Source organism: Scyliorhinus canicula, chromosome 28, assembly GCF_902713615.1.
Source record: "Scyliorhinus canicula chromosome 28, sScyCan1.1, whole genome shotgun sequence".
Classification (NCBI taxonomy): Eukaryota; Metazoa; Chordata; class Chondrichthyes; order Carcharhiniformes; family Scyliorhinidae; genus Scyliorhinus; species Scyliorhinus canicula.
Genome location: NC_052173.1, coordinates 12,384,068 through 12,504,171, shown reverse-complemented (window position 1 = coordinate 12,504,171; position 120,104 = coordinate 12,384,068). Strand labels below are relative to the sequence as shown.

General features: G+C 43.2%; 3 protein-coding genes across 12 annotated transcripts; 2 read left to right on the top strand and 1 right to left on the bottom strand.

Annotated features, from left to right (window-relative positions):
• Positions 1 to 18,080: 18,080 nt before the first annotated feature.
• LOC119958144 (zinc finger CCCH domain-containing protein 10-like) lies at positions 18,081 to 75,150 on the bottom strand. 4 transcript variants are annotated; one of them, XM_038786449.1, is made up of 3 exons: positions 75,030 to 75,150; positions 69,589 to 70,849; positions 18,081 to 18,502 (listed from the first exon to the last, which is right to left on the bottom strand). In XM_038786449.1, exon 2 carries the CDS (start codon positions 70,800 to 70,802, stop codon positions 69,600 to 69,602), a length of 1,203 nt encoding a protein of 400 aa, XP_038642377.1. In that variant the 5' UTR covers positions 70,803 to 70,849; positions 75,030 to 75,150; the 3' UTR covers positions 18,081 to 18,502; positions 69,589 to 69,599. The 4 variants fall into 4 exon arrangements, with proteins under 4 accessions (XP_038642377.1, XP_038642372.1, XP_038642373.1 ...); XM_038786444.1 differs by lacking the exon at positions 18,081 to 18,502 and having other exon boundaries at positions 69,201 to 70,849; XM_038786445.1 differs by lacking the exons at positions 18,081 to 18,502; positions 75,030 to 75,150 and adding an exon at positions 72,789 to 73,070 and having other exon boundaries at positions 69,201 to 70,849.
• On the top strand, positions 39,864 to 52,851 carry LOC119958147 (lens fiber major intrinsic protein-like). Its single transcript, XM_038786460.1, has 4 exons — positions 39,864 to 40,223; positions 47,634 to 47,798; positions 49,579 to 49,659; positions 51,241 to 52,851. The coding sequence occupies exons 1-4, from the start codon at positions 39,864 to 39,866 to the stop codon at positions 51,424 to 51,426; spliced, it is 792 nt and encodes a 263-aa protein (XP_038642388.1). The 3' UTR covers positions 51,427 to 52,851.
• Positions 75,151 to 75,180: 30 nt separating the features above from the next.
• On the top strand, positions 75,181 to 93,078 carry LOC119958142 (zinc finger CCCH domain-containing protein 10-like). 7 transcript variants are annotated; one of them, XM_038786439.1, is made up of 4 exons: positions 79,915 to 80,282; positions 80,413 to 80,542; positions 83,314 to 83,385; positions 86,873 to 93,078. In XM_038786439.1, the coding sequence occupies exon 4, from the start codon at positions 86,921 to 86,923 to the stop codon at positions 88,565 to 88,567; it is 1,647 nt and encodes a 548-aa protein (XP_038642367.1). In that variant the 5' UTR covers positions 79,915 to 80,282; positions 80,413 to 80,542; positions 83,314 to 83,385; positions 86,873 to 86,920; the 3' UTR covers positions 88,568 to 93,078. The 7 variants fall into 7 exon arrangements, with proteins under 7 accessions (XP_038642369.1, XP_038642371.1, XP_038642367.1 ...); XM_038786438.1 differs by having other exon boundaries at positions 79,915 to 80,286; XM_038786441.1 differs by lacking the exons at positions 79,915 to 80,282; positions 80,413 to 80,542 and adding an exon at positions 75,181 to 75,361.
• The last annotated feature ends 27,026 nt before the right edge of the window (positions 93,079 to 120,104 follow it).

The following is a 120,104-nucleotide window of genomic DNA, read 5'->3' as shown; positions in this document are numbered from 1 at the left end:
TGCTTTCTGCAACCGAAGCCTTGATCTGGAGATCTACCTTGTGCGGTTATCGTACAATTTCAGAGCTTCCAGGAAAAAGAACAGGGGCGGGATTGTCCGATCCCCCGCCAGGTTGGAGAATCGCCCGGGGCTGGCATCAATCCCGCCCCCGCCGTGTCCCGAATCCTCCGCCACCCGAGATTCGGCGGGGGGCGGGAATCGCACCGCGCCGGTCAGCGGGCCCCCCACGGCGATTCTCCGGCCCGTGATGGGCCGAAGTCCCACCGCTGACAAGCCTCTCCCGCCGACCTCTCTCCACCTACCTTACCGGCGGGATTGGCGGGCGCCGGGGTCCTGGGGGGGCAAAGGCCGCTCACGCCCGCAGGCGGTGCGGGGACCACTCTGGCGTGGGCTTAGCCCCTCAATGTGAGGGCTTGGCCCCTAAAGGTGTGGAGACTTCCGCACCTATGGGGCGGCCCGACGCCGGAGTGGTTCACGCCACTCCATCACGGCGGGACCCCCCGCCCCGCCGGGTACAGGAAAATCCCGGCCATGGTCTTTCGCTGGGCTAAAGAGCATCGAGATATCAAATGGGAGGGCCACTGCATCAGGCTGTACCAAGATGCGAGTGCGAACCTGAGAAAATGAAGAGTTGCCTTCAATGGAGTGATAGCCATCTTATATAAAAATGGATTCAGCTTCGGAATGGTTTATCCGCTTTTTTGATATGTGGAAGATGCAGACTCCTTTGTTCAAAATCTCAAATTGGGCACTATTTAATCTATTTTGGATGGGGGGAGGGTGAGATGGGAGAGGGAGCTGGGCCCTGTGCTTACTGATGAGGCCTGGAGGGAGGCCCTCTACAGGGTCAACTTCACGTCCACTTGTACCAGGTTGAGTTAAATCCGGTTCAAAGTATTACACAGGACGCACTGACCAAGGCAAGGATGAGTGGGTTTTTTTAAAACGGGGAGGACACGAGTGATCGTTGCTCGCTTGCCCCGGTTAATCACAGACATGTTTAGGTCCTGCCCCAAACTTGCCAGCTTCTGGGTTTCCTTTTTCAACACAAAGTCGGAGATTCTTTGGGCGTTTCTAGAGCCATGTCCATTGGTAGCCATAGTTGGCATCTCAGACTTACCCACGTTTCACTCTCGGGTAGGGGCGGATGTTGTCACCTTTGCCTCACTGGTAGCCCGGAGGCGAACATTGCTTAGCTGGAGGTCTCCCATTCCGTCCAGTGCTTCTGCCTGCCTGGGCAGTTTAATGACATCCCTACACTTAGAAAAAGTAAATATACCATCAGGGAGTCAGTGGGGAGATTCGACCTGAGTTGGCAACATTTTATTTCCTTCTTTCAGGATCTAGACACCGTCACCTGTTCGGGGTTGAGTTTACGTTTTAGTCTGTGTTATTTAATTGGGGATTTGTTTGACTTTGTACTTGTGTGTCTTTGTTGGTTGATTGTTTGCTGTATTGTTATTGTTAATATATAAAACTTCAATAAATATACTTTTAAAAAATGAATTGTCCCCTTTATTTTATGTTGCCTCTCCTCATTCTTTCCATCAAAATGCATCACTTTGTCCTTTTCAGCATTAAATTACATCTGCCATTGTCCACCCGTTCTACCAGCCTGTCTGTGTCCTTTTGAAATTTATCACAACAGGCGGCACGGTGGCACAGTGGTTAGCACTGCTGCCTCACAGCGCCAGGGACCCGGGTTTAATTCCGGCCTCGGGTGACTGTGTGGAGTCCGCACGTTCTCCCCGTGTCTGCGTGGGGTTCCTCCGGGTGCTCCAGTTTCCGTCCACAGACGTGCAGGTTAGGTGGATTGGCGTGCTAAATTGCCCTTAGTGTCCATAAAGGTTAAGTGGGGTTCTGGGGATAGGGCCTGAGTGGGGTGCTCTTTGTAAGGGCCGGTGCAGACTCGATGTACCAAATGGCCTCCTTCTGCACTGTAAATTCTATGATGATCTATGATCAATCTTTATTGGCTTGTGCACCAGGAGAACAACACAGTGGGATTCACTGCAATGTTCTGTCTGAATCCAGTGAAGCAGTAATACATATAAAATTTTTAACCAATAAGTTTACAGTCGCAGTCTGATCCCTTATTTGCATGCCAATGCACCAATAATATCAGAGTTAAACTTTCATTTTAAACCAATGAAAGGACAGCATTTCTAGCCAATAGAAAACAATGTAAGTGGACCAATAGAAAACGAGTATTTCCCTGCCCCCCCCCCCCCCCCTCCATTTTCAATATTTTTATATCTGGTAAAAATGTTGAAAGAAAATGGCAAAAACAAGCAATCTTCTTTAATGCCCCGATGATGTTTCTCCAGGGTTGCACACAGCACTGTCCTGGAGATTGATCTTAATTCCTGAACTGTCCAGGCCAATCCTGGAGGGTTTACAACCAGAGAGTGGAATGAGCCCTTGATCCCTACCGGACATCCTCTCTCTCCCGAATGGAAATATTCTTCAATCAGAACTGCTACCCCACCTCCTTCCTTTCTTCATCGTTTTTCCTGGACACTTTGTATCCAAAAAAAAGTTGAATCACCAGATACAGATGCAGGCAAACAAAAGTAATACATGCTGTGTTTGCGTAACCTACCTCTTCCCTCACCTGATGAAGGAGCTGCGCTCCGAAAGCTCGTGATTCCAAATAAACCTGTTGGACTTTAACCTGGTGCTGTAAAAATAGTACAGATCAGTTTTGAGTGCTCAGCTGTTACAAAAGAATTATTTGATTTGAAATATTATCGTTTTCTTTCCTTTTGAATCATTTTGGAGGTCGAAGTGAGTCAATTCCAAAACCTGACACCGTGTAAGGGTTGTCATGAAGTTTAGTTGATAACAAACTAGAGAAGAGCAACCTGTCAAAAACATGTATTGCGTATTGTTGGTCATTACAGCTGGACTATATGCAGATTTCAATCATATAGTAACCTCAAGTCAGAGGGAGCCTCAGTGAACTTCTTTCCACTATAGATACAAAGTTAGATCAATATTAATACAGGCTGCATTATCTGAAGGCTCTGAGGCTCGAGTTACTATCTCGGAAACAAGAAATTATTTTTGTCAAATCAATGTGAAGAATAAGTCTCTTAAAGGAATGGAATAATTGCAGAATTTGTCACTCAGTCTTAAGCACTCCTACATTGAGTATTGTTCCAGGGTGATCTTGTCTGCCTCTACCACGTGCCTTAATCCCAGACGTACGAGAGCACTGCCTTTTTTAAAAAACAATTTAACTGAGGTATTTTAGGCATATAGAAAAAGTGACATTGTACAGTACAAAAACAAAAGACACAAAGTACAAATTAAACATAGTGCAAACCACGGCTCTGTTCACGCACGGACCTGCCTCAATATCCCCCTTCTCTACTCTACCCTAGCCCCCCACCCCCCCTGCCGACGCTTACTCCTCTGTGAAGAAGTCAATAAATGGCTGCCACCTTCGGGCGAACCCTAATAGTGAACCTCCCAAGGCGAACTTGACTTTCTCTAGGCCAAGAAAGCTCGCCATGTCCGATAGCCATACCTCAGCCCTCGGGGGCTTTGAGTCCCTCCATGCTAACAATATTCGTCGCCGGGCTACCAGGGAAGCAAAGGCCAGAACGTCGGCCTCCCTCTCTTCCTGGACTCCCGGGTCCTCCGAAACCCCAAAGATTGCCACCTCAGGACTCATTACCACCCCAGTTTTCAATACCCGGCGCATGACATCTGCGAATCCCTGCCAATACCCCCTGAGTTTAGGGCATGACCAGAACATGTGTACATGGTTAGCCGGCCCTCCGGCGCATCTAGCACACTTGTCCTCCAGCCCGAAGAATCTGCTCATCCGGGCCACCGTCATGTGAGCCTGGCGCACGACCTTAAACTGGATCAGACTGAGCCTGGCGCATGTTGCGGTCGTGTTTACTCTGCTCAGGGCTTCTGCCCAAATACCGTCCTCCAGCTCCCCCCGAGCTCCTCCTCCCACTTAAGCTTCAGGTCCTCGGTCTGCGTATCCTCAGCTCCCATTAGATCCTTGTAGACATCTGAAACTCCACCCTCTCCCACCTCTCCCCTAGAAACTACCCTGTCCTGCCTCCCCTTCGGCGGGAGACGTGGGAAGGACGGCACCAGTCTGCATACAAAATCCCTCACCGGCAAGTATCTAAAGTCGTTCCCTCTCGCCAGCCCAAACTTGTCCTCCAGCGCCCTCATGCTCGGAAAGCTCCCTTCCAGGAACAGATCCTCCATCCTCACAATCCCCGCCCTCCTCCACAGTCGATGCCCCCCGTCCATGTTCCCCGGGGCAAATTGGTGGTTGCCGCAGATTGGGGTCCACACAGATGCTCTTACCTCCCCTACATGCCTCCTCCACTGGCCCCAGATCCAAAGAGCCGCCGCCACTATCGGGCTGGTGGAGTACCGTGCCGGCAGAAGCGCCGTGACCAGGGATGCCAAGCTAGTGCCCCTGCACGAAGCAGCCTCCATCCACTCCCAAACCGACCCTGCACCCACCATCCATTTCCTCATCATCGCTATGTTGGCCGCCCAGTAATAGTTGCTGAAGTTCGGCAACGCCAGCCCCACTTCTCTGCTCCTTTCAAGCATCACCCTCTTCACCCGCAGGGACTTCCCTGCCCATACAAATCCCAGAATAATTTCATTCAGCCTCTTAAAGACGGACTGCGGGATAAAGATGGGGAGACACTGAAAAACAAACAAGAACCGCGGGAGAATCATCATCTTAACAGTCTGCACCCTCCCCGCCAATGATAGCGGGAGCGCATCCCACCTCCGGACTTCCTCCCTCACTCGTTCCACCAGTCGGGACAGGTTGAGCTTATGCAACTTGCCCCAGTCCCATTCCACCTGAATCCCCAAATATCGGAAACTCTCCCCCACTAGCCTGAACGGCAACCCCTTCATCCTACTCTCCTGCCCCCTCGCCTGAATTACAAACAACTCGCTCTCAGCCATGTTCAATTTATATACTGAGAACTGGCCAAATTCCCTCAGGGTTGCCATAATACCGTCCATCCCCTCCATTGGGTCCGAAACATATAACAGCAGATCATCCGCGTATAACGAGACTCTATGTTCCACTCCCCCCGGACCAGCCCTTTCCAGCCCCTAGAAGCTCTCAGTGCAATTGCCAGCGGCTCTATGGCCAGCGCAAACAGCAGAGGGGAGAGAGGGCAGCCCTGTCTTGTCCCACGGTGCAGTCTAAAGTAGTCCGATGAGGGCACTGCCTTAATATTTCTGATAACCATGTGTCATTCTGAATGGATTTCCACATCTTCTGCAAAATTGTTGGCAGACTTTCTGCTATGGTCTCATCTCCACAGAGAATCAGACGGAGAAAACCCCATTTCACAGGTGCCAAGGTGGTCATCCTTACCTTATCGATCTGGGCTAGATCTGACCTCAACTTCCAGGGCTGCGGAGTCAATGAAACCTGACTTGCTGTTGGGAAAGGAAACTTCAACTTCTTAGCCCCACTGTTTAATAGATGCTGAAACTTATTTTTAAAATAATTTGATAGAGTTGCAATGATCCAATGATATCTGATATCTAAGTTTTCATATTCTCATGGACTTGGTCATAATAAGCATTCTGAGACTTTTTTCAACTGTTTTATGTCCTGCTGAAGGAATTAAGCCAAATCCACAGTTAATAACATATTAGAGGTCTATTAGAAAGGATTTGTTGAAATAGGAAAATTGACAGGACAACCTGTTTAGCCCTGTGAGTACTGTTGAATAAAGGACAAATTTGAAATTCTATGAAAATTGGAATAGTTATTACTCCATCAACCATCACTCACTATCATTGGGAGCTGTAAAAACTGTTCACCGCTGCCCCATTATACAAATTGTGGTGAGGGTGTGGGATATTGAGCTGCATTGTATCGGGGGTGTGGAAATATCAAATACTGTTGTAGTTAGGTCCGATATATCAGTCAGAGGGGGGAGGTTATGCAGAGGTATGTTTTTTCAGGGATGGATCTTTAATCAATTTGTGCTGGATCAGAGTGATGGTGTATCAACAGACATAATAGGAAGGGGATGTTATTTCAGAAAGTGTATACGAAGGTGTGCAATGTATCCAAATATTAGATGTTGCCTCTTTACTTGCATTTTGTAAATTGCTAATGCTCGAACACATTCAATACTACTGGTGCTACTTAATTGCAGACACCTCTCCTTCTTTAATCAGTTTATACATTGAATCATGGAATTTACAGTGCAGAAGGAGGCCATTCGGCCCATCAAGTATGCACCAGCTCTTTGAAAGAGTACCCTATCCAAGCCCACACCTCCACCCTATCCCCATAACCCAGTAACCCCACCCAACACTAAGGGCAATTTTGGTCACTAAGGGCAATTTAGCATGGCCAATCCACCTAACCTGCACATCTTTGGACTGTGGGAGGAAACTGGAGCACCCGGAGGAAACCCACGCAGACACGGGGAGGACGTGCAGACTCCTCACAGACAGTGACCCAAGCCGGGAATCGAACCTGGGACCCTGGAGCTGTGAAGCAATTGTGCTAACCACCATGCTACCGTGCTGCCCATTGATTTTGAATCAGTAAAGCTGATCAACACTATTCTTCAGTCTTAATCTAATTTATCACAGTAATAACTCTTTCATTGTTGTTTCAATTTCCTTCATTTGTACAGACAATAAAAAAATTAGACTGGCACGGTGACTGATTTTGTAATTACCTTTCAGAGCATTTTTTCAAGTGTCATAAGCTGCCTATTTAACCTCAAACTTTTGTTAAGACATACATATTTCCAACACCATCATTAACCTACACTCTAACCTCACACTGCTGTTAATATGGATTCCTTGCAGTGCCATTAGCAGACAACACAGCAACTTTCCACTACCACTGACACGGATGATTAACTTTACACTGTCAGAGCACAGGCTTTTTAAATGCTGGGACTGTGGTAGACGAGTGGTTATGACATTGTGAGTTCAATTGTAATTTGTGAACTGGCACCAAAGAATGACCCTTGAATCTTCCAGTTTGTCAGAAAGATCCAATTAGTCCACTGTGTCCTTCGAGGAAGGGAAGCTGCATTCACACCTGATCCAACTCCATGCCCACACTACACGATTGATTCTTAATGGCCAGCACAACACTTAGTTGTAGAAGAAACAAACAATAAAACTATCCCCACCTCAGGGCAACTATGAAAGGACAATAAATACCACCTTCCTAACTAAGGTTGCCCACATCCTGAACATGAATAAAACAAATCTACTGTCGAAAACACAAACAAAACTTACTTAATGGATATTTAATGAAGAGCACTTAAACCCATGAAAGGAAAGTTTAATTACTTGTGTAATGCATTAACTTAGCCTGACTGAAATACTTTCTTTATTCAATTTTTTATTTAATTAGCATTAGTACTGAAAATAATGTGTTTTATTTTAATGAACGACAACTTATTTTAACATAATAAATATCGATCAGAAAATTAAACTTTCACTGTTTAGGTTGCCACGTGACGACTTGATCAGGGTTTCTGAGAGCTGATGACTGTGGCATAGACGAGTATTCTGGCTTAAGTCAGCGACTTTGAGAGGAAATAAAACAACACATGCACACTATGGGTGGAATTTTCCAGAGCCGTTGTGGAAGGAGCAGAGCTGGAGAATGCTGCGAGCCATTCAAAAGTCCATTGACTTTGGTGTGATTTCCCAATCCCACTGGCAGGAGAGGCAGTAAAGCTCCGGCCAATGTTCCAACTCGCTTCTTGTGTGTCAGTGCTAGATCCCTCACCTCAAAGTTACAGATTGAGGGTTTATGCCCCACTCCAGAGACTTGAGCACAACAATCTTGACTGACATTTCAGTACAGTACGGAGGAGGTCATACACAGAATCACAGACTGCTTACTACGCAGAAGGAGGCCATTTGGCCAATCGTGTTTGCACCAGTTCTCTGAATGAGCAGCCATTCTCCCCGTAACCCTGCACATTCTTCCTTTTCGGATAACAGTCTAATTCCCTTGGAATGCCTCAGTTGGGGGAGGCACGGTGGCACAGTGGTTAGCATTGCTGCCGAGGGCGCTGAGGACCCGGGTTCGATCCCAGCCCCGGGTCACTGTCCGTGTGGAGTTTGCACATTCTCCCCGTGTCTGCGTGGGTTTCACCCTCACAACCCAAAGATGTTTAGGGTAGGTGGATTGGCCACGCTAAATTGCCCCTTAATTGGAAAAAAATAATTAGATACTCTAAAGTTATTTTTTAAAAAAGGAATGCCTCAGTTGAATCTGCCTCCTCCACACTCTTCGGCAGAGCATTCCAGACCCTAATCACTTGCCTGCGTGAAAAAGCTTATTCTCATGTCTCTTTCACTTCTTTTACCAATTACTTAAATCTGCCCTCTTGTTCTTGATTCTTTCATGACAATTACAAGATAATCAATCATGGCATTGCTGGATGAACGCAGAGCACTAAAAAGCTGTAACCCAAGAAACATTTTCCTCCATTAAAGGGACTGTATAATTGCAAGGTTCTCTATCCCGACCCTGTCAGAGATGCTATCTTTCAAATGAGCCAAGAGGCTGTCTGCCCTCTCAGATGCGTACAACAGGTCCCACAGCACTGTTTGAAAATGTGTGAAGGTATCGCACTAAAGAGCTGTAACTCAAGAAACATTTTCCTACGTCAAAGGGGTTATATAAATGCAAGTTATTGTTGCTCTCATTTAATCGTCTCATAGAACATACAGTGCAGAAGGAGGCTATTCGGCCCAATGAGTCTGAACCGACCCACTTAAGCCCTCACTTCCACCCTATCCCCGTAACCCAATAACCCCACCTAATCTTTTTGGTCACTAAGGGCAATTTATCATGGCCAATCCACCTATTCTGCACATTTTTGGATTGTGGGAGGAAACCGGAGCACCCGGAGGAAACCCACGCAGACACGGGGAGAACGTGCAGACTTCGCACAGACAATGACCCAGCCGGGAATCGAACCTGGGACCCTGGCAGTGCTATCCACTTGTGCAACCGTGCTGTCTCAGTTTAATTACTAACCTGAATACAATAGCAGCTAGACACCACTACTTAACGCATTGTCAGTTCTGATATTTCTCAAAAAAAGTCTTTAAAATGACTGTTTTGATGTCATGGCTGGCTTCATTTAAGTTCTGCTTATGTGCCATTTTGCCTCTACAAGATTTTTTAACAAAGTAAATTCTGCAAATATACAACACTTTCTGTACAGATTCATCTCATACACTGATGGCTGGCAGGAACTTAATTAAGGAATTTACACAACATCATAAACCAGGAAAGCAAACTTTGAGTCATTGTCAGTTGAACCCCTGGATTGGTTTATTGACTGTACTTCTCAAGGGAAACCTAGCATTGTGCACATTCTCCTTCTCAATTGTAGCTTTACAATTACCCCTCCTCTCCTGAAGTTATTGGGATCCAGTTCTGTGAATGCCTAGGTGCTGTGTGTGAGCCATGACAGAGAGCATTAGCAGGCTATTTAACCACGGCTAGCAACACAGCCTCCGAGCCTGTTCTTACTTGATGCGTACACATGTTCGTTTTCCAACAGAAGAGATTAGGCAGTCATCAGGTGCAGGGACAATGAAAATAACAAGGTTCGGGCAATGCATTAATGTGTGGGGTTGAGAGGGTTGGGGGGAGTCTGCAGAAAGGTCAGGAATGTGATGTTATTTGGACAGAATTTATCTAGTCCTCCAGCCAATAGTGGCCTGCTCTAACCCAGCCAATAGCGGGCTGGATTCAGACCCAGGCAATAACTGTGTCGCCATCAGCAGAATTGTACTGGAATAAACTCTCAGTACAATAGACCTGCCTAATCAGGTCCACACTGCTCTCACTCAATTGTGCTCTAACTGGCAACATTCAATAGCAAAAGATCAATCCACTGCAGAGCCCCACAAGCCATATATATACTTTAGATATTTTGTATACTGCTGCAAAATCCATTCTTGCAGCTGTAGTAAAAACGATAAGCTCGTGAAAGTGGTTGCTACTCACATGATTTTCCACCAGAGTCCAAATAAAAAGATAACACCTTGCATTTATTTTTTTTTTTTAAATATTTTTTTATTCTCCTCCTTTTTCACATTTTCTCCCAAATTTACACCCACCAACAATAAACAATAATCAGCAACAAATATGTCAATCCCCATATCAATAACAATGATCCCATCCTCCCATCAACCCCCGAACATTAGCCCGCATGTTCACACAAACAAGTAACAAAAAGGAATGATGGATCACCCATTGCCACCATTAACAGCCACCCTCTCCCCAACCCTCCCACCCACACGCCCCAACTAATGTTCGATGTTATCCAGTTCTTGAAAGTGCCCAATGAATAATGCCCATGAATTGTAGAACCCCTCCATCCTTCCCCTTAGTTCAAACTTAACCTTCTCAAGAGTCAAGAATTCCAGCAGGTCCCCCCGCCACGCCAGGGCACAGGGTGGAGAGGCCGCTCTCCAACCTATCAGGATCCGCCTTCGGGCGATCAACGCGGCGAAGGCTTCAATATCTGCATCCGGCCCCGTTTCCAATCCTGGCTGGTCTGACACCCCGAATATGGCCTCCCGGGGACCCGGGTCCAGTTTCACGTGCACCACTTTAGAAATTACCCCCAAAACATATGAACGTGATTAGCACCCCCCCCTCCCCGCAACATTCACACACATCTTCTACTCCTTCAAAGAATCGGCTCATCCTCGCCCTCGTGAGGTGCGCTCTATACACCACCTTCAGCTGTATCAGCCCCAACCTCGCGCACGAGGTAGAGGCATTCACTCTCCAGAGCACCTCACACCAGAACCCCTCCTCCATATCCTCTCCCAACTCTTCCTCCCACTTTGCTTTGATCCCTTCCAGTGGTGCCTTCTCCTCTTCCAAAGTAGCTCCGTAAACCGCTGACACTACCCCCTTCTCCAGTCCCCTTGTCATCAGCACCTCCTCCAGCAATGTGGAGGCCGGTTCCTCTGGGAAGCTCTGTATCTCCTTTCTGGCAAAATCTCGAACCTGCATATATCTAAACATTTCCCCCTGCTCCAGCCCATACTTCGCTTCCAGCTCCTTCAATCCTGCAAACCGACCCCTAAGAAACACATTTTTTAGTGTCTTTATCCCCTTCTCCTCCCATTTCCGAAAATTTCCATCCCACCTCCCTGGCTCAAATCTGTGGTTCCCCCGAATCGGCATTTCCCTTGACCCTGCCCCAACCCGAAGTATTGGCAAAACTGCCTCCAGATTTTCAATGAAGCTATTATTACCGGACTCCCCGAGTATTTCCCCGAAGCTATCGGGAGCGGTGCTGTTGCTAGTGCTTTCAATCCCAACCCCCTGCACACTCTCCTCCATTCTGACCCACTGGGAATCAACCCCTCTGACCCAGCTCCGCAACACCTTGCATTTATACCACACCATTAATGCTGTAAACATGTCAAAGTGTTTTACAGGGGAGTATAATTCGACATAAACTGACACTCATCCCAAGGAGATATCAGGGCAAGTGGTCTGCCCTAATTTTGGTTACAGAAGTAAATTTTAAGAGGGCAGCACGGTAGCGCAGAGGTTAGCATTGCAGCCTCACGGCGCTGAGGTCCCAGGTTCAATCCCAGAGTCAAGTTGAGATATTCTTAAACTCTTGATCCAGTAATGAAACAATTCTCTTCATGAATTCTCTTTGGGCAGCACAAGTGAAGAGCACTGTGGCTTAACAGCACCAGGGTCCCAGGTTCGATTCCCTGCTGGGTCACTGTCCGTGTGGAGTTTGCACATTCTCCCCGTGTTTGCGTGGATCTCACCCCCACAACACAAAGATGTGCAGGGTAGGTGGATTGGCCACGCTAAATTGCCCCTTAATTGGGAAAAATTTAAAATAAAATAAAAAAAGAAGTAAATATTCAGAAGGGTCTTAAAGGAAGAATTGGGTGGAGAGCTAGAGTGGTTTAGGGAGGAAATTCCAGAGCTGTAGGCACGGCTGTCGGTGGTAGAGCAAAGAGAGTGATACATACTTAAAGATGCAAAGTTGGAGAAATGCAGAGTTCGTGAAGGGTTGTAGGTGTGAAGGTTATGGAGATAGAGAGGGGAGGGGCGATGGAGGGATTTAATATGGGATGAGAATTTTAATTATTTTTTTATTTTTGTAAAATAAATTTAGAGTACCCAATTCATTTTTTCCAATTAAGGAGCAATTTAGCATGGCCAATCCACCTACCCTGCACATCTTTGGGTTGTGGGGGTGAGACCCACGCAGACACGGGGAGAATGTACAAACTCCACACGGACAGTGACCCAGAGCCGGGATCGAACCTGGGACCTCGGCGACCTGAGGCAGCAGTGCTAACCACTGTGCCACCGAGCTGCCCCGAGAATTTTAATAATTGAAAATGAAAATCGCTTATTGTCACGAGTAGGCTTCAATTAAGTTACTGGGAAAAGCCCCTAGTCGCCTGTCCGGGGAGGCTGGTACGGGAATTACTGTATTCCTTCCAGTAATTACTTAATTACTAATTAAGTACTGGTGCACTGGGAACCAATGAAGTTCAGCAAAGACAGGGGTGAAGAAATTAGAACAGTGTTCTTCAAAGTCGGGGGCGCGACCCGCAGGTGGGTCGCGACCCACAGGTGGGTCGCGGGAGGGTCACGGAGCCGTTGTCCGCGGCGCTCCTGATCGCGCAAATCCCCGCGCAGCAGCTGACTTTTCATAAAGCCGGCTGCAACCGGCCGCAAACATGTTAAAAAAAAAATTTGCCCGCATTGCACATGCACGCCGATAATTGGGCACGCATGCGCAGTGCGGCCGCTATTTTTTTTTTTAAACGGTTGCAGTTTTTTGTTTTACAAGTGCTGTGGTGGTTTTTATTCATTTATTTTATTAATTTTTTTTACAAGTTCAGGGGGTTTTTATTTGATACAATTTTACAGGAAAAAAGTTCAGGACTTTGGACAGATGGAGACTCCATACTTTCCGACACCGGAAGGCTTCACCTTCATCCAACAGGTTCCATTGGAGGAGCGTGTACGAGGGCTAAAGGGACCCAAAACCATTTCCTCCATTTTTGTCAGCAGCAAACAAGGTAAGAGAAAATGGTGGGTCGCGAAGGTTAACCGGCGTGGGTCACGTAGGTCGGCCGGGTTGGGTCCCGAAGGTTGGTCGGTTGGTAAAAATGGGTCCCCGGAAAAAAAGTTTGAAGAACACTGAATTAGAGGCTTCCTCCAATGTTACTCCATTACGTGTTGCTAGGAAGAGCATGAGAACAGCCAAGGGCGATTGTCCAGTCAATTCCTCCTCCCATGTAGGGATTGCTTCATCTTTGATTTTTATCTGTATCCAATAGCTTTAGCGTTGATAATTCAGTAGGTACGCAATCAGAGGCACAAGCCCATATTCCCATCTGCTGTGGCTCAGTTGGTAGCACTCTTGCCTAAGTGTCAAAAGATTCTGGGTTCAAGAGCCATTCAAGGGCTTGAGCACAAGAGTCAAACGAGCACTCCAAGGCAGTGCTTAGTTGCTGTCTTTTGTATGAGACATTAAACTGAGGCCTCATCTGCTCTTTGAGGTGAATGTTAAATATCTCATAGCACTGGTCAAAGAAGAGTTCTCTCTCTGGTGACCTGGCCAACATTCGTCCTTCAATCTGCATCACAAAACAGATTATTTCAGGGAACTTGCCGTGTGTGAATTGGCTGCTGTGTTTGCTATATTCCAACAGTGGGTCCACTTCAAAAAGATACTTCAGTTGCTCCTTTGAGACATCTGGCGGTCATGAAAGGCACTATATAAATGCAAGTCTTTTTGTTTAGCTTTTGCTCTGTGGTAGACCCGAGTCATTTCATTACTTTCCTGCCGCAGAAGTAGTTCAAGCTTTGCTCTTGTCAAGTTGGACCTTTCAGGGTAAACAATGACCTTAACAGATGGTGCTGTCTGCTGTGAGCTGTAAGTAAATCCTCATTATTACTGAGAAAGACAAGAGGAGATTTCCGCCATTCACTATTTGAAATCATGAACAGGTTCTTTCCCTTTGTGTTTACAACTTTACTGCAATTAGCCAAGAGGAAATCCTCAACTTCTTTCAAATTGTGATAGGTGAAACAAATCATTAAACAGTAATGAAGATTACCATTGCTCATGAGTTGAATCTAACCAATATTTTTTACATTTTATATTCAGTTCTTAATATTAATATACAATGAGACAATTCACTCAATGTCACCATTATATAAACATATATTAAACACCAGGAACTCCACATTTTTTGAAATTTTTCAATATTATATTTTATTGAAACATCCAACTTGGCATTTTCCTTTAAGTGCATCGAAAATGATTGGATCAAAACCAAAAAGGTTAGATGGAACATTTAAAAAAATTATTTCATTGGACATGGGCATCACTGACTAGGTCAGCATTTGATGCCCATCCCAAATTGCCCTTGAGAAGGTGGTTCAGCTGCCATCTTGAACCGTTGCAGTCTGTGTAGTGTAAGGACACCCAGAATGCCGTTAGGGAGGGAGTACTGTGGGAGGAAACTGGAGCACCCGGAGGAAACCCACGCACACATGGGAGGAATGTGCAAACTCCACACAGACTGTCACCCAAGGTCGGAATCAAACCTGAGTCCCTGGCTCTATGAGGCAGCAGTGCTACCCACTGTGCCATAGTGCCGGCCAAGCCTGAACATCAGGCTTATATCACCCCAAGCCCAAATATTGTCCAGGCCTTGCTTCACATTGGTACAGACTACTTCAGTAATTGAGGAGTCGCGAATGGTGCTGAACATTGTGCAATTATCAGTGAACATCCCCACTTCTTTTTTAAAAAATAAATTTAGAGTACCCAATTATTTTTTCCAATTAAGGGGCAATTTAGCCTGGCCAATTCACCTACCCTGCACATCTTTGGGTTGTGGGGGCAAATCCCACGCAAACACGGGGAGAATGTGCAAACTCCACACAGACAGCGACCCAGAGCCGGGATCGAACCTGGGACCTCGGTGCCGTGAGACTGCAGTGTTACTCACTGCACCACCGTGCTGCCCAACATCCCCACTTCTGACCTTATGATGGAAGGAAGATCATTGATGAAGCCGCTGAAGATGGTTGGGCCTAGGACACTACCCTGAGGAACTCCGGCAGTGATGTCCTGGAGCTGAGATGATTGACCTCCAATAACCATAACCATCTTCTGTTGTGCCAGGTATGACTCCAACCAGTGGAGAGTTTCCCCGATTCCCACTGACTCCAGCTTTGCTAGGGCTCTTTGATGCCACACTCTTTTTAATGCTGCCTTGATGTCGAGGGCGGTCACTCTCGAGTCCAGCTCTCCTATCCATGTTTGGATCAAGGCTGTAATGAGGTCAAGAGCCGAGGCCCAGGTAGAACCCAAACTGAGTGTCAGTGAGCAGGTTATTGCTGAACAAGTGCCGCTTGATTGCACTGTTGATGACCTCTTCCATCAGAAGAGAAGATACTGCTGGAGTGGTAATTGACCAGATTGGACGTGCCCTGCTTTTTGTGGACAGGACATAACTGGGCAGGTTTTCACATTGTTGGGTCAATGCCATTGTTGTGGATGCACTGGAACAGCTTAGCTAAGGGGTTCTGGAGCATAAGTCTTCAGTACTATCAGAGTCCGTAGCCGTTGCAGTGTCCAGTGCCGTCAGCTGTTTTTTGATATCACGTGGAGTGAATCAAATTGGCGTATGTGATACTCGGGACCTCAGGAGAAGGTGAAGATTAAACATCCTCTCGGGACTTCTGGATGAAGATGGTTGCAAATGCTTCAGCCTGGTCTTTTGTTCTGCTGATGGGCTCGCCATCACTGAGGATGGGGATATTGGTGGAACCTCCTCCTCAAGTTAATTGTTTAATTGACCATATTAATTGTTTAATTGTCTACCAACATTCACAACTGGATGTGGCAGGACTTCAGAGCTTTGATCTGATCTGAACCATTGGTTGCGGGATCATTCAGCTGTCTATCGCATGTTACTTCTGCTGTTTGGCACACAAGTAGTCCCGTGCTGTAGCTTCACCAGGTTGACACCTCATTATTTGGTCTGCCTGGTGTTGCTCCTGCCATGCTCTCCTGCCCTCTTCATTGAACCAGGGTTGATCCCATGACTTGATGGTAATGGTAGAGTGGGGAATATGCCAGGCCATGAAGTTACAGATTGTGGTTGAATACAATTCTCCTGCTGCTGATGGCCCACAGTGCCTCATGGATGCCCAGTTTTGTGTTGCTAGATATATTCTGAATCTATCCCATTTAGTACGGCAGTATAGACAGACAGAATGATGGAAGGTATGCTCAGTGTGAACATGGGGCTTTGTCTTCACAAGGATGTGCAGTGGTCATTCCAAACTATACTGCCATGGGCAGATTCATCTGCGATAGGTAGATTGTTAAGGACCAGTCTAGTAGGCTTTACCCCTTTTCTTGGATCTCCCACCACCTGCTACAGGCCCAGACTGGCAGAAATTTCCTTCAGGATTCAGCCAGCTTGGTCAAAAATGGTGGATATTGAAGTAATGGTGCTGGACACTGAAGCTGGACATTGAAGTCCCCGCCCAGAGTAGATTCTGTGTCCTTCCAAGTGCTTCTTCCAAGTGGTGTTCAACATGGCAGAGTAATGATTCATCAGCTGAGGGATGGCAGTGGTAATCAGTCAGAGGTTTCCTTGCCTATGTTTGACCTGATGCCACAAGACTTTTAAAAGGGGAAAAATACCCTGTTTATCTGCAATTGATGTGCCGAGCACTGTGATCCACCCAGTGCTGCACCGTGGAGATATGCAGCTTTTACCATTGCAGTTTAGTTTAGCATGATCAGGCAGATGCCCATGTGAATCTTAGTACAATATTCACTCTGTAAAAGATGATACAACTTTGGCCAACATGTGCAAAGTGAGATTATGTAAAATTATTGTTCTTTTTATTCCTTCAGCAGCACTTTCTGGCTCCTTAGTAAAGAGTCATTACCTCAGCTGAGAGATTAGAATTGTCACTCAAGTGGTTAGCACTGTTGCCTCACCGCGCTGAGGACCTGGGTTCTATCCCGTCCCCGGGTCACTGTCCGTGTGGAGTTTGCACATTCTCCCCGTGTCTGTGTGGGTCTCACCCCCACAACCCAAAGATGTGCAGGATAGGTCAATTGGCCAGGCTAAATTGCCCATAATTGGAAAAAAAAAAGAATTGGATATTCTAAATTTATATAAAAAAAAGAATTGTCGCTCACTCCCTTTGCACAAACAAACAAAATGAGGACAAAGCTGTGAGAAAAACGTCTGGAATGTACTCGACCCTGCCACCTAATGCCCAGAGGCCGCAACTGCACCTTGACTGTAAACTGGAATGTTTGGCACAACAGTTTCCCATGGGTTAATGTTGACAGAAAAGACACCGTGGTGCAGTGGCTAGCACTGCTGCCTACGGTGCTGAGGATCAATCCCGGCCCTGAGTCACTGTCCGTGTGCAGTTTGCACATTCTCCTCGTGTTTGCATGGGTGGGTTTCACCCCCACAGTCCAAAGATGTGCAGGGTAGGTGAATTGGCCACGCTAAATTGCCCCTGAATTGGAAACAAATAATTGGGTATAATCACAGGTTATATCTGCACAAGGCAGTAAACCTTAAAAGTTACATTTGCTGTAATTCACCTGAAATCCAAGATCCGGTATTGACTTCCGTCAACGTGCAGTAACTCAGTAAGAGTGACCTGACAACAGGTACAAGGATGTTAAGTATTTCATTAAAAATGTCTGATCCCAGGTTAAGACCTTGGGGATTTCAGAGTCAAGTTGAGATATTCTTAAACTCTTGATCCAGTAATGAAACAATTCTCTTCATGAATTCTCTTTGGGCAGCACAAGTGGATAGCACTGTGGCTTAACAGCACCAGGGTCCCCAGGTTCGATTCCCCGCTGGGTCACTGTCCGTCTGGAGTCTGCACATTCTCCCCGTGTCTGCGTGGGTTTCCTCCGGGTGCTCCGGTTTCATCCCGCAGTCCAAAGATGTGCAGGTTAGGTAGATTGGCCATAATAAATTGCCCTTAGTGACCAAAAAGGTTAGGAGGGGTTATTGCATTACGGGGATAGGGTGGAAGTGAGGGCTTAAGTGGGTCGGTGCAAACTCGATGGGCCGAATGGCCTCCTTCTGCACTGTATGTTCTATGACCAGCATAATATCCTCGGAGCAACCCTTTTAACCCATTCAAAACCCATTGATTACATCGAGTTAAAATTGGACCCAATAGGTGTGGCATTCTGGTCTCTTCCACCATATCTGCCCATAGGTGAATCAAATGCAATGTCCAGAAGACTTAGTTGCGAGGTCATGACAAGCAAATGTTCATCTTCCAGTCACACTTGCATATTCAATCCGACACGATTTCTCATCGGGACATTGGAGAATCTCATCAAAACGATGTTGCTTTTTGCTGATGTGACATCCTATCGAATAGCAGAACGCCCGCCATCTGAAAGGCAAACAGTGACTGAATTACAGATTGACAGAATTGGATAGTAAACAGGCAGACAGGCTGTTAAGAAGGTCATGCTGCTAAACCTGTTCAGAGGTCTTTACCATGATGTTGCCAACCCATCTCTTCAACAAAGGTTTGAACTCTCTTCATGTGCAATTATTCACTTTCTTCACTTCATAATTACATTTCTAGGCAGATAGATTTTGACAGACACAAATAGAAGACAACGATAATTAAAGCAGGAAACATAAAATCTATAGAAAATAAAGGGATGAACATTAGCAAAAGTGAAAAGGAAAACAATTTGGATGTCACTATGTGCCTTTCACTGAAAGCATTCAATCAATAAGAAGCTATTATCATCAAAGCTAACAATGTGCTTGGATGTTTTTCAATGTCATTTGATTCTAATTCAAAACAGGCTATCCTAACATCTATAGAACACTGGTGAGGTCAGGTATCATTTTGGATACCCGAAATTCAACAGAATGCTGAAGCATTGTGTAAAATTCGAAGAGTAACAAGGATCATTTGGATTTTGGACTTGAAGTTAAGACGACAAACTTGCAGAACTGAACTTGTTTTTCATTGGAGAGACAATCATTCAGAGGGGACATGACTTTGGTCTTCAATGTGTTCAGAGCCATTGATAAATGTGAATGTGAGCAGCTTCTTTAGCTTGTAGACAATAGGTCATTTTGATTCACTTTTCCCACCGGCAGTACACTCTCGCCCGTGGGTTTCCCAACGGTGTGGGGTGTTTTCAATGGGAAATCCCATTGACAAGCGGCGGGAAGATAGAATCTCGCCGCCAACGAACGGAGTGCCCCTGGGAAACGCACAGCTGGGTGACTGGAGAATCCTGCCCAGTGTATGCAGAACCATATTCCGTGAGAATTATATTTACAAGCTTCAGGTCACAGAGACATTGTCTTCCACACAGCAGCAGACTCCCAACGAAAACAAGTAATGCTGTGTTATTTAATGTCTTTCTAAGAAGTCAATAAATGTCTGGTTAGGAACAGGTTTGCAGGTTCTAAGTAGGCAATATGAGTTGGAATAGACATGGTCAACCAAATAACCTTGTTCAATCCTGTATCATTCTCTGAGTCAAATAATAGCGAGGAACAATGAAGCAAGCTTTGCACCATGATGGATTCTGGGCCATGACCATGTCATTCTGTAGAAGTAAAATCTGGTCAAAGGTGAATAATGCTGGTTGCATGGTTAAAAAGACATTCTATGTCTTGACTTACTTTTAGGGGACAGGGAAAAACTACACAAACTTCACCCAAGAGTTGAGTCGACGCCACAAAAGGTCAAATGGTGGGAGATCGGTGGAAAGGATGGGCCAAATTACCTTTTCTTGTTCTCTGTTTTCTTCTACCATGAGCATCTACGAAATATAGCACAGTAAGCACATGATGGAAGTAGCTGGAAACTAAAATGGGGGAAATCATCAAAAAACCTCAACAATACTTGTCACAGTCAGCAACTTCCATCTTCAACAAAGCACACATCGAGGGAGGGATGAAATACTACAGTTCCATTAAGCAGGCTGCAGAGAGAATTCCTGTCTTGATTCTAGAGCTAGTGCAGTCCAAAGCCGTACAGGTCAGTGAACTAAATGAGAATAACATACAGCATGACAGAATCCATCCTCCACAACACCAAAGGAATGTCTGCAGGCAGTTAGAACCAGTGGGTAAGGACCATGACACATGTTGTTAAATTTTCCCTGCTGTTCAGCTGTTTTCTATTCAGGATTAGCAATAGGTTTCTTCTCAACACTAATTTTCATTTAGGGTGCTAACTACCACCATTATGACCTCTGTTTTGATGTATAGTTCTGCAACATATAACAGAAAGAGGACATTTATTGAGTTCCACAAATCTTCTCAGCACATGAAAAGAGCAGGATTGATGGACAAATTGATACTGCTTACAAATGATGAATTAAGCATGTGGAGTTACAAAAGAGAATTGTGCTCCTTTACAGCAAGGTCAATGCTGAATGGAACCTGCATTGTTCTGCCAGGTCTATCGAGAATGTAATGTGCACGGTTATTCCAGGTCTATCGAGAATGTAATGTGCGCTGTTATTCCAGGTCTATCGAGAATGTAATGTGCGCTGTTATTCCAGGTCTATCGAGAATGTAATGTGCACGGTTATTCCAGGTCTATCGAGAATGTAATGTGCGCTGTTATTCTGGGTTTGTCCTGAATGTAATGTGCACTGTTTTTCCAGGTCTATCGAGAATGTAATGTGAGCTGTTATTCTGGGTTTGTCCTGAATGTAATGTGTCCTGTTATTTCAGGTCTATCCTCTATGTAATGTGCATTGTTATTTCAGGTCTATCCTGAATGTAATGTGTCCTGTTATTTCAGGTCTATCCTGAATGTAATGTGCATTGTTATTTCAGGTCTATCCTGAATGTAATGTGTCCTGTTATTTCAGGTCTATCCTCTATGTAATGTGCATTGTTATTTCAGGTCTATCCTGAATGTAATGTGTCCTGTTATTTCAGGTCTATCCTGAATGTAATGTGCATTGTTATTTCAGGTCTATCCTGAATGTAATGTGTCCTGTTATTTCAGGTCTATCCTCTATGTAATGTGCATTGTTATTTCAGGTCTATCCTGAATGTAATGTGTCCTGTTATTTCAGGTCTATCCTCTATGTAATGTGCATTGTTATTTCAGGTTATCCTGAATGTAATGTGAATTGTTATTTCAGGTCTATCCTGAATGTAATGTGAATTGTTATTTCAGGTCTATCCTGAATGTAATGTGCATTGTTATTTCAGGTCTATCCTGAATGTAATGTGCATTGTTATTTCAGGTCTATCCTGAATGTAATGTGCATTGTTATTTCAGGTCTATCCTGAATGTAATGTGCATTGTTATTTCAGGTCTATCCTGAATGTAATGTGCATTGTTATTTCAGGTCTATCCTGAATGTAATGTACATTGTTATTTCAGGTCTATCCTGAATGTAATGTACATTGTTATTTCAGGTCTATCCTGAATGTAATGTACATTGTTATTTCAGGTCTATCCTGAATGTAATGTACATTGTTATTTCAGGTCTATCCTGAATGTAATGTGTCCTGTTATTTCAGGTCTATCCTGAATGTAATGTGCATTGTTATTTGAGGTCTATCCTGAATGTAATGTGCATTGTTATTTCAGGTCTATCCTGAATGTAATGTGCATTGTTATTTCAGGTCTATCCTGAATGTAATGTGCATTGTTATTTGAGGTCTATCCTGAATGTAATGTGCATTGTTATTTCAGGTCTATCCTGAATGTAATGTACATTGTTATTTCAGGTCTATCCTGAATGTAATATGTCCTGTTATTTCAGGTCTATCCACTATGTAATGTGCATTGTTATTTCAGGTCTATCCTCTATGTAATGTGCATTGTTATTTCAGGTCTATCCTGAATGTAATGTACATTGTTATTTCAGGTCTATCCTGAATGTAATGTAAGGGGCTGGTTTAGCTCACTCGGCTAAATCGCTGGCTTTTAAAGCAGACCAAGCAGGCCAGCAGCACGGTTCGATTGCCGTACCAGCCTCCCCGGACAGGCGCCGGAATGTGGCGACTAGGGGCTTTTCACAGTAACTTCATTGAAGCCTACTCGTGACAATAAGCGATTTTCATTCATTTCATTTCATTGTTATTTCAGGTCTATCCTGAATGTAATGTGTCCTGTTATTTCAGGTCTATCCTGAATGTAATGTGACCTGTTATTTCAGGTCTATCCTGAATGTAACGTGGATTGTTATTTCAGGTCTATCCTGAATGTAATATGTCCTGTTATTTCAGGTCTATCCTGAATGTAATGTACATTGTTATTTCAGGTCTATCCTGAATGTAATATGTCCTGTTATTTCAGGTCTATCCTGAATGTAATGTGCATTGTTATTTCAGGTCTATCCTGAATGTAATGTGCATTGTTATTTCAGGTCTATCCTGAATGTAATGTGTCCTGTTATTTCAGGTCTATCCTGAATGTAATGTACATTGTTATTTCAGGTCTATCCTGAATGTAATGTGCGTTGTTATTTCAGGTCTATCCTGAATGTAATGTGTCCTGTTATTTCAGGTCTATCCTGAATGTAATGTGCATTGTTATTTCAGGTCTATCCTGAATGTAATGTGTCCTGTTATTTCAGGTCTATCCTCTATGTAATGTGCATTGTTATTTCAGGTCTATCTTGAATGTAATGTGTCCTGTTATTTCAGGTCTATCCTCTATGTAATGTGCATTGTTATTTCAGGTCTATCCTGAATGTAATGTGTCCTGTTATTTCAGGTCTATCCTGAATGTAATGTGCATTGTTATTTCAGGTCTATCCTGAATGTAATATGTCCTGTTATTTCAGGTATATCCTGAATGTAATGTGCATTGTTATTTCAGGTCTATCCTGAATGTAATGTGTCCTGTTATTTCAAGTCTATCCTGAATGTAATATGTCCTGTTATTTCAGGTCTATCCTGAATGTAATGTACATTGTTATTTCAGGTCTATCCTGAATGTAATATGTCCTGTTATTTCAGGTCTATCCTGAATGTAATGTACATTGTTATTTCAGGTCTATCCTGAATGTAATGTGCACTGTTATTTCAAGTCTATCCTGAATGTAATGTGCATTGTTATTTCAGGTCTATCCTGAATGTAATGTGTCCTGTTATTTCAGGTCTATCCTCTATGTAATGTGCATTGTTATTTCAGGTCTATCCTGAATGTAATGTGTCCTGTTATTTCAGGTCTATCCTCTATGTAATGTGCATTGTTATTTCAGGTTATCCTGAATGTAATGTGCATTGTTATTTCAGGTATATCCTGAATGTAATGTGCATTGTTATTTCAGGGCTATCCTGAATGTAATGTGCATTGTTATTTCAGGTCTATCCTGAATGTAATGTGCATTGTTATTTCAGGTCTATCCTGAATGTAATGTGTCCTGTTATTTCAGGTCTATCCTCTATGTAATGTGCATTGTTATTTCAGGTCTATCCTGAATGTAATATGTCCTGTTATTTCAGGTCTATCCTGAATGTAATGTGCATTGTTATTTCAGGTCTATCCTGAATGTAATGTGTCCTGTTATTTCAGGTCTATCCTGAATGTAATGTGACCTGTTATTTCAGGTCTATCCTGAATGTAATGTACATTGTTATTTCAGGTCTATCCTGAATGTAATGTGCATTGTTATTTCAGGTCTATCCTGAATGTAATGTACATTGTTATTTCAGGTCTATCCTGAATGTAATGTGCATTGTTATTTCAGGTCTATCCTGAATGTAATGTGTCCCGTTATTTCAGGTCTATCCTGAATGTAATGTACATTGTTATTTCAGGTCTATCCTCTATGTAATGTGCATTGTTATTTCAGGTCTATCCTCTATGTAATGTGCACTGTTATTTCAGGTCTATCCTGAATGTAATGTGCATTGTTATTTCAGGTCTATCCTCTATGTAATGTGCACTGTTATTTCAGGTCTATCCTGAATGTAATGTGTCCTGTTATTTCAGGTCTATCCTCTATGTAATGTGCACTGTTATTTCAGGTCTATCCTGAATGTAATGTGTCCTGTTATTTCAAGTCTATCCTCTATGTAATGTGCATTGTTATTTCAGGTCTATCCTGAATGTAATGTGCATTGTTATTAAGGTCTATCCTCTATGTAATGTGTATTGTTATTTCAGGTCTATCCTGAATGTAATGTACATTGTTATTTCAGCTCTATCCTGAATGTAATGTACATTGTTATTTCAGGTCTATCCTCTATGTAATGTGCATTGTTATTTCAGGTCTATCCTCTATGTAATGTGCACTGTTATTTCAGGTCTATCCTGAATGTAATGTGCATTGTTATTTCAGGTCTATCCTCTATGTAATGTGCACTGTTATTTGAGGTCTATCCTGAATGTAATGTGTCCTGTTATTTCAGCTCTATCCTGAATGTAATGTGTCCTGTTATTTCAGGTCTATCTTGAATGTAATGTGTCCTGTTATTTCAAGTCTATCCTCTATGTAATGTGCATTGTTATTTCAGGTCTATCCTGAATGTAATGTGCATTGTTATTTCAGGTCTATCCTCTATGTAATGTGTCCTGTTATTTCAGGTCTATCCTGAATGTAATGTGCATTGTTATTTCAGGTTATCCTGAATGTAATGTACACTGTTATTTCAAGTCTATCCTCTCTGTAATGTGCATTGTTATTTCATGTCTATCCTGAATGTAATGTGCACTGTTATTTCAAGTCTATCCTCTGTGTAATGTGCATTGTTATTTCATGTCTATCCTGAATGTAATGTGCATTGTTATTTCAGGTCTATCCTGAATGTAATGTGCATTGTTATTTCAGGTCTATCCTCTATGTAATGTGCATTGTTATTTCAGGTCTACCCTCTATGTAATGTGCATTGTTATTTCAGGTCTATCCTGAATGTAATGTGCATTGTTATTTCAGGTCTATCCTGAATGTAATGTGTCCTGTTATTTCAGGTCTATCCTCTATGTAATGTGCATTGTTATTTCAGGTCTATCCTCTATGTAATGTGCATTGTTATTTCAAGTATATCCTGAATGTAATATGTGCATTGTTATTTCAGGTCTATCCTCTATGTAATGTGCATTGTTATTTCAGGTCTATCTTGAATGTAATGTGTCCTGTTATTTCAGGTCTATCATGAATGTAATGTGCATTGTTATTTCAGGTCTATCCTGAATGTAATGTGCATTGTTATTTCAGGTCTATCCTGAATGTAATGTGCATTGTTATTTCAGGTCTATCCTGAATGTAATGTGCATTGTTATTTCAGGTCTATCCTGAATGTAATGTGCATTGTTATTTCAGGTCTATCCTGAATGTAATGTGCATTGTTATTTCAGGTCTAACCAAATTAAATGTTCAGTGTTGTTTCTGGTTTATCCGAATGCAAAATGTGTCAACGTATCAGCAAGTGGATGCTGTGACAATTACATTGTGAAGCTAGTTGCCTTGTTAAAGACAGGTAATGGTTATTGGCTCAGCACCAAAAAGAGTATAATTGGACACATCTGGAACAGTTGCTGTGGTGTAATGATATGCAGTTTACATCTCTGCTGCATTGGGTGCAGAATAAACTTACTGAAGATAAACAACAAGCTGCTGTATTATTGCACCATCATATATTAACATTTTTTTTTAAATATAAATTTAGAGTACCCAATTCATTTTTTCCAATTAAGGGGCAATTCAGCATGGCCAATCCACCTACCCTGCACATCTGTGTGTTGTGGGGGCGAAACCCACGCAGACACGGGGAGAACGTGCAAACTCCACATGTACAGTGCCCCAGAGCCGGGATTGAACCTGGGACCTCGGCGTCGTGAGGCAGCAGTGCTAACCACTGCGCCACCATGCTGCCCATGACATTTAATATGAATGTGGCAGTAGAGAATGAACACTGAGCCTTGGTGATCATAGAATTTACAGTGCAGAAGGAGGTCATTCGGCCCATCGAGTCTACACTGGCCCTTACAAAGAGCACCCTACTCAATCCCACGTATCCACCCTATTCCAGTAACTCCACTTAACCTTTTTTTTCACTTAACCTTTTGGACACTAAGGGTAATTTATTGGTTGCTGTGAAGGATGTTTTTGTCTTCACCCTCTGAAGGAAAAGAAGTATACTGCTATTGACAAATTTAAGTTTCAGGACGGCAGAAGGAAAGTGCAAAATCTTGTACTTTGTTCAAAACAATATCAACAATGGAAAAACAAGGCAGAAACGTGGACACGGTTTACAGCTTTGCCGAGGAGCTAGCAAGGTGAGCCTTTGGCTTTGTCATTACCGGGGAAAAGCAGAATTAGTCGTGAAGTATTTTCTGAAAGGTAAGTGAGTGATTTGGATAATGAAGAGGGATTGGATGATTCGGATAATGAAGAGAGTTAGGACCTTCTGTTAAAGCTTTTGGATAAATTTTACAGAAGAAATGAGTCAGTGGAAGCATATGAAGCATCATCTTCGATGATCAGTCCATGGAGGAATTTATGATGGACTGTGACAAGTGGTGGAAGAGACCGAAGAAATTTGAGGTCGAAATTCCAGGATCTGCTTTGGCATTTAAGTTACTCGATTGCGCACATACTTCTCATGTTGATAGAATTCTGGTTTGATGGAGTTCAAATTCACCAAAAAGACTGTCTTTTAGTCCAAATGGCACCTGCCCTAAAACATATTTTTGGAAGACAGTCATTTCCAGCAATTTCCCATCAAATACAGACAACTCTGTGGTAAAATAAAGGATGGAGGATTCGGTGGTGGCCTAGATTTGAGATCGACAAATGCAGATTCCAGTACGAAGGTATGGTTACTGATAGGGATTCTGAAGATGGTTACACTTTTAGCCAATATGAGAATCAAGACAAAAAGTGGGTCTGGGATGGCGACTTTGTCACCTCAGGCAAGGGGCAAAATTGAGAAGGTGGGGTCTTCATGAATAACCTCAGCCGGTACGGGAATTGAACCCACCCTGCTGAATTAAACCCAAGAAATGCACAGGTAATGGTTAATCGATGTTATCTGTATGATTGCAAGTATCATTGTTCAATGTGCTGTCTACAGTGGAAGAATCACATTTTGAAACAACACAGGAAACAGATCATTCCCAGGCTGGAAATGGTGAGGGTGATTGCCATGAAGGAATTGTGTTGGTCACTGAGAGTTTGAATCTGCTGATAGTATTTTGATGGCTGATTCATTAAACTGCATAGTTTTAGATAATGGTTGCACTTCCGCAGTGTGTGGGGTTGATTGGCTTAACTGCTACCTGGAGGCTCTTGATGAGGCAGATCGGCAGAAGGTTAAGGAGTACGAAAGCTCAACATGCTTCAGGTTTGGAGTCAACAACACACACTTCCAAAAAGGAAGTCCTCCCTTGCAGGATAGCTGGAATCAGCCTTTTCATGAGTACAGATGTGGTTTCTAGCAACATACCTCTCCTGTTAAGCAGGTCCTTGATGAAAAAAAGCACAGATGAGACTAGACATGAAAAATGTTTGGGGAAAATGTGGATCTTTCTATAGTCACCATAGTCCCAGGTGACCATCGGCTGCTTTCCCCTTTGAGGGGGAGAGCTGCCTGGTGGTGATTTAACCTGAGGGTCACCACACCTCAGGCGAGGGGCAAAATTGAGAAGGTGGAGTCTTCATGAATAATCTCAGCCGGCACGGGAATTGAACCCACGCTGCTGACCTTGCTCCGCATCACAAACTAGCTGTCCAGCCAACTGAGCTAATGCAGCCCCCAACATTTACATAACATCTACATTTTACTAGAACAAGCCATTATTGCCTGTCATTAAGGAAGCTGGAAATTTCACAAAGAATTCATGAAGTCTTGTTAACTTATGGGAAGCAAAATCTGACAGACAAAATGAAGATGGTTTGGAAGTTGCATAGACAATTTGCACATCCGGAGCCACATAAACTACTTTACTGCAAGACACTGGAGCGCTTGATAAAGCATACAACGGCCTTATTGAGGAAATTACAGCCCAGTGTGAAATTTGTATAAAATATCAGAAGACTCCACCACTTCCTGTTGTGAACTTGCCACTAGCCAGGGAATTTAACAATGCAGTGGCAATGGACTTAAAAGTATAGGAAAAAGATAGGGGGCTGAATCCTCCGCTGTCGGGATGCTGCGTTTTGCCGGCGAAACGGAGAATCCCGACGGCGCGATGAACCAGTAATCTGGCGCGGCGGGATGGAGAAATCGCCCATGGTTATTATTTTGCTACACTATATAGATAGAGCAACCAGATTTATCAGATCCACTGCAATATGTTAGGTGGATTGGCCATGCTAAATTGCCCGTAGTGTCCTAATAGTAAGGTTAAGGGGGGGGGGGGGGGGGGGGGGAGTTGTTGGGTTACGGGTATAGGGTGGATACGAGGGTTTGAGTAGGGTGATCATTGCTCGGCACAACATTGAGGGCCGAAGGGCCTGTTCTGTGCTGTACTGTTCTATGTTCTATGTGGCAGGGGCAAATAAACCATTATGGTTAAGGTCGCGGAGAAATGGGTGGGAACAGGTTTAGACACACCAGCGAAATTCCTGACAGATGATAATGAGGGGAATTTGCCAATGAGGAATTTTGAGACATGTGTGAAAATTTGAACACCATAGTTATGTACACTGCAGCTGAGAACCCGTTCAATAATGGCCTGTGTGAGAGAAACCATGCAGCAATAGATGACATGTTGCATAAAATATTGGCGAATCAACCAGATTGTAAATTGGAAGCGGTGCTGGCATGGGCAGTGCATGCAAAGGTACAGTCCGTACCAATTGGTGTACAGCAGGAATCCAAAGTTTCCTTCAGTCCTATTCGATGCTCCCCTGCTCTAGAAGAGACTAGCATTAGCTCTACTTTTCTGTTCATTTGAATGCGTTGCATGCAAGCAGAAACGTTTTCATTAAAGCTCAGGCTTCGTAGAAAATTTGGCGAGCCTTACGGCATTGCATAGGCCGTCAGGAATACAGTTTAGACAGGGAGACCTGGTATGTCAAAAGAGAAGGGTGCAAAGAATGGAAAGGTTCTTGGCAAAGTGGTAGGCAGTGAAAGAAAAGAAGTAATTCTACAACACAGGAATCAAACTGTTATTTTTGTTTTAATTCATTTTTACAGGATGTGGGCGTTGCATTTATTGCCCATCCCTAATTGCCCTTGAGAAGGTGGTGGTGAGCCGCCTTCTTGAACCGCTGCAGTCCATGTGGTGTAGGTACACCCACAGCGCTGTTAGGGAGGGAGTTCCAGGGTTTTGACCCAGTGACAGTGAAGGAACGGCCGATGTATTTCCAAGTCAGGATGGTGAGTGACTTGGAGGGGAACCTCCAGGTGGTGGGGTTCCCAGGTATCTGCTGCTCTTGTCCTTCTAGATGGCAGTTGTCGTGGGTTTGTAAGGTGCTGTCTAAGGAACCTTGGTGAGTGACTGCAGTGCATCTTGAAGATGGTACACACGGCTGCTGCTGCTCGTCGGTGGTGGAGGGAGTGAATGCTTGTGGAAGGGGTGCAAATCAAGCGAGTTGCTTTGTCCTGGATGGTGTTGAACTTCTTAAGTGTTGTTGGAGCCGCATTCATCCAGGTAAGTGGAGAGTATTCCATTACACTCCTGACTTGTGCCTTGTAGATGGTGGACAGGCTTTGGGGGGTCAGGAGGTGAGTTACTCACCACAGGATTCCCTTCCTCTGACCTGCTCTTGTAGCCACAGTATTTATATGGCTGGTCCAGTTCAGTTTCTGATCAATGGTAACCCCCAGGATTTTGATAGTGGAGGATTCAGCAATGGAAATGCCATTGAATGTCATGGGGAGATGGTTAGATCCTCTCTTATTGGAGATGGTCATTGCCTGAATATTACTTGTCAGCCCAAGTCTGGATATTGTCCAAGTTTTGCTGCATTTGCACGTGGACTGTTTCAATGTCTGAGGAGTCGCGAATGGTGCTGCACATTGCGCAGTCATCAGCAAACATCCCCACTTCTGACCTTATGATGGAAGGAAGATCATTGATGAAGATCGTTAGGCCTAGAGCACTACCCTGAGGAACTAGGGTCATAATTCAAAGTTGACTGGCACTAACTGTACCTTTACAAATTCTGAACAAGATGTAGAGAATGAAGAGGCCCTGTTCACTTCACATATGCACATAATGGGCAATTATGAGGCACTGACTACGGCAAATAAAGAATTGATTGATGAACAAAATAACACTGAAGTGCAGGATAAGGCTATTTATTCAAAAGAACAACTACCCAAGTGTGGAGGGATGCAGCCATCATAGGAAGAGCAGGAAATGTGTCATGTGCGAGTACCTTTAAGAAATGAGTGTTTGGGGCAGCACGGTGGCACAGTGGTTACCATTGTTGCCTACGGCGCTGAGGACCCGGGTTCGAATCCTGGCTCTGTGTCACTGTCCATGTGGAGTTTGCACATTCTCCCCGTGTTTGCGTGAGTTTCACCCCCACGACCCAAAAGATGTGCAGGCTAGGTGGATTGGCCACGTTAAATTGCCCCTTAATTGGAAAAAATAATTGGGTACTCTAAATTTAAAATATATATAAAAAAAAGAAATGGGTGTTTATCAAATAGCTGTAGTGAGTGTGTCTTTAAGAAATTGGTGTTTGCCAAATAGCTGCAGTGATGTCAGAGTGTGGGTGGAGCTGGGCTGGCTATCTGCTTTAATTTTGGTTTTGAGCTGGCAGCTACATTGTGTTTAGTTTAGTTTTGCAGATTGGGAGCTGCATCCAGCAAAACCAGGTGTTATTCTGATTTCTTTCTGCATGAAAGGAATGTCTTCAAATCACTTACTAATTTAAAAGTGATAACTGTTCTCAGTAGAGAATTTAAACCTGATGTCTGTGTTGAAGAGGGTATTTGTCGTATGGATGTTGCAAGGAAAGATTAAGGGTTACTTATAGAATATTGTATCTGTGGGGATGATTGGGTTTATAAAGTGTTAACTGGTTTCATAAATAAACATTGCTTTAATTTAAAAGTACTTTAGCTCTCTGTTGCATCACACCTGTAAAGTAGGCCCGTGTGCTCTCCATAACCACAATCTATCAAACGTTGTGAGTCATGTGAACTCCATGATACACGTTGCGGTTCTCTAAACCCTGGCCCATAACAAAGGCCACTAGTAAATAGAAACATTGGTTAAACATGCAGAATAATAATAATAATCTTTATTATTGTCACAAGTGGGCTTACATTAACACTGCAATGAAGTTACTGTGAAAATCCCCTAGTCGCCACATTCCAGCGCCTGTTCGGGTCACAGAGGGAGAATTCAGAATGTCCAATTCACCTAACAGCACGTCTTTCGGGACTTGTGGGAGGAAACCGGAGCACCCGGAGGAAACCCACGCAGACACGGGGAGAACATGCAGACTCCACACAGACAGTGACCCAAGCCTGGAATCGAACCTGGGACCCTGGAGCTGTGAAGCAACAGTGCTAACCACTGTGCTACCGTGCCGCCCAATGAAGATCAGGAAATTAAAGAGGTAAAAAAGTGGAAGGGCAGAAAGTGCAGTATAAGTTGTGACAGTGACCCAGAAGGGTGGTGACACCAGAGAAAGATTTCGGACTTGCAGACAGGACTCTGGTCACATACGGGAAAGATCGTGTAGCAGCAGACCAGGAAAGGAGAAGGGGGGCTCGTAGCTTGACCAGAAAGAAGACTATAGAACAAACTAGAAATGTTACTAGAAGTAGGAGCCCCCACGATAGAGACGTTTTAGGAGCTGCCAATAAGTTGGATGATAAGCTGATAAGAGGTCAAACAAAAAGAGCTAGAAAGTTGCAAAGAATTTGGAGTAGATACTTAAATTGCTCCCTGCCGGCACAAAAAAGCCTAAAGCTAGACTGGCAGCTTGAGGTTTTCAGGAAAGACTTGGGGATCAAGCTATCAGAGTGGACTCCCTTACTGTGTGGGGAAGTAAGCTGGAAGATTCTTTTGGCCATTTTGGCATCCTACTCCTGGAAGTGTAGATTGATAGATATCAAGACAGCGTTTTTGACTGAAATAGTTTTGAAACCACCTCAAGAAGCCTCTAATATAGAAGGAAATCTGTGGAAATTACACAAGTGTATTTATGGATTAAACAGTGCATCAAGAGTCTGGTATTTTTCCATGAGGTTGGTCTTGTTGAAATTGGGTTGTTTCCAGTTAAAAACAGACCTTGCGATGTTCTATTGGTATAACGAGGAGAGACTAGCAGGAATCTTCATTATGCATGTGGATGATGTTTTTTGTGGGGAAGTTCGGTAGAATTTGAACAATGGGTGATTAATAAAATCAAGGAGTTCAAGGCTTCAGGAGCTTTTAAATACATAGGTTTGAATATTAAGGAAAGCAAGTCAGGAGTGACATAGAACATACAGTGCAGAAGGAGGCCATTCGGCCCATCGAGTCTGCACCGACCCACTTAAGCCCTCACTTCCACCCCATCCCCGTAGCCCAATAACCCCTCCTAACCTTTTTGGTCACTAAGGGCAATTTATCATGGCCAATCCACCTAACCTGCACGTCTTTGGACTGTGGGAGGAAACCGGAGCACCTGGAGGAAACCCACGCAGACACGGGGAGAACATGCAGACTCCGCACAGACAGTGACCCAGTGGGGAATTGAACCAACAATCCTATCTGGAAAATGTTAGTTGCATCCCAATAAATCAGATCAGATCTTCACAAAAGGGGGAGTCAGCAGTCCAAGGAAGAAACCCATCAATTGTTTAATTGGGCAGTTGAACTGGTTAAGTACTCAGATTAGACCTGATACCAGTTATGACGTGTTGGAGCAGAGTATTATGATAAAGCATGCCATGGTAGAGGAAGTTTTGAAAGCAAACAAAATATTAAAGAAACTTAACTTGGAGAAATGCACACTCAAGTTCCCAGCCCCCGGTGGGCCAGATGATATGAGATTGGTAATCTTTAGTGAAGCTTTTTTCCAGATGGGTACTCAAGCACTGCAGGGTTCAGTATATCTTTGGTCGAAAAAAACAACAAATGTTCGCTTTGGCTTGGGAGGTCAAGAAAATTTAAAGGGTAAAGAAAAACACTTTAACTGCAAAAACTCTGGCATTGGTTGAAGCCATAGATATGGAGGTTTCCTTGTCTAATATACTGACAGAAATATTGTACATGGGACAAGATGTGGAAAGTCTGCATCTCGAGTGCTATTTTGGTAACCGATTCCTGTGGGACAATGTCCATTCAATGAAACAGTCACTGAAAACAGGCTAAGAATAGACCTAGCTAGCTTAAATGTTTGAAAGAAGGGAGATTTCTAAGATACGATAGATTTATACAAGTTACCACTTATCAGACTGCTTTACAAAACGAAATGTCTGCTCCGGGGAATTGCTGAATGTATTGGAGGAGCGGCAGCTTGTACTATAATAACAAAATGGAAAACTAATCTTTGCTTTGTAATTATGTGTATATAAATATGGTTGAGGGAATGTGGGATCTATAATGTTGAAACACATAACTTTGTTTCCATTTGTTTAGATGAAATAAGGTGCTCTTGATTTCTTTTCTGAAGCTGTAAAGAAAGGGAGGGGAATCTGTCAATGTATCAGCAAGTGCATGATGTGACAATTACATTATTAAACTAATTGCCTTATTAAAGTAAGGTAATGGTCATTGACTCAGCCTCAAAAAGAGTACAAGTGGACACAGCTGATGTACTGTAACTCTATGGGGTTTGTATTGCTGCTGAGTTGGATGCAGAATAAGCTTGCTGAAGGTAAAATGCAATTTGTTGTATTATTCCTCCATCATATACTGACATTTAATATTAACAATGTGCACTGTTATTTTGGGACTATCCTGAATGTAATGTGCACTGTCATTTCAGCACTATCATGAGCGTAACGTGCACAGTTATTTCAGGTCTATGTGAATGTAATGTGCACTGTTATTTCAGAAAACCCGTGAATGTAGTCTGAATTGTTATTTCAGGTCTATCCTAAATGTAACGTACACTGTTAATTCAGGTTTATCCTGAATGTAAAGTGCATTGTTGTTTCAGGTCTATCTGAATGTAATGTATACAGTTATTTCAGATCTATCCTGACTGTAATGTGCACTGTTATTTCAGGTCTGTCCTGACTGTAATGTATACAGTTATTTCAGGTCTGTCCTGAATGTAATGTATACATTTATTTCAGGTCTGTCCTAAATGTAATGTATACAGTTATTTCAGGTCTGTCCTGAATGTAATGTATACAGTTATTTCAGGTCTGTCCTGAATGTAATGTATACAGTTATTTCAGGTCTGTCCTGAATGTAATGGATACAGTTATTTCCGGTCTGTCCTAAATGTAATGTGCACTGTCATTCAGGTCTATCCTCTATGTAACGTGAACTGTTATTTCAGGTCTATCCTCTGTGTAATGTGCACTGTTATTTCAGGTCTATCCTCTATGTAATATGCACTGTTATTTCAGGTCTATCCTCTATGTAATGTGCATTGTTATTTCAGGTCTATCCTGAATGTAATGTGCATTGTTATTTCAGGTCTATCCTGAATGTAATGTGCACTGTTATTTCAGGTCTATCCTCTATATAACGTGTCCTCTTATTTCAGGTGTATCCTCTATGTAACATGCACTGTTATTTCAGGTCTATCCTCTATGTAACGTGCTCTGTTATTTCAGGTCTATCCTGAATGTAATGTGCACTGTTATTTCAGGTCTATCCTCTATGTAACATGCACTGTTATTTCAGGTCTATCCTGAATGTAATGTGCACTGTTATTTCAGGTCTATCCTCTATGTAACATGCACTGTTATTTCAGGTCTATCCTCTATGTAACATGCATTGTTATTTCAGGTCTATTCTCTATGTAACGTGCTCTGTTATTTCAGGTCTATCCTCTATGTAATGTGCACTGTTATTTCAGGTCTATCCTCTATATAATATGTCCTCTTATTTCAGGTCTATCCTCTGTGTAACGTGCACTGTTATTTCAGGTCTATCCTCTATGTAACGTGCTCTGTTATTTCAGGTCTATTCTCTATGTAACGTGCTCTGTTATTTCAGGTCTATTCTCTATGTAACATGCACTGTTATTTCAGGTCTATTCTCTATGTAACATGCTCTGTTATTTCAGGTCTATCCTCTATGTAACATGCACTGTTATTTCAGGTCTATCCTCTATGTAACGTGCACTGTCATTTCATGTATCTGAATGGCTCCTGCTGTTATTTCAGGAGTCCAACACTTATATTTATCTCACGCCTGTGGCACTATAAAACACCCATGGTGCTTCATAAGAGCATTATAAAATAATTTGACACCAAGATGGTATTAGAGCAGATAATCAAAAGCTTTGTCAAAGAGGTAGGTGTTGAGGTGCATCTTAAATGAGGAAAGAGAAGCAGAGAGGTGGAGAAGTGAGAATTCCAGAGCTTAGGAACTGGGCAATGGTTGCCAATGGTGTAGCAATTAAAATTGGGGCTGCTCAGAGCATGGATATCTTGATATCTTGAGAGTGTTGTAGAGTTGCAAGAGATTCCAGAGATAGGGAGGGATGAGGCCATGAAGGAATTTGAAAAGGATGTGAATTTTAAAATCAAGCTGTTGCTTAACCAGCAGCCAGCGTAAGTCAGCATGCACAGATGTTTTAGGGTAATGGAACTTGGTGCAAGTTAAGATATGGGCAGCAGAATTTTAGAGAACTTGAACGTCATGGAAGATAGAACGTGAGAAGCCAGCAGTACTGCATTTTCATTTATATTCATTCATGGGATATTGGTATTGCTGGCCCATCCCTAATTGCCCCTTGAGAAGGTGATGGTGAGCTGCCTTCTTGAACCGCTGCAGTCCCTGTGGTGTAGGTACACCCATTGTGTTGTTAGGGAGGGAGTTCCAGGATTTTGACCCAGGACAGTGAAGGAGCGGCCGATATATTTCCAAGTAAGGATCGTAGGTGACTCGGAGGAAAACCTGCAAGTTATGTTCCGATGCATCTGCTGCCCTTGTCACAGTTACATAGTATATCATTTGTGACTTTGACAAGAGTCATTTTGGCAATGGGGTCGGGGAAGAAATCTGATTTGAACATGGAGTTCTGGAAAAGGTGGGAAAGGATTCGGGAGGCAACACATTAAAGAAATTGGGAGAGGTTGGAGATGTGGTGGCAATTTGCAAGGATAATGGGATTAAGGGGGTTTTTTTGAGCAGAGGGTGATTACTGTAGATTTTTTTTTAAATTTAGAGTACCCAATTCATTTTTTCCAATTAAGGGGCAATTTAGTGTGACCAATCCACCTAGCCTGCACATCTTTGGGTTGTGGGGACGAAACCCACGCAGGCACAGGGAGAATGTGCAAACTCCACACAGACAGTGACCCAGAGCTGGGATAGAACCTGGGACCTCGGCGCCGTGAGGCAGCAGGGCTAACTCACTGCGCCACCGTGCTGCCCGATTACGGTAGATTTAAAGGAGAGAGGAAGAACACCTGAAGAGAGAGCACAACATCCTCCTCTCAATGTAATGTGTGCAACGATACTGCATTTTGCACTTCCAAAGCCTCCTGCCTCGACATACATACTCTTTCAAGGCTTCTGCCCAGTATGCAAAGCTATATTCACGTTAGGTTTTCACTACTTTGCATTCACCATCTCCCAAGTATACAATGGCATATTTGAATCCATGGTTCAACGTGTGTTCAGTTGGAACTCCAGAAAATGAAATTACTTTTTCTGGGCTAATGTATCAAATCCTACTAAATCCTCCCGGACAATGGCAGTATTAACCAGAAAGGTTTCCAATTGTTGTGTGACCGTGTATGTGAGCAAATCCCCGCCTCCCACAACACATCACAGTATTAACCCTGCAAATAAAGGCACACTGGATAATCCCTACCTATCCCTTACTAGCATCGATCATTAGTATGCAGTGTTGTTTATTTAAATTATTTAATGCTGAAAGTTTGTGTTATTTGGTGTTTATGATCAACCTATAGGTGAGAATATTAGTCATTAAAAGAAGAGAAATTATGTCCATAAATGTCCCCTTGTTCACACCTCTATATGGATTGTTTAACAGAGTTCAGATTGGATTATATGTGAAGATTATTGAACAGTTCATCATAGAGTGTGTAGAGATCATTGACCAAATCCAGATTAGACTTGAAAGACGTGCATTTATATGCTTCATGACCACCAAGCGTTTCACAGCCAATGAAGTATCGATGAATTGTAGCTATTGTTGTAATGTAGGAAATATGGCTAATTTGTACATAGCAATATCCCACAAAACGCAATGTGACAATGATCACATAATCTGTTTCTGTGATGTTGATTGGCTTGGGGGCCAGGGATAACTCCCCCTGCTCTTCTTTAAAATAGTGCCATGGGATATTTGATGCCCGCCTGAGAGGGTAGACAGGGCCTCACTGTAACATCTCATCTGAAAGACAGTCCTTTAGTGCTCCACTGGAACGTTAGCCTTCATGTTTGTACTCAAGCTCGGGAATGGCACTTGAACCCACAATCTTCTGACTCAGAGATGAGAGTGCTGCCCACAGAACCATAGCTGACATAAATTCAGAGTGGAGAAAACGCAGAGATTGAATTTCACCCAATTACTTTCTCCTCAATTTCTTGTTGGATTCATTAGTGACTTTTTTTATATTCATTGCACCCCCCGCCCCCCCAGATCTGGAAAGATCATCTCTATGGCTATCCTATTAAATCCCTGCATGATTTTTATGACCTCTACCAGGTCAGCCTGCAGTCTTCTAGAGAAAAGAGGCCCCATCCTGTTCAATTTTTCATGACAGCTCTAAACTCTTAGCTCTCATATCTTATTTTTAAATCGTTTTTGCATCTTCTTCAATGTTTCTTTTTTTTGCAAAATGGAGGCTAAAACTGTGCATATTATTATGTGTGGTCATATTGAGGTTTCATGTAAGTTTGATATATAACTTTTCTGCCTTTGAATTCTATTCCAGTGCTATGTTAGCAATTTTATGGCTTTGTTGAGCTCTGATGCTACATTTAATGTGAATCTCTACTCCTTGACCCCTTTGACCTTCTACCCTATTTAGAGTTATTGTTCAACGCATATTTTTAAAAATAAATTTAGAGTACTCAATTATTATTTTTTTCCAAGTAAGGGGCAATTTAGCATGGCCAATCCACCTACCCTGCACATCTTTGGGTTGTGGGGGTGAAACCCACACAGACACGGGGAGAATGTGCAAAATCCACACGGACAGTGACCTGGAGCCGGGATTCGAACCCGGGTCCTCAGCGCCGTAGGCAGCAGTGCTAACCACTGTGCCACCCTTCTTTCAACGATTATTTGACCTACTTATTTCTCCTATGAAAATGTACCACCTTACATTTCTCTATATTCAAATAGATTTTCCAGGGTGGCACAGTGGTGCAGTGGTTAGCACTGCTGCCTCACGGCGCCGAGGACTCGGGTTCGATCCCGGCCCCGGGTCACATCCGTAAGGAGTTTGCACATTTTCCCCGTGTCTGCATGGCTCTCACCCCCACAACCCAAAGATGTGCAGGGTAGGTGGATTGGCCACAAGAAATTGCCCCTTAATTGGAATTAAAATAATTCGGTAATCTAAATTTTTTTTAAAAAATTTAATTACATTTTTAACAAAGGAAATAAATTGATTTTCCATTTAGGCACCCATTCTGCAAGTTTGTTAATGTCTTCTTATATCTTGTTGCAGTCTTCCTCAACATCAGCTACACCACCCAATTTGGTGTCATTTGCAAATTTTAATATAGTTCTTCTGGTTCCAGAGTCTAAATCGTTGATATCAATGGTGAACACCAGTGGGCCCTGCACATCCCTAAAAAATACCACTTCTCACCTTTTTGCCAATCTGAGTAACTATCTTTCTATCTGCTCTCGTTTTTGTAGCCAGTTTGCTATCCATTCCGCTATTTGTCCTCTAACTCCATGTGCTCTACTCATGAGTCTACCATGCTGTTCCTTATTGACGACATTTTGAAAGTCCATTTAGATTACCTCCACTACATTACCCTTTACTGCTGTTTGTACTTCTTCAAATAATTCAATAAGGTTGGCCAAGCATGACCTGCCCTTTTGAACTCTATTCCCTTGTTGCATTTTCATTTTCTAGAAGTTTTTCTATTACCCCTTTGAGTAAAGGTGGCAATATATTTCCTACCACCAAGCTAACTGGTGTGCAATATCCAGGATTTGTTCCATCTCACTTTTTAAATATGGAAGTAACATTAACTGTCCACCAGTCCTCTGGCACTATTCTATTATATATATTGTACCTCCTGCTCTTCCCTGATTTATTTTAGTGTGATTGGATGCAATACAGGGATTTTATCCTTTTTTAATTTTGTCTAGTGTATTAACTATTTTCTTCCTTTCTATCTTAAATGTGTTTACTATTGTCATGATCTGTGAGTTTATCTTGTGCATAGCGACCTCGTCTCTCTCTCTGTATTAGTTGTCATTTTGCTATTTGTGTTTCTGTGGACTATTTATTTTCACATTTGATTGTTTCATTTTGTGACCCCTCCTTGACTTCCAAATCATTGGAATATGCCCAGTGTTCTGAGATGAAACAGTTAAATGCAGTGACAAACTGGACAGGTCCCTCCCCCAGATAATGTTGTCAGATTCAGAGTCCCCTATAAATACTTCATTCTGTGCAATTAAATTTTGGGGGAAACGTTTGAGGAGCCAGGAGACGACTTCATCACTTTTTTTTATTTTCTGTTTTGTTTTAATAGTCTGCTCTTTGGAAGATCGGGAACGATGTGGGAGCTGAAATCTATCTCCTTTTGGAGGGCAGTCTTTGCAGAGTTTTTTGCCACCATGCTCTTCGTGTTTTTTGGACTGGGCTTTACCATGCGATGGTCTCCGGGCCCCGTGAACGTGCTGCTGGTTTCTTTGGGGTTTGGCTTTGTCCTGGCTGCCCTGGTACAGGCGGTTGGACATGTCAGCGGGGCACATCTCAACCCGGCCGTTACCTTCGCCTACCTGCTGGGGGCGCAGCTGAGCATATTCCGCTGTGTCATGTACATGGTAGCTCAGCTGCTGGGGGCAGTGGCGGGGGCAGCGGTGCTGTATGGGGTCACCCCTCCCTCTGTGCGGGGCAACCTGGGGCTCAACACGGTAAATATGTTGGCAAACGTGCACTTGTGAAGAAAAAGAAAGTTAAAATATGAATCTGTGCAAACTAAAACCTTACTTTGAAAGCAAATATTAAAGTGGTAAGCAAAACGATAAATGTCCTGGAAAAAGCAAAGAATGAAGAGATAATGGGGGTAAAGACCAAAATTTAACCTTTCCTTTATTGAGACAATGGGCTTGAGATCTGAAATATCTTTGAGAATGAATTGAGGCAACATTAACACATGTTGCAAAAGTGTTAAGGGTGTGAGACCCATTAATCCAAAATCTATACAATTAAATTGGTGTAAAAATTAAACGTTATCTAATTAGCAACTCAATGAGTAAAAGAAAGTATATCTGGAACTCTGTTAAAATGCTTTTTGAAGTAATAAATGCATAAATTCTAAAAATATTTGACTTGAATAGGAAAAATATTTGACTTGAATAGGAAAAATATTTGATTTGAATAGGAAAAATATTTGATTTGAATAGGAAAATAAAGTACCCGAGAGTAATATTCCCGTCTGTATAATAAGGAGGACGTGGGAATTAATGTAATTAGTGACAGGGAAATATAACAGTGAACAAGCTCAGTAAAGTGGCACTTCAAAATCTTTCAAAAAATAATGTTACGTGTGGGGGTGGAAGGTGTTGAAGAGTTGCTCCCGTTTACTTTTCAAAACACTGGTCATTGAAACAGGATTGTTACACTTTAAATATACATTTGTTTAGTCTACTGCGAGTCAAAACAATTAATGTACACAACCAGCTAGTAAATACTGCATTTTTGAAGGTGGTGAACTTTTATTTTTAAAGGGGTTTAGGGGGAAACTGGGATAAAAGCAAAATGGAAATCCGAAAATGCTGGATAAACTCAGCAGGTCTGAGAAACAGAGTTAAAGTTTCAGGTCTGCAATGACTCTTCCTCGGAGCTGTGGAGAAGAGTTACCCTGACTCGAACTGTTAACCCTGTTTCTTTCTCCGCAGAGAATTGCTGCTCTCGAGAACAGATTCAAGAAGCTTCCCAATTCTGAGCCCGTCTGAATTTTAGGATTTAAACATTCGCCCAAAGTTAGAATCTAGAGGGAGGCAGGAAAATTAGGGAGCCTACCCGCCACCGAGAATTAAACGAAATGAAATGAGGTTTTGTTCAACGTGAATAAATAATTCCAATGCTAAAAGTTCCCCATTTCCTGAAAACCTGTAAAACATTGCAATAATTGCCTGGCTGTCTCGTCTGATGCCTTTGACAAATCAATTCGAAGTAATTCCTCACGTTTGAAATGTAGCAATATTTCTCAATGCTTTTGCTCTCTGGAGCTATGTGCAGTACTCAATTCAACCATTATTTAAGGTTAATTAAAAAATCTAATGTGGAACAAGAGTCCAGGATTTCTCTGGGTCCAGCTCCATGACTGGTCGATCCCGTTTAATTCAGTGGAGTTTATTGAACGATGAAAATGCCAAAGATCAGGTACTGTAAACAACAAAGGAGTCTTTGGTGATTATTGCTTTAGTTGTAAGCTGAATTTCTGACAGCTGGTGTGAGTGCTTCTGAGATGAATATTTATTCGATAGCCTGAGAATACCCCACCGGTTTAATGTCAAAACGATTGATCATTTTCAGGGGAAGTCTTAGTTTCTGCTTCAGTTCGTCTGCAACATATTTGAATTTGTTTTGCGACTTTATTTGGAGTGTTACTTTTGTCAGGCGCGGAACTTTATTTTAAATAAATATGGGTGAAATGTACCACTTTTACAAGCCGGGTATTTTCAGGGTCTTTAGAACTCTATCCAATGGTTTGTGACCCCCTCGGGTTTGCTGGAGATGTTGGAAAGTGTGACATGCAGCACGGGTGCTTTCTGCGTTGTACACGTTTGTTATCTTTGCAAATTGCTGGGAAATAAAAGTTTAAAAAAAAACAAGAGGCAAAAGCAAAGCTGTGAGTTGGGGTCAGTTCTGGCGATCCCGCTGATTGAGGTAAAAGTTCCCCATATAGTGTTCGCATTGCTTTTGAAGTGATTGTGGTTCTGGGATCGGGATGGGTTACTGTAGGACCTTTAAAGTTCAGTGACATGGTCGTGATGAACAGATGCCGGTAGTCACAGGTAAAGTTTGGTGCCTGGAGGAGAAAACCGACCCTCCCCCCCTATCCCTTCCCTCCTAATGTAGACAGATATGAAACCTTATCGGTCAGCAGGACCTCTGAACACCGCCAGTATCCGTTGAGAGGGAAGACTCCAATCTCCCAGTCTGGTGTCAAGTCTAAAACAGACAGATGTTAGATATACAGCCACGGTTTGCAGCGTGAATGTTATGGTTCGGTCAGCTGTGCTCATGTCGCCTCAAGTGGAACCACGTTTTGTCCACCCTTTGCAGTATTACACAGCAAATGTACAGGCATTGCAAACTCGCATGTCAACCGCTTTCTCCAGAAAAATATGTACTAGTTAGAAACTGATCCCCCACCTTCAGCATCTGTAGTTGATTTATCCCAGAATAAAGTTGCAAACAGCTGGGTCTCTAACACTGCGCAATGTGTGTAACTAAAGTCAGTCGATTCAGATTATGGACGCAATCGGTAATAAAAACAAACTCCCCTGCGAATGCTGGTGTATATGTCAGTGTACAATGGATGTCAGTGTATAGATGTGTGTACAGTAGATGTCTGTGTACAGGTGTTTACAGTAAATGTCTGTGTACAGATGGGTGTACAGATGTGTACAGTAGATGTCTGTGTACAGGTGTGTACAGTAGATGTCTGTGTACAGGTGTGTACAGTAAATGTCTGTGTACTGGTATTTACAGTAAATGCCTGTGTACAGGTGTTTACAGTAGATGTGTACAGATGTGTACAGTAGATGTCTGTGTACAGTAGATGTGTGTACAGTAAATTTCTATAGATGTGTACAGAAAATGTCTGTATAGATGTGTACAGTAGATGTCTGTGTACAGTAGATGTGTGTACAGTAAATGTCTATAGATGTGTACAGAAAATGTCTGTATAGATGTGTACAGATGTCTATGTACAGATGTCTGAGTACAGTAGATGTGTGTGTACAGATGTTTGTGTACAGTAGATGTTTGTGTACAGATGTCTGCATATAGATGTGTGTACAGATGTCTGTGTGTACAGGAGATGTATGTGTATAGATCTGTGTACAGTATAGACAGATCCCATGCGGCCATTTGAAGATTAGAGTTCTCCTTCTGATCTGGGCAACATTTAATTCATGGCAAACAGTGCCCAATATTCAGGGAGGAAGGGCGGCTCACTAATCTCATTGGCGCCACTGCAATCTTGTTGTATGCGAACTGGCGCCAAAAAATTAAATCAAAGGGCCTATGTCTGCGATGTTGCTGTGCGCGAAACACCAAAGCAGTGGACTGGCCGCATTGCTGTGTGTGGGATCTTGCTGTGCACCCAACCAATAAAGACTGGAGCGCTCGTTGATCTGACTGCGTGCGTGGGATCTTGCTGCGCGCAAACATCACTAAAATAGACCCGTGATCAGAGATCTCCTGACTATGGGATCCTGCTGTGCGCCTAACAACAGAGCAGACCAACTAGCCACTGATCTCATTGGTGCTCATGGGATCTTGCTGTGCGCAAGCCACCCCTGAAAGACCAGATGGGCACTGATCTGATTTGTGTTTCTGGGCAGTACTCCATACACCAACCACCAGAGCAGCTCCCCTGGTTACTCATCCCATTGCTGTGCGCAAAATGCCATTAAAGCTGACCAGGTGATCAGAGATCTCACAACTCTTTATGGGATCCTGCTGTGCGCAAAAAGACCAATGCCATCCAGCTGGTGGTTGGCCACGTTGTTCATGTTGGGATCTTGCGCTGCGTAAACCGCCGCCAAAACAGATGAACTGATCATGGCTCTGGGTTCTGGTTGTGGGATCCAATTGTGCGCCAATCACAACCAAAGTAGACGAGCTGCTCCTTGGTCTCATTGCTGTCTGTGGGATCATCGCCAAATAGAAATGCATTGGTCAGTGATGTATTGTGTCTTAGGATTTTGATTTGTACAAAATTGCTGCTGCATTTGCCTCCTTGCTAAGTCAGTTGGCTTCAAAATACTTCATTGTATATGAAATACTTTGTGATGTATCCGCAAGATACAGGTGCAAGATACAGGTGCAAGGGTCTCTTTTAAAAGCAGTCCACGTACATCAGGTATTTTGGTGTTATCTTTCAGGTATTTCGTTGTTATCTTTCAGTAACAAGTATTCAAGGTGTTTTCATGTTGGTACCCTGAGCTTTGAATATTTGGGGATTGAAACTGTAAACTATATATAGTGTTGTTTTTTTGGCTACCAGAAAAAACAGGTGGACCTTCTCGCCTCCCCCACTTCCCAGGATATCCACTACCGTTCCTTCAGGTAGCAAGGACACAGGCCACTATTAATCTTCCAACAACTGGCTGCATAATTCACCAATAGTCTAGTGTGTTAACAGTCAAGACATAATCCAAAACAGCTAGGCAGAGCTGGCACTAGCCTGGCATGGATTCATTGTACAGATAGCCACTAGACCACCAAAGACTGGCTGCAAAATCCATCGCCAGGCCTTGATTGCATATTTTACCACTAGGCTGGAGAGGAACCAAGGCATAATCCATCACTAGGACTTGGACATCCACAGGATCACTGAAAATTAATTGAAATCTATTTTTTTTTCAAGGATCAAACACATAGTTCAGCAACAAACTGGTAGGATCCCTACCAGATTTAATGACCATAAACAGGACAATTCTCCAAAAGACCTCCAAATTTGAAAAGATAAAACGAAATAACAATAACACATTAAAAACTATTTAGTTTTTACTTCAAGTGATTTTTTTTGCCTTTCTCTACAGACCAATTAACAGCTCTGGTAAAACATGGAAAATAGTGCGCAGGCCAAGCAGTGCGCAGGCCAAGCAAGCAGCAACGCATCATCAAGATAGATTCAGACTAATTTTTTTTCCAATTAAGGGCCAAATGTAGCGTGGCCAATTCACCTACCCTGAACATCTTTGGATTGTGGGGGTGAGACCCACACAAACACAGGGAGAATGTGCAAACTCCACACAGACAGTGACCCAGGGCCTGGATCGAACCCAGGTCCTCAGCGCCGTAGGCAGCAGTGCTAACCACTGGGCCACCGTGCCACCCTTGGATTCAGACTAATATCATTTAAAATATAGCAAATCTAAATATTTACTACTGAGTCTGAAGTATTCCATCTACCTGTTCTGGTTGTTCAAGTGAATGCTAAAGATTCCATGGTAATATTCAATGAGCAGGGAGTTCCCCGTCTCCTACCCAAATTCTCACTTGACCAACTCCACCCTAAAAAGGTTAACTGATCATTCATCGCATTGTTGTTTGTGGGATCTTGCTGTATCTATTTGCTTGCATATTAGGCCACTGAACATCAAGATAAGTTCATTGTATGTGAAACAATTTGAGGTGCCTTTTGAGATATAATAAAGCACTAGGAAAGTGTGAGGCTTTATTTTCATATCTATTTGTATCACTGGATTCGCAATTCAATTTGCCACTGATTCCTGCCTTGAACGTCTTGCTATAGCAAAGCAATACATTTGTTAGGATAAAGCATCTTGATGAGGGGGGGGTCGCAAAATATCTGGCATCTCAGACGTATCCCTCAGCCAAGAAAACAGCATGTATAAAAATAGGGTGGGTCTCCGATAAAAATGGCATAACATTGCTGTATAATACATGCACAGTAAGTTTATGATAGGCATAAATGTTACTGTTTATACGCTGCAACTTAGGGTGCATATGCAAACAATGAGTGCTTTTGGTTCAATTTCCTATTCTTAAAATGTTATATGCTGTAGAAAACACAAGAGAATAAGGAGTGGGTAGATTGTAATGAAGAATAATTAGTCATAAGTGGACCTTTGACATCAGTTGAAAGAAAAAATGTGCGTTTTTAAGCATATGATTCAAAAACATTGTAACCTTTCCTCAAATATTTTGCTGGACTATGTGGGTAAATGGAATTTAGGAACGGACTAGGATTTCACAGAGGACAGGCATCAAAAATAATAAGCATAAAAATTCTTAGATATTTGGCCAAATCTCATTGTGATTGTGATTTAATTCTAGGATGTTGTAAGTCATGCTGAAGAAAACCCTAGTTTTTTATGTGATACATTATTCCAGTGTTGAGTTCACAGGCATAGATTTTTCTTGGCAGTTGTGGAAGGAGATCATAATTCAACTCTTCATGATGGGAGGTAGGTTAAAGCTTACCTTTTAATTATTTAACTTTTCCCACCCAAAATAAGGCGTTCTTCTCCCTGAAATCAGACTCATTGCAATATAAGCAAGAAGTTTGGGGCAGTCTCAATCGAGTTCATCTAGTTTAGCACAGGTTGCCATTCTCACTCCGAGGCTGTGCAAAGGTAGTGTATTAATTTTTTTTTTAATTCATTGGTGTATTACATAGTGCACTTCTGAGCTTGAAGGTTAAAGCATACTATTGGGGCAAAGTAGAGAGATATTTGGTTTTATCCAGGTGTTTGATGCTAACACTAGTTTTAAAAGTGAAACAGTTCCATTCTCTATCCAGCACATCCCTCAACTTGATATACATTTAAGTTCAAAGTAAATTCTCATCCCAATAGACAGGTTGCTTGCTTGTTTAGTAGCTGTTTGATTCACAAAGGCAGGTTGGGAATAATATGTAATGGAGGTTGGGAAAAAATAAGTGAGCTCAATCCCAGTGGTCAGAATATACTCAATTTCTCTTAGTTTTTTTTTTCGTTCACAGGATGTGGGTGTCACTGGCTAGACCAGCATTTATTGCCCATCCCTATTTGCCCTTCAGAAGGTGGTGGTGAGCTGCCTTCTTGAACCGCTGCAGTTCATATGGGGTAGGTACACCCACAGTGCTGTTAGGAAGGGAATTCCAGGACCCAGAAACAGTGAAGGAATGGCAATATAGCTTCAAGTAGAGATGGGGTGTGACTTGGAGGGTGGTCCATGCGCCTGATGCCCTTGTGCTTCTAGGTGGTAGGGGTCACGGGTTTGTAAGGTGCTGGCGAAGGAGCCTTGGTTAGTTCCTGCAGTATATTGATTGTTTGGCTCTTGAAGGAATGACTGTTTGAACTAGTAATGGTTGCTCACCAAGCCAGTTTTCTAAAGTTTGCATTCCTTTCTATCATGTGGCATCCATTAAATTTTAAAATGCCTTAAGATGGGTTTCAAACTCTAGAATCAGCTCACACTAGGTACAAAAGGGAGGAGGGGGCTGTAGAAATTTATGGGCCCATGTGGTTCATTGATTTTGTCAGCGGGCAAAAGTATTCTAAGACAGGCATAACTATTTTCCTTTAAATTTATTTCTGGTCTGCTCTGATTTTCCATTTCTCTTTATTCTTTAGCTGCATGCTGGAGTGGGTCTTGGCCAGGGTACAGCTGTGGAGATATTCCTTACTCTTCAGTTCGTTCTCTGTATTTTTGCCACAACAGACATTCGCAGAAATGGATTCATGGGGTCAGCAGCTATCATCATTGGTTTTTCTCTCACTGTGGGTCACTTCTTTGGGGTAAGTCTGCAAATTTCTACCTCAACATTATTTTTAAATCTGGTCCTTTTGGTAATGTGCAGAGTCAACGCTGGACTAAAAGGTAATGAGCAGTCTCCTAACATCATGCTTGGTTTGGTACCAAGCCAAACAGACCAAAAGGATACCCAGTGTGTACTGAGTTAGCCCATCTAAGCCAGGGCACAACTGAGGTGCTAAAATTGGCCATCAGAACACCCACTCAACTCTGAGCTAGGAAGGGGAAATCAATTACCCAGGACTTAATGCTCTTGATCATTATTCAGCAGCTCATGCTGTAAAGTACATAAGTATGAACAAACAAAGACAGGTATCGGACCCAGTTGGCCATTATACTTGTGTCAGGCTCTTTAGGGCAAATTTAACTGATTTTTACTGTATCACTCCAATTCCTGATTCTGCAAGTTTTACCATGATTGTACACCAGACTGATACATAAATTTGGGAGAAGTTATGACAGAATGGCCAACTGCCGCAAAAGTCAATCAGACTCTGTGGTCTACTGAAAGAGTTAGGGTTGATTGGCAGATGGACTTTTCTCCTTTCACACTTGCTCAGCAATGACTGTTGAAATCAAAACAGGGAATTAAACCTGGTCAAGTGGAACTGAGCTGTAATTAGCACCACCGAATCCAAGTGTCATTCAGCCCATCGAGTCTGCACTTGCTCTCTGAAAGAGCATTGTACCTAGTCCCAATCCCCTGCCTTATCCCCCTAACCTTGCACATTATTTTTTTTCAGATAGAAATCCAATTCCCTTTTAAAAAAATAAATTTAGAGTACCTAATTAATTTTTTCCAATTAAGAGGCAATTTAGCGTGGCCAATCCACCTATCCTGCACATCTTTGGGTTGTGGGGGTGAAACCCACGCAGACACGGGGAGACTCCACATGGACAGTGACCCAGAGCCAGGATAGAACCTGGGACCTGGCTAACCCACTGCGCCACCGTGCTGCCCCCAATTCCCTTTTGAATACCTTGATCGAACCTGCCTCCTCAGGAAGTTTGGTCCAGATTTCAACCACCCTCTGGGTGAAAAATATTTTCCTCATCACTTTTTATTCCTTTTGCCCATTATTTTGAATCTATGCCGTCTAGTTCTTAATGCTCTCTTTGCCATGTCCATGGCCCTCTTTTAATTCTCCTCTCAGCCTTATTTTCTCTAAGGATAACAGTCCCAACCTCTCCAATCATAGCTACAGCTCTTTATCCCTGGAATAATTCTTATGAATCTTCTCTGTACTCTCCAATGCTTTCACATCCTTCCTCAAGTATGGCACCCAGAACTGGATGCAGCCTCCAGATGAGGCCTAACTAGTGTCTTATACGTTCAACATGACCTCCCTACTCTTATACTCAATGCCCCTAATTTAAAAAAAAAAATTTGTTTTTTTTTAAAAAAGAGTAACCAATTTTTTTTTCCAATTAAGAGGCAATTTAGCGTGGCTAATCCACCTATCCTGCACATCTTTGGGTTGTGGGGGTGAGACCCACGCAAACACGGGCAGAATGTGCAAACTCCACACAGACAGTGACCCGGGGCCGGGATCGAACCCAGGTCCTCGGTGCTAAGCACTGCGCCGCCCTCTCAATGCCCCTATTAATAAATCCTAAGATACTATAAGTTTTACTCGCTGCTCTCTCAACATACCCTGCCATCTTCAATGACTCATGTAACCACTTATGGATTGATTAACAACTATTTTTTTTAAAAATTATGTCTGACTGTAATAATGCCAGTCTATTCTCTGTTTTCTTCAGTTGTATTACACAGGATGTGGAATGAATCCAGCCCGATCCTTTGCACCAGCCGTGCTTACTAGAAACTTTGGAAATCACTGGGTAAGAATAAAGTGAATTTAGCTAACATACATACAGTAGGCAGCTGAACAAAGAATATGTGCTTAAAAAAAGTGACGAGAGATTGTTAGAAAATGCAACAAAACTGTTCGAATCACCAAGCAGTTAACCAGAATACGCCAAGTTAGGAACCATGGGATTTTGTATCCCAAGAGCTTTTGAGGTGTAAATTACCCATCACTGTAACCTATGACGTAGGGTTCCTGAAATACAGCTCAAGGATTTCAATTTACTACAATGAGGACGAGGGTACTTATTTTTTGCAACCGATCTTGTACTCAATTGTGCAGCTCTTTTAAAAGTCACTTGTGTAACTGCTGCAGTTTAGAGAATGCATCCGTTCAGATATGTCAAAAGTTCTACAAGTCTCAATTTACTAGTAAGCAAGCTGTTATCCATCTAAATAAAGTCTACTTTTTAAGTATACTCTCGATTCCCAAGTTGCCTGAAAGATTAATTTAATTCGCTAAATGGTCTCCTGGGTTTTAAACATCTAAAGAAGGATTTATGTTTTAATTAAAAACTAAAAATTCTCCATAATTCAGCACAAATTGTCATTTAAGTTAGCAATCTCATTTGGAGAATTCATAATAAAGCCTATCGTGAGAAGTGAGAAAAATCTCACTGGACCGCTCAGGGGTCTGGTAGAAGGCAACCTCCTTACTTTTTTTTTTACTGTCAGAAATATTGAAATAAATTCTAAAGCAGTGAAAAGGATGGCTGTTATTGTAGAAACTGAAATCCTGAAGCAAGCAGAAAGGGGGTGGGGGGGGGGGGGAAATCTGAAAATCTTACTTTGGCTGGGTGAGGGAAGGGACAGAGGACTGGCATTCTTTTCAATGCTCTACCAAATTGATGCAGTTACACAGTTACATGCCAGTGTTGTACTGTGTGAAACCTGTATAAAATATATTTTAAATGCTCAACGCAGCATAGCTACTGAACCATCAGATCATTGTGTTCTTATGGTTTAAGCCAAGTTAGCTGATTGCAGCCAGAATGTCAAGTATCTCCAAACTATGATGAAAGCACGTAAAGCAGAATTTCTGCGAATCACGAGAAGCGTACATGTGCGCAGGATCGGACTTGTCTATAAATGCTTCCATAGTACAATAGCCTGGTACCATTGTCTAGGTTTGCACACAAAAATCGCCACTTGGGAGAAGTACTTGGGATGTCAGCACTTGTGAACAATATCGTAACTCAGTTATAAGCTTTATGAAAGTAAAAGATGATAGGGGCAGCATGGTGGCACAGTGGTTAGCACTGGGACTACGGCGCTGAGGACGCGGGGTCGAATCCCGGCCCTGGGTCACTGTCCGTGTGGAGTTTGCACATTCTCCCCGTGTCTGCGTGGGTTTCGCCCCCACAGCCCAAAGATGTGCAGGGTAGGTGGATTGGCCACGCTAAATTGCCCCTTAATTGGGAAAAAAGTAATTGGGTACTCTAAACTTATAAAAAAAAGAAAACAAAAATGAAAGTAAAAGATGGAGGGAAAGGGCTTCATTCAAATGAGATAATATTATTTCTCAGTGTTGTTCTTAATTTCTTTATTTGTTGCAGGTGTTCTGGGTAGGTCCTCTGATAGGAGGTGCTATAGCAGCACTGCTGTACGATTTTATCCTCTTCCCCAGGATGAGAGGTCTCTCAGAGAGACTGGCTATTCTTAAAGGAGCGCACCCCCCAGAAGCTGAAGGACAACAAGAACCTAGGAGCGATCCCATCGAACTCAAAACACAAGCCTTATAAATAGTTTTTAAGAAAGGGGTTTACAACACAAGAACTATCCTATCACCAAGTGACATTGTGAAATTTACTCGGTTGTTACTGAAGGTGTGCTTGAAAGAATATGAATGCTGCTAATGTCCCTGAGCAGTGAATTATAGATCAGAGGCTATATCTACAATTGCTGTACAGACAGGAACGTATCTGGAAAAAAAGAAGATCGATTCCTCAAATTTGTTCCTAGGATTCTTCAAATTCAGGGGTTTGAATGTAATAATCCACTCATTAATTGGCAAAAAAAAATCCTATTTAGAAATGGGTTCTCATCATGAGCTTATTTGACTATGCTTTATAACAGTTACATTAAATTTATAACCTGCTTTTTAAAATTGTTTGTTAATTATACAACCTTGTGCTTTAAATATCATCTAATAGGTTGTTTTGATTGAAAAAGAACATTGGTATTTTTTTTTAAGCCTTTAAGTTCATGAAAAATGTAAGCAAGTTTAATATTAGTGAAGACCAGCAGTAATGACAGATATAGCTGGTTAAATCTACCATCTTGAAGTAGAATGGATTTTTATGAACATTCTTTTAACTTGCTTTTCTAAAATGCACCCTCCCCCCATTCCCCAACATGAACAGAATACTTACTTCAAAAAATTATTCAAGAAAACTGCAAAAGCGCAAAGTCACCATGTTGGGGAATTTTACTAATAAACCTGTTTCTTGAAAAATAAATTCTTCCTGGCAAATAGATCACATTACAGCCGGTATTTTGTCACTTGCAGTGCAATTTCAGCCCCTTCCCTACCACGGCAAATAAATAATTCTATAACCTGAAATATTTTATCAAATATTCTCAGCCCAACATATAATGGCACCCTCACAACATCTTTACAGATTACAGCAACATAACTCATTTACTATTATAAAAAGGCAGCAAAATTACTGTGCAATTCGGACAATAATTTTTTAGTCGATGAAAAAGGTGTATATACAACAGTCTGACATTATCATTCTATTGTGATTTTTGAAAAACAAAAAATGCACCACTAAGAACTTCAGTCATTTATTTTTAAAATTCAGATTGGATTTGCTAATTATTTTGTCTAGCTAATTTTGGACGCGTTCCCTTGTTTTTGGTATCACATCCCCATTAGGCTTGAGTCGTGAGGATCTCAAATTTGAATGTGGATTTCTCAACCACAGAAAATAATTTTTATGGCATAAGTGCCAGGGCTTTTATTCCCGCTATGCTTGTTGCTGCACTCACCTGAAAATGGGTCAATTGTTGTCTGAACTGATCTAAATTTGGCACGGACAGGCAGCACGGTGGCGGTGTTTAGCACTTCTGCCTCACTCTGCCGAGGACCCGGGTTCGATCCCGGCCCTGGGTCACTGTCCGTGTGGTTTACACATTCTCCCCGTGTCTGCGTGGGTCTCACCAACACAACCCAAAGATGTGCAGGGTAGGTGGACTGGCCACGCTAAATTGCCCCTTAATTGGAAACAAAAGAATTGGGTACGCTAAAAAAAAATATTTAAGTAAAATAAATAAAATAAGCACTGACAAGACTCATCACGTTCAAAACCCTCACAGCTCTTAGAAAATTAGCAAACTTCGACATAATCAGATGAAAAAAATAGAGACGAAAGGAAGCAAATTTTACAGTCCCTTCATTTTGAACAAAGCACAATTTTGAATATTTATAGCTAGGGATGAATGAGCATTTACACCTTTAGATTCGAAGGGTTGAAGCCAATTTCTGACGGTTTTAGAATGATTCAGAAACCGGAGTTTCACAAGTTCAGGGCAAGTTCTGAATGGTCAGAATCATTTATAAAACTCTGAAGTATATTAGTTAATAATGCCACACGATCCATCGGGAAAAAAACTTATTTTAAACAAAGTTTCACCAAATCTGCCAACGAATCCTTTGCTAGTTATTTGTAGTCTTGTTTGAAGTCAATTTTATGCTTGGTACACCAGGAAACAGATGTAACTGTCGTCCATTGGGGTGAGGGACAGCAGCAACAACTAACCTCAGCATTTTCTGTGTATTCAAGCCCATACAAGTGAACAATACTGGAAAAAAGTAAACAGAGATCTGTTCACCAATTGTTTGTTGTTTCTGTTGACTCTATTTAAGCCCCTGACTAAAACCCAACACATTTTGAAAATTGAGTAATCACAATGCCAGTATTATTGGGAGTGCAGGGTTTTTAGGACACCCAATCCCAAGAGTCACAACTCGAAATTCCACTTTAACATACAAACTCATCTGTCCTCATTGGGTAAGTTCTGTCACTTCTTGCTGAAGCTGCTAGTTGAGACCCTTGAAGGATGTGCAAATATATTGCATGGTGGAGGAAGGGATGAATACATCTACCTCACAAAGTGCACCTCCCGTTAGCCAATCACTGGGACAGCACTATTGGCACCCATGAAGTCGCCCAGACCATTCTAACCTCTTGGGTGAAGTAAAAAGCAGCAACAGAAGGAGGGAGAGGAAAGAAACCAATATATTAAAATAGCTCTGATTAGTGTCTAAATTTACACTCCACATTACTTTGTACTATATTAATAGAGTAAATTCCACTTATAAATCTATGCCATTTTGTTCCCTATTATGAATTCCTTGAGCTAGAGTGAATGCTAACTGGGAAACAAAAGTGATCAGAGGAATATTTAAACAAAATTTAGAGCTAAAGTTGGTTAGCATTACTATAAACGGTTTTATCTGGAGCATACCTCTGGGTTTCTACATGTGGATTTCTTACAAGCTGTGTGAGATTTGTGCTTTGTGGTGAGGCTATAGGAAGTTGCTTTTAGAAGGACAAATACTACCCTCATTCATTTTAGAACAAATATTTCTTCCCCTGCACCACTCACCCCACCCATTTGAAATAAAACAACAATTTAACACTGCCAATGTTACGAGGATCAGTTCTTGTATTCATGGGCAAACGGTTTAGACTTTTCTTGCCTCTTTTGAGAGCAACTCCTTGCGTGTAAACACTTTGGTCTTTTCAACCTAACTATTTTGAATTGGGAGTGATGCTACAGTTGTTAACAGTGCATTTTTGTGGTATCATCTTTAAGACAATATCTTTTGAATGAATACATTTTGAAAAGTGGCACAGTGTTATTCTAATGAAAGTTTACATGAATTCTAATTAAATTTGTTGAAGTCATAGCAGATCAAACGGAAGTATATTTAAAATGGCAAGTGAAATAAAACTCTTTGCTCATTCTCAAAGTACTCGAGATGTAATTAGGGATGCAGGATGCCTCCAAACCTCAATTTGCACTGAATTGGCAATGCTTTAACCATCTAAGTGAGTCATTCATTTGAATTTCCTTAAATTGCTCAATGCTTAAACTTCCTTTTCCAGTCTTTTGCAGATTGCTTTAGAAAGGAATGTATCTTGTTCAAAGGCACCATCTCTGCAGGTGTTTCAATATGGCACAATTATTAAAAACCTGCAGTTTTAACCCTTCAAAATAGCCTGTCCATTAAAAAACAAATCAAATGTAGATCAATTATGACTTAAGCTGTTCAAGTATCCCACTACAATCATTCGTTTTCTTGTCTTCTCGAATAAGGTGTCAAAGGAGCGAGAAGTCTATGAAAAATATTAAATAGACTATACAGATTTGCTGAAATTCTCATGAGCTATGTACGAAAGGTGGTTAATGAGATGCTGCTATAGAACTTCCTCATCCAACCCAGCACTTGGAAAAGAATTTGGCTGTTAATCCGATTGTGTTGCCTGTAGTGAATGTGGAGCATTATTAAATTCAAGCCCAAGTTAAATTTATAGTATGGGATTTTTGAGTCTTATTTTACTCTTTTATTGTCTGCTTTAAAAAAAAACCTGCTCACAGACACTTGCTCTTACCCATTATTGCTAAAATGACCGAATTAGATTCCTTTCTACAAGTTACAGAAACACAATACCAACTCGAAGCACCACACAATTATGTATGTACAAGGCTTTACAATCTATATTACTTTGTGTATATTTTTAGTTGTTACTATAGAAATGTAAAGGTTAAAACCGCCTTCATGTTTACCAGTGTTTGTAACTTGTAGACATCAGCGAAAAAGGAAAAAAAATAAATCCTACACAACTTGAATTGTGGCATTTCTCCTTTTCAGCCAAGTGAACCAGTGAAGTGACTTATATCTGATCCACTTCAGAAGCCAACCCTCAATTAGATTTAGGAAGTCCAAAGTCTACAATGGTTTTTGCCAAGAAACAAAAAGGGAAAAAAAGATTTGCATCAAATCCACAAGATCAACTGATTTATTTTTATTCCTGGTTAGGCGCTGCCTTTCCCTCTTCCCCCACGCTATACAATTTCCCAGCTTACAGGGTCAGCAAGCAGGTGGCCTGCTGCGATCTGTGCATCTTACCTTGCAACCAAGTGCTAGAATCTGGAGTAACTTCTCAGATTTCTCTCTCTGTCAAAGCATTCTTCAAGAAAGTACAATCAAGATCCAATCTCTTGCCACTATAATTCACTGAGGAACTTTGCTAACCTATGGTTCCACTCATTGCTAAAAAATAATTTAGTGGTCCTGTTATCTCTAGTATCTTGATTTAAATCTATTGTGAAGAGATTTAGATTTATTTTCTAGTTTAGGATGGAGGGAAACAACCCTAAGTGAAACAAACCTGGCCAGTAGAGTCTGTGTTCATGAGATGGGGAATGGAGGCACATTGTTGGTGTAGAGAATGGAGGGGTAATTCCCCTGCATCTAGCCTATGCCCTACTGGAATGTAAATAGTCAAGATAACAACTCAGCCAATGTACTGCCACCCTGAAACCAGCTACCAGCAAGTGCAGGACACTCTATTGCATGGTTCTTCCTTGTAGGGAGGCAGCTGCCTTCCAGTAACTACTGGCACAGATAAAACTGGGAACAATGCAGTATATTTGTGCAAGTGGATAAAGCTGTGCAGAAGGCCTATGGTGTGCTAGCGTTCATTAGCAGAGGGATTGAATTTAAGAGCCGTGAGGTGATGATGCAGCTGTACAAAACCTTGTTAAGGCCACATTTGGAGTACTGTGGGTTCTGGTCGCCTCATTTTAGGAAGGATGTGGAAGCTGTGGAAAAGGTGCAAAGGAGATTTACCAGGATGTTCCCTGGAATGGAGAGTAGGTCTTACGAGGAAAGGTTGAGGGTGCTCAGCCTTTTCTCATTAGAACGGAGAAGGATGAGGGGCGACTTGATAGAGGTTTATAAGATGATCAGGGGAATAGATAAGACAGTCAGAGACTTTTTCCTCGGGTGGAACAAACCATTACAAGGGGACATAAATTTAAGGTGAATGGTGGAAGATATAGGGGGGGGATGTCAGAGGGAGGTTCTTTACCCAGAGAGTAGTGGGGGCATGGAATGCACTGCCTGTGGAGGTAGTTGAGTCAAAAACATTAGGGACCTTCAAGCGGCTATTGGACAGGTACATGGATTATGGTAGAATGATGAGGTGTAGATTAATTTGTTCTTAATCTAGGACAAAAGTTCGGCACAACATTGTGGGTCGAAGGGCCTGTTCTGTGCTGTATATTTCTATGTTCTATATTGCATGCTATACATACTTATAGAACCTATAGAAATGCCACTTATTAAAATGTTTTTTTAAAAATGCCTGTCCTTGTCACAAAGGTTTATTTTCATCAAGCAGGTGGATAGTAGAAAAGATCTTCCAATAGCACACTTAGCTGCTTCCCATAAAATAGCATACTTAGCACCTTCTCAACAATAACTTCAATTTATACATCACCTTTACCATAGTAAAGTATCCCAACGTTCTTTATGGGAGTTATGAAAGAAAATTTTATTCAAGTCAAATCTGCATGCGCAACAAAAAGTCAGACTTACCTGTGTTCAGACACAAGAAACACAGTTAACTAACCCTTCAACAGGGACAATACTTGTTCAGAAATACAACTGTATAAAAAATATATTTTTAACCAACTATCCTAAATGTGTGCTTCAAAAATAAAGAAGGGCTAGGCAGGAAGCTTTACTCTTAAATTAAAGCGCTCTTTATTGTTCTACATTTGACAGGATTCCATACAAATCAATGCAGACTCTTTTATCCCATTTTAAACAAAGTATACACTTGCACTGTGCAAGTTCTACTGTTCTGGAGACCTGTATCAGTTGAACATTAACCTACTGCTTGGAAGAATATTCTAAGGGGAAATCACATTTTTAAAATGTCCATCACAGCAGAGCAAACAATATGTACAATATATATAACCCATTCAATTTACAACAGAATGCTGTTTGTCACACTGGTTTCTATTTTGCTAGTACTCTTCAAAATATAGAGCCAAGTGTAAGAATGTCAAAATGGTCTGTGCTTTGGTTCTTACCACTCCCAGATCAATTGATTTAGGAACAGCAAGCAAATAATTGGCTAAATGAGCATTTAAAGTACTGGAAATTGAAAATGGAAAGTACGCAAATGCAATTCAGATTATGGAACAGTGTTAATGCGACAACTTGCCTGTTTATGAGGAGTTACTAAAGGAGGTGGCCATGGAAATAGTGGATGCATTGGTCGGCATCTTCCAAAATTCTGTCGATTCTGGAGCAGTCTTGGCAGATTGGAGGGCGGCATACGTTACCTCCCCCAGCCATCTTGGTGTGGGTCTCTTTGAGATGAGTAACGTTAAAGGGTGATAGATTACAGGTCTCAACGTTCTGTGGCACAGCTCTCCATACTGCAACATACCGGATTACTCAGAAATTCATGATACAAAACACATTATGAAAATGAAATTAGTTTGAAATTTTAAAAAAATTTAGAGTATCCAATTATTTTTTTTCCAATTAAGGGGCAATTTAGCGTGGCCAATCCACCTAATCTGCACAACATTGGGTTGTGGGGGTGAAACCCACGCAAACACAGGGAGAATGTGCAAACTCCACACGGACAGTGACAAAGGGTCGGGATCGAACCCGGGTCCTCAACACCATGAGGCAGCAGTGCTAACCACTGCGCCACTGTGCTGCCCCCTAGTTTGAAATTTTAAATTGATTTTTACTGGGATGTTAAACCACCTTCTCCCAGAGATTTAATAAAACAACCAAAAATCTTTTGCAAAAAGGTTTTGTTATAATTGAAGAGTAGTCAAGTGCCACATAGGAAAAAATAATAATAAGCATCAGTATAATTACAGGCTTAGTATACATATATGTATGTTTTGCCAGATTCTGGCTGATCCTTCGCTTGTACATTATTGAGCAAAGTCTGGTATTTTTGTAATGTCAGGATATTTTACTGAGTATTCCATCTCCATATTTGGACTGTTGGTCTTCACATTCCAAAGTTGTCTATGGTTAGCAAGTGACAATGTGATTCTGAATATCTGTAAAAACTTAACTCGTTTATAATAACATTAGTTAAATAATGTTCTTACTTTACACAATGGGCAAAACAAAATAGATGTAGTGCATTTGGATTTTCAATAGGCATTTGATAACGGAGCCACACAAAATAAAACCTCATGGTTTCAGATAATTAACTGGCTAGCTAAATAGGAAACAGAGTTGGGAAAATGGGTCATAGAATTTACAGTGCAGAAGGAGGCCATTCGGCCCATCGAGTCTGCACCAGCCCCTGGAAAGAGCATCCTACCAAAGCTCACACCCCTACTCTATCCCCGTAACCCCACCCAACCTTTTTAGACACCAAGGGCAATTTAGCATGGTCAATCCACCTCACCTGCACATCTTGGGACTGTGGGAGGAAACCGGAGCACCCGGAGGAATCCCACGCAGACACGGGGAGAACGTGCAGACTCCGCACAGGCAGTGACCCAAGCCGGGAATCGAACATGGGACCCTGGCGCTGTGAAGCAACTGTGCTAACCACTGTGCTACCGTGCCCCCCCAATTTTCCGGTTACTGTAATTAGTGCAGTGCAATAGGGAACAGTGCTAGGGCCTAAGCCAGTGCTGGGCACCCCGCAGCCCATGAGACATTTTATTGACCATTGCCCAGGTGTAGGGTTGCCACACTCTTCTGGTTTCCGTCCACGTAGTTTTGCTTTCCTACCGTTATTACTAAAGTGATACACACATAAAGCACGGGCAAGTGAAGAAAGGTGCATAGTGATTGAACAATGACTGCAAGAGCCGTCCAAACATAGCCCCCTACAGTTCAACAGGCACACCCCACAAATTGTGGACATGCAAGTGCAGTTAGCAAAATTACCCTAGCCCAGGAGACCAGTGGAAGTGGGAGATTGAGCTTTTTTTATGCTACTTTTGCACTTTAAAGTGTAAATATTTATTTTGTTTATGCCATGTGAAGTTGAAGCCAGTTCTATTAATATATGAATGATTAAGTAGTTCCTATAATGAATTATGAAATATTCAGCACATATTAACATGTTTTTAATCCTATTCATGGGGTCATAACTAGTGCTCATGCTCAATTTTATTCCTATGGCCCTCTGATATGAAGGAAAACCACTCATGCAGCCCACTCACGAGCCTAGATTGCCTAGATCTGGCCTAAACTGCCGACAATCTCAATCAATAAGGGACCAAATGCACTGTAGCCAAATTTGCTGACGATACGAAGATAAGTAGGAAAGCAAGTGGTGAGGAGAATACAAAAAGTTTGCAAAGTAGATAGGTTAAGAGCGAGAGCAGAAATTTGGCAGATGGAGTGTAGTGTGAGAAAATGTAAGGTTGTCCACTTTGGCAGGAATAGAAAAGCACTTTATTTAAATGGGGAGAGACTACAGCATGTTGCAGTCCTTGCACATGAATCACAAAATAATCAGCATGCAGGTACAGCATTTTAATTAATTAGGAAGGCAAACGGAATGTTGGCCTTTCTTACAAAGGAGATAGAGTAGAAAAGTAGAGACGGCTTGTTATAACTGTACAGGGTGTTGGTTTAATTGCACCCAGAGTACTGTGCAGTCACCTGATGAAGGAGCTGCCAGCCGAAAGCTAGTGATTCGAAACAAACCTGTTGGACTTTAACCTGGTGTTGTAAGACTTCTTACTGTGCTCACCCCAGTCCAACGCCGGCATCTTCACATTACAGTTTTGGTGACCTTACTTCAGGAGGGACATACTTGCATTGGAAGCAGTTCAGAGAAGGTTCACTCTATACCCATTGGAATTTAGAAGAACGAGATGATCTTACTGAAACATAAGGTTTGAAGGGGGGAGGAGGCTTGACAAGGTGGATGGCAAGAGGATCTTTCCTCTTTTGAGGGAATCGAGAACTAGGGCGCACAATTTAAAACTAAATGGATCTCCTGTTTAAGACTGAGATGAGGAGGAATTCCTTCCCAGAGGGTCGTTAGTCTTTGGAATTCTCTTCCCCAGCAAGCAGTGGAAGCTGAGCCATTAAATATATTCACAGCTGAGTTGGACAGATTTTTGATTGACAAGGAAGTCAAATGTTATGAGGGGCAGGCAAGAAGGTGGAGTTAAGGCCACAATCAGATCAGACATGACTGGCAGAGCAGGCGTAGGGGCTGATGGCCTACTCCTGCTCCTTTTTCTTATGTTCTGATCCATGTTAGCTGACACTGGAGTCAAATTTTTTATAAAACAGTTTTCCAATAAACAGAATATTGTAAAAATGTCATTAATAATGACAGTGATATTACATTCAATGTGAAAATAGTCGACTAGGAATCAGAAAGTCAAATCTGAAAATATGATGCTGTATAAGCAAACCACTAGAAATTTCAATTTGATCCTGACTCAGCCAGTACCAATTTGGTAATTCCAGTTTTATGCAGGTTTTGTTATATTTTGACTCATTACATACGACAGGAATACAATGCACATTTAATATTGCTTATTTTCAATCATCTATATCAATCCTTTACTAAAAAAACAGACTAGTTTGAACATTCCTTAACGATAGTGCACTGTTTTAACTGTTGACCTCACCATTGCATGGTGGTATTTGTTGGTGATATATTACAATACTGTCATGTCCCCAGAGTTCTTTGTGAAGAAGCAGTTTGCATTATTAGATCAAACTCTGAAAGGGATTCCCTTTGGTTTGGAAGGGTTCCTGAATATTCATGGTTTGGCAAGTATGAATGATAGACACTGTATTTTAATTAGGTAAACTTTCAATCACAGGGAATCCTGGAAGTTCAAAACTATAGCATGAAGAAAGAATTGCAGGGGAAAGGCTATCCGATGATATGAAAATTCCCCTTCCCATTCGCAAAATATAAATACTGTGGCACAGTCAAAGAGCTCGTACAAGTATTGAGTAGAATTTCCATTGTGGGTGACGTTGAAAGTACAAGAACACATTTCCTTAATTAACCTTGTTTCAATTGCACAAGATTAGATCATTGGTGCTGAATCCCAGATCCCACAAGAACTTGACAAACATCACAGCAGATTTTAAAAGACTAAAACAGCTACTATATACAAGTTGTAGACATGGTTAACAGAAAAACAACAATTGAGACTGAATGTCCTCAATAACTAGTTGATTAAATCGCACAAGTGTAACCAACCTTCGGGTTCCATATCACCACCAGCCCTTTTTTTAAAAATGAGCACCAGAATCAATGAAACAAAATAACCACAGGGTTTTAACAGCGAATACAAAAAGCCTATTTCACCTTTAACACTCAATTGCGTTGCAAGATCATTTTGGCAAGCTTGAAGAAAATGCAGATAAATCAATCAGTGATATGTGGATTTAGCAAAGTTTTCAAAATGAATGAGGACATTGGGCACAAAATCCCAATAGATTTTACTTCAATTTTCTGCAGTTTTCCACTGATCCTGGTTATGGACTTCCAGGAGTTAATCAAAACATGCATTTAGCAAAATACACTGTATTCAAAATGCTGTTAAAAGATCTTTTCAGACAGCTGGAGTTAGTTATAGGTCACTTTTAAAGAAAAGGGAAAAGATCATGAACATTCACGTTCACGTGCTCAAATTTGTTGCAGCTTGGCTCACCATACTTCAAAGGCTGCATGCAAACACTTCCATTCTGGTCCCAAAAAAGTCAGCAGTTAAGCTGCCTTAGATGTAATTCCATAAATGTTATCAAAGTTATACATTGATTGTATTTGTATACAAATTACAATATTTGGTGTGAAAATATATATGCATTCCAACAAGGATTTGCAAAAGGTTTGCATTTCCTGTGCTGCTGACCCAATCTACTTGCAGGAGCAACCATCATTGGCTTTTGTTCTTTAACCACTTTTACCAACTCCACTCTTGCCACTAATGCCAAGTAAACAGAAAATGATTTTGTGACTTCCGCTTGTGACCATGGAGTGATTGGTCACATAAAGGGCTGTTCCTGTTCAGAGTCACAGAAAAGGGCTCTTTTTACCCAGATCCGGGTGGAATTTTGATGAAAAGGCGTAGGCGAATGTTAAAGGAGTAGTTTAGCCCTGGAATGGTATGTCTTCTGATCACTGGACCCGGCAGAAAACAGTGAGAGGTTTGGCTGGAAAGTTGGAACAGTCTTGTGCTTCACACATTCTCTTCCAGCATGCAGGCGGGGGAGGGGCAAGCTGTAAGGCCCCAGATACAGGAACTGATGACTTTTATCAAGGAGGAATTCAATAAACAGAGGAAAGAAATGCATGAGGATCATGCAAAGGCCATTGCAGAAGCTGTGGCACCTCTGAAGAGTACTTTGGAGCGGATGGAGAGGTGTTTGGAGGTGCAGGGGCCATAGATTCGAGAGATTGAAGGAGTGACCTCGGACCACAGCGATTGTGTGGTGGCTCTGGAGGCAGAGGTGGGGCTCCTAGGAGACCTCTGTAAAACAGAGGGCAAAGGTGGAGGAGCAGGAGAATGCCTCAAGAAGGCAGAACCTGTGAATAGTGGGCCTGCCCAAAGGAGTGGAAGGTGTGAGTGCCACGAGGCACGTCTCGAGGATGCTGGCGGGACTGGTGGCAGAAGGGGTGCTAGATAAGGCACCTGAAGTGGACCGAGCTCATAGGTCTCGGAGGCAAAAGCCTAGAGCTGGGGAGCCGCCACGGGCGGTGATCGTGAGACTCCATAAATTTGTGGAGAAAGAGAAAATTCTACGGTGGGCCATGGAGAAGCGTAGCTGCGACTGGGAGGGAAATAACATCTGGATTTATCAGGACATCGGAGCCGAGTTGGCAAAACGGCGGGCAGGTTTCAACAAGGCCAAGGCGGTGCTGTACCGGCGGCAGATCAGGTTTGGGGTACTCTACCCGGCGAAATTATGGGTGACGTTCGGAGGCCGGGAGTATTATTTTGAGATCCCAGAAGCGCCAAATACTTCATGAAGGAGCATAAACTGGGGGAGAACTGAGTGGACAATGCTTGGGAACCGGGGTGCTGGCGCTATGTAATGGTCGGGAGCATGTCTGAAGTGGGTGGAGATTTGGGGGATTTTCGTTTTTTTGGGGGGGGGGGGGGGGGTTCTGTTCAATGTTGAGAGTGTAAGGAGTTGTAGGGGTGAAAAGTTTATGTGGGATGGATGTTCCCATCCCCCCTCCTATTTTATGGGACTGTTTGTGTTTAACATCCGTTTGTTTGCTTTTGGAGTTCAGGAGAAGTCCTTGTTTGGGCCGGGGAGGGTAAGGCCAGCAGGAGGCCTTTTTCTTTGAGCTGAGGAGTGGGGGGGGGGGGTTCATTAGGATGTGCCTTTGGGGCAGGGGCAGCCGCGCTAGCAGGTTATGCTCGTGAATGGAAGTGCGGCGGTGGCCAAGAGGGGTGGCCGGGGGGGGGGGGGGGGGAAGAAGAAAAGCGACGTGGCAGGGGGTGAGAGATGACATGGTCAAGGGCGAAGAAAGGGGCCCTCTTGGATGGGCTAGGTACAGAGTGGAATTAAAGGGGCAGGAGTTAAGTGGGGAAGATGATGGACGGTAGAGGGGATTAGAGGCGCACGACAGTAAGGTTGGTAACGTGGAACATCCGGGGACTGAATGGGCCGGTTAAAAGGTCGCGTGTGTTCACGCACCTCAGGAGCTTGAAAGCAGGGGATGTCTTTTTGCAGGAGACACACATCCGTGTGAAGGACCAGGTTAGGTTAAGGAAGGGGTGGGTCGGGCAGGTTTTTCACTCGGGGTTTGATTTGAAATTGAGGGGTGTGGCAATTTTAATTAGCAAAAAAATGGGATTTGAGAGTGCGAAGGTGGTGAGGGGTCCAGGTGGGAGATATGTGATTGTGAGTGGGGTATTGGAAGGGGCACCGGTAGTGTTGGTAAATGTGTATGCCCCAAATTGGAATGATGTGGGTTTTATGAGGGGGTTGCTGGCAGCAATCCCGGATTTGGCCACGTACCAGTTGATCATGGGAGGAGATTTTAACTGTGTCCTGGAGCCGAGGGTGGATAGATCGAGCCCCAGGCCGATGGGTAGGGTACGAATGACAAGGGAGCTGGGTGGGTTTATGGAGGGGAAGGGTATGGTGGATCCATGTCGCTTTCAGAACCCAGGGGGAAGGGGGAGTATTCCTTCTTTTCACACGTCTATAAGGCGTATTCGAGGACTGATTACTTTGTAGTGGGTCGGGGTTTTTGGGTGGGGTGGAGGGGGCAGAGTATACGGGGATAGTTATCTCGGACCATGCACCCCACTGGCTGGATATTCGGTTCAGTACGGGACGAGAGCAGAGGCCGGGGTGGAGGTTTGACTCGGGGTTGTTGGCGGATGGAGGTTTTTGTGATAAGGTGCGGTTGGCGATTAGGGATTATGTGGAGTTCAATCAGAATGGGGAGGTGTGGCCGGGCATTTCTTGGGAAGCACTGAAGGCAGTGGTCCGGGGAGAAATTCTCATTTACGATTCGTGCGAATAAGGAAAGGAGGGCGGAACATGACCGTCTAGTTAGCGAGATAGTGGAGGTGGACAGGGAATATTCGAGGGTGCCCACCGTGGAGGGATTGGCGAGGAGGAAAAACTTGCAGGGGCAATTTGACAGGCTGACAATGGGGAGGGCAGTAGGGCAACTGGGTAGGGCAAGAGGGGTGCAATACGAGTATGGGGAGAAGGCGAGCCGCATGCTGGTGCACCAGCTGCGGAGGCAGGCTGCGTCCAGGGAAATATTGAAGATCCAGACTGGGGCTGGGGATGTGGTGTCAGAGCCAGGGAAGATAAATGAGGCATTTAGAGAGTATTACCAGGGACTTTATGAGGCAGACCCAGGAGGAGAGAAGGGGGACATGGGGTGGTTTCTGGACGAGTTGAAATTTCCCCAGGTGGAGGAAGCAAAGAGGCAGGCGTTGGAGGAGCCCCTGGGGCTGAGGAAGGTGCTTGATAGTATCAGGGATATGAAGTCGGGGAAGGCCCCTGGGCCGGATGGGTACCGGCAGAATTTTATAAGGAATTTGCGGCGGACCTGGCACCACATCTGTTGGGGGCGTTTAATGAAGCACTGGAGAAGGGGGAGTTGCCGGTGACGATGAAGCAAGCAGTAATCACACTAATCCCCAAAACAGGGAAGGATCCGGTGGAACGTGGGTCGTATAGACCCATATCGCTATTGCACACGGATGTGAAAGTATTGGCTAAGTTGGTGGCGGGGACGATGGAGGATTGTGTCCCAGGGGTGGTTGCAGAAGATCAAACAGGCTTTGTAAAGGGCAGGCAGCTCGTGAGTAATATAAGACGGCTGTTGAATGTGGTGATGAATCCGTCGAGAGTTCTGGTACCGGAGGTTGTGGTGTCCATGGACGCGGAGAAAGCATTTGATTGGGTGGATTGGCGGTACTTGTTCGAATTTTTGGGTTTGGGCCGAGATTTGTGGCATGGGTGTGGTTGCTGTATGTGGCGCAGCGAGGGTGAGGACGAATGATATGAGCTCATGAAGCTTTGACTTACACAGGGTTACGAGGCAGGGGTACCCGCTATCGCCGCTGCTGTTTGTGCTGGCCATAGAGCCATTGGCGATGGCTCTCAGGGGGTCGGCAGAGTGGCAGGGGATAATGAGGGGACAGAGGGAGCATCGAGTGTTGCTCTATGCCGATTACCTCTTGCTGTATGTTTCGGATCCGTTGGAGAGCATGGGAAGGATTATTGGGGAGGTTGGAGGGTTCTCGGGATACAAGCTGAATATAGAGAAAAGCAAGGTATTCCCGGTGAATGAGCTGGCACAGCGGGCTAATTTATGGGGGATGCCATTTACGGTAGCGAGGGATAGGTTTACATACTTGGGGATTCGGGAACTTAACAAAGCTGGTGGAGGAGGCCAGGGAGGATCTTAAGAGGTGGGATACACTGCACTTAACGTTGGCGGGGAGGGGCCAAGTGGTGAAAATGAATATTCTGCCGAGGTTCTTGTTTATCTTTCAGGCTCTCCCGATCTTTATACCAAAAGTCTTTTTTCGGACACAATCATCTCCGACTTTGTATGGATGTGCAAGGTGCCAAGGGTGGGGAGGACCCTGCTACAGAGGCAGAGGCAGCAGGGGAGGTTGGCGTTGCCAAACTTGCTTCATTATTATTGGGCAGCGAATGTGGACAAGGTGCGGCAGTGATGGTGGGAAGGAGAAAGGTGGGAAGGAGAAGGGGTAGAGTGGGTTAGGATGGAGGAGGAATCTTGTAAGGGGTCTAGTTTGAGGGCTATGGTGACGGCAGCATTGCCAATGGCTCCGCGTAGGTATTCAGGGAGCCCAGTGGTGCCGTCCACGGTGAAGATATGGAATCAGCTGAGGAGGCATTTTAGGGTGGAAGGGATGTCGATGCTAACGCCGCTGTGTGAGAATCATGGGTTTGAGCTGGGGGGGATGGATAGTGTATACAGGAGGTGGAGAGAAGTGGGGCTGGTCAAGGTGAGGAATCTGTATTTGGAGGAAGGGTTCGCCAGTCTGGAGGAGCTAAGGGAGAGGGTAGAGCTGCTGAGGGGTAGTGAGTTCAGGTACCTGCAGGTTAGGGACTTTGCACGAAAGGTCTGGAAGGGGTTCCCTAGATTGCTGGGATACACCCTGCTGGAGTGACTGCTGCTTCCGGATGTGGAAGGGGAGGGAAGAATTGGGGATATATATAAGTGGCTGGGGGAGCAGGGAGGCGAGCGGGTGGTGAAGGTCAAGGAGAAATGGGATGCAGAGTTGGGAATAGAGATCAATTGAGGAGTATGAAGTGAGGCACTGCGAAGGGTAAATGGGACATCCTCTTGTGCGAGGATGAGCCTGATACAGTTTAAGGTGGTGAACAGGGTGCATATGACTCGGGCGAGAATGAGTGGGTTCTTTCAGGGGGTAGCAGATGAGTGTGAGAGGCGTGGGCGGGGGCCAGCCAATCATGCGCACATTTTTGGGGTTGTGAAAAATTGGGAAGATTCTGGACGCGAGTGTTCACGGTCTTAGCCAGGATAGTGGAGGAGGGAGTGGACCCGGACCCTTTGGTGGCGATATTTGGGGTTTCAGAGAAGCCGGAGCTCATGGAGAGGAGGAAGGTCGATGTCTTGGCCTTCGCCTCTCTGATTGCACGGCGGGGAATTTTGCTGGAGTGGCGGTCGGCATCGCGGGGAGGGGGGGGGGGGGGGGGGGGGGGGGGGGGGGGGGGGGGGGGGGGGGGGGGGGGGGGGGGGGGGAGAAGAAAAATCTGTACAAACTGTATAGTTGATTGTTGGGAAGAATGTTTCCCGGGGTGTTTATTTGCTGTAACCTACTTTGATACAAGTTTGAATAAAATGCGTTTTAAAAAAAGAAAATGATTTTGTCTTCTTTTGCTAAATTCACAGTCTGAGGATAAGTGGCATCAGGGCATCAAACAGTGACAGGCTAGGTGCAGAGTAATGTTTTCCCCACCAGAGCTGGACTTCAAGCTTAGAAGAGCTTTCCCTACTGAATCTGTATCATCACCCGCCTTCCTTCCAGCAAATAGGCCAGAGTAACCATGATGTGGAGATCCTGGCGTTGGACTGGGGTGAGCACAGTAAGAAGTCTTACAACATCAGGTTAAAGTCCAACAGGTTTGGTTGGAATCACTAGCTTTCAGAGCGTAGCTTCACTCACCTGATGAAGGAGCTATGCTGCAGAACCTCGTGATTCCAAACAAACCTGTTGGACTTTAACCTGGTGTTGTAAGACTTCTTCCTAAGCCAGAGTAAGACTGCCAAGTTATGGGCAGTTTTGTGATCTGGAAAAGGCCCAGTAGAAATTGAATTCAGATTCTTCAAATCCATTTATGTATCACCCTTGCAGCTGGCAAAGAACAAAGATTTTAATCCCATCAATGTGGCAGAATTTGAACAGACTAATGTTACACACTGGGGCGGGAGTTGGTTAACTCAGTTGGCTGGACAGCTGGTTCGTGATGCGGAGCGACGCCAACAGTGCGGGTTCAATTTCTGTACCGGCTGAGGTTATCCATCAAGGTCCTTCGCAACCATGACCCTTGCCTGAGGTGTGGTGATCTCTCAAAGGAGAGAGCAGCCTATGGTCCTCATGGACTATGACGACTTTCACACACTGGGCATTCAATGCTCCAAGAATGACTAAGTTGAAAGTGCACCAGGTGAATTCATAAATAAAATTATTGTAATTGCTTCCATGTTAATTAGACACTTTGGTAGAGCAACGTCATAAGCCAAAATTGTGTGGGTTACATTGGACGGTTTATACGATTTAAAATGTACTTTATAGCACCCCATCGCATCATCAAAACACACCAAAAAGATTTACCCAGAAAATTACTTCTCGTTATGCAGTGATCTGGTCAAATGCAGCAATCATTCAGCGCCAGCAACACAATAAAAAGTTTTAAAATAATTTTCTTTTGCTCATTAAGATCAGGAAAATTTACAATTTCATATGTTATGAAATGTTATTTTTTTTGCGTCAAGAATGCAGATGGTCAAGCTTGGGAGACAGTTGGTTTGAATATTTTGCGCAGGAACCACAGCCCAGTGGTTTGTTTATGTTAAATACAAAGCGTGTTGGAAGAAAATGCTCCTGTGCCACGTGCAGTTGTTTTTATGTTATGGTAGGCGACGGATTTATGAAGCTGGCAAGCTGAACACTAAAACAGGAGGGTGGTAAACAAGTATTCAGAAATGACATGTAAATGGACTGAAGAGGAATAGTTGAGGCACAAATAGAACTAAATGCTGGATCAGATTCTATTTGACTTTTGGTGTGCATATTTACGTCGCACACGTCATGAGAAGCAACATAGGAATACAGAACCTTTTCAAAAGCCTTTGTGGAACCCTTACTTCAAAGATCCTCAGTGAGGAATTGCTGTTATCCTCATACTCTGCGATGCAATTGGATAAGTAACCATTGGAGTGGTGGCATGGCTAATGGTAATTCCTGGCAGTGCTTGTGCAATTGATACTGCCACTGGTGCAACAGAGACAGCCACTGGGGCCATGGAAACTGGAGGTGCCATTCCCTGGGCAATGGTCTGGGCAAGTGCTGCAGGCAGAGAAGCAATCTCAGGATTAAGATGCTGTGCTGTTGGTGCAGCATTGGTAGGTGGCACAGCTGAAGCTCCAGCAGTTGCCACTAAATCTTGCTGGGTGACAGGTCGTGGTTGAAGTGCTTGGCTGCTCAACGTGGTGTGAGTCTGCGCTATACCATGGTTGTAATTGGTGATTGCGCCCACAGTTGGTGCTGCCAGTGTTTGCTCTGTCGCAGTGGGAGTGGAAGTCAACGTGACCACCTTAGTTTGGTTGCGGAAGTGTGCGTTTTGCTCCAAAAGTACCTCATTAGTTGCCATCAAATTTGAGATCTGCTTCTTGAGTTCTTCAACACGCTTTCGGAGCATCAGATTCTCCTCCTCCAGAAACCGATAGTCAACTGGACGTGAATTAGGGATATTAAAATCATAAGTTTCAAATCGCAAGCCATCGACTCTTCGTCGCTTTAGGACATGGTCGTAATCAGTATAGCGATCGGTGTCATAGAGGTCATCGAATGGGTCATATCGACGCACTACAGGTGAAAGCACTTGGTCTCTTGACAACCTCTCCAAAGTTCTGTTTTCATACTCGTATTCATCACGTTTCAAATGTCGGAATTTGCACTTAGATCCTCTTTGACAGTCACCTTTCAGGTAGTCTCGGCAGATTGGGACCTCACCTTTTTTAAAAGAGAGGTCAGAAGGTGAAAGGCCAAGACCCATGGCCACTGTAAGACGCAGGCGTGGGGGAAGCTCTCCTGACTTTTTGTAATGATCCTCGTCCTCTTTTGTTCCATGAATAAACTTGCAGTTAATGCGGGTGCACTCCTTGTTCTGATAGTCATGACAAAAGACAAATTCATTCTTTTTTACGCCCAAGTCGGACACCTCATTAATGTCAGGGTGGTAGAACTTGCAGCGCTTACCACGTTTGCAGACATTGCGCAGGAAGTCTCGGCAAATATCATCTGAGCTGTGGCCAGCCTCATCATTACCACTGTTAAATAAATTATCTTTATCCGGCATCTTCACAGACTATTTCTGTGCTTCTCAGCCACTGTACACAAAAACATCTGAAAAAGAAAATCAAGGCACATCTTTACAGAGAAGGAGGAATTCGTCTACAACCTAAGTGTTACTTGAACCACTGCATTTTGTGCTCAGCAAGCTAAGCGATAATTGTGGTGGGAATGAAAACGGTTTCCAAATCTGTGCGTGCAGTGGCAGCAACAAACATTATCAGGTTAGTTGCATCACACAGTCCCCCACAATTTGTCTTCACTACATCAACAAGAAAACTATCTCCCACTGTATCAGAGTCACACTTTCATTTCCCTAATCATTGATCCTTGGTCCGAGTTGGGGAATGAGGAGTATTAATTTGTACTCAGGGGTGTGGGGGGGGGGGAGACGACACGGGGAGAATGTGCAAACTCCACACAGACAAGTGACCCAGGGCCAGGATTGGACCCGGGCCCTCGGCGCCATGAGGCAGCAGGGCTAACTACTGCATCATCGTGCTGCCCCGCATGAGTATTCTTCCATAATAGGGAGCTGTTGTTGCTCTCCCATCTCGGATTGTAATCAAAACAAGTCAACCCAAGTCTGATCCTGATATAGACCAGCCATTATGAATTCAACGAAGTATATAGCAACGTAATTAATTCTGCATTTCTTTTCAGAAATGACTGACTAGAGTGTCTGCAGAGCCTCCATATTCAATTTTTTCAAAATAAATCAGAGCCAGCAAAAAGTTAAATGACAATTGGAAGCAGCTGTTTAGACAACATAATATCCAAAATTTGTGAAACGTAACTTTTTTTAAAATTTAGTGTATCCAATTCATTTTTTCTAATTAGGGGGCAATTTAGCGTGGCCAATCCACCTAACCTGCACATCTTTGGGTTGTGGGGGTGAAACCCACGCAAACACAGGGAGAAAATGTGCAAACTCCACACGGACAGTGACCCAGAGCCGGGATCAAACCTGGGACCTCGGCGCCTTGAGGAAACTGTGTAACCACTGCGCCACCGTGCTGCCCCGTGAAACATAACATGACTGCTGCTCATTTCTAGTCTGTTCCGACTACAACCTATAAACCAATAGTGGAATACACACCTACAGCAGAACAGAGAATGGATCCTCCTCCTTCTGAGTGGCGTACAAGGCAAACACTCTATTCCTTGTAGCATATCAACTAGTATGAAAGCTTACCAAAAATCTTTTGCAATATATCTTTTATCTGACTGGCCTCCAACCCATTCCCCCCCCCCCATCCCCATTATATCAAATGTATAGGATATCTGCTTTCAATATGATGAACTGTAATCCCCACAAATTAATAAAAAGATGTCATTCTAGGTTCACAAAGACGAGTTTCACTGGCAGCACTTGTTTAACAAGTGAAATCGATTGGGTGCTCATGAATTAAGCCACATTCGGCATGCGGATTTGGTGAGAAATGGGGTCGGGAAGGTGAGGAAGACAAGTTATATTGATGTTTAGCGCCTTGTGCGGAATCTAGGAGTTAAACACCAAGCCGTGAGATTCACAATCAGTGAAAGTAGCCTTCATGCGCATAAGAGATATTAATGCACAAAACCCATAATAACCTGCATTTTGAATAATCTCATTAAATTTAGGCCAGTCATGTTTTAGTATAAAGGATAAAAATCAGAAGCAACTGCACCCGACAATAACCACGATTTTTAAAAACATAATCTTGTATCAAGATATGATCCTAAAATGCCATGTAAACAAATAAATCATTGCACCAGAATAAACTTGTGTGGAATTCTGGAAAAAAAATAATTATTGGAAAGATTAAGGCTCCAATGCTTAAGGATTAAGGCTCCAATGCTTAAGGATTTTAATCCTGAGTACTACCAGAGCTATTCAGACCAGAGACTCAAGTTTGGCCCCAGTACTTTGCTGAGTTAGCCGCTTCTAGCAATAAGGATTCTACAACTGACCTTTGTGACCCTCAAATTAACTACAGATTGGTATACTAACCTGCAATATATTGTGCTATGGAATGCTAGAATAAAGGCTCACTTCTGCAGCTGCTCCAGCTTTTTGAATTCAATCACATCATCAAGCAAAATCCATGGCTTGTCCAGAGGAGGAATCAAGAAAAAAGGAACTGGAAAGCGAACTGTCACAAACCTCCTAGCAAACAGTTACATCATAGCATTAGCAGAAGCCTGTGTGCCTATAACACTGCTGTTTACAACTACCTAATTTCAGAAAGATTTGGATTGTGCATTTTCACTGCTGATCTCTATAGTTTTCCACCAGGCTCCTAGCAAACAGCAAGCCACCACTTTAGGAGCGAGGAGCAGAGAAGACAGTGACGAGAGTAGAAACTGCAACTTTCCAAAAAATATTTTAATTTTCCACTCTCAGCAGCTCAGGAGAAAAATGCTCCCTGCATTTTGTTCCTCGTTTCAGAGAGCCTGATGCAATAGTCACCATCAGCATCTGATGATGACATTGTGTGGCTAATTCTACAAACTGCTGGAAATGTACCCATGTGGACACGAGGTGCAAATAGGATCAGATAGGTTGCAATACTCTTCATGGTCAAATAGCCTATTGGCACTCACTGTTCAGGTTCACAAATGAGGAATGTCAACTTGGGTGAGATACTGGAGACATATCAGCAGCAGTGGAACTATACGTCTAGATGAGTCACTATTTGCAGAAAAGAATTGGCATAAGGGAGAAAAATAAAGTCCTTTAAAAGTCCTGGTTATGCAATTGTAATTTTTTTCAGTTATCAAATTTCAGGATGTCAATTAACGAGTCACCTTTTTCTTTAATTTCTCATTTGCATCAGAGAAGCCCCACTACTGACATCAGTTAGTGCATGTCAAATAGCTCAGCTATATAAAAGGAATTGTAACCTCTATGTTATACCACATTTTCAAAATTGTACAGTAGTGTCTGAGAAACAAATATTCAGGGTCATTTTCATCCCCACCATTTTTTCTTTTTTAAATTCTTTCATGGGAGGGCAGCACGGTGGTGCAGTGGTTAGCACTGCTGTCGCACGGCACCGAGGACCCGGGTTCAATCCCGGCCCCGGGTCACTGTCCGTGTGGAGTTTGCACATTCTCCCCGTGTCTGCGCGAGTCTCACCCCCACAACCCAAAGATGTGCAGGGTAGGTGGATTGGCCACGCTATATTGCACCTTAATTGGAAAAAATGAATTGGGTACTCTAAATTTAAAAAAATAAAAATAACAATTCTTTCATGGGAAGTGGGTGTCGCTGGCAAGGCCAGCATTTGTTGCCCATCCCTAATTTCCCTTGATTTGAGTGGCTTGCAAAGACATTTCGGAGGTTATTTAAAAGTCAACTACATTGCTGTAGGTCTGGAGTTTGACAGTGTGTAACCTCATGTACCCTGTCAAACCACAAATTGAATTTCAAACTTCAAATTACATTCATCACCTCCAAGCTGGACTTCAATCCTATCCTTGTTGGACCCAAGAAATATCTCACTCAAACCAGAATCCTACTCTATATTCAGTCCCAGTTGCTTAGGTCTACATTGACTTCCACACTTTCCAAAATTCTCAGGAAAAATCTCGCAATGGCCTCGCCCTCAATTTACTTCTAGAATATTTTCATTCTTCAACCCCATCCTCCTTGTACATCGCAACCTCTTTAGCCTCTCTTTAATAAGCCTTTCGTCATCAACATCCATATCCTTGAATTCTCTTGCTAGATTTTTCCCACCGTACTACATCTTTTTCCGCCCTCAAAATCTCTCGTCAACTGCACTTTGGGTCACCTCACCCAACTCTCACTGAGGGCTCAATCCCCTCCTCTTGAAATCCCTTGGATCTTTTTGGCACATTGAAGGCATGATCCAAATATGAACTATTGTACCAAAGAAAACATTTCACTGGGAAACAAGAGTCTCATTAATAGCAAATATTGATTCCTTAGTGTTTCAAATGTAGAGGTGACCCACGAATTCTCAAAACAATGCTAATAAACGTCTGATTTTCAGAGCTATTTACTGCAAATCACATCGTCTAACAGTAACAAGCTGGTCGAGGATTCGAAGGCTGTCATGGGATTTCTAGGCCTTAACTTCCTGCTGCATAAAACAATAGCAGAGACACGCAAACAAAATTATACCCTCACTCAGATCAATCCGGCATGTTTAAACTGTCGAAATAAATATCAGAGAGGATCAGAACGGTTACAAAATGGGCAGAAAAAAGGAATGTATTTACATACACGGTTCAGCGCCTTCACTCCTCCAAACACAACGAGCATCAAACAAGTCCTCCCAGACAAGAGCGGCTCAGCACCAAACAGCGGCAATTTGTCTGCCTAATTTCTTTCAGTCATATTACCAATTTCATTCACTATTTTAAATGAAAACGTATTTAAACTGAACTCCACTCCCTCCGAGATAATTTTTCAAATGAAATGTCTGTAACGTTAAACAGTCGCCAACGACACGGGCACAGCTGGAATTAAAAACGGAAGATACTGGGAATACTCAGCAGGTCAGGCAACATCTCCGAGAGAGAAAAAAAAACGCATTTCACACACAAACGTTTCAGGTCAGTGACCTTTCATCAGAACCGGGGACGGGGTTTGAACTGAGTACAAAGGCGGGGAGAAAGGTCAAAAGGAAAGTCTGTGTGGAAGATGACAAAAAGGTTGATGGTGCAGGGGAAAAGGAGATGGTAATGGAGCGGGTGGAGGAACAAACAGAAGGTTGGAGGTGTGAGTCTGTAATTTAATAATCTTCGTAGTCACAAGTAGGCTTACATTAACACTGCAATGAGGTTACTGTGAAAAGCCCCTAGTCGCCACATTCCGGCGCCTGTTCGGGTCACAGAGGGAGAATTCAGAATGTCCAATTCACCTAACAGCACGTCTTTCGGGACTTGTGGGAGGAAACCGGAGCACCCGGAGGAAACCCACGCAGACATGGGGAGAACGTGCAGACTCCGCACAGACAGTGACCCAAGCCGGGAATCGAACCTGGGACCCTGACACTGTGAAGCAACAGTGCTAACTACTGTGCAGCACTGAATGGGAAAGTAGAATCATCATCAACATCTGAACAAATGGGAATGGTGGTTACAATTTGTTGCTCAGCTCAATGTTGAGTCCAGAAGGCCGCAGAGCTGGGCTGAGAAGTGGCAGACGGAGTTTAACCCTGAAAAGTGTGAGGGTGTCCATTTTGGAAGGACAAATATGAATGCGGAATACAGGGTTAATGGTAGGGTTCTTGGAAATATGGAGCAGCAGAGAGATCTTGGGGTTTATGTTCATAGATCTTTGAAAGTTGCCACTCAAGTGGATAGAGCTGTGAAGAAGGCCTATGGTGTGCTAGCGTTCATTAGCAGAGGGATTGAATTTAAGAGCCATGAGGTAATGATGCAGCTGTACAAAACTTTGGTAAGGCCACATTTGGAGTACTGTGTGCTGTTCTGGTCGCTTTGGAAAAGGTGCAAAGGAGATTTACCAGGATGTTGCCTGGAATGGAGAGTAGGTCTTACGAGGAAAGGTTGAGGGTGCTAGGCCTTTTCTCATTAGAACGGAGAAGGATGAGGGGCGACTTGATAGAGGTTTATAAGATGATCAAGGGAATAGATAGACAGTCAGAGACTTTTTCCCCGGGTGGAACAAACCATTACAAGGGGACATAAATTTAAGGTGGATGGTGGAAGATATAGAGGGGATGTCAGAGGTAGGTTCTTTACCCAGAGAGTAGTGGGGGCATGGAATGCACTGCCTGTGGAAGTAGTTGAATCGGAAACGTTAGGGACCTTCAAGCGGCTATTGGATAGGTACATGGATTACGGTAAATGATGAGGTGTAGATTTATTTGTTCTCAATCTAGGACAAAAGTTCGACACAACATTGTGGGCCGAAGGGCCTGTTCTGTGCTGTATTTTTCTATGTTCTATGTTCTAAGGCTATAAAGTGGCCAATTGAAAGCTGACATGTTGTTCCTCAAGCTTGTGTTGAGCTTCATTGCAACATTGCAGTAGGGTAAGGACAGAGAGTAGAGAATGGAATTTACAGGCTGGAGGTGTGGGGTCACATTTGTGGACTGAATGGAGGTGTTCCACAAAGCAGTCACCCAATCTTGGTTTGGTCTCCCCAATATAGAGGATATTGCATCAGGAGTAGTAAATACAGTGTACTAAATTGAGAGAAGTATGTAAGATCACTTTATCACTTGGGAAGAGTGTTTGGGCCTTGGACAATGAGAAGGGAGGAGGCAAGTGTTTCATCTCTGGCACTTGCAGAAGCTTTCATTGGTAGGGAAGAGGTTGTTGGGGGTGATTGAGGAGTGGACCAGGGTGTCACAGAGGGAATGGTCCCTTTGGAATGCTCAGGGGAGGGGAGGGGTAAGACATGTCAGAAATCGGTTTTGTGCCGCCGTGAATTTACAGTCGAATCTTCTGCTGGTGCCTGCCAGAGCAGCCAGAAAACCTGCCAGAGGACAGGGTGAATCTAATTTGCATCCCGCTAATGGGATACAGATGAAGGCCCACACCCCCCACCTCAGATTCTCCACAATGTCGGCAGGAGAACATGCCAGCATGACATGTTCGTACAACGTGGCGTGCAGATGTCAGGACATCTGAACAATGCCTGGGGGCTGTCTCCAAAGTTCAGGATGGAGGCCACCCGCAATCCTGGAACACAACAGTAGTGGGCCGGGGGGGGGGGGGGGGGGGGGGGGGGCATTGGTAGGTGAATCTTCCAGATTAAGTGTCCTGGAGGGGTCCATCTTACAGCCTCAGAATGTACCTGGAGATCCATCTTCATTCTCAGGAGTCCATCTTCCAGTCTCAAGAGTGCTCCTGGAGATCTACCTTCATTTTCAGGTGGTCCACCTTCTTTCTTCAATGGTGGGGTCAGTGATGTTCGGCGCCTTTTTAAAAATAAATTTAGAGTATCCAATTTTTTTCTCCAATTAAGGAGCAATTTAGAGTGGCCAATTCACCTACCCTGCACATCTTTTGGATTGTGGGGGTGAGACCCACGCAGACACGGGGAGAATGTGCAATCTCCACACGGACAGTGACCCAGGGCCGGGATCAGACCTGGGACCTCGGTGCCGTGAGGCAGTAATTGGGGGCCTTTTTAGTATGGTCCCCAGACATGGTGGCAGACTACACACCATCCAGGCCTGCCCTGCCACTGAATATGGTGTAAAGCACCCGGATGCATTATTAATGAGGTTGGGGCCAGAAGATCTGGCTGCTGCAGAGGGAAACACTCTATGTTCCCGCCACCACTATGGCACTTGGTCCCAGGATGGGAGAATTCCATCTGAGTTTTGTTCAGTACCTAATCAAATACCAGAATGGAAACAGAAAACAATGAAGGTTATCAAGGTAGAAGAGACCAATGGAAATTCTGTGGGAGACAAGAGCAGGACATTCTTGCATTAAGGTAGACAAGTCCTCGGGGCTGGATGGGATCTATCCCAGGTTACTGCGGGAGGCAAGGGAGAAATAGCTGGGGCCTTAACAGATATCTTCACATCCTCTTTGACCACAGGTGAGGTTCCAGAGGACTGGACAATAGCCAATAGTGTTCCCTTGTTTAAGAAAGGAAGCACGGACAATCCAGCCAATCATAGGCAGGACAGCCTGACATCAGTGGTGGGGAAGCTTTTGGAAAAGATACTGAGAGACAGGATATATGCACATTTGGAGGAAAATGGACGAGTTAGTGACAGGCAGCATGGTTTTGTACAGGGAAGGTCATGTCTCACCAAATTGATTGAGTTTTTTGAAGAGGTGACAAGTAAATTGATGAGGGAAGGGCTGTGGATGTTGTTTATATGGACTTGAGTAAGGCATTTGACAAGGTCCCACATAGCAGACTGGTACAAAAACTAAAATCACATGGGATTCGGAGTGGACTGGCTAGATGGATACAGAACTGGCTTGGTTATAGAAGACAGGGAGTAGCGGCAGAAGGGTGTTTTTCAGAATGGAGATGTGTAGCTAGTGGTGTTCCGCAGGGATCAGTGCTGGGACCTCTGTTCATTGTAGTAATATAAATGATCTGGAGGAAAATGCGGGTGGTCTGATTAAGTTTACAGATGACACGAAGATTGGCAGAGTTGCTGATAGTGCTGAGGATTGTCAGAGGATACAACAGGATATAGATAGATTGGAGACTTGAAATGGCAGATGGAGTTTAGTCTGGACAAATGGGAGGTGATGCATTTTGGAGGATCAAATCTAGGTATGAATTATACTGTAAATGGCAGAACCCTGAGGAATATTAAAATACAGAGGCATCTAGGTGTGCAGGTTCCCCAAAAGTGGCAACACAAGTGGCCAAGGTGATTAAGAAGGCATTGAGTACAGGAGTTGGGAAATCATGTTGCAGCTACATAAAACCATGGTTAGGCTGCATTTGGAGTATTGAGTGCAGTTCTGGTCACCACATTATCAGAAGTACGTGGAAGCTTTGGAGAGAGTTCAAAGGTTCACCAGGATGTTGCCTGGTCTTGAGGATGTTGGCTATGAGCAGAGGTTGAATAAACTGGGATTGTTTTCACTGGAAAGACGGAGGCTGAGGGGATATCTGATAGAGGTCTACAAAATTATGAGAGGCATAGACAGGGCAGATAGTCCGAGGCTTCTTCCAAGGGTGGAAATGTTGATTACAAGGGGGCACAGGCTCAAGGTGAGAGGGGGTAAGTCTTTCATGCAGAGTGGTGGGTGCCTGGAATGTGCTGCCAGAGCATGTGGTGGAAGCAGGCACATTGGCAACATTTAAGGTGGCATCTGGATGGGTAGATGAATAGGGAGGGATACAGACCGAGGAAGGACAGAAGTTTTTTTTTAAAATTAGGGCATCATGATTGGCATAGGCTTGGAGGGCCAAAGGGCCTGACCCTGTGCTGTACTTTTCTTTGTTCTTTGGGTCATTATTGGAAGAAAAGTAAGAAGTCTTACAACACTAGGTTAAAGTCCAACAGGTTTGTTTCGAATCACTATCTTTCGGAGCACAGCTCCTTCCTCAGGTGAATGGAGCTGCGCTCGGAAAGCTAGTGATTCGAAACAAACCTGTTGGACTTTAACCTGGTGTTGTAAGACCTCTTACTGTGCTCACCCCACTCCACATCATGGAAGAAAAGTAGCAGTGAATTAAAAACTAATACTAATAAAATACTGCTGATGCTGGAAATTGGAGACTAAAAGGAAAATTCAGCAGGTCTGCCAGCATCTGTGGGGAATGAAACCGAGTGAACATCCCAGGTCAGGGACTTGTCTTCAGAACTGGAAAAAGAGCGAGATGTGAGGTTTGAGGAAGTCCCAGAGGAGGGGGAAGGGACAGTGATAGGATGGAAGGCAGTTGGTAAACGAGTTGCTGTTCGTTGAACAATGACTGCAGAGAGGTACCGAAAGCGTCTTCCCCAGTTGCTCTTGTCTGGGAGGACCTGAGTCCATGTTCGTTGTACTTGGGAGGACTGAGGAAAAAGGCTTGAACCGCGTAGGTAAATGTAGTTGTGTTTGTTTGTGCTTTCTACATCGGTTTTATTCCAGGATCGGTCGAGTACATTTTTTTTGTTTCTGTAGCTTTAAAAAAAAAATGATTTTTTTCCCCATTTGTGCGCGAGCAGTTGTAGCAATTTGCGTAAAGCCCGTTGAGGCCTAGAAGCGCAATTGAAGCCTCGCAGCAAGTTCGAGAAGTTTCCGCCACCAGAGCTGTCAACAGCACGATTCTCGAGCAGGGTTTCTGACTGAATGCCGGTAGGCCGAAGAACGATTATTATTCTGAGGAAAGGAGGGAATGAGTGTCTACTGTCAATTTGAAAAGATATAACTGGCTTGGGAGGAAAAAAACAGAATTGGAGATTATTTATATAACAAGGATAATGTGTAAATGAAAATCTAAATAAGGAACTTTTTAAAGAGCTCCCATATCGAAAGTATCATTTTCAATAACGGGAATTTTGATTTTAAGTTTCTCATTTCAACATTATTTGAAGTCACTTCGTCCCATTTATTGCATGCAGGAGCGGGTTTACTGTTGGTAGCACGGCAGTACAGACCATGGCTTCTGCCCAACCTCTGGTGCTTTATTCCAGTACGTACACCAATCTTCCTTTAAAATCTGAACCTAGAATATGGACTTTACATGGCCCCGTGCCCTTCTGTGGTTCACTGCCATGGATTCTCCACTGTGCTCTGAATTAACTAGATCAGGTAATGCAACAACGATTGAATCAGAAACCTTCCTGATCGATCAGTGTTGCCACACCAAGTGCACACTTTATAATAATCTTTATTGTCACAAGTAGGCTTACATTAACACTGCAATGAAGTGACTGTGAAAAGCCCCTAGTCGCCACATTCCGGCGCCTGTTCGGGTCACAGAGGGAGAATTCAGAATGTCCAATTCACCTAACAGCACGTCTTTCGGGACTTGTGGGAGGAAACCGGAGCACCCGGAGCAAATCTATGCAGACACCGGGAGAACGTGCAGACTCCGCAGTCAGTCCTGAACATCCTGTCACGGGGCAAATTCCCTGGGCTGGACGGGCTGACCGTGGAGTTCTTAAGGGTGTTCTGGGACGTCCTGGGGAGCGACTATGCGGGAGTCCTGGGGGAATGCATTGCGACCGTGGAGATGCCCCTTTCGTGGAGCATTGCCCTGCTGCCCAAGAAGGAGGATGTCCGCCAACTTAAGAACTCCCTCCTCAGCACGAACTATAAAATCTTTGCCAAGGTGCTGTCTTTACGCCTTGGCCTGGTACTGGACCACATGATCCACCCTGACCAGTCCTACACAGTCCCGGACCGCACAATCTATGACATCCACCTGGTCCGGGACATTATTCATTTTTCCCAGAGGACTGGTGTAGAACATAGAACAGTACAGCACAGAACAGGCCCTTCGGCCCTCGATGTTGTGCCGAGCAATGATCACCCTACTCAAACCCACGTATCCACCCTATACCCGTAACCCAACAACCCCCCCCCCCTTAACCTTACATTTTTAGGACACTACGGGCAATTTAGCGTGGCCAATCCACCTAACCCGCACATCTTTGGACTGTGGGAGGAAACCGGAGCACCCGGAGGAATCCCACGCAGACATGGGGAGGACGTGCAGACTCCGCACAGACAGTGACCCAGCCGGGAATCGAACCTGGGACCCTGGAGCTGTGAAGCATTTATGCTAACCACCATGCTACCGTGCTGCCCGTGGTATGTCGAGCGCCTTCCTGTCTCTTGACCAGGAGAAGGCGTTCGACAGGGTGGGGCACGAGTATTTGCTCGGGACTCTGCAAGCCTTTGGGTTCGGGTCGCATTTTGTCGCCCGGAGTGTCTGATTAAGGTTAACGGATCCCTGACGGCGCCCCTTCGCATTGGGAGAGGAGTGCGTCAGGGCTGCCCCCTGTCCGGTCAACTTTATTCCCTATGCGTGGAGCCTTTCCTGTGCCTCCTGCGGAGGAGGTTAACGGGGCTGGTTCTGCGCGAGCCGGACGTGGGAGTGGTCCTCTCAGCTTACGCTGATGACGTGCTCCTCATGTTCACTCACCCCGGTGACCTGCGGAGGGTGGAGGGTGCTGAACGTGGCAGTGTTACCACTTCACGGCTCTGCCAGAGACCTGCCTCTTTTGCGGCCTGGTGGAGACCGTGGAGCACATTTATCTTGTCTGTCCTAGGCTGCACTCCCTCTTTGATTTCTTGACGACGTTGTTGTTGAGGTTTTGTTTGCACTTCAGCCCCACGCTCCTGATCTACGGACATCCGGTGCGGAGGGGGGTGGGGAAGGCGGAGGACATCCTCGTGAACCTGCTCCTGGGCCGGGCCAAACTTGCTACTTATAGGTCCAGGCAGCGGGCGACCGAGGGGATTGTCCAGCCTGACTGTCTGCCCATCTTTCACAGCCACGTTCGCGGCCGGATGTCCCTGGAGAGGGAGCATGCGGTGTCCACGGGCACACTCGAAGCATTCCGTGCTCGGTGGGCACCGCAGGGGTTGGATTGCCTTATCAATACCGATTTTCACACTTTACTTTGACGGGTTTTTGTTAAGTTTTTGTTCCCTTTCCCGTTCTTTTTGGGCTGTGTTTCACTCGCTGTTTTGGGGCACTCCCCTCTTGTTTTATTCATCAGGTACTTTATGTTCTTTTACTTGGTTATCACGCCCAGCACCACCCCAGTGTCAGTGGCGGATGCTGGTCTAATCCTGCACGTGTAAATAAACATGCAGGTCATAAAATCCACAACAAAAAACACACAAGAAAAACAAAAATAATAAAAAGGAAAACCAAAAACACATAAAGATAAGAGTAGTGTGACCATATAAAAGGTCCACCACACAGACAGTAACCCGAACCGGGAATCGAACCTGGGACCCTGACGCTGTGAAGCAACAGTGCTAACCACTGTGTTACCATTGTGATTCTAAGTAAATAAGTTGATTTTTTAAAAAACATCTTGACAACTGGATTAAAATTATCTTGAATATTTAGTTATACAATGTTTCTTAATCCCCATCTTCCACTTTAGGTCACTGCACCTTTTGCCATTCAAGCAGCAGAGGAGGAGTTAAGCAGCGATCTTTGATCAATCACTTAAAAGGTATGAGGGAGGGTAAATTATTTTTCTCTGTCATCCTGTCTGGAAGGAGCAGATTTCTCCTTTCATTTGCAGCTATTATTGGGATCGTACATTGTGAAATGCATCAGAGATGATCTTGAAGATCCTGATCTCTTCCCCCCCCCCCCTCTCACTCTGTCCTGCCTAGCTTTTTTCCCAGTCCGTCCTAAAGCTCGTACCTCACTCTGTGAGGTATGTGCCCACAGGTGACAGATTCCTTTAGTGCTTTGTCTAAGTGGTCATTATTAACCCGTATAAATATTGATAACTACTCAACCATGGAGACACACTGGCAAGCTTAATTATGTCCATATTATGCCCACTGCTGTCCATATGTGTACTTTTTAATGGTGTTCAAGCTAGAGCTTTTTGTTTGATTTTAATAATCAAGGGAAGTTAATGTCTATTTTATTCTTCCACAGCTGTCTTGGTTGAGATAATTTAGTGTAAGCTGGGTGAACCTGGCACCATGCTGTCCTATATGGCTACTCAGTACGACACTATAAGTTTAATTTACCTACTGAGTTGGTGATGATGAGAGGCAGAATGCATTGATGTGCTTTTTGACTGGATTGGATTGCTATATAGTTTTTCAAAAAAACAATAGTCATTGGGTACTCTGTCCCATCTTTATTTCTTGGGTGAAAAAATAGTTAAGGAATGCCCTTCCTGCCCCGCATAGTAACATTAAAGTGAGTTCAGTAATCAAAAATTGGAGCAGAAATTGGTTGGAATTATTTACCAAAACGTTATATTCTGTGAATTTGGAGCCGCACTGTAAAGTTCAAATCTCTCAAGGATGCAAAACAACTTCAAATTGCACGATATCACTTGTCGACATTATGCTGCTCTTGGAATCAACTTTTTTAAGTTTGATGTACTGAACTTGGAGCAATTTGTCAGATAGTTGTGACATTCTCACATGGAACTATAAGGAATTAGACCAACAATTTACACTTTCTATGCAACTGAATCTCATTTACATGTTTTAGATTACTGTCAGTAATAGGCCTCTGGTAGCAGAAAATAAAATGCAACAGGTCCTTTCCTCCTCTCTGGTGATGTGCTGCTATCAAACCCATACTCTTGGATGCAAAATGCTGATCAAGATGATTTTCTAAAATTAAAAAACGTAGGCACTAAGGCTGTTCTATGAGGCACTACAGAAAATGAAAAGATGGGCAGCACGGTGGCCTAGTGGTTAGCACAACAGCCTCACGGCGCTGAGGTCCCAGGTTCGATCCCGGCTCTGGGTCACTGCCTGTGTGGAGTTTGCACATTCTCCCCGTGTCTGCGTGGGTTTCGCCCCCACAACCCAGAAATGTGCAGAGTAGGTGGATTGGCCACGCTAAATTGCCCCTTAATTGGAAAAAATAATTGGGTACTCTAAATTTAAAAAAAAAAAGAAAATGAAAAGATAAGGTAAAGAGGGATGTAATAATTAGGTTGGAGAAAGAGAGGTAAAAAGTCAACTATTTGGGGCGACACAGTGGTTAGAACTGCTGCATCACGGCACTGAAGTCCCAGGTTCGATCCTGGCCTCAGGTCACTGTCTGTGTGGAGTTTGCACATTATCCCCATGTTTGCATAAGTCTCACCCCTACACCCCAAAAGATGTGCAGGGTAGGTGGATTGGCCACGCTAAATTGTTCCTTAATTGGAAAAAAATAATTGGGTACGCTAAATTTATAAAAAAGAAAAAAATCAACTATTTTTAAGTCCTGAGAAAAGATGAGTTAGATTAAATCAAAACTTATTACACTGTTTCTTAATCACTGTGAGGATGTAGGAAGAGCAATATTTGGAGCTTGGGGGGCACTAAAGAAGAAAATTCGGAGAAGCACTTTATTATTAGAAATTAAAATGTAACGGTTGTTAATAGAAAAAGGGGGTGAAAATTGGCGAACAGACTTACTTTTCTTACTTCATATCCAGAAATATGAGCGATACCAGAAGAGTCAACCTCTTTCCTACCCCTTGAAATATGGGAACAGTGTTATCATTTCTGATAGACATACTTTAGAGTTAAGACATGTTGAGGGGATGGAGGCAGGGGATTAATGGGGATGGAAAGATTTTTGTTATGAAAGAAGCACAGCTTCTTGGGAACAATTTTAGCAATAGAGGAGATGATGTAAAATGACAAAGGAGAACTCTGGGTAGAGCAATCGGAATAAGTGGTAACTGTTAGTTAGATTCGAGAGAGTGAGGCAGGAGTACCTTGAGAAATTTGAAGAAATGGTATTTCATTGCCTCATTAAAGGGTGTGAAGGAATAGCGATGTGAGTCAAACATTGTAGTGTAAGAGGAATGTGAATTGTAGCAATAGAGTCCACAGCATTTATTTCCAATAACAAAGCTTACAATGAAGTTGACAATATATGTTGAAGATGCCGAAGAAAATTGGGTGACTTGTGTTTAATTTCTAAATCACTGTTAAATTGCAAAAGTTAACTTGATGCTGTTTGTATTTAATACCTATGTTTTCCATAAATAGTCTGTATGGATAAAAGTTGTAACATGGTATAAATTAATCCATAAGCATGTCATGGTTGTGTTTGTGTGTAATATTGCAAATTTGTAATTTGGGAATGCATTTAGTAGTTTGAAATATACCTGTCATATCAAGTAGCTATCAAATACCTGCCTTGACTATTTTGGCATTAACAGCGTTCAAGTGTGACATCAAACTTTTAAAACATTTCTTTTAAAATACTAGAATTTGAGGGACCAATTCTGAAATTATTTGCTGTAAGAATTTTCTGCGGTAAAGTTGGCGCATAGATTCTGTTGTGAAATTCCACGTGATAAGTCCACGGTTGACTTTTCAGTTATTTACATAGTATTTGTTGCAATAAGATTTAATTGTTGGAAGACTGAACTCTAGGCTCTTGTGAGCTAAATCAGCACTATTTCTTTAATTTGTTCCTCAGCATACTTCAGTAGTTTGTTTCCACTGCTGATTGCAAGTCTCTTTATTTATAAATTCCTACAAATATCACAAGAATCCCTTTTTTTCGAAAGCAAGAATGATTGAGAAGGCAATTGTTTTGTTTTGCCAGTGTTTTTTTTAAAAACTCCTGTAATGCATTAATATATTCCATATAAAAATACAAACTCTTGCTTGATCCAGAGGAGGAGAGTAAAATCACTGACATCAACTTCTTGATTCCCACGTTATTCTGCGCATGTGCGGATTCTAGAAGTTGCTTTCAGTTGCAGAGGAGTAATGATGGCAAATGCTGATAATTTCATCGTCGTTACTGTAGCAAGATCCAGGTCAAAGTAATGTTTCTTCTCCCTTGCGTTTTTCAAACAAAATTTCTGCCACTCTCTAAATAAGTTTTTTAATTGAATCCATGATGTTAGTGCATCTGCAATGTTTTTGTGAGAAAGGGATTAACCACAGTTACTTTGTAGATTAATCTCTTGTTCATTGTAAAAGACCTGGCTTCTTTTTCTTTTGCAGTGGTTTATTGAGAGCCTTGGCTGAGTAGCGCAGAAATAATCTGGAAACATGTCCGAGAACGACACTGATAATTTAGTCAACAGCGGCAAATATGAGGCTGGCAAGAGCAAACAGAATGTTTGCCGAGACTTTCTGCGCAATGTCTGCAACCGTGGTAAGAATTGCAGGTACTTCCACCCAGATGATACTGAGGCCTCCGACCTCGCCGACATAAGGAACAACACTGATAATTTAGTGAACATGGGCACTGATGAGGCTGGTAAAAGCAAACAGAACATTTGCCGAGACTTTCTGCGCAATCTCTGCAATCGTGGTAAGAATTGCAGGTATTTTCACCCAGATGATATTGAGGCTTCTGACCTCACTGACATAAGGAACAACACTGATAATTTAGTGAACATTGGCACTGATGAGGCTGGCAAGAGCAAACTGAACATTTGCCGAGACTTTCTGCGCAATCTCTGCAATCGTGGTAAGAATTGCAGGTTCTTCCACCCAGATGATACTGAGGCCTCCAACCATGTTGATCTAAATGATGATGCTGATAATTTAGTCAATAATAGCAAATATGAGGCTAGCAAGAGCAAACTGAATGTTTGCCGCGACTTTCTGCGCAACGTCTGCAACCGTGGTAAGAATTGCAGGTACTTCCACCCGGACAACGTTGAGGCGTACAATGTGGGTGACATGCGGCATGAATCAATCTTTTGTCAGTACTTTCAGAATAGTAAATGTACCCGGGAGAACTGTACGTTCATTCATGGGACAAAGGGGGATGAAAATTACTACAATAAAACGGGGAAACTTCCTGCTCACTTGCAACAGACAGTGGCTGTGACTTTTGGTCTCTCGCCCTCTAACCTTCCTCTTATTACAAAGGAAATCCCATTCTGCCGGGACTTTCTAAAGGGCAAGTGTCGAAGAGGTTCCAAATGTAAATTCCAGCATTTGAAACGTGATGACAATGATAAAAAAAGTGTAGAATGTGTGTCAGCACAAGATAGGGAACTCTCTCCTGAGACTTGTAGATATGATCGTTTGGATGACCTCTATGAGACTGAGAGATGTGATTATGAACAACATCCGAAAAGGAGAAAGGTCGAGGGCCTGCGGTTTGAAGTGTTTGATTATAGCACTCCTAGTCTGCGCCCGCGTGAACTGAATTTTTTGGAGGAGGAAAATCATATGCTCAGAAAGCGCAATGAAGAACTCAAAAAGCAGGTGTCAAGCCTAATGCTGACCAATGAGGTCCTTCTGGAACAGAATGCAGATTTGCGCAAGCAGGTGAAGTTGGGGATCCTGAAAACCGGGGCTGACCCAACGCAACAACCAACCATGCACACTGTTACCAACTATAACCATAGCATAGTGGAGACTCACACCACCCTGAGCAACCAGACACTGAGGTCACAGCCCATTTCTCATCAAGAATTGATAGCGCAAGCTAGAGCTCACAATGCTTTGTGTTCTGAAGCTTTAGCCCAAAGTCCGCCCCGTCTTAGCGCTTCTCTCTCTGCACCCTATGCCCAGGCGATGGCATCCCCAGTCTCAATGGCACCACTTGCCATCTCTACACCGGTGGCAGTTACACAATCACTGCCAGGGATTGCCATGAGTTATACCACCACTCAAATGGTCAGTTATCCAAATGCTTCACAGAGTATGAGGTTCCTCTGTCGTGCAGAAGAGAGTTGAGGTTGGAAGACATTACAAAAGATTTATGTTTTCCTGTTGTTGCTTCCCAGGATAATTGTGAAAACTGGGTTAAATATGATTCTCAAAGAGGGAGTCTCGCCATCAGCAACCCTTTTGGAAAAACAATGAAACTATGAGGATGCTTTTTATTCCTGTGTCAAATGCCGAGTGTTGATGAACTGCCAATGCAGAAATGTACCTCATCAGTAGTAGCAAACTGAAGTTAAGCCATGTTTCAGTTTGCTACTATAAGTTGTAAATGCTTTGGAAAAGAACAGATTAAACAGAAGCCATGTTTTTAAATGCTTTGAAAACTTGGTGTCAGCAGAGGTCTTGATTTTGTTTTGCTCACAATGTAAACTCAGATGCTTGTGAAAGCAATGTTTTTGACAGCACATTGCGATGCCCAGATCAACGTAAGCTCTCCTGCTGCTGCAGTCAGAATAGTTTTGCCTGCACTATGGCTGCCGTGTCCGCTCATGTAAAATTGGTTTCATTCAACAACAAAACAATTGCTTTTTTAAAGAAAAACCGCATGCGCTAAAAAGCTTTGTGCCTGTTCAGCAGTTGACATGTTTTTAAACCAGGATACTTTTACAGAAGTAAAAGTAAATCAATCTTTATCCCCTTCCCCCAAAAGATACACTACTGCTTTGATTGTGGTCAGGGCAGTAATTGGAGGATATGTCGAAGGTGGCATCACATATCTCTTTTCCCTTCTGTTGGAGAACTGTCCTGTAGTACAGATGGGACAGTTTCGTCCACAGATTTTGGAGGTGGGATCTACAAACATGTCTGTCTTCCTATAAATGCAGGAACAGGGGACTAATTTAACATGCGTACATTTGAAATAAGTTCGCTGAAGCACCTTGGGTAATGACTCCCAACTACTGATGGTCATCAAGTTCTCTTAAGCTGTCTTGTTCATAATTCATCAACTTTGTGCGCTCAAAGTTCTAATTGTATTAATGAGCTTTATGGTTTTTTAAAAATTCCAAGTACCCAATTCTTTTGTTTTCCAATTAAGGGGAATTTAGCGTGGCCAATTCACCTAACCTGCACATCTTTGTGTTGTGGGGGTGAGACCCACACAGACACAGGGAGAATGTGCAAACTGGCCAGGATCGAACCCAGGTCCTCAGCGCCGTGAGGCAGCAGTGCTAATCACTGCGCCACAGTGTTGCCCCATGAGCTATATGTTAAACAACAAAATTGGTTTTTTTTAAGGAATACTGATGGCAAGACTTCCTCTGCATAAATTAAACAACAAAAATGCAAGATCAGTACTGGACTGACAGTCTATCAAAACAAATGATTCAGTAGGATACTATATAAATTTCAGACTACTTATTCTCCTTTTATGAAATTGTCACTTTTTTAGTTATTTACCGATGTACTTTTCGCAGTTTTTTAAAACAGTAATCTTATACCATAAATGTTTTGTTTCCATTTCTTTATTCCAAGATTAGAATCGGAGTTACCTGAAACAAAGTATTGCTTACTTTGTTAGATTTATGCATACAATCATTGTATCCGTCCCATCTCAAAGCAGATATGCATATGGAGGGTTAATTTTCAGTGATTCATGTGCTTGAGATTTTAATTAAACATACATTGTGGCTGATTTTGTTTGCCTCAGGTCATCAAATTTACATATTTCGTTTATGTTTTTGTACAAATAAGAATTCCTGACCAAAGCATTTGTTGGTTTGTATTTACTGTCTTTTCTTTTCAAACCTGTATAAGCCCTCTGAAGATTGGACTACAAAAGGTGTTTTCAGAAATGAAATGAGTACGTTCTCACCACAAACATATCAACTGTAACCCCCGAGATTATCAAAATTATTGTAGAATGCTACAATATTGCAATGTTTGTGAATCAGACTAAAATGTGTGTGTAATAAATATGTATTTGATTTAGTGCCTGGAGCGTGGAGATTTGGTGGTCAGTAACTAGTAGATGAGAGCAGCATTGCAGCAGAAGATGTGGAGAAAGAATTGCTGGTTGCTCATCTTTTGTCATGACATTGTTGAAAGGTCGAGGCTCGACACTCCGATATTGCTGTGCCATTCCCACGTTTGGCCAGGATGCTCACCTGATGCCACCGTCAGAGAGGCTTTCAGGGATGCCTTACCAATGTATGTGGCATAAGTATGGCTGCTTTCTGTTTTTGATTCAGCGGCAAAATCGCAAAGCAAACCAGAGCAAATAAAAAACATACATACACAAAGTACTATATAAAAAGTAGATATGTATATGATATGACTAAAATATATTTTTAGTCATCCGTAGTATAAATGTATATGTAATGTTGAGCGAGAACAGAATCTGGCTTAGTGTAATATTTCTTCCCCACCTCGGTCGACTATCCTGCTCCGCCTAAGCTCAAATGAAAGATGACTGGGGGCTGGTTTAGCACAGTGGGCTAAACAGCTGGCTTGTAATGCAGAACAATGCCAGCAGCGCGGGTTCAATTCCCGTACCGGCCTCCCCGAACAGGCGCCAGAATGTGGCGACTAGGGGCTTTTCACAGTAACTTCATTGAAGCCTACTTGTGACAATAAGCGATGATTATTATTATTACGTGGGTGAGGTACCAGTGGGACATCTGGTTGAACTATACTTCATCATGGTATCAGGGCCTTTGGGTGAGGAGGATGAGAATACAAAAGAGAGAGGGGAAGGCTTGTAATTATACATAGGATATAAAAGTGAACTGCTGTAATGTAAAATATAATGTGTCATGTAGTTGTTTGGCAGTTCAGTTTTATCTACTGTAATTTGTATATGTAGTACATAATTGTGCCCATTTGATTGACCCTGGCTCAAACAAATGACAGGTATGTTAGTGACTTGTTCTACTGCATAATAGGATGGGCATCTGAGGGAGGTGCAAAAAGAAACAAGGTACTTCCAAATGGACAGAGGGGAATTCGGAAAATGAACCTGTGCCTGCATTCAATTTGTTTAAGGGGGGATTAAGTTTCCCAAATCATCTGTACAGTTATTAGTTTCAAGATGGTTTTAACCTTTTGCAAGTTCTTTGTTTATAGTTATACTCCATATTTACCTGAATTACAGATTTCTAACTTGTTAAAATTGCACATGGGAGTTTCTATTTATGTAATAGTGGCATTATTCTCAATCAGGGATGCGTGTGGAAAATGTATTGTTGGGGAGGATTAAAGGGCCAAAACAAACAGTGAGGTGTTTGGGTCTGCAACATGGGAAATACGGACCGTAAAATTTTGGTCTCAAAATACAGCAGACACTTTATTGTTCTGAGCGTCCCTGAGATTTTCAACATATAGTGGAATGTCAGGATCGTCTAACTGCAGCCAGAAAATCCCAAATCCACAGAAGTTCAAAATTGGTTTCCTAGGCACAGCTTTTGAAAAAGGCCCTTTAAGCACATTTTATACTTGCAAACATAGATAACCGGCTCAATTTTAACAAAATTCTGGATGAAAAGAGTTACAATTTTATTGAGAATCTGAAAATGACATATATATAAATATTACCGACTATATATGACTATGAATGTACAACAGTGTTGTCACATTGTTAGGATTAAAACCGATGCAGGACTAGAATGGGTGAATTAGTACTGTTTTTGAACAGAGTCGACTGGACTAGGAAGATTTTGTCTTTAGATGTTTTTCCTTTGGGGTATATGTAATACCATTCTCCAAAGTTAATCCTTCCCACTGGTAGCATCCAGAATAGCCTAGATTTCCAGGTTACTTTTGTATCTTACCTAATTGATTGTTTGCTATCAGTTCATTTTTTTAAATGTTGATATATCTAATCATTTTAGAGTGTGAAATATGAATTATTCATTTTAAAATGGTTAGATTCTTTAGAAGGGCAATCTAGTGATCGAAGCATTCATACTAGCTCTTGTCAGCTTGCCAAGTACCCATTGCTTTTGGTATCTGTCTTGAGCAAGCCCCACCCTTGGCCATCACTCACTTATTAAATGATTCTAATTCACCATTACTAAGCTGTACTATTTGATTTGGATGAGGATGGGGATGGAATTGGGAGATTGGAAGGCAGAGTGCCCTCCTACGGAAATGTGTACCACCTCCTGGCAGATTAAATTAGCATTCTGTCTTGTTCTGCTTTCTAAAGATGGACACTGATGTTTCAAGGAGAGGACATAAGTGTGGACTTAAAATTCAGCTATGATACTGAGCAAAGCTGCCAAACAGGGGCTAACTAACTGTTTCCCCACATTGAAAGGATGGGACAATAGCAGATGGATTTGTGCAGCACCTGAGCTGTTCTTGCGTGTGTAACAGTGGCTGGCTTCAGAGCAGTATAAGCAAAGGCTGGGTGAAGGATACCCACTTTATTTTTCTGCGGGCAGTGTATGAAGCAAGACGACCTTTTGTTGTAGAAAGACGAGCCTCTTCTGAACAAAGGGGGGAAAAAAACATTGTATTTCTGTTGAACGCTAATGTGTGTGGTGCAATGAAATTAAAGTTTCTCAAATTCTTGTGTTTTAGTTTTTTTTCTGATCGTGTTTTCATTGAATTGGTACAATTTATTAAAAAATATAATTCTATTCAATGAGCTAAATCTTTCAGTAAAGTTGCTGGATTTAGTTTGGATTTAAACTTCTGCATCTGAAATCTACTGGTTTCTAATAACTTATACTGGTTCTTCTTGAGACAATTTTACAGAATTGTTACGTTCGGCTTGTTAATGAAGCAATTTACTTACTGCCGCTTCATTGCCTTCTCCCTATCATCCTGCCATTCTTCCTTTCAAATAACAATCCAATTCCCTCTTGAATGTCTCAATTGAACCTGCCCAGACCATGGTCCCAGACAGTGAATTCTAGATCATAATCACTCACTGTGTGAAAAAGCTTTCCCTCATATCACCATTTCTCACTTTACCAATTACGTTAAATTTCTGCCCTCTTCTTGATTTTTCTACTAATGGGAACATCCTTTTCCCTATCTACTCCTATCAGACCCCTCATGATTTTACATACCTTTATCAAATCTCGTTTCAATCTTCTCCAAGGAAAACAGGCCCAATTTCTCCAATTTATCTACATCACCAAACTTCCCCATCTCTGGAACAATTCTCATGAGTCTTTTCTGCACCTTCACTAATGCCTTCACATCCCTCCTAAAGGCGCATAAAACTGGGCGCAATACTTAGTTGAGGCCGAACCAGTGTTCTATATGAGTTTAACCCAACTTCCTTAACTTAAAGTTGCTTGGCTCCATGTACAGTTTAGCTTAATGTGATTGCTCTATGTCCTTTTGTTTGGCTCCTCCTAACACTATCTGCTGCTTGATTCATCTATTGCTTTTATGCTCTGACTGCATTCAGACATGCTCCACAGGACAGCTTCATATAGATGAGAAGGTTGGGGAAATGTGGTTGTGGCTCTGAAGAAGGTACAGCAGCCACAGCTATGAGTTTTTAACTAATCCTGCCTTTGGTCAGACTCCTCTTTCTGTTCTTAAATTAAACTGAAAATAATGGCTAAAAATATACCTGCAAACAGCCGGGTCAGAAGTTGGAAGCTAACATCAGTCGTGTTAATTTACTGCAAATTCTATTTAGTTATTCACACAGTTTGGAATAAATTAAAACCATCCACAATGAAGGTGATTCTTTTTTCCCCTGAATGGTCTAAATGTTTATAGTGCACTTTCTTTTAGTATATCGCTGCATTGCCTGTATAATATCACTGGTTATAAGAATGCTGGAACGGACGAATGCTGTGGATGATTGCCACCTTTCTGAGTTGCAGCTTTACTTTCTTTAAGAAGGCTGTCATTATTTATTTCCGCCTGATGCTGCTTAATTTAAGGATTAAAATACAAATTTCCAGACTGATTTGTACCTACTGTAGCTGCAAAACTATTGCAGTTCCTGAATGTTCAATAGCTCCAGCAAGGAACAGAGCAACCAAGTATGAAAGTAAATGACAAAACTTTGGAAGCTGCAGTGGAAATTCCATTGGATGAACTATGACGCGGGGACCTGGAGGAGGGAGTTATTCAAGCAGATGTGGTTTAGTGAAACATTGTTTTGTGAAACTAAACTTGGCCACTGCTGGAAAATGTTCCCTTATCTAAGATCTAGAAAATGTGAGCTAACTTCCAAGCCACAGCTGGCAACCAAAGAAATTCATCACAACTTTAGATGTTGGCACCAGGAAGAGAGGTGACATAAGGATAAATCTTTACAGAATGAGTGGTTAGTCTTTGGAATGTGCTACTTGTAAGGTGATGGAAACAGATTCAATAATATGTTTCAAAAAAGGAATTGAATGAATACTTTTTTTATAAAATGTTTTTTATTGTGAATTGAATGAATACTTAAAGGATTTTTAAAAATTGCACGGCTATGGGAAAGAGTGGAGATTGCTCTTCAAAAGAACCAGATTGACCAAATAGCTTCTTTCTAGTACTTCCAACAATTTTTTTTTCATTTCAGATTTCCAGAGTATATCCCGGCTCGGTGAGTCACTGTCCATGTGGAGTTTGCCCATTCTCCCCGTGTTTGCGTGGGTTTCACCCCCGCAACCCAAAAGATGTGCAAGATAGGTGGATTGGCCATGCTAAATTGCCCCTTAATTGGAAAAAGTGAATTGGGTACTCTAAATTTATAAAACAAAAAACAGCACTGTCGTGCAGTGGTTAGCATTGCTGCCTCACTGCACTGAGGTTCCAGGTTCAATCCTGACCCTGGGTCACTGTCTGTGTGGAGTTTGCGCATTGTCCCCGTGTTTGCGGGGGTTTTGCCCCCACAGCCCAAAAAGATGTGCTGGGTAGGTGAATTGATCATGCTAAATTGCCCCTTAATTGGAAATAATGAATTGGGTACTCTAAAATTTGAAATGAAAAATGAAAATCGCTTATTGTCACATGTAGGCTTCAAATGAAGTTACTGTGAAAAGCCCCTAGTCGCCACATTCCGGCGCCTGCTCGGGGAGGCTGGTACGGGAATTGAACCGTGCTGCTGGCCTGCCTTGATCTACTTTCAAAGCCAGCGATTTATCCTGTGCTAAACAGCCCTTAAATAAAGAAATTTAAATAAAGAAAGACTGCGGCACAGAGGAATTTGGGGGCCCTCGTGCATCAACCACAAAAAGCAAGCATGCAAGTTCAGCAGGTAATAGGGAAGGCAAATGGATTTTTGGTCTTTATTGCAAAGGGAATAGAGCAGGCATTGTCAAACTCGGGGGCGCGACCCGCGGGTGGGTCACAGAGCCGTCTGTCGCGGCGCTCCCAATCGCGCAAATCTGCGCACAGCAGCCAGCTGTTTAAAAACGGCAACTGCAAGCGGCCTTCAAAATGGCCGCGAACATGGGGGGAAAAAATGCGGCCGCACTGCGCATGCGTGCCAGATCATCGTCGCACAAGCGCAGTGTGGCCACTTTTTTTTAACAGTCGCGGCTTTTTTTACAAGCTCGGGGAGGTTTTATTCATTTATTTTCATTTTATTTTTATTTATTTTTTTACAAGTGCGGGGGGGGGGGGGGGGATGTTATTTGATTAAAATTTTACTGGAAAAAAATGCAGAACTTTGGACAGATGGAGACTCCATACTTTCCGACACTGGAAGGCTTCACCTTCATCCATTGGAGGAGCGTGTACGAGGGCCAAAGGGACCCAAAGCCATTTCCTCCATTTTTGTCAGCAGCAAACAAGGTAAGAGAAAATGGTGGGTCACGCAGCTCAGCCGGCGTGGGTCGTGAAGGTCGACCGGGTTGGGTACCAAAGGTTGACCGGTTGGTAAAAATGGGTCCCCGGAAAAAAAGGTTGAAGAACACTGGAATAGAGTATATAATTGGGGCGTTTTGCTAAAAGAATACAAGACATGAGTTAGACCACACCTGGAATACTGTGAACAGTTTTGCCCCCCTTGACTAAGAAAAGGTATACTGGCATTGAAGGCAGTCGAGGGAGAGTTCACTAGACTGATCCCGGTTATGGAAGGATTTTCTTATGAGGGGAGGTTTGGTCTGTACTCATTGCAGTTTAGAAGAATGTGAGGCAACCGTATTGATATAGGATTCCCAGGGGGCTTCACAGGGTAGATGATGAGAGGTTGTTTGCCCTTGGAGGAGAGTCTAGGACCAGAGGGCATAATCTCTCAAGATATTTATGAAGATAAATATCTCTTGGAGGGGAGTGAATCTGGGAATATTTACTGCAGCGGGATGTAGAGGCTGGGTTATTAATATGGTTCAGGCTGAGATAGACAGATTTCTAATCAGTAAGGGAATCAGGGTTATGGGGATAAGGTGGGAAAGTGGAGTTTACGATTTTACAAATTCAGTTTTAATCTCATTGAATGATGGAGCAAACTCAATGGGCCGAATTGCCTACTTCTGCTCCTATGTCTTATGTTTGAGGGATAACTATTGGCCAAGACACCAGGGATAATTCTGATACTCTTTTAGATAGTGCCATGATATTTTTCATATACACCTGAGAGGACAGTTGAAGCCTCGGTTTAATGTTTCATCTGCAAGTTAACATCTCCAATAGTGTGGCATTCCCTCAGTAATAATAATAATAATTGCTTATTGTAGGCTTCAATGAAGTTACTGTGAAAAGCCCCTAGTTGCCACATTCCGGCACCTGTTCGGGGAGGCTGGTACGGGAATTGAACCCGCGCTGCTGGCCTTGTTCTGCATTACAAGCCAGCTGTTTAGCCCCCGTGCTAAACCACCCCCCACACGAGAGCATTCAATCTAGATTTTGTGCTCAAATCTTGAGTGTGACTTAAATCCACAATCTTCATAGGCAAGAGTGCAACTAACTAATAAAGACAAATCAGTATAGTGTGTCTGACCTAAAAACTGGAATTGAAGTATGTCTCTGAATGTTGGTCTATTTAGCCTAGAATTTTGTTTCACTGGAAGAATACGCTTAGTTTGGGCTCTATTATATTGCCACAGGAGATGTGACTCGAATATAGAATTCAAAGTCCAAACACATATCCTGCACAATAATTGGCACCAGGGAAAGCCTCCAAATATATATGCAATATATTAAAGACTTACACTTCCGCACACTTTCTCTTTGCAAAATCATGTAGTCATGTGTTGGATTTGTATGTCAACTTTTTGCTAGAAATTCCTTTGTAAACTTGTTACTTTGCATCTGCACTTTTCTCCTAGTTGTGGTGCTGTAGCAACTTGTTTTTGCATTTCACAGTTCCTCAGCTTATATCAGGCATTTTCATGACCCACAGGTGGGTCACGGGTAGGTGTTGGGAGGGTCATGGAGCAGCCTTTGCGGAAGTTCCCTATCGCGGGAATGCATGCGCACTACCCTCAGCAGACAGCTTTTAACAATGCCGACTGCTAGGCCACAAACAGCTACAAACATGCGTGCGCGTGTCCGCTCATTAGTGCACATGTGGCCCGGCAGTGTTGGGACCTGAATCCGGGGCAAAGTGCAATCGCAGCATGGCGGCCGTTGACCGCGTGGGGATCATCGATGATGAAAAAACTAAGATCTCGATCTGTTTTGCATCCCTAAACATTACTCAAATGATATGGAGAAAGTATATATTCCTCACGGTTTAATGATGGACAGAACTGAACGTTTGGCAAGGGGTACAATGAAATTCATGGGAAATCAGCACATCGTCGCTGCTATGTACTGAAGTGTGGCTAGATGTTTTTTGCTGAAATTTTAGGCTACATTAAAGCATTGAATGAAAACAGTGACCAATGATGGTGGACTTCAGACGCCTGAGGAGTTGCTGTAATGATCATTCAACAGGGGATCTACACAGTTTGTCCGAAATCCACGCCTCCCTCCTCGGGAAATTGTTCTCTCTGGCTGAAGAAACGTGGTTGCTAACTATGTCTTACCTCTCCTCCTGTGAACCTGAATGGAGTGAGATCGTGAGGACCACGCTTGCTCACCTTTCGCATTAAAGGAAAGAGAAAATGGTGGGTCCCGAAGTTTGGCCGGTTTGTAAAAATGGGTTCCCGGAAAGAAAGTTTGAAGAACACTGGCTTATATTGCAGAAAATCACCTATGGTCCAACCATTTTTGTTTCCCAAATTTGTTAGTTTTGCTATTTAACTACAAATTATATGAAATCCAAATACTGCATAAAATAAGGACATTAAAGCTATCGTATTCACAACTCTCCCAAATGCATTTGAATGACTCTTATGATTTCACTATTTTAATACTTCAAAAGTAATTTGTGAAGTGCTTGGTGATATTTCTCGGAGGTACGAACAGATGATATTCAAATGTAGCCCTATTACCTATTTTGTTATTGTTTTTATATACAAATATATATATATAATTTTTTTTTTAAAATTTAGAGTTCCCAATTCATTTTTTCCAATTAAGCGTGTCGAATCCACCTACCCTGCACATCTTTGGGTTGTGGGGGCGAAACCCACGCAAACACGGGGAGAATATGCAAACTCCACACGGCCAGTGACCCAGAGCTGGGATTGAACCTGGGACCTTGGTGCCATAAGACTGCAGTGCTAACCACTGCGCCACCGCGTTGCCCCTATATAATTCTTGTATATGGTGTACAATTTATGCCCACATATAATAATCTTCATTGTTACAAATAGGCTTACATTAACACGGCAATGAAGTTACTGTGAAAAGCCCCGAGTCGCCACATTCCGGCCACTGTTCGGGTACACAGAGGGAGAATTCAGAATGTCCACATTACCTAACAGCACGTCTTTCGGGACTTGTGGGAGGAAACCAGAGCACCCGGAGGAAATCCACGCAGATGCAGGGAGAACGTGCAGACACCACACAGACAGTGACCCAAGCCGGGAATCGAACCTGGGACCCTGGGGCTGTGAAGCCATAGTGCTAACCACTTTGCTCCCGTGCTGCCCATGTCAGTAGGTCATAAGTTAAAGACCCATTTTTGAGACCTAATTTAGGATGACTCTTAAATGCAGTACTGAGGGACTGATACATTGTTTGAGGTATCATTTTTTTTAGGTCCTGTCTGCATCCAAGTGCACAAGGAATAGCTCATTATGGCACTGACCACAGAAAAAGAGGCCTGGTGCCCTGGCCAATATTTATACATGAGCATTAAAATATTATCTGATCATTATCATGTTACTATTGTATATCAGATATTATTGTATGCAAGTTGGCTGCAGTGTTTACTGCATTAATATTTTAGAAGTATTTTATTGGCTATAAAGTACTTTGGGATGTCCTGAATAGTACTATATAAATACAAGTTATTTGACCTAATACATTTATGTCAACGTTTACTAAGTAAATACTTCTGTGGAGTTCTAATGCAAAGGTGTCGACACTCACCCATGTTTCCAGCTCTGGCCTTGTTCTCAAAATGTTGGCTCTGAGTCCTTGCTGTGCCACAGTCTTCCCCCCCCCCCCCCCCCCCCCCAATCCATCACCAGCACCTCCATTAGAAACCTTTGTTTTCTTCCCAACACGTTCCCAGTCCCAACCCAATTCTAAAATTTGCTTCTACCCATCAAAACTGCCACCGCCTTGTAAAATGTTCTCAAATTGTAAATTCCCAATCCCGCAAGCTGGTGCACACCTTTCCAACCTCAAAACTTTGCTTCACTACAGCTCCCTATTTACAAACTTGGCCCCAACAGGTTCTTTTTTATGTGCTCACCTGCCGATTCACTTTAAAATTTCATTATCAATCTGCAGTTTTCAATTTTTCTTTTCCCACCTACTTTTCCGGCAGGCTCGATCTAACATGTGCAATTTACATTGTATACTCTTGTATCAAAATTATCTTGGTAATATTTTATTACTGTTTATGGGAGCTTGCTCTGTGCTAATTGACACACTGGAAGATATTTTATTCCATGCTTGTCAACTTATTCCTTGTAACTCCACAATTCCATTATCACAACGCAGCAGATCACAGAACTGAGAACAACCCAAACCAGTTTCTTTTGTTATCACATGAGCATACAAAGATGACAGACAGGATGGGACCAGTTGGTCGATCAAGCCTGTCCCACACCCGTGTTGCCTGGAGTATTATGATGATGTGAGTTACCACTTAACAGCCTTGTAAACTAGTGGGGAGAGGCATCAGACCAGAAATAATCCTCTGCTAATAGAGAAAACGTACTCTGGGAAATTGCACTCCAACCCCCCCCCCCCCCCCCCCCCCCCCTCAAAATAATTGAAACCAATCCTGAAGATTAATTTGACTTGTGTGCTTCTTTTGGGACTTTGACTTATCTGTGCGCTCACAATTCTATATGATGTGTTCTCTGCTATAACCAAGAACTTCTCCATCTGCTTTTCAAAGCTCCCAGAGAATGAGCACATATCACAAAACTCAAAAATGAATCCAGAGGCTCGCTATTCTCTTATCACCACCTAACATCCAGTCTATTCTTCCAATTGTGTAGTTTAAATGCTTGACTCCAGTCTTCTCAAATCTGTCAAATTTAAATTATCTATTACTAGGCTGTTTTTGAAAACTCACTACTATTCTTAGAATTCCCCCTATACCAAAAAGGGCCAACATTCTAAATTCTAAATGGTGAACAGGGATTCTCACTCCCTGACTCCGATGCAGGCTTCAGTGGGTGCTATTCAGGTCAAACTATATTTTCAAGTTATCCCCCGGTATAACCCATACCTTCTTACCACTTAGTAGCATCGATGTCCTGGGTCCTGCATTGCTAAGTAAGTAAAGTAGACTTTAGGAATAACCACTGTTTCAGGTTAAATTAAGTTATTTTATTATATTTTTTCTTTTAAAGCTGCAATCACTTTCTTTACAGAAAGGTAAAAAGATCTTGCTTCTGGATCCTGCTGGTTGGTTGAAGGAACCTTCAGGCCCACCTTGACAATCAATCTTCTTTTAAAATCTGGTCATCTTGAGATGTATTCGCTGGTTAGCTCCGTTGCTGTGTCTTGTCGATCCTATGTACTGAGCTATAAGAGCTGGCTCTGCTAGCTATCTCTCAGCTGACTCTGACTCCTGTTTAAATTCTAGTCTTCCTTAGATGTATAGCTGTTTAAGCTTGGCTGCTTGTCTCATCTTTCCCACGACCGAGCTGGCTCAGCTGAATCTGCTTCTCTTGTTCCTTCTCTCTCTGAGTTCTCTGCTTCTGCTTCTTGGGTTTATATACTCTTTCTAATAGTTATCAAGTTTTTATTACCTTATTGTAAATTAACTTATTTCCACTTTGATTGTTAAAAAGTATCTTTGATCTAAACATTTTAATACAACTAAGTATTCATTTGGGCATAACCTGACCTCTCAGATCTGATTACATTTTCCTTTGTGATATTCAAAATGCTTTGGTTTCAATAGAGATGTCACTTCTAATTCCTGTGATTTCTATAGTTTAATTTTCCAATTGTCCCCAGCTCATAACTTTGACTTTGATTTTGACTTTAAATTATGTTTCTCGTAGACAGGTTGTCTCCAATTTTCTTTAATTTACTTGATGTTAGTAGAATTTCACACTTAGAATTGTTAGCAAATTCAATTGAACCTCATCCTTTCCAGCTGTTTACTAAGAGAGTTAATTTCAATGAAGCTGTGAAACCTTACTTTTAGCTGTATGCTAAAATCCACTTGGTTATGACTTGAGAGACCTGCCTGTTTTAAACATTCATCACTTAATTCAATTGAAACTCTCATCCATGCTTTTCCAGATGCTTCCTAAGATAGTTACATTCAATGAAGGTGTGAATCATTGTTTTTAGCTTAATACAAGAATCCTGTGTTTGCTAAGCCTGCTTGAGAGAATCTGCATTTTATAATCCTGATCTTTGCAGCTGCTGTTAACCCTTCATGGGATCTTTCCCTGTATCCTCTCATGTTTCTCTCAGACCAGATATTGCCAGACTTCCATGTTTCAAATGACATTTTTCCGTATTTTCAACAACAAGGCACATAATGATTAGAGGAGGCAGCGGCATAGTGGTATTGTCGCTGGACTAGTAATCCAGAAACAGGTTTGAATCCACCACAGCAAATAATAGATTTTGAAATTTGAATTCAATAAAAAAATCTGGAGTTAAATGTCTAAAGGTGACCACGAAACGATTGCCGTTGAACCCAATCTGGTTCACTAATGTCCTTTAGGGAAAGAAATCTGTTTCCTTACCTGGTCTGGCCTACATGTGACTCCGGATCCGCAGCAATGTGGTTGACTCTTCAATGGCCTCAGGGATGGCCAATAAATGCTGGCACAGCCAGCGACGCCCACTTCCCATGAACGAATAAAAAAAATCAAATCCAACCCTTTCATTATTTTGTATATTTGATATCCTTTGACTTGGTTCTGTTCACTGGCTTCTGAACTAATTTTGGAAATAGTCACGAAATACTCATTTAGAGGGTATTTTTCAAATGCTCTCAGGATGTGGGTTAACCCTACCAAGCTCCAGGTTCTCCCTTCACAGTACTACCAGAACACAGAACACCTGTCCTGATCCAGCAAACTCCTGCATACCTGCTGCAAAATGCTTGAACCACAACCTCTATACTGCAAATCAGCAGGTATCTACTCTAGTACATCTTTCTAACTACAAACTGTCCAGCAATCCATGTTGATCTACTCAAAAACTGACTGTGACTAGGCAGGCAGAAAAGCTACTACTCTTAATCAAGAACCAACAACCTGCACAAAACCAACCAACTGAGAACCAACAAATCAGATCCATCACTTTGCTTCTGGTGAGTTTAAAAACTTATATCTAGGTTTTTGAATTTTCCAAAGATCCTTATTAAATTGCACTGTTTATATGAGAAAATTCCTGTAATTATAAAATCTTTTGAAACTGAAAGATACCAACAGGACTAGAAATCAAGATTAATCACAGAATGAGTACAATTAAGTTATTTTTTGATTAATGTCCATGATAATTAGTAAATAAAGGCACTTAACAGAATGGATTATTTTGTTCATAGCTTATAGATGTCCTCTCTCGGCTGCATTTCTAAACTTAAAACCAGGTTCTTTTAAGAACAATGGCATGCTCAAAATGGCTTCTTAACTGCATGTTGGGAAATTGGTCTTTTTTTTTGTTCTGCACGAAATACATTAGGAGCCATCAAGCCAATACCATTGATTACTAGTAGATGTATGTGGAGAATCGATTAATGAGAACACCTATGTTGCTCTGTTTATCTGGTTCTAAATATGGCAGTCAATATGGTCACCTTCCTTAATCCTAATTATGTTTGCTCTAGAGTTGCCAGGTACCGCCACAAGGTTCAAACCCGAATACTGATCAAAGAACCAATGCACCAGTTAGTTAGTTCAAAGTCAATACTATTTATTTACACACACAGTAATATCTACTCATGCACAAATACAATAAACTAAACTATCTCTAACGCTAACGCCTATACTTAACTTCAGGTGCCCACTCAGTCAGAGAACAATGGCCGTTGTTCGGATCTGAGGCTGTTGGGTACGAAGGTGTAACAGGAGAACAGCTAAGGTCGTCCGTCTGATGGTGAGCGTTGGCCTTGGACTTACTCGCTTCTGGTGCAGCTGGTGGACGGGTCCAAGAGAGAGATTCTCTCTCGGGGGCTTCTCCTTATACCCAAAGGGGTTACGCACGCTTTTGGGCGGGCCTTGAACTTGGCCCCAATTAATTGGACCGCCTCTTGATCACTGGTATTGATCTCGACCAATAAAGGGGTGGGTGCCCTGATGGCTGGGCGTGTCTTTGGTGGCCGTTGGCCTTGCTTTGTTTGTGTCTTTCTGGCACCGGGGTGTCTGCCTCAGTATCGGTTACTTGAATGTTATTCCTTTGTTCCTGGAGATGGGCCATCAATATGCTAATTGACCTACAGTTTCAGTCTCGTCTGGGAGTTGCCTTCTCAATACGCAGCCAGGCTCTGTGCCTGCCTGCTTTCTTAGCATTGTCCATGTTTCCCTATAGTCTTTGCAAACATCCATTTTGTACTCTGGAAGTGGCCATTCCAGATGGCTACACCCAACTGCTAGAAATAATGTTCATCACAATTGTGCCACTACGATATCATGACATAATCTGATTTTGGCATGATTTTATATGTGTTATGTAGCTTGCTATTTGTTGTTGAAATTAAGTGCCTCTCCTTGAAAGATCTGTAAAGAAAGCTATTCAAAGGAACTAAACTGACTAGTTTGTCTGTTTAATCTTTCCTGAATGGGCTTAAAGTTATTTGGTGTGACTTCAACAACTGGTTATTATTGTTTATTTCTGCGAATGGCTCAGAGAATAAACTTGTTTGGTCATTTAGTCTGTTATGAACGCGTCTGGTGTAACTGTTATTAATGTCTGGAAAATTGAATCATGATATGTAATCTCAAAAATAAACTGGTTTGTCAAGAGACACTGCCAGATTTTTTCTCGTTTTAAAAATAAATTTAGAATACCCAATTATTTTTTTCAATTAAGGGGCAATTTAGCGCGGTCAATCAACCTACTCTGCACGTCTTTGGGTTGTGGGGGTGAAACCCACGCAAACACGGGGAGAATGTGCAAACTCCACACGGACAGTGACCCAGGGCCGGGATCATCCTGGGTCCGCAGCAGACCTGTTTATAGCACCTGTTGTATTGGACATGACAAAGTTGTTGCAGAAATCTGAATCATTCGCAAAAAAGGGTGTAATATTAACATCACATGCAGGCCAATGGATGGAAATGAATTTAAACCAGCAAAATCAACAGTATTAAAAATGCGCTATGAGGGTTTAAGTAGGGATGGAAAGCGAGCCAGAATTAGTCTGGCTGTGGAGGGAAAAAGGCAAAGAATCCACATTGCAGTTTGAAGTGCTTAAATTGGAGGTTGCGCAAGTATGAGAAGTCTCAGAGGCAACATAAATAAGCTGAAAAAGAGCATGAGTGCGTATTCGAAGTTGATAAGCTGCATGAGCACGTGAAGGCAAATCAATTAGCAACAAATGCAAAATTGCCCTTGGTCTCCAAAAAGTGGGGTTACGGAGATAGGGTGGGGACGTGGGCAAGTAGGATGCTCTTTCCAAGGGCCGGTGCGGACTCGATGTGCCGAATGGCCTCCTTCTGCACTGTAAATTCTCTGATTTCAAGTGAGTGAAGGTACAGAACTTAAACTCATGGGGCACGATTCTTCGAAATGGAGACAAAGTTCCGACGCCGGAGTGAAAACCGGAGTGTTTCACTCCGGCGTCGGAGCCCGCTCCCAGCCCCCTATTCTCCCACCCCCGGGGGGCTAGGAGTGGCGTCGCATGTTTTATGTGCGCTGGGCCTTTGCGCCGCGTAAATGACGCGGCCGGCGTCACGTAAATTAAGCCACCCGTGCATGTGCAGGTTGGCCGGTGTCAACCCGTGCATGCGCGGTTGCCGTCCTCCCTGAGGCGGCCCCGCAAGAAAATGGCGGATGGATCTTGCGGGGTGGCGGAGGAAAGGAGGTCCTTCCTTAGAGAGGCCGGCCCGCCGATCGGTGGGCACCGATCGCGGGCCAGACCCCATCGGAGGCCCCCCGGTGCAGGAACCCCCCCACAGGCCCCCCCCGCCCCCCAGCGTTCCCACACTATTCCCACCGGCAGCGACCAGGTGTGGACAGCGCCGGCGGGAACCTGTCGTGTTGGGGTGGCCGCTCGGCCCATCCGGGCTGGAGAATCGCCGCTCGCCTTTTGCAAACGGCGAGCGGCGATTCTCCGAGCGGCCAGCCGTGATTCTCGCCGCGCTGGTTTGGGGGGTGTGGGAGAATCGCGTGCGGGTGCCGGGGCGGCGTGGCGGGACTCACGCGGCGCCCTGGCGACTCTCCCACCCGGCGTGGGGGGGGGGGAGAATTCCGTCCATGATCTTGTGTATAAAAGGCTCAGCATGGGATAAATTAATCTCAGCCAGTATAAAAATGAACGATAGCAAATTAGCTACAAGTATTTATTATCCAGAAGTCAATGTGCCAGCCCTAGCTTAGTGATTTTAGCACTCTGGCCTCTGCATCAGAAGGTCATGGGTTAAAGCTTTGCACAGGAATACAAGAATTAGGAGTAAGCCATTCAGCCCCTTGAGCGTGCTCTTCCATTCGATAAGATCATAGGAGATCTGATTGTGGTCTCAAATCCATTTACCTGTCTGCCCCCATAACCCTTGTCAATCAAAAATCTATCTAACTTCGCCTTGAATATATTCAAATGACCCAGCCTCAACTGCTCTCTGGGGAAGAGAATTACAGACTGAGGCCCTCAGAGAAAATAATTCTCCTCATCTTGGTCTTAAATGTGAGACTCCTCGTTTGTAAACTGTGTCCCCTAGTTTGAAACTTCCTCACACGGAGAAATATCCTCTCAACATCCACCCTGTCAGGTCACCTCACAATATTATGTTTCAAGAAGGTCACCTCTCATTCATTCTGCTGAACTCCAACCTGCTCAACCTTTCCTCATAAGACAAACCCTTCCTCCCAGGAATCAGTTGAGTGAACCCTCTCTCAACTGTTTCTACTGCAATTATATCCTTTCTTAAGTAAGGAGACCAAAACTGTACACAATACTTCAGATGTGGTCTAACACAGCTGTAGCAACACTTCTCTACTTCTTTATTTGATTCCCCGTGCCTTCCTAGTTACTTGCAGCATCTGCACACCAACGTTTTGTGATTCAATTACTAGCACACCCAGATCCCTCTGTACCACAGAGTTCTGCAGTCTCTCCATTCAAATAATGTACTGCTTTTCTGTTCCTGCCAAAGTGGGCAAGTTCACATTATCCCACTCATTTAACTTACCTAAATCCCTCTGCTTTATGTCCCCTTGGCAATTTACTTTCCTATCTATCTTTGTGTCATCGGCAAATTTAGCTTACATTTAGTCCTTCATCCAAGTGATTGATATGGATTGTAAATAGTTGAAGCCCCAGCACTGATCCCTGTCACACTCCATTAGTTGCATCTTGCCAACCTGAAAAAGACCCATTTATCCCTACTCTCTTACACATGCCAATATGTTACCCCCTCCACTATGTACTCTTATCTTGTATCTTACCTTTGATATGGCACCTCATCAAATATCTTTTCAGAATCCAAGTACAGCATATCTATAGGTTCCTCTTTATACGTTGCTTATTACTTCCTCAATGAGCTTAATAAATTAGTCAAACATGATTTCTCTTTCACAAAACCATGTTGACTCTGCCTGATTGTATAATGGTTTTTCTAAACATCCTGCTATTACCTCCTTAGTAATGAATTCTAGCATTTCCATGACAGGCGAACTGCTTTCTTTTGATGATGTTCCATGGCCATAGAATCCCTACAGTGCAGAAGGAGGACATTCAGCCCATCGAGTCTGCACTGACCCTCTGAAAGAGCACCTTACCTAGGTCCACTCCCCTGCCCTATCCCCTCAACCCCATGGGACACTCACCTTTATCAATTGAGTCATAGATTACAAAAGCAGGGAGGTCATGTTGGAATTGTATAGAACTTTGGTGAGGCCACAGCTGGAGTACTGTGTGCAATTCTGGTCACCACATTATAGGAAGGATGTGATTGCACTGGAGGGGGTGCAGAGGAGATTCACCAGGATGTTGCCTGGGATGGAACATTTCAGTTATGAAGAGAGGTTGGATAGGCTTGGGGTGTTTTCTCTGGAGCAGAGAAGACTGAAAGCGACCTGATCGAGGTGTACAAGATTGAGGGGCATGGACAGGGTGGATAGGGAGCAGCTGTTCCCCTTAGTTGAAGGATCGGTTACAAGGGGACACAAGTTCAAGGTGAGGGGCGGGAGGTTCAGGGGGGATTTGAGGAAAAACTATTTTACCCAGAGTGGTGACGGTCTGGAACGCGATGCCTGGGAGGGTGGTAGAGGTGGGTTGCCTCACATCCTTTAAAAAGTACTTGGATGAGTACTTGGCACATCTTAGCATTCAATGCTAAGGGCCAAGTGCTGGCAAATGGGATTAGGTAGGCAGGTCAGGTGTTTTTCATGTCAGTGCAGACTCGGTGGGCCAAAGGGCCTCTTCTGTGCTGTATTATTCTGTGATTCTGACGAGACACTTCAGCTTTGACAAAGAGTCAGCAGACTCAAAACGTTAGCTCTTTTCTCTCCCGACAGATACTGCCAGACCTGCGGAGATTTTCCAGGATTTTCTCTTTCCAGACATTTCGTGCACTCTTTTCTGCGAGACGATTGAAAATATTCCGTTAAAAATTCAGGAACCTTCCCCCCCCCCACCCAAATAATCCACCTTATTCTCAGCAAACGGCCGTGCATAAAAAGCGAAGGTACTTTCCAGACACTGCCCATTTCCCATCCATTGGGATTTAGCTGTCACCCAATGCTGCCGTCTTCGGCTGGAAACTCCAGTCAGTCAGCGCGCCAAAACACGCAGTCCCAGGTCGTGCCGCTGTTTCTCGCCTCCTTGCGTCAACTCGATTCATTTCCGAATCAAATTAGTTCTTTATTTTGTTTTCACGAGTCGTGCCAGACTTCGATACTGCTCGCCTTTGGCCATAGACTTTCCCCGTTGGGATTAGTTTGGGATTGTTGGTTTGGAGCTGACCACAATAACAGGTCCCTTCCAGACACGATTGCTGCTGTTTTTATGGTGCTGAATGCAGCGTGTTTCACAAGGAGTAAAGCACACGTATTAGTCAAAAATATTCATACACTCTACGTTTCATTTTACCAACAAATGCGCAATGAAGTTAAAGATAATATGCACATACCAATATGGGATAAGATGCCCAACGACAGTGTCTATCACTCAAATTTGATTTCTAACCAGAAAGGCAATTTTCCATATCTGTATTCCCGATTAACATGTGGTGACAAGTAGCTAATGTTTTGGATAACACTTTCTGGGCAGGGAGAGAAGTTTTTAGGAGCTGTTTCAATTGTTGGACATCACTGCGAGGTGACATTCTGTAGACAGACAAGTGCACAGTCCCTGACCATCATTTCCCTCCGTAGAAACTTCCTGGACGAAGATTTGAAACAATGAAGCTGTCGAGCTCTTTCAGAATATGACTTTGAGATGTGCTGTTGATTGTTGATGAACAGCAGTACTTTATGGGAGGGAGATAGCAGTTTGGTGTTTTTCCTTGCCCTTGGTGGGTCAGTGGGTCAGCGCACTCACCCCTGAATCAGACGATGGCGGTTCAAGACCCACTCCAGGGACTTCATTACAGAAATCTAAGCTGATGCTCCAGTGCAGTACTGAGGCAGCGCTTCATTGTTCGAGCTGCTGCTCCTTTGCATGTGTCAATCTTCTCTCTCAGGTGAACCTGAAAGTTCCCATGACATTCATAGAATTATAGAATCCCTACAGTGCAGAAGGCCATTTGGCCCATCGAGTCTGCAGCGCCCTGTCAAAAGACCACCCTGTTGCCCCACCCAACCGTTGGACACTATAAGGGACAATTTAGGCATGGCATGATGACAAAGTGGTTAGCACTGCTGCCTCATAGTGCCAGGGACCCAGGTTCGATTCTGGCCTCGTGCGATTGTGTGGAGTTTGCACGTTCTCCCCGTGTCTGCGTGGGTTTCCTCCGGGTGCTCCGGTTTCCTCCCACAGTCCAAAGATGTGCAGGTTAGCCCTGCTGCCTCATGGCGCCGAGGTCCCAGGTTCGATCCTAGCTCTGGGTCACTGTCCGTGTGGAGTTTGCACATCCTCCCCGTGTTTGCATGGGTTTCACCCCCACAACAGGCTAGGTGGATTTGCCAGGCTAAATTGCCCCTTAATTGGAAAAAATTTATTGGGTACTCTAAAATTTAAAAAAAAGATGTGCAGGTTAGGTGGGGTTCCGGGGATAGGGTGGGGGAGTGGGCCCAGGTGCAGACTCGATGGGCCAAATGGCCTCCTTCTGCACTGTAGGAATTCTATGATTCTATGGTCAATCCACCTAACCTGCGCATTTCTGAACTGAGAGGAAAACGGAACACCCAGAGGAAACCCACACAGACGCGAGGAGAAAGTGCAAACTCCACACGGTCGCCCCAAGGCGGGAGTCGAACCCGAGTCTCTGGCACTGTGAGGTAGCAGTGCTAACCATTGTGCTACCGTGCAGACATTATTTTGAAGAAAAGCAAGGGGGTTATCTCTGTGTCTTAGGCCAATATTTTTCCTTACTACACGTCCCCCCAAAAAAAGATTATCTGGTCATTATTCCATTGCTGTTTGTGGGTCCATATTGTACGCAAATTGGCTGCCTTTTTAAAAATGTTTTTTTGACACTTCAAAGTACTTATTTGGTTGTAATGTACTTTGGGACATTTTGCCGTCATGAAGGGTGCAGTCGAAATGCAAATTTTTCTTTTTCAAGATTAGATGCAGTGGGTCCAGATGTCCCCGGGTCACCCAGACTTTTTTGTTCACGTGCTTTAATGGCAGAGCCTCTACATTTTTTAAGCACCTGGGATCCCAGCTTTACAAGCTGGAAAAAGGTTTCATCCGTGTTTCCTCCGATGGAAGAATAGTGCACTATTGACTTTGTTGGTGCTAACGTTGGCATCATCAGAGTTTTGTTCGAGAAAAGCTGAAAAATAAGTCTAATTATGTCAATATTATGATTGTTACAGCGGCACGGTGGCGCAATAGTTAGCACTGCTGCCTTACGGTGCCGAAGTCCCGGGTTCGATCCTGGCTCTGGGTCACTGTCCGTGTGGGGTTTGCACATTCTCCCCATGTCTACGTGGGTATCACCCCCACAAAATGTGCAGGGTAGGTGAATTGGCCATGCTAAATTGTCCCTTAATTGGAAAAAAATTGAATTGGGTACTCTAAATTTATTTTAAAAATAAATGTCTCTTGGACTGTCCTTGTGTGTCGGACATTGGGGATATGGGGGTAGGGTGAGAAAGTAGAGCTGAGGTAGATGATCAGCAATAATCTCACAGAATTCTTCAGCAGGCTTGATGTCTGAGACGTCATCAGTCAGCCTCGCACTCGTCACCAGGTCAATGACTGCTTTCAATTTTAAATCATCCACCCCATTCTGGGTCACTGTCACAACTTATACTGCACTTTCTGCCATTCCACATTTTTACCTCTTTGACTTCCTGATCTTCATTGGGCGGCACGGTAGCACAGTGGTTAGCACTGTTGCTTCACAGCGCCAGGGTCCCAGGTTCGATTCCCGGCTTGGGTCACTGACTGTGCGGAGTCTGCACGTTCTCCCCGTGTCTGCGTGGGTTTCCTCCGGGTGCTCCGGTTTCCTCCCACAAGTCCCGAAAGACGGCTGTTGGGTGAATTGGACATTCTGAATTCTCCCTCTGTGACCCAAACAGGCGCCGGAATGTGGCGACTAGGGGCTTTTCACAGTAACTTCATTGCAGTGTTAATGCAAGCCTACTTGTGACAATAAAGATTGTTTAATCAGCCATGATCATAATGAATGGCGGAGAAGGCTCGAAGGGCTGAATGGCCTCCTCTTGCTTCTATTTTCTATGTATGTTTCTATGTACCCCATGTGAGATTTGCACTACACTAGATCATCTTTCAGTTTGCAATCTTCCAATATCCGACTCAATCCTGTTTGTGTCCATTGTAATAGGGCAAATTTCTATTGAAAACAAAATCTCGCCAGTAGAAGCTCCAATTTTCTTTCCATCAACATGGTTGACTGGCAATCACTCCGGCTCTTAGCGCCGGCCTGTTGAAAGGATTTACAAGTTCATACTCAACCCATTTTGTCATGAACGAGGTTTGAAGGGAGGGGGAGAGGGAGGTTTGAGGGGAGGGATGGTTGCGGGTAGGGGTTTGAGGGAAGGGATGTTTGAGGGAAGGGATGTTTGAGGGAAGGGATGTTTGAGGGTAGGGGTTTGAGAGGAGGGGGAGGTTTGAGGGGAGGGGAGAGGGATGTTTGAGGGGAGGGAGGTTTGAGGGGAGGGGTTTGAGGGAGGGGGAGAGGGAATTTTGAGGGGAGAGGGAGGTTTGAGGGGAGGGATGTTTGAGGGAGGGGGAGAGGGAGGTTTGAGAGGAGGGGGGAGGGGGAGGTTTGAGCTGAGGCCGGGATCAGCTGGGAGACAATAGTAAGGAGAGCTGGGTGCTGGTGGGGGGGGGGGGAGGGGCAGCGGGGGCAGAGGCAGTGAAACCTCGACTCCCACCCTCCCTAGCAACCACCAGGAGTGATAACACTGACCAGTAGACAGCTTTTATATTAAATCAAACTTTAGTTTGAACACAGAATTAAGCACATTGGGAACAAAGAAATAGCTTCACAGTTAGCAGTTCCAACATCTTAACTTGCCTCCTGAAACCTGCCTCTACATTCCAATTATGCAACCAATATATTTCAAATACCACTTCTGTATTAGGTTAACAACAAGGTTTTACTTGTGTATCTTGGTGCAGAGTCCTTAGAGAGAGAAACCTCTTTTTTTAGTACCAAGCGGAAAACCTTCTGCTCAGCTTAGAGCCCTGGAAGCAACTCCTTTGTCCAGACAGACTTGACCTTTCCCATTATCCACACCAGCTTCCCTCAAAGCACACAACATTCTTTTGTCTCGTGTTACAAGGTGTGCCTTGATTTGTTTAGCCTGACTCAAAGTGACACAATATTACATTCGCTCTCTATCTGCAAACAGGTAAAATGTATTTTAACATCTATTAGCAAACTACTTCCCCAACAAAAATCACTGATTCCCTTTCTTTTAATCACAGTTCCAGCAGACATACTGTCTGTAAGCATTTTGACCTAGGTTTGTAAAAACATTACTGTAAAAATACCAACTATAAAACATGACAATTTTCTTATATTCATCACACATTGCTGTTTGTGGGAGCTAGTTGTTTGTAAATTGGCTGTGGTGTCTCCTACATTACAACAGTGATTGCACTTCAGACGTACTTCATCAGCTGTAAAGTGCTTTAAAATGTCTAGTCGTCATGAAAAGTGCGACATTAAAACATGTCTTGCTTTTCTTTTAAATAACTGAAGCTGTATCAAAATAAATAAGTAGGGAGTGTTGAGCAGTTGGTAAGTATGGGTGAATGTATAAATGCTGATATAATTTAGAACCAAGTTAAGGTGCTAATTCCGACTTAATATTGCCACAAAATTAGGGGTTTAAAAGTAATCCAAGACTGTCTCATTAATTTGTAATATCCATTTTGTTTTTTGTTCGCAATTACTGAAAAGATAGAGGGTTATACTAGAATTCTTGGACCATGCAATCACCATTTTGATTATCCCGCGCATTCCAGAAGTCAACAAGGGGGAGTTTTGGAAACATCTGTGTCAGTAAATAATGTGTCAGTGACAATGACTAAGAAGGGTGCTGATAGTGACACATTAAGAGATCAGAATATATCAATGACAGAACAGAGGTAATAGAAAATAAGAGCAGGGGGAGGAGGATCTTGAAGATGAGGTGCTGTTCCTCTAGTTTGTGTAATTCTCATCCTGTAATGCGCCACTATCAGCACCCTTCTTAGTCATTATCACAACCTTTTACATTCCCTTTGTCTTTCTGTCTACAACATCTTTGTCAATCTCCACCAATCGCTGGCCCCCTATTCAGCATCCTCCCCCCAACAATATAAATCTCATCCTATTTCCAGTTCTCTTTAGCTTTAACAAAGAATCATCCAGACTCGAAAGATTAGCTCTGTTCTCCATCTCAGACCTGCTGAGATTGTCCAGCATTTTCGGTTTTTGTTTACCGAGATGGATGTTGTTTGATTGGAACTGCACCCCCCATATCAAGTCTTACAACACTAGGTTAAAGTCCAACATGTTTGTTTCAAACACTCGCTTTTGGAGCACTGCTCCTTCCCCAGGTGAATAAAATGAAATGAAAATTGCTTATTGTCACAAGTAGGCTTCAAAAGAGGTATGTTCCAGAAACATATATATAGACAAATTCAAAGATGCCAGACAATGCTTAGAATGTGAGCATTAGCAGGTAATTAAGTATTTACAGATCCAAAGATAGGGGTAACCCCGGACCTGGGATTTATTTTTTAAATTATTTTTTATTATTACTTTATCTGAGTTACAAAGCCAGAGCTCAGAGTGTGGACAGGGGCAAATCCCTGATCCTGCTCCAAAAACCAATTCAAATTAAATCCAATTCATGGTCCCCACAAGAGAGACAGCCCAGATCTGAGCCAAAGGCCCAATGTACAACCGGGACCTGGGATTCATGTCGCATAACATTCATCCCCCACCATCTGGCCTGGGCTTGCAAAATCCTACCAACTGTCCTGGCTAGAGACAATTCACACCTCTTTAACCTGGGGTTACCCCTCTCTCTGCATCTGTGAAGATTTAATTACCTGCAAATGTTCGCATTCTCAGCATTGTCTGGCATCTTTGAATTTGTCTATCTATATGTTTCTGGAACATACCTCTTCATTCACCTGAGGAAGGAGCAGTGCTCCGAAAGCTCGTGTTTGAAACAAACCTGTTGGACTTTAACCTGGTGTTCTAAGACTCCTTACTGTGCTCACCCCAGTCCAACGGCGGCATCTCCACATCATGGCCCCCATATCAAGGCATCCATTGCTAACCCCGTTCTACCTCGGTTATTCCCACCAGTATGTTTATAGGACTGCAGGAACTGTCAGTTTTCTCTGGCTCTTATCTGGGAGATGACTGAACTATTGGTTTAAATGTTCCAGTGCTTCTTCATTGTCCAAATGAATTATAGTGAAGTCACTGTCAGAAATTGACCCCACGTCTTCCCCCTGCTTCATTACAAACAAGACCCCCTGCTTGTTCTCATCTCCTCTAACCCAAGACTTTTTTCTTACATGTTCACTTCACACACTGTGTGTGATTTGCATCTATCTGGGGTTCGTACCAGATAGTTTTCCTCGCTCACTTTCCTTTCAATGTACCAAGGCCCATTGAATCTAGTCTTCGCGGTTGTGCCTGATACAGTTAACAACACAAACGCTCTCTCTGGGTCTGGGCCTTTGTAATCAGCCCTGTCTTTTACTCCCTGCTGAGCTGTCTTCAAATGTGTTACTTTTGAGTCAATCTGTTGTAATTTAAGTAACGTCTTTGAATTGAATATCTTTGCCGCTTTCTCTGTGTCTGTCTCATTGTCATTCAACTGGCTAAATTGTATCAGATAACCTGATCTCACTAGCTTCACCCTGGGCACGCAACTCCTTCTTTTGTCTTAGTTTACCCCACAATCCAGAAATACTCCAGGGAGGTCTGTTTGTAATTTCTCTGTGGTAGGATGCTCTATCGATACAGTAGGCATCACTACCATCTGCAATATCATTCCCTCGAATGATTTGGATGCTTGCAGTGGGCAAGGTTTCCACCACGCCTACCACTGCTTCCCCTGCCTTCAAGCTACGCTGTAAGCTTATTATTACAAATAAATGTATTGCCTTTCTCCGAGAATGCTGCTGATCAGCACCGTTTCTTTTACTATCCCTTCTGCACAACAAAGATCTTCATCCCACAACATTAAAAATTGACTCAAACCTGTATCTCATAACGTTTTAATGGGGGCGATTCTCCAATATGGAGCCCAAGTGTTCGCGCCGTCGTCAACGCCGTTACAACTGATTCTGGCACGGCACTGGAGCGGTTCATGCCACTCCAGCCTCCTTTTGAGGTGCCAAACAGGCGCTGCGCCAACCCGCGCATGCGCGGGGTCTTCTTCCGCACGCCGGCCCCGACTCAACATGGGGCTGGTGTTCAGGGGCCGGCCACGTCAGGAAGTAGGCCTGGGGCGGGGAGGGGGAGAGGTTGGCCCACCGATCATGGGCCACACCCCATCGGAGGCCCCCCCTCCCCAGGGACGGAGCCCCCCTTCCCCCCCCCCCCCCCCCGCCCCACAGGCTGCCCTCCGACTGTTCCTGCAGAGTTCCCGCCACCAGCGACCAGGGGTGAACAGCGCCGGCAGGACTCTGTTGTATACGCTCGGCCCATCCGGGCCGCAGAATCGGCGGCCCCGCTGATACCAGCGGCCCGCGCCATGCCAAATGCGCCGCCGCAAGTGGCGCCGATTCTCCACACCTCGGGGCATCGTGGCGTGGTTGCGCCGATTCTGCGGCCCAGCGCGGGGCTCGGAGAATCGGCCGCAATATCTTTTCTGTTTTGACCCTGTCCATATGGAAATATTTTACCCTGGCACACAAATTCTTTAAACATGTCCGCCACCTGCTGGTCATTCCACCCCTATGCAAGTTGTGCAGACATGTTCCCTCCTATTGTCTGTTCCATTACTTGGTGTACAAATCCCACCTACTTCTCCTGTTTTCCAGCCTCTAATTTCATATTTACAGTTTTAAGATTTGTAACACCCCACAGCCGACTGTTTAATCTCCAGCATAGTGATTTGGTGTGGCTCAGTTTATAAGAATGAAAACATCTAACCCTTTCATATCTCTCACCCCTTCAACAGACCCTGTTTTATTTTGAGGTGAAATTCCTGCTCTGGCTGACCTGTCCTACTTAGAACATAGAGCATACAGTGCAGAAGGAGGCCATTCGGCCATCGAGTCTGCACCGACCCACTTGAGCCCTCACTTCCACCCTATCCCCGTAACCCAAGAACGCCTCCTAACCTTTTTGGACACTAAGGGCAATTTAGCATGGTCAATCCACCTAACCTGCACGTCTTTGGACTGTGGAAAGAAACCGGAGCACCCAGGTGAAACCCACGCAGACACTGGGAGAACGTGCAGACTCTGCACAGTGTCCCAGTGGGGAATCAAACCTGGGACCCTGGTGCTGTGAAGCCACAGTGCTAGCCTCTTGTGCTACCGTGCTGTCCTCTCTTGCACCTTCCCAATTTCTAACTTTAAAATTGGGCAGAGTGCTCTTTTGGAGGGCCAGTGCATACTCAACAGGCTGAATGACCTCCATCTGCACTCTCGGGATCCTATGGACTAGCCCTACCCACAAGTTTAGTTTGTACGAATTGGGGCCAACAATCTTGTGGCAATCTCAATTGTTTAACTATTTTCTCAAAGCAGAAAGAAATGACTCAACATCTCCCTCATCGAATTTTGGTAGAAACTGTATATATTGGAACATCTCCCCACTGGGTTCCCGTCTAGGATCTCCGCTGTCTGCTCTAACCTTTCGGTTGCTTCTGCCTGTGTGCTAAGTTGGACCCTTTCTCACTCTCTTTCCTCACATATGGCTTTCTCCATTTCCCTTTTAAACTCTCTCTCTTCTTGTTCCTGGGGATACGCTCTCTCCCCCTCTCGTTTCCTGCACCTCTACCTTCTTAATTTCTACGTTTTTTTGTAGTTGAAGTTTTGCTAATTCAAAATCCTCACTTCTCAATTTTTGGTCAGGCTAACCCCTCTCACACACTTAAATTAAGGGAATTCGCAGATAAACTTTTAATTATTTCAGCCTTCTGAGCAGATGTTTTAGCCTTTGCCTCGTTGATTGCCCAAATGCGGATCCTGATAGGTTGGAGAACAGCCTCTCCACCCTGTGCCCTGGCGTGGCAGGGGGACCTGTTGGAATTCTTGACTCTTGAGAAGGTTAAGTTTGAACTGAGGGGAAGGATGGAGGGGCTCTACAATTCATGGGCATTATTCATTATGCACTTTCAAAAACTGGATAACATTGAACATTAGTTGGGGTGGGATGGTGGGAGGGTTGGGGGCTGTGTGTTAATGGCGACTATGGGTAATTCCTGATTCCTTTTTGTCATTTGTTTGTGTGAACATGCGGGCTAATGTTTGGGGTTTAGTGTGAGGATGGGATCGTTGTTATTGATATGGGGATTGACATATTTGTTACTGATTATTGTTTATTGTTGGTGGGTGTAAATTTGGGAGAAAATGTGAAAAACGAGAATAAAAAATATTTTTTTAAAAATCTGATCCTATTTCCGGTCCTCTCCAGCTTTGACAAAGAATCATCCAGACTCGAAACGTTAGCTCCCTTCTCTCTCCACAGGTGCAGTCAGACCTGCTGAGGTTGTGCAGTATTTTCTGCAATGAAGTAGATACTACTAGAGGTTGAAGGTACCATTCAAATAATTGGATTGGTTAAATGCTACTGTTGCATGCTGGGTAGCTGTCCACCATGTGCTCAGATTGCAAAATCAGCCTTCAGAACAGAGTCAAGTTTCAAGCCCAGGCATCTCAGATACCCAGCTTCTTTCAAATAAAAACGTTAATGAAGCTATTAAAAGCGCAGGACTATTTCATTGTTAAATGTAATCCTGTTACCATGAAATAACACAATTACATTTCTTGATGTTTATATTTTATTTGACTCATTTCAGACATGGAAATTTCAGTTACTAAACAAAAGTGACAATCTTTTACACAAAAAGCATTTTGAATCGGTCCCTTATGGAGAGGTTTGTCTCACTGATCCCTGGCAGAATTGTGGCAAGTAGAAGTGCTTGTACATTTTCCATGTTGTGGGGAGGGATGTGGATGTAGATTTGACCTGCCCTAATATAGACGATGGTACCCAAAATATATGCAAATTATAGGAATATATTTTGTCATTTCTGATTATTTTGCATAAGAACAATGCCAATGTGTCACTGCTTCTAGAGTTGCTATGGCATGTGGAGAGAAGAGTGGGAATGTGATTTCAGAATTTATTTTACAAAAATCCCCCCCCCCCCCCCAAACAGCATTGACTGGCCAAGCCTTGCATTTAAGGCTTGTCATGTCAGGAAAAGAATGTCTGGAATGGCTTACTAGGTCAGATTTTTTTCTCCTTTCTAAAGCTGTTTATTGGTAGGTCCTTCCCATGCATCTGGCACCCTTCTGCTAAGTATTCTAAATAGTAGCGGTCACAGGTTTGGAAGGTGCTGTCGAAGTTGCTGCTGTGCATCTTGTAGATGATACTATATACTGGAGTGTCAAGTTTTGATTCTGAGTGGGACCAACTGAGCCATGGCTCACATTTTAAAGGAATTAATTTAAATAAAGATATTTATAACCCTGTGGAATGTAGTAATTATTGAAAATGGTGAATCAAATATTCATTTTTAGCAGAAATAAATGTTGTGATAGATGCCACAGTACTGTCAAAATGTCAATTCAAATGACTGCACAGTAATGTTTGTGAATTTAAAGGTGATCACAGGATTGTCAAATTGTTCCTTTTTTAAATGAGTGAAGTGAGATACTAATGGGAAATTATAAATAGTCCCCAATTGAGTATTCTGAAAGGGGAGGCATCCATACTTGAGGTCAGTTTGTGCTTTGCAAGTCGCCCTGTTTGTTGAAAATAGTGAATCAAATACATTTTTTTTAAGCAGAAATAAATAGCGATAGACACCATGTGCTGTCAAAATGTTAATGACCTTTATGGCAGCAAGAGTGACATAGATTGCAGCTATGTTTGCTTCATCTCTCCCTTTAAGTAGTACTGCCAAAAGTTACGTTATTAAAATAAAATTCAGTGATTCCATTTTCATGTTTAAAATAGTGGGAACATTTAATTACTAAAGATTCATAGAAAACATCACTGTCTCATAGATTATCATAGAATTTACAGTGCAGAAGGAGGCCATTCGGCCCATCGAGTCTGCACCGGCTCTTGGAAAGAGCACCCTACCCGAGGTCAACACCTCCATCCTATCCCCATAACCCAGTAACCCCACCCAACACTCAGGGCAATTTTGGACACTAAGGGCA

Coding starts and splice junctions, on each gene's coding strand:
- LOC119958147 (XM_038786460.1), top strand. CDS start 39,864: ATGTGGGAGCTGAAATCTATCTCCTTTTGGAGGGCAGTCTTTGCAGAG. Junction 40,224..47,633: donor GCAACCTGGGGCTCAACACG/GTAAATATGTTG, acceptor TTTATTCTTTAG/CTGCATGCTGGAGTGGGTCT. Junction 47,799..49,578: donor CTGTGGGTCACTTCTTTGGG/GTAAGTCTGCAA, acceptor TGTTTTCTTCAG/TTGTATTACACAGGATGTGG.
- LOC119958144 (XM_038786449.1), bottom strand. CDS start 70,802: ATGCCGGATAAAGATAATTTATTTAACAGTGGTAATGATGAGGCTGGC.
- LOC119958142 (XM_038786441.1), top strand. CDS start 86,921: ATGTCCGAGAACGACACTGATAATTTAGTCAACAGCGGCAAATATGAG.